Source organism: Neopelma chrysocephalum, unplaced genomic scaffold (assembly GCF_003984885.1).
Source record: "Neopelma chrysocephalum unplaced genomic scaffold, ASM398488v2 Primary Assembly neopelma1_23b, whole genome shotgun sequence".
NCBI classification, from domain to species: domain Eukaryota; kingdom Metazoa; phylum Chordata; class Aves; order Passeriformes; family Pipridae; genus Neopelma; species Neopelma chrysocephalum.
The window spans coordinates 4,688,292-4,832,470 of NW_020897692.1; the positions used below are offsets into that span (position 1 = coordinate 4,688,292).

At 36.9% G+C, this 144,179-nt stretch overlaps 1 long non-coding RNA gene across 1 annotated transcript; it reads right to left on the minus strand.

Annotated features, from left to right (window-relative positions):
* Positions 1 to 19,634: 19,634 nt before the first annotated feature.
* LOC113972878 lies at positions 19,635 to 84,289 on the minus strand. The gene is made up of 3 exons (XR_003536051.1): positions 84,210 to 84,289; positions 81,876 to 81,955; positions 19,635 to 19,965 (listed from the first exon to the last, which is right to left on the minus strand). It is a non-coding gene; the product is annotated as an uncharacterized LOC113972878 (long non-coding RNA).
* Positions 84,290 to 144,179: the final 59,890 nt, after the last annotated feature.

Genomic DNA, 144,179 nt, shown 5'->3' on the forward strand with positions numbered 1-144,179 from the left:
TATTGAAAAGAAATTAACTTTTTTTGGCTCTTTGAAGGAGTACAAAAATCTTTACTTGGTTACTATATCTCCCTGACCACAGTAGGTTGAGAATCTGAGGAGGATCCTGTTGCAGTCATCTACAGATCTTTGGTATCATACTGCCAAGGACTCAGCCTGGTACTTTCTTATGTACCTTGCTACTTTTCATTTATCTTTATTAGGAGGGGATCCTGGCAAATCTATGGATGATGAGTAAAAATTAGCTTCTCTAACAAATGCCAGAGCAAGAAATGGGAACAAGTGGCTTTCCCAGTTAAAAGTGAGCATTGGAAAGGGAGCAAGACACGCTTAGAAGATGTGAGCTCTTCTCTGATGAGGATTCCACACACTCCCTCTCAAAGATTCTGGGCTGAATTATTTTGTGAGCAGAGCAATGACTCTGTATTTTCACACAGATGCTCTATGCAATTCTTTGGTTGATAGATGTTCTTCTTGCATACTTGGGAATATTTCATCTTCCTCTGGACATTAGACCAGAAACGTGCTTTTCCATTTATCATTATTATGCCTGGAATTTAGAGAATGTTGGAAAGAAATTCAGAAAAAACCATCACAGCAGTATGAGTTTAATATTCTCAATGCTCAGACCTGATGAAGCTGTTATTAGAAAAGCAGTCCTCCAGGTGAATTTTGCTCACCTACTTCTTCAGAACAATGAGCAGGTGGCTTCCATGGAGAAAAAATGCTTTGGAGCCATTGATACCACTTATTTGTGAAAAACATTCACAAAAAACTAACACTAAAAAAAACTTGCAGTGATAGGGAGTTAATAGGTCTTTGAGATATGAGATACCTTGCATTACCCATCACCTCTGCAACCACCAGCAGCAGTTTTTGACCGTGGTAACCAATGATAGTGAGTCTAGATTACATATGGTTGTCATTGCATTGAGTCACTTTCTGAAGCAAGCTGTCTGTGATTCCTTTTCCCTCCTGTGACAAAATTTCTAAAAAGGATTCTCACAGTTTTTCTCCATTCAGACAACCTTTTTTTCCCCCAAAGAAAACATTTCCATTTCAACAGTGTTACTGTTGGCCCACACAAACCCTCTTTTGCTGTGGTAATGGCTGTTATATGAACCTGAAAATTTCAGCTGCTCAAAAATCTTCTAATATTACCCTGACTTTCTTCTATATTAACCTTTTATGTTGACCAGTTTTTGAATCCTCTCATTCAACATTTTGGTGCTCAAGACAGCTATGGTCCTGAGCTAACCATGCAACAGTCCTTTCAGTCAAGATGATAGAACAGAAAAACATTCTGACCTCATAAGTAGTTTGAACCACCAAAGAGAGCACATAGATTTTAGTATGTAACTGCTTTTAATAGTACCACGTATGTCCATTCTTGTAAATAGCAATATGACTATATCTTGACTACTGTGATAGCATTGTAATACACCTGAAAAAGTTTTCCATCATAAAGATATTTAGAAATCCACTGCTGAGTTAGAAGTCCTCTCTTATTCCAAGAGTTTGGATTAAAACTTTACAAATCAGTCACAATTCTATAAATGGTCTAGACTCTAGTTGCACCATTTTTGGTTCATAACTTACCCGCTAAAACGATACTTAGTTTGGGGGTGAGTATTATGGGAAAACAGTTTCAGTCTACAAAAAAATCCCAGATATATAAAATGGAAAAAATATTTTGGGTAATTTTTATACCTGCCCTATTATGGAGATACAGCTGAAGTGAAACTAAGTCTAATGGTTACTCATTTGCACTGGGACTACTTCAAATCTGTAGAACTTAAAACTTTACAGACCTTTTTCCCCCCATTTTGCTATAACTACTTATTATTACTTGGTCCAAATATTTAAATGATTGCAAATCTTATGACACTGATTTTTTCTTTCCAAACTGTAAGCACAGCTGTAGATTGGTAGACTGGTGTTCAGGCTTGATTTCTGATCCAAAACCATTATCTTCAATGGCCTTTGGATCAGATCCTTAGAGATCTTCTTTTCAGTACCCTCTTGCCAGTAATCTGTACTGCATAATTAAGTGCAGTCTCAAAACTGGCCCCCATGTCCTCTGCTCATTATTCCTTTCAAAATTAATGTGTTTCTATGCATGGCTACATTTTGTCTCTTTCTCTTTATCCTATTTTCTATCTAGCACTTTGTCTTATCTGTGGCTTCTTAGCTAGTTAATCTCTGATGTGGCACGTTACCAAAATCCAAGTGTACTGTATCTAAAAAATTTTACTTCTCTGTCATGTTAGTGTTATTTTCGAAGAGTTCTAACAGGTTATTTAAGCATGGCCTTTCTTGGCTGAAGCAATTCTGGCCATATTTAATGAACTATACTTTAACTGGTATTCTCCTACTAACCTCCATCAAGATTTTTTTTTCTCTAAAGCTCATGTTAAAATATGTGACCTACACTTTCTTGATTTATCTCTTAAGATTCTGTCTTCTAATAATGTACTTATATTTGTCATTTCTCAGTCTTCAGAAATCTCTTTCATATCTAGTGAACTATTAAAACAGCATTTAAATGGTCACCAGCATCATACTTTCTTCTTTCATGAAAGGCATTTTAATGTGATACATCCAAATGTGTGCATAGCTTTGGTTCCTGTTGATTGTCTTATTACAGAAGAACTTGTAAAAATACTGTGTTAATAACTACACAAACATAAGTGTAGAATGAATATTTACAAATTATCTAAATGAGCAAGGAAGGTTTAGGAGGAGGGGGAAAGGACATCCAAGTCTCAAGATACATCTGTCACAGATGAGCAACAGATTTGGGGATTCTCCATTTCATGACAATTATTTCTAACCAGGTATAACCCTCCCATATATATATATATTTTTTAAATCATTGTCTCTATCTGCTTTAGCTTACCTCCTAAATAAACAAACTTTGCTTCAATAACTCTTTGGTTTTTTCATAGATAAACCCCCAAATCTATAACTGAGTAAATATTCTGCCATTTCTTTCTCCCCATAATCTTCACTGGCAATATTTTAAAAGTTTGAACTCTTTTATATTTCAGCTAGATTGGCTGCAGTAGACAGACAGAAATTCAACTCTCATTTGATTTTTTTTTTCTTATAAAAGGAAATGTGGACTGGATAAAAGTTGGCATGAGATATTTTCACCTCTCTCATTGAATATTTTTGCGATTTCATTTTTCTGGTATACTGGCAATTATTCTCAAGCCTTATTTCAGTGACTCTTTGAGCATAGCCCCAGCAGGAGAAAGTGAAAAAAAATCATAGGAAAAAAACTATTTTTCCAGGTCAGTACAGGTTTCACTATTGGGCTGTTCCAACAGCAATTTTTATTTCTGCCCTTTTTTTTTTTTTTTAAGACAAATTCCATTCTGGAGCTTAAAAAACTTTAACTTTCTAAAATGTTATCTTAAAAGTAGTATAAACCTTTCTTCCTATGTTTTCTCCAAATTATTAAGAAATTGTCTGAGAAACAGAAAATATTCTGTGGTTGAAGCAAGAAAGAAAATTCAGAAAATAATTAACTCCTTATAGAAGTCATAATGGCAAAAATCAGCAGTTTTATAGATCTTTCCACCTGTAAATAAGTTGGGAAAAATGTGATATCATCAAAGGATGATAAAATTCTACAAAACTTATGAGGAAACCGGATGTGGCACATCTAATTCTGCCTAGTGAAATCTGTGACCAAACAGTGTCTGAGTATATTCAGAGTCTCCACCATCTCTAAACCTGAAATTGGTGCAGTAAGATAAAAAAGCAAGAATATTGGACCTGATAACTTGTTTCATTAGATGTATTTCGAATAGGAGAAGCACTGGTAAAATCCAATCTGGCAGATATAAAAGCCAAAGACAATAGCTAAGAAGGATTCGGGAAAACCATGGATACACAGTATGAAACTAGGTAGTGGGGTCATGAAAAGGAGCAAGAGTTGAACAAAAATTATAAAACCATAAAACAGTAGTATATAGTTTCCAGCACAGGGAATACTCAGTGATGTTTGTATAACAGGATTCTTCAAAACTGCTCTCAAAAAGGCAACAGAACCCTCACGACTCAACTGTGAGGAAATGCAAAAAGTGTTGTTAGAAAGACAAATTCTTAACAGATTATACACTAAAAGATGAGAAGGCCTTGATCAGAAACACAAAGAAACCATGAAATAGGAAAAAAAAATCAAGAGATTGAAAAGTCTACTTGAACATAGACTAGATACGCACTTGTGTTGTGCCCAGCTCAAAATGGAGCATTCCACAGGTCTTGACCATTATCATTTTGTTCACACTCTGTTCACGAATGTTGCAGTTACTAAAACTCATATGCAGGAAGGAAAATGCAATAGAACTGCCTTAATATGGTCATGAAAAGAGCTAGAATGTAGTCCAATCGCAGTGCAACAGATATTTGATTTGCATTTTTAAAACCAAACAGCATAGTCTCATAAACAGGCAAAGCCACCCTGTGATTATCTCCTCAGATCAATATTTTTTGTGCAGTGGAAGCAAGGTCCCTGAAGGAATCACAATGTAGTAACTGTTAACAACTGTTGACTATTTAAGAGAAACAGTCATCTGGAAATAATCAGCTGTTGAAGAGAGAGCAGAGAAGTCCGGCTGGTGACAAGTAGTCTTAAAAGTAAGTGGTTCCCTGGTATTATCAGAGAGGAAAGGAAATGTGACTATCTGTCCTCTTAGCAAGATATCTTGCAAAGACAATGTGAAGTAGATACTTCATTGTTTCAGTGAACAATTTTTGACAGTCAGGATATTCCAGTTCAGCACCTTGATTTTTTTGTATGAGCTTAAAGGTATCATCATGGCTAGGCTTCGCGAACGAAGATTTGGGAAGGGCTCTACCCATTTTTCATGCAAGCGCGTTGGTGGCTAAAAAGGCCAATACGAGAAAGGCAAGTCCGGTTGCAAAAGACACAGCAGAAAGACTCCTTAGATGGTATATTCTGCAAGGTTCGATTCTTTCTGCGTTGTCTTTTCTCCTCGAGAGTGATCCTGCGTGCCTTCTCAAAAGCATCAGCAGCGTTATAAATGGTCTGTCTCCAGGCCTCCTGATTAGAGGCCAGAGTGGACCAGTTATGGTGATCAATATGCCCGAGGCTGAGTTGTTGCTTCAGGGAGTCCTTGTATCTTTTCTTTGGAGCTCCTCTCTTGCGGCAGCCAGTGGCAAGTTCACCATAGAGCAGGATCTTAGGGAGGCGGTGGTCCTTCATCCTAGAGACGTGCCCTGCCCAACGCAGTTGCGTTCTCAGTAACATGGCCTCAATACTTGTAATTGCTGCCTGTTCGAGAACAGATGTATTGGTCACATAGTCTGACCAATGGATGTTAAGGATTGTACGGAGGCAGCGTTGATGGAAGCGTTCTAGGAGACGCAGGTGGTGGCGGTAGATGACCCATGATTCGGAACCATATAAAAGAGTAGACAGCACTATGGCTCTGTAAACACTGATCTTGGTGCTTTTCTTCAAGTGTTTATTATGCCAAACTCGTTTATGGAGTTTTCCAAAAGCACTGTATGCCTTCGCTAACCTATTGTCTATCTCCCCATCAATCTTACCATCTGAGGAGATGAGGCTGCCTAGGTAATTAAACTGTTGGACTGAATTGAGTTCTGACTGGCCGATGGTGATGTGGGGACGGTGGGGGACTTCCTGAGGTGCAGGCTGATGGAGAACTTCTGTCTTCTTTAAGCTGACTTCCAGCCCAAAGAGCTCAGCAGCCTCTGCAAAGCAGGATGTTAAACGCTGCAGAGCTGCTTCTGTGTGGGCAACAAGGGCGGCGTCATCAGCATAGAGCAGCTCCCGGACAAGATGGTTTAGGGTCTTAGTATGGGCCTTCAGTCGCCTTAGGTTGAATAGGCTTCCATCAGTACGATATCGAATGTAGATACCGTCCTGATCATCGAGGTCTGCCGAGGCCCTTTGAAGCATCATACTGAAAAAGACTGTGAATAGGGTAGGAGCGAGAACGCAGCCTTGTTTCACACCATTCTTTATTAGAAAGGGCTCAGAAAGTGTGTTGCCATATCTGACTTGGCCGTGCTGATCCTCATGAAGTGAGATGATCATTTTAAGGAACTTGGGGGGACAACCTAAACGTTCCAAAATCTGCCAAAGACCTTTTCTGCTCACAGTATCGAAAGCCTTGGTGAGGTCGACAAAGGTTACATAGAGACCTTTGTTCTGTTCCCTACACTACTCTTGCAGTTGTCTGAGAACAAATATCATGTCTGTGGTGCTCCTGTTGGCTCTGAAGCCACACTGACTTTCAGGTAGAATTTCTTCTGCTATAGCGGGTATTAGTCTGTTCAGGAGTATTCTTGCCAAGATTTTGCCAGCAATGGAGAGCAGAGTAATACCACGGTAATTTGAACAGTCTGATTTAGTACCTTTCTTCTTATACAAGGTGATGATGACTGCATCACGAAGGTCTGAAGGTAGTTCGCCTAGTTCCCAACAGCGCACCACAAGCTCATGAAATTTAGCATGGAGTGCAAGGCCCCCATGTTTCCAGACTTCAGGTGGGATTCCATCAACCCCAGCTGCCTTGCCGATTTTCACCTGCTGTATGGCCTTGAGGGTTTCTCCTAGAGTGGGGGCAGTATCCAATTCGTATTTCACCGGTTGTTGTGTGATGGACTGAATTGCTGAGTCTTGTACTACACGGTTGGTACTGAAAAGAGTCTGAAAGTGTTCAGACCATCTATTCAGAATGGAGGTTTTATCTGTCAGAAGCGTTTGACCATCTGCACTGAGTAGTGGGCTTTGGACTTGGTATGTAGGCCCGTATGCTGTTTTCAGGGCCTCATAGAATCCTTTGTGATCCCCTGTATCTGCACATAGTTGAGTTTTTGCAGCTAGATCGGTCCACCATTTGTTCTGGATGTCACGGAGTTTCTGTTGGAGTTTGCTGCAAGCAAGACGAAAGGCTGTTTTTCTAGCGTGACAGGAAGGCAGTGCAAGGTGTGCTTGGTGGGCGGTTCTCTTCTTCCTCAACAATTCCTGGATTTCTTGATTATTTTCATCAAACCAGTCCTTGTTCTTCTTGAGGGAGAACCCTAAGGATTCTTCAGAGGATTGCAGGATGCTACTTTTAATATGCTGCCAAATTGTTTCGGGAGAGGAAACTGCAGAATCTGTGGAATGGTTATCAAGCTTAGTTTGAAGGTTTGCCTGGAATCTTTCTCTTACTGTGGCTGATTGGAGATCGTTAACTTGGAGTCTTCTCCTTGGGATACTGCCCCTCTTGGGTTTGAATTTGAGATAAAGGTTGAGTTTACAGCGCACAAGCCGATGGTCTGTTTGACATTCTGCGCTGGGCATCACGCGGGTATGGAGGACATCGCGGACATCTCTCTGTCGCACCAAGACATAATCAATGAGGTGCCAATGCTTAGACCTGGGGTGCATCCAGGTTGTCTTCAGACTATTTTTCTGCTGAAAGATAGTATTGGTGATGGTGAACTGTTGCTCCGCACAGAATTCTAGCAGAAGTCGACCATTATCGTTGCAGTTTCCAACACCATGCTTGCCTAATACTCCTTCCCAGGCTTCAAAATTCTTACCTACTCTGGTGTTGAAATCACCAAGGATAATGATCTTATCATCTGCGGGCACCTTTTGGGTAAGACAGCGCAGGTCAGTGTAAAATTTATCTTTTTCAGCAGGGTCAGCTTGGAGAGTTGGGACATATATACTGAAGATGACAACGTGTTGCTTGTTGTTTAGTGGAAGGCGTAGGGAGATAATGCGGTCAGAGTGACCTGTCGGCAGATTTTCGAGTTTAGGGACAATGGAGTTTTTGATCATGAAGCCGACACCTGAGAGATGTTTTTCGGTTCTGGGCTTACCTGACCAGAAGAGCGTGTAACCGGCACCATGTTCTCTGAGGCTGCCTTCCTCGTGAAGGCGAACTTCACTGAGAGCAGCAATGTCGATGTTGAGACGACCCAGTTCACGGGCAATTAGGGCAGAACGTCGCTCAGGACGTCCACTATTGGCAGAATCGAGCATGGTTCTGATGTTCCAACATGCTAGAGTTAATTTGAGTACACCTTTGGAGGCAGGTGCATGCCTTTGTCTTTTGCTCTTTGTGCGACCGCATTGGAAGAAGATGCCCGTCGGTCTGCGGTTAACCAACCGGGTGAAGGTGGAGATGAGCTTTGTTTAGGCCACCTTTTCTAGGCCCCTCTCCGAGTGGAGCAAGCAGTGCTGTCCTTGAAAAGGCTGCTTGGTCGTTCAGGGTGCTGCCCCAAGAGACTCTCATCTCCGTCAGTCTCAAATGACCAATATCCTGAACCGCCTGTATGCAGGGTTGAGTCTGCGGCTCCCAGTGCATCTTTCACCTACCGTTTCGACCCTCGCCCGTCGCTACAGGACTTTTTGCATGTGGGTAAAGCCTTCAAGCCTGCGCAATGGATTTTTTAGGTGAGATGCAGTATGCGCGGAACTGAACCCACCCTTTAATCCTGAGGTTCATCTGCCAGGGCCGAGCAAGCTTGGACGGTGGCAGCGAGGTCCTCAGGACGTAGGTTTGATTAGAGTGACCTTCTCTGAGATGGATGGCCTTCCAGGGCTAAGCGAGCTCCATCTGCCCGGGTTTGGGATGAGAGTTGTCCTTCTCCTAGGATGACTGCCAGAAGGCTAATGAGCTCATCCTGCCCAGGGATGTAGTTTATCTGGTCCTATGGTTTTGACCTGTCTGGCATGGGCGACCCTACCGAAGGCATGAACCCTCGCCAGCATAGCTCGCAACCACACAGGGGTACATAGGCTACGTTCCTGTTAGAACGATTTGGGCAAGTCTTTTATTTCCAGTAACAACCCTTTGTCCTGCCCACTCTTTCAGGTTGTAACAGAGCAAAGCAAATATATCCAGAACATGCCAAACCTGGGCAGTAGCCGCAGGAGAGCCAAAACGAAAGAAATAAATAGACAAACAAACAAACAAACTGACCAACCGTTCTGGCCCCCGTACCTGTCCAAGGCTGAGGTACCTTACAAGGCCCCAGCCTGGCCGGGACCCCCATCAATCAAAAGAACCCTCTGTCCACCCAGACCTAATCCTTCCCCCACTGTGTTACCACAAATTCCAGGTGCACTGCTCACATGTGATGTGATGTTTCATACGGGACAGCCCTGCTCTCCCACCCGCCAGTCGAAGGACCCCCATGGCCAGCTCAACACCCATCCCTCTGCTCCGTCCCCCTCCCCCTCTCCCTCCCTCCCCAAACCTGGAACGGCAAACCTCTGTGTGCTCCGAAGCTGTGCTCTCATCTTCCACGGGGGTGCAGTGCTCGCTGGCAAGGCTCCCCCTTTCTCTTTAAAGGTATAGTAGCCATTTGATTAATTACAGACATGTCTGTCTTTGCTGCTGTCGGCTGTATTTTGTATGCTCTGACATCCAGTTCTTAATATATAAATAAGTAGACTTTGAACATCATTTGCACCATCTGTAATGTCACTGTGCATCTTTTCTCCCTTTTCTTGGAGTTCAATAATTCAGTGTTTTTACATTACAGAGATTCAGGTAAAAGCTATAGATAGTGCAAGGGTTTAGACATGTTTTACTGCTATTCTTTTCTCTGCTCTGTACATCTTTAGCCTCCACTATTGAAACAGTGAGCTGTTCCCACACTGAGAAGTGGGAAGTTGTTACAATGATGCTGGGGTTTTTAACATTTATGGAAATCTTCTGTGGAGAAAAGGGGAAAAAATCCATTTCCTCAATGTTTCTCCACAGTTGCAACATTACTATAGTTTGTTTCATTGTCAGTTGAGTTCTTGAGCTTCTCTGGTATATTTAGATGTTCTCAAATCCCTACTTTTTGAGTACGTCCAGTTTTTAAACTATTTTCCATTAGATAAGTAGTATGAATCAATCATAGAGCACATTAAATAGAACAGGACAAAATAAAAGAAGATAGGTGGTAGTCTATCCTGCAAAGAAAATATTCCTGCAAAGAAAATATACCTACAAGATTATCCCATTGTCTGTGCAAATGTAATGCCACCATCATCATCACCTAGGTATTCAACCCAACTCAGCCTTACATGATTTCCTTAAGTCCTTCTAAATCTTTCTGGTCAAGTCAATTTTCATGGTAACAAAAATCTTTCTTTAAAGCCAATACTTTAAGTGCTTACACCATTTATTCCATAATAAATCGTTTCTTGGAAAATGCTATTTACAAGCTGAGTTTCTATGCTCTGGGCTGACTGCCACCTCATTTTGGCTTGTTTCATAGGACTCTACATGGAAATATGTCTATAAATTGGTATAAATCTCCTGTAAGAGTCTCCTACAGCTCTCCACCCAGAAATACAATCTATTTGCCCTCTTCAGCTTCTGAGAAACAGCACACCACTCAAATACTCATAGAAAGTGTCCTTCATTCAGCAGAGATAATTAGTTTCAGTTACTTAAACTGAGCAACTATTTCCCTTCAAAGAGGATATTATATTTGCCTAATTGCATTTAAGTGCTATACACTGTAAAGGATAATGTTTCCCAAGTATGGCATTTCTTTGGGTCTTTGCCGGTAGCGGGCTAGCTGCCTGTTACAAGGGTCAATAGAAAGCTACAGTTTGAGTAAATGATTAAAATTTACAGATCACTGAGCACAGACCTATTTTTTTCCCAAATGACTGTCAGTAAATCTTTCCCATACAATTCATATCCTTATCACATGAACTAAATAAGCGTGAAAGGTAAATTGTTAGCTTTCTGTTATGTTATGAAACAATCAAGATTGTACTGAGCTAAATGAGTAAGATACTAGTTTGCAGATTTCTACGAAAGACCTACCGAAACATCAACCCTACCAGGCTTTTTTTCCCCCTTGCATTTTCCTATCTTAGTTATAGAGCCCTTGCCACTAGGTTGTTCCAGTAAAACATTCACAGTGCAGATGCTGTGGTTTCATTCCAGTCAGAATACAGACGTGCTACACAACTTTGCCTTTAATTTTGGCTAAACAAACAGGCAAACAAACAGTAGATGAAACTAATGGAGAGCCTAATTATATCTACCCATTAAGCCCTAAATTTGCTTCCTTTCCAAATAGCAGGCACTGTCTTTAAATCCAAAAGGACTGATGGCAAGATACCAAGTTTAAAATTCTCCCACTGTCATAGGCTGTTTTACTAATTATCCAGATTCCAAGGCAATCATACAACTGAAATCATTCACCTCACGCCTGGAAACATAAGTCTTGTTCTTTTGATGAATATTTATAAGACAGTGTAAAGCAGTCTACTTTCTTTTCCCCTCAGGCAAGACAATTTGGAGTTCATCAATATGTATTACCAAGGACTTTTATAAAAGGCACTTCAAAGGAAATTCATCAGGCATTCCTTTTGTCTTGATTTCTGTTAGACTGATACTTCCTTTTGACAAGTATCAATAAATTATCCTCTGATGGCTAGAAACTTGATGTCTTATTCAGAAACTTCCTCACACAGCAAAGTCTCATCCTTAAGTTTCCAATGAAATTTTTAGCATCCAGCTTTTACTTTAAGGATAAAGGAGGACAGTGGAAGAAAATTAAGCACAAAATAATCAATGTATTTATAAATGGTTCTATGACATATTTTGTTTCACAGATGACAGGAATTTGCCAGTTAAGAATTTCCATGACCTACATTCCTTGTTACTTTTTCTATTTGACTTTTGACCATATTTGGAATTCCTTAAAAGAAAAATTGAGGCTTAGTCCCCAGTGCTTGGATTGAACAATAAGCAAATTAAAACCAGATTAATGCAGATATGTGGTGTTGAATGACAGAATGTCTCTGTCCCAGTTGGTTATTACTTTTCCTCCTTTGGACGTTGACACAAGGGCTCATATTTCTGGGAAAGGAGAGTGGGATCTTAAAGTGTAATAGAAAAAAAAGAAAGCTTTGCGGATTAATATGCAATATAAATACCTTAACGTTGCTTATTGTTCCCAATGAAAAGTAAATATCACCTTTATGATTATGCATTTATTTCTTTACTTTGCTAAATATGCATGCATGAGAAAATCTATCATGGAACATACAAAAATGCATAAATTAGTATGTGATGATAAGGTAACTACCAGTATGTGCAGCAATGGGGAAAATAATGGGAACAAAAATCATAGTTTAACGTTTTCCTCTTTTATTTTTTTAGAAAAATAAATGGGATTATTGCAAGAATATTGTATGGATGTGTGCATGCAAATTGCAGTGTTAGCTTTAAAAGTAAGGCTGGTCTTTCCAGAAGTAATAGTGAACTCTCCGGTCATGTTGTACCGTAATGACCCCACATACCATGGTCAGGTTAGTCTCAGTTCCTTGGCAGCAGAAACATCCTGAAGGGTTAGTCATTTTGGGCTTTAGTAAAGTGTATGTAGCAAGTGTCCACTTCTTCTACCATGCCTTGTGCTATACTAGTAGCATTAACAAAACTATTTTGAACTATAATTTCTTGTCAGAACACAATCCACAATTGAGAGTCTAGTTTCTCTGTGCACTGGGGGAAGTGAGGAACTATGGTCTTTGTTCTTCTAAAACACATATTTTGTGATGAGTACTTCAAAAGGTTCTGTCTTTTTTTCAATATTTCTGAAGGAATCTGTAGAAAATTAACTCTCCTCTATGGCTTTTAACTAGAGAAGTATAGTAAAATTAATTTGAGTACTGACAAAGATTAATTTATCATTTAGATTGAACTTATTGGATCAAGATGCAAACTGCACAGAGGCTTTCTGAACTCCTCCCCAAAACCATACCTGAAAAACCACCCAATTTTCCCTTGACAATAAAGACTTACAATACAAAGAACGTATACAGAGCAAAAGATGAGGAAGGAACAGAACAGAGTAGTTGTATATGGAGATGCCCTGAAAATGAACTGACAGACTTTTCATTACTGCATTAGAGTTCTCTTTAAAATTTTCTTTTAATCTTCTCAGAGTACAGAGAGACCTTTTAGATCTACAGTAGGTAGGTAATAAGAACCGTAACTGAATATGGAAAAATAAAGCATCAGAACATATTTGCTGTCATGAGTGATATTATATGAGGTAGAAGTAACTTCTGTGTACCTAGAAAGTAAAGTAACTTGATAGAAGAAGGTGAACTCTAATGTCTGATACTTATCAATTGCTTAGCACTTAAACCAAAATAAAAAGTAACCGGCCATGGCACATGAACAAGGTTTACTATCCCAAATTGGCAAGCTGCTGTGCTTTGATCTCAGCTAAATTGTTTACCAAGGGAAATAGGGGAAAATTAACTTTCTCAATCTTTCCCTGAAAGAAAAAAAATGCATATTTTCCTCATAAATACATTCTTTGTGCCACATGAAGTGTTTAATGTTCAGACTTGAAAACCTGGTTATTGTGAACATCAAATTAGAATAACTCACTGTCTACATTATTGTGCTTAATGTGTTGTTTTGAATAAATATTTAATATGCTACCTCAGGTGTTCCTGTCTTGGGATTTTGATATCTGTTCCCTAATTACAGCAGACCAGTTGTAATACTGAAGCTTATGTCATGGCCAGTAAAACTTCTAAGGAGAAGTTGAACACGCATTTTAAAATATTCATTCAAGGTTAAATCGTCAACACTTGTGAAAATGCAGGATGAAAGCAGGTTACTATTGCCTCATGTTACTTCCATTAAAAAAGTGCATATTAATAGATGGAAGAAACTTCCCTAGGGTTCAGTTTATGACAGGCAACATTTCTCACAAGGCTTGATTTAGAAAAAGAAGAAAAGACCCAAAACAAAAACAAGTAATGCAAGAGGGGGTAATGACATGTCTATCAGCCTCCAGACATATTATCTCCATGAACTTATGATGCTCCTGGCATCATGCTTTCAATTCCATACAAAGTTTTAAGGTCAGCAACAAGAAACAGCAACCTTGAATGACCCTTGAACAAAAACACATCTGAAGTCCTACATCCTGGAGCTCTCTTTCTTATGTAATTCTGTTTTGCCTACTCTGTTTGGCATCATGACTTTTACAATGAATTTGACATATCCATCTACAGACATTAATGCAGAAAATTTCTGTTTCCTCATGGTTCTCTGTCTACCACATAGGACGTACTTCAGTGCCTGACTCTAGGAGCTGTACCACTCCAGCCTGAGTAAAATTTTAAACCTATCTTGGCTGTATCAGATACCTCTTTCTAATGAAATATTTTGGATTTTAAGTCCTGTGTCAGAGACCCATCTCTGAACCTGATGGGGTGGGGATTGAGTGTTAGGTTCTCTTGGTATTTTCATTCGATTTGTTTACATCTTTCTGTGTAAGTGTATTGAAACTTCTAGGCTTTGACTCAACTTCATCATCCACCATATGTATATCTGAGCTCTGGCAGATGAACACACAAAACATGGATCCAATGATGCTCAAGAAAGCTATCTTTGCAGCCTTTTGTGAGTTTAAGCTGAGTGTTTCATAAAGATGTTTGCAACAGAAAGAAAAGGACTAGGAAGGAAGTAGTATCTATGACTAAATCAGTCCCAAGTTAAAGATGAAAATTGTCTTATTTATTTAATTTATAAAAGTCTTGTCCTGATGTTTAGGACTTTCAGCAGAGTTCACATCAGCTGGTATAAATAACTTCTTCACCAAAAAAGAGGTTGCACAAGACCTGGCCACAAGCCCTAAAACCATTTGCACATGAAAATTTTTAGAAGATATATCTATAGTGCGTACAGTTACAGATTTCTTGATTTTTACACTTGACATTATACATTTAAAAGTGTGCAAAGACCTTTATCAACATGCTTTTTTAAGATCTGCAGATAGAAAAAGCAAATATGGGTCCTGAATTCAAGTTTTACCAATAAAAATTAGTCCCTCATTAGTCATGCCCAAGCTGAATATCAAAGAAAACAAAATTAAAAATACCAGAATTTGGAAAATAATTAGGGTATGATTCTGCCTTACCATCCCAAAAGCTTTGTATTTTCTCTTCCTTTTTAGTTTATAGTTTAGAGCCTCTACATCAACAGCTTGCACATCTGGAAATGAAAGAGTAGGAGGAGACAAAAATGAGTGACTGATTTCATACCACTTTTCCTTCCACTGGAACAGTTAAAAGCTCAAGAAATCAAAACAGAAAAAAAAATAAAAATCAAGGAATCCGAACTACCTGATGTAGGTAACTTATGCTGAATATGAGGGTACTTTTCCTTTGTATCAGATTTTAAAAGCTGAAGAGTGGCTGAACTGTTTTGTTTGTCAAATGAGATATTGTTTTCAGATTAAATCAAGGGGTTTTTTATATTTGTGAAAATAATGAAATGAAAACAGATGAACTTGTGAGAGTGAGTGGCTGTAACCATTTACAACAGAGAGATAAAGAGGTTACCTTTCTCTCTTGGAAGTTATATCTTGAAAGCTTGAAAGTAACTTCTGCAAAGTATATGAAAGCCTTCTTCCACCAGATTATAAAAGTTTGGTCAGCTCTCTAAACCATCAGATTGTGATGTCTATCCTCCATCAGGACTACACTCTTTCAGTCACTAGTAATATGATGACCTAGTATTTAATTGCTAATAAATACTACTAATGGAGAGCTATTCCCTTCCCCTTTGCAAGACAGAGATACCTGCTATGTTCTTATTCACACAAGGATGAGTTATCTAGGATGAGTTATCTCCTCAGAAAGGGAAGAAATGCTCTCCTCTCAGAGGTCTTTCTGCTCAATAACAAAGGATTATGCATTTCAGGTTTTAGCCATGTAATTCTAAGTAATGACTGATAAATATTCAAAATACACATGTATTAAGGTAAAGAAGCAACAAAAGGGAAGGTTCAAAGAGGAGGGAACCAGGGTCCTTTCAGTGCTGCCCAAGTGACAGGACAAGAGGCAATGGGTACAAACTGAAACACAAATTCCCTTTGAATATCAGAAAAAAAACTTTTTTAGTGTGAGGGTGACAAAGCACTGGTAATGGTTTCCCAGAGAGGTTTTTATCTTAAGAGATATTAAAGAAAAATGTCTAGGCACAGTTCCTGGGCAACTGCGTCTAGGTGGACCCTGCTGGAGCAGCAGGGTTCGACCAGGTGATTTCCCTCCCAGCCTCAATCATGCTCTGTTTCTGTGAGTCTGTGAAGAAAAAACATATAAGAGAACAAAGAAACGAGGACAGCTTTAGAATGGAGGGTTTTCTGTTCTGTTGTTAAATGTTTGTGAACCTGACATGGAAGGTTTTGTGTCAAACGTGTGTCAAGATCAAGAAGCATTTTTACTATATTCGATACTTCAGAGCAATTTTGTGAATAATTTTAACTTATGGGTTTGTGTATGTAAATGAAGTATCCATGTGGAAAAGGAATTGGCCTGCTCAACAGAAATAAGTTATGCAAGATTTCAAAAAGAGAAGAAAACCATTCTATAGGGTATTAGATGCTTTTATTTCTATGATCTACATATCTCAGGGAATAAGCTCCAAAACTATATTCTACTATGCACTGTTTCAATAAATTTATTTTTTATATTACAGTTATAGGTATTGTTAGAAATCCCTAATAGCTCCTTAAGCAATGATCATCATGTGTTTTTATTTCCTTGGCAGTAGTTTCCTCTTTTAGTTGAGTTTTAGGTGTTTGGATTGCTTTTCACTCTTTTAATTCCTCCACCCCTCCCCAGTTCACATAGACACATGTCTAGGACATAACATCAGAAGAATAAAAGTCAATGAAATATACCTTGCATATTTAACAAATTATAAGGTCCATGATGACCCCTTGGTTATTTAGGGACCTTATTCTGCTATATAAAGCCAGGAAAGTTTTGCTTGCCAAAGGGCTACCCTCTTTGCCCTAGCTACTGCATCAATAAAGCAAATTTGTGCATCCTGACCCTTCCTATTTTGTTCCGGTTGGGGCTTTAGATATATTAAATCCTGAACTGCAATGTGAGTTAGGGAGCCAAGGAGAGCAAAGATATATCAGTCATTTGTCAGGCTGCTGAAAAGACAAGCTATAGTATTCTTTACTTGCGATGGCCAAGCTCAGAGCTAGCCAAGGGAAGAAATAACTCACTCATTTTTGGAGTCTGTTAGGATTGGACAGGATTTCCCAAGGAAACAGAGATATGAGGTTTTGTTATCAGCAGTTACTGCTGCATATTTGGTGTTTGAACTTAACTCTTTTAAGGAAATCTAAGGTTATGGTCTGACATAGGATAATATAGAAAATAGCATGTGAATAAACATTAGAAATAAAATAACACACAATTTAGCATATGAGTCACCAAAACTATATGCTATTGTAATTACAGAAAGTCAAATAGGAAAATCAAAGGTAAAAATATTCAGAAAACAGAAATAAGCCACATTTGTCCCAAATAAGATGTTATAAATCCAGATTAATTGCAAACAAGCTTTTCAATGTCCAACAACACTCCACAGTGTTCTTCACACTGGTGTGATCTTACCATGCTTGGGGTGGTCATGCTGGTACGTGTGTAGTTGTATTAACTGCAAATGGGTTATATGCCATCTACAAACTGAACACAAACACAATGCACGATAAACATTTAACTGTTCAGCAGTATACATTAAATAGGCTGATCATCTGACTACCTCCAGCAGGGCAAATATCTCAAGAATCTGCCTTGGTATTGCATTTTACATTAGTACAAGGCTTGCTGATGCTCAGAGTAAGAACCTCAGCTCAATGAATGCCTCAACATAAAATATCCACTTCATCAACAATATCATTGAATCATACCATTATTAGCAGTACAGGACAAAGTGTATAATACTGCTATGCAAGCTGTGCAACATTTCTGAAAAACTGCAGAAAAGCCAAAGAAATCCTTGTTCCCTTCATGTCCATAACCTAGTTACACTTTGTATTTAAGCAAAAAATCTTTGATGTATCTGAGCATTAAGCACTCTCCTACACCTTTTCTTTAAAATGACTCGAAAAAAAAGAAAAAATAACCAGAAAGCATTCCAGCTTTTTATATATAGATTAGCAAGTTTCCCAGTACAGGAAGATGGAGGTTGAATGCTCTGTGATCATTGTAAAATTACTGGTGTAAAGAGATAACATTACTGACTGTCAAGCTTTTGGTTTTTGGCTGTGACATTTTATATCTGTGAAAAAGACACAGATGGGAGAAAGCAAGCTCCCCCATGCCCACTCCCCTCCCCTTCCTCTCCCCACCAAAAAAAAAAGAAGTGAGCTTTTTTAAGAGCTTTCTGCTGAGGTCATGAAGTGATGTACTATTTTAAAATTTCATTCACTGAGGATTTTTGCACTCTTAATCACATAGTCATGGCTTGTAGTATATCACCTGTCTCTGACCTGCAGATCAAAGATACCATGAAGCCTATTTTATATTTGCATTTATAACCTCTTGCTTTTTTGCATATTCTGACTAGATCTTCTCTTTAAAAGACTCTGGATATGTGTTTTTAAGCAGACTACCATTGTCCAAATTTTTTAGGGAACTTCAGAAGCAATTTCTTAGAATGTGCAGAATCTCTCCTTTCTCTTCTTTCATCTTGCCTTCTACATATACATAACTTTTTGTGCTCATCTTGGATAGTTTTGGGCCTATTAGGTTTTCCTTTGCAGAGATGTAATAGAGTAAAATTTATCCTGTCATAGAGTAAAATTTATTTACTTCTCAACACTTTTATCTGTTGAATCTATAATAATTAATAGTGCAGTATAAAACAAATAGATCCATTTACATGCTTGAAACTAAGAGGAAAGCAAAGTTACTGTTACCCTAAATTGTGTGTTCTTTTATTCTTGGGGAGGGGGTTGTAGTAATTTTTTTATTTTTAACTTTTCTTTATCATAGATATATCAGGTAGACACAAGGACCACTGAGCTACCTTGAAAATACAGTTAAGCTTTCTGAAAAGAAAACTGCTATGTGATATACCTGGTGTATTAATTATAGACTAGCCCAATGATTGATTACACTGTGGAGTGGGAATTGCTCTTAACACTCTCCTCTTTGAGAATAAACCACAAAGTTATCATTAGAGCACCTGCATCCTCATACAGGCATACAATGATACCATCACTGGTTTTAATCTTCCTGTAATTTTGGGAACGTGCTGTATGCTCTCCAAGGTGCAAGAAGGACATGTTGTACCCATTAACCTTTCCACACAAAGAGTGTTCATTGCATCCAGCAGTCTGACAGAGGCCCAGTCAGCTACTGGATACGACTATGCAACAAAATGCATGTGTTTTGTACAGAATATGTTATCAGCTAACAACTTGAAAGTCATCTTCCACATGGAGAGAACTTAAAGTGAACAAATTAAAGCTCATGTAGTAAATAAATCATCATGATAATGTCTACTTGTGTTTGCTAAAGGAATATGGGAAGCAGGGAGAGTAAAATGTGAGGAATTTAAGGGTTGTCTCAGTGACAAACTCTATGAAGTAGGTAGATTAAAAGAAAATATCTTGTAGTGGTGAATTTTTCATTAGAAGTCAATAGATTCTGTAAAGCTGTCAAATGTTAACTAGCTTACCTTCTGCTCTTTGTGAAAAGGTTAATGGATACAGCACATTTGCTAGTGTGACACTGAAAACAAAGCATGACAAATGGTATGCTCTTGTATTTGTTTTTCACTCTTTTTTAAATTCTTAATTATTATTTTATTTTAGGCCTGTTATACATAGAAGTGGCTAGAGTGTGAATAGATACTAGGGCTGCTTGAAAAGTCTTACCATGAAGCCATCACAAAGGCCAGGGAGACAGATTTTCCCAAGAGTAGGTGTGCGTGTAATACTGAAGGCTCTTGTCCTCTGTCCATTCAGTCCTTCTGAACTTGTGCAGATCCTGTTGTTTCTCTTCTGCCTTGTCCAATTATACTGGGGGCTTGCAGGTCAGAGACTCTCCCCAACAGTTTCATGCAGCAGGTAGCACAATGAAGCTTTGGTTTTTGTTGAGGTTTCTAGGCACAACTGTAATACAAACAATAATAATATCATGAGTGTTGTGAGAAAAGCACGTATGCATGTTTAGCATATATAATTTTGATGTTGATGGGAAAAAGAAAATTAAAGACTTCAGCAGCCATTCTTTTCCTTAATCATGTCAATTCCATTCAGTGTGTTAATCCTTTATCTGAAGTCAGGCTCAAATTTTGCTACCAGACATTGTGGAACCTTTTTCTGAACTCCTAAATATAGTATGCAATACAATCGTGGTCAGAAATAAGTAGGACTTTTAACATATGGCTGCCAAATCTGTTTTTTCTACACTCTATCACTGCTATATATTGCTCCATGAATGTCACTGGACCTAGGACTTCTAAGTGAATAAATTTAAGGACTGGATATTATCTGGCATTTTTACGAGATGCATGATCTCATTTAAGAATAGGATGAATTGCTCCTACAATACATACCCAATGTGAAAGCAATGAGGTTGCAATAAGTCAAAGAAAAAAGCCCAAAGTATCCAAGGAAACGGGATAGCTAATGAGACTACTAGAAAGCTTCATAAACTTTTGAGAAAAATCACTGAAGATTGGTAGGTGGGGTCACTTGGGCATTTCTCACTTGCCTAAATCCATGAATTGTAATAAATGTGGGTAGAGCCCTTCCCAAATCTTTGTTCGCGAAGTCTAGCCATGATGATGATGAAATCCAAGAAATTACAGAATTTCTCTTTTATCTGTTGCCTATTTGGGGAGTGATACACTCCAGTCAGACTGAAATATTTGGGTTTTTTTTAAGAATAGTTTGAGATAAAATTAATGACTTGTGACTTTCAGGAAATAAGACTAAATGATCTTTTTTGTCCTGAAAATATGAAATCATTAGTAAGGTTAATCATCTTTTGCATCTTTTAAGCCTATGATTTAGGATGTATATGATAAATACTTCCAAGAAGAAAAATCTCAAGTCAGACTTCTAATTCAAAAACAGAGAAATTCACACAGAAAAGTGAGGCTTAGCCATGCAAAGTCTGCTTTGGGTTGGGTTTTTTCCCCCTTTTCAAAGTACAAGAACCTTAACCAGGCACTAGGTGGCTGTTTGCACAAGCCTTAGAAATCTTTACAATCAGGCTTGATTTAAAAAGATAAATCCTTGAGGCTATGCAAACTTCAAAAATATCTTACAGATAGTATCTAATGATACAATGTTCCATTAATTTAGTTGCAAGTATTCATAACAGTTTTTAATAAAAACCAAGTGAGTTTAGAAATTGTGGAAAATAGAGATGGGAACCTAAATGTCATTAAATACTTTTAAGTGCTGTAAGGAATCTGAGTTTACTGAGCCATTAACAATTTTGGTTTCTGTGGGGAACAAAAGGACTTTTATATGTTCAACTAGTGAAATATACTGCAAGGTTTAAAGAAAAACAATACCAAAAGAAACTCAATGCTTTCCAGAGTTAAAATGCAGCTTTGAATCCACCTGTATATGGAGAGGATTTTAATAAGCTTTGGCAATGCAATTGTATGTTGGAATTTCTTATTTTCTTAATTCAAGAAATAGGATTTTCTGAGAGTCTGCTATTACGCTCAGTCCATTCTCTGAAGAATCCATTGATTATAGGTAGAAATAATCAAACAAAGCAACCTGATCATATACTTTCAGTGGAATTTTCTAGTAGTCTTCCCCTAGGACGAAGATGGGGAGAAGATTCCTGTGCTGGGAAGAAATAAAGCTGAAAGTGGAAGTCCAAGAACTAGGAAGGCAGAAAAGTTGTGATGGAAAGACTTAAAGTACTACACTGCTTGGTTATCCCTAGCAAAAACATTATTGAATTAGTACTACAGAAAGGACCATTGTAATAGGTTTATACAACACTAGCATGGGAAATATTTTCCAGAGAATCTCTAAAATCTACCAATTCCAGACTGCTATTTCATATTGAGGAAATTAACTGCAACAAGCAACTTTCGACAAGCATGCATGTGACAACATGCAGAGTACTGGACCAGCATGGAGCCAAGGCCATCAAGGGACAAATGTGATAGTAATTTTTTTTTTTTCACTACAATGAGAGAAATGGAGAACCCAAGCAACTGCCATAAAAGGCACATGCAAAATAGAGGTTGCAGATACTTATTTGACTGTTCATCTTTACCCAGCAGCTTTAGACATACTTAAAGAGAGTTTTTCACTTGCTAAATGTAGCCTGTACATGCATTTCAGATCCTTTGGTATCCGTTTTAAACAATAATGCTCATTTATAATGTAAAAGTCAGAAATTCCTCTGCAGTGTACTTACGCGTCCTGGGATAATAAATAAAGGGCATTGCAGCTTTTAGAGCTAAGATAGTGTCCATCTTCTCCTACTCTCCAAATTAAAGAGGTTCCTATACACATCTATTGTTCAAACATTGTAGGATTCACCCATATTGAAACTTCTTTGGCATTTCTGTGACTCTTCTCCCAGGCAGCTATCAGTAAGACAAGAAGGCATGGTCTTAAGCTCTGTGGGGGGAGGTTTAGGTTGGATATTAAGAAGAAATTCTTTACAGAGAGGGTAATCAGGCATTGGAATGGGCTGCCCAGGGAAGTGGTGGATTCTCCATCCCTGGAGGTTTTTAAGATGAGACTGGATGTGGCACTTAGTGCCATGGTCTAGTAACCACAGCGGTAGTGGATCAAGAGTTGGACTTGATGATCTCAGAAGTCTTTCCAACCCAGCTGATTCTATGATTCTATGATTTTCTGATTCTATGATTCTATGATTCTTCCTTCTTGGTTCAACCTTCTTCCTTCTGAGTGTTTTTTCCTTGTGTCTCACCACTGCGGCTCTGCTTTCTGAGAAATGCAGTTATATTTGCCTCTCTTTGCCCCCTACAACCTTCCCGCCTTAACCTGGCCACTCTGACAATTACCCAATTTATATGGTTGGCATCTAATAATCTCCTAAGACTTCAATACAAACTGTAGCGAATAGTCTTTTTGAGTATCTGTACTCCAGGACTTCTTGTGTCTGCAGTTAGACTAAAAACAACAGTAAACTGTTTTCTTCTCACATTATATAGTTTTTGTGCATTCGGTGCTTGCAAGCTCTTGAACAATTCTCATTAAAGGACAGCAAATGAAAGATCAGTGGAAAGAAGTTTTACAGAAAGAGGTATTATTCCAGAAGCTAGTTTGAGGCTTAGAGTAATACAAAGATAACATATAAAGGCTGTGACCTTCATGCTTCATCTCCTTACAATTTGATAGCTAATTCCTTTAATTAAATCCTTCTGGCTAAAAAAGCTAACAATATCAACAATAAAAAGAAAACTGGAAGAGTGGGGTTTTTTTAGACAACCCGTAGAACAGGTCTCAGAGTTAAATTTAGGATAACAGATTTTTTCTTCAAAAGTAAAATTTGTTTTGTTTGATTTACTCTCAAAAGCTTTCAGCATGTGCCAGCTCATGAAACCAGTTCATTAAACAGTTAAAAGCATATTAGAAAACAGTGTGACCTAAAGAATAGGAACACAAAGAGATATAACTTACAAGTATTGTCCATACCTGTCTGTAGCTTGCTTCTGTTCTGTACCTTCTAACAGACATGAAATACAGTTTCAGAAATGAATAGTCAAGTGCTTCAAATGAAGTAAATGTTACAGAAGGAGTAAGACAAGAACAAAGAGGAAACGTGGGAATCTACATAGAAAAAAAGATAGGAATGTGTCTCCATTTCAAAGTAAGGTTTCCTTGTGTCTAATTTTTCTCAGTAACATTCTACAGTTAGAGTATTTTATTATCATCATTATAATTATTACTATTGTTTCTCCTTCAAAACTGAGACTCAATCTGAAAATAGCACAAGAGAGATTTCATGTACACAGCCAAGAGAAACTGAAGGCCTGCCTCACACTAGAATATAAATCAGCATGGTAAGAACTTTTTTATTATTTTACCTTTAGACCTTAAAACTATATATCATTTGGGTAAATCAGGTAAGGCTATTAAGATATTTGAGCATCATTCAAATATGTATCATTGTTCTACATCTCTACCCACTAAGTTTTTCACTTGTGCACTTTCGGTCTTATTTATAAAAGTAGTATTGACTTGAAATTGGATAATAGCTTTTTACTGTTTTTATTGAGTTGGGGAGGTTTTGTTGTTTGCTTGTTTGTTGTTTGGTTTTGCTTTTGGTTTGGTTTTTTACTGAAGTCAGGAACAAAATCTTTTCTTTTTTTATATAAATGGTGAGTATAATTATCTTATGACACCAACTCCCTTTGATGAATCCTGTCCATGGTAGCATGGCCTTTCTCATCTGTACAAGTAGATGAGGAAATACAGATTATGGAAGAGACTTTGTCTCAGCTATGAATCAATACTGTAGTAGATTATCTCAAGTAAATATTTCCTTTATTTTTGTACATCTCTCTTCTCTCTTTTTAATTTGATACCTCTGTTTCTCACTATCAGTATGAGTAATTTCGTATAAGCCCTTTTTTGATAACTGTATAACATATTAATTTCTACCATGACTGTAGATCTAGCAACAGCAGTTATTCCTTAAAGAAAAAAAAAAAAAGAAAAAAAAACCACAGCTTTTTCTGCCTAATCCAACATACTGAGTGGAAAAAATTGATTTAGTTAATATAATTTATCTATTAAACAACAAATGTACACGAATAAAACATATCCATTTTCCTGCTTGTAGACACTGATGATTCATTGACATGGAAACTGTTGTTTTCAACAGTCTCATGACACTGTTTACAGGTGTTGCATAATGTTATTAACAAGAACAGTGTTGTTTATATATGCAGAATCACTGTGTGTAAAATAGTCTCATATCTATGTATGCTTGCTCATGCAGTATGAGCTTACTTACTGCAGGCTACAGTATTTGATCAATAGCTATCAGCATTCAGCTGGCAATTTGATTTAGAAAATATAGCCTGAAAATAGCTCCATTTCACATATATTACTTTCTGACTGCTGCTGTGATTGCTCAGCCAGAGTCCAGCTGTGGAAATGTTAAAACTATTCATCAGACATGAATATTCATCAGAGTGGTATTCTTATTTTCCTACACATCACTGGGATGGCAGACACAACTGCTGGGTGAGACGTGTGAATTAACCCTCCAACTGTCTTAAAAAGTAAAATCTCCCACACACACACTCAGGCACATCAGGAAGTCCAGTGAATGATGCCTGTGCAGTTGAAAGGCAATACCTTCTGGGTCGTCCTAATGCAGCTATATTCAGTGCGCTTTTTGTCATATAAATAGATCCATCTGAAAGAACACAGCAATCCAAAATAATTACAAAATCACAATTCACACTTCCCAATGCCTGAGCTCAGTTTAAAATCATGAAGGTTTTTTTAAAGGAATCATTTATACTTGCTTTTATAGACTCAAGTCTTTAGGGACTAAATGACAAATTAAAACATGCTGGTTTTAAATAGATGTTGAGACTGACAAGTAATCAGAGGATCTGGAGCTTCAAAAAAAGCCAGTAAAACACAAAGACTTGTAAAACTAAGCTAAAATGGTGAAAATGCTTTGCTAGAAATATTCACTTGTTTCAGCAGGATCAGGACTTGGGTCCAACCACAAATAAAGGCATATTATCTCAAAAACTAATTCTGTAACCCTTACTAATTTCATGCCATATATCCCATTGAGTTCAAAAGATTACATAGGGTGATAACTGTGTATCTTGCATACTGTATTAAAACACAGGGTGAAGCTTTCTGCTTCCAGCGGTGCAATTCCTGACACTGAATCACATATGACATTCTCAAGGCTGAGTCCTGACACCAGACCCACAGTTGGCATAAGCCAGTACAACTTTATTGATTTTGGTGGAGCTACAGTATTTGACATCAACTAAAGATAAGGTCCATTAACTTTCTGTTGTCTCTCGAGCATCTGCCCATAGCTTTGTCCTGATACATATTCATATGTAACGGTGTTAATACAAAAGTCATTAGACTACAATAAAAATATTTCAAAGCTTGTCAGGCAATATGCAGCAACAATAAGATCCACTCTGTGGCAGAAGTGGTGTGCACAGCCTATATGCCATTCCTGTCCTAGGTTTTTGTTCCATGCATTCTTTGTACAGGACTTTTCTTTAGGACAGAATTCAACTCCTATTGAACATTTGTCTGAGGAGAAAAACAAACAAACAAGAAAGCAGACAAACAAACCACGCCTAAAGCATTTTCCTAGTGTCACATGGAATTAACACAAAAAAAGGTACTGCTTTAAAAACAATGTGCTTAAGGTTGTTCTTTGTCACTTACAGTTTTTGATTCAGATACACGAATCTAATATTGAAGGAAAAAAACTTGTACCTGGTTCTATTAGTATGATTTTTCAGATACCACCAAGTTAAGTGAGAGTGTTGATCTGCTGGAGGGTAGGAGCACTCTACAGAGAGATCTGGACAGCCGATGGTATGAGATTCAATAGGGCAAAGCGCCCAGTCCTGCGCTTTGGTCACAACAACCCCATGTAGCACTACAGGGTAGTGCTACGTTCTTGGGGTAAAATGGCTGGAAAACTCTCTGGTGGAAAAGGACTTCGGAGTGTTGGTCGACAACCTGCTGAACATGAGCCAGCAGTGTCCCCAGGTGGTTAAGAAGGCCAATGACATCCTGGACTGTATCAGCAATAGTGTGACCAGCAGGACCAGGGCAGTGATCATCCCCCCATACTTGGCACTGGTGAGGCTGCATCTCGAATCCTGTGTTCCGGTTTGGGCCCTTCACTGCAAGAAGGACATTGAGGTGCTGGAGCATGTCCAGATAAGGGCAACAGAGTTGGGGAAGAGTTTGGAGCACAAATCTTATGAGGAGTGGCTGAGGGAGCTAGGATTGTTTAGGCTGGAGAAAACGAAGCTCAGGGTGACCTTCTCGCTCTCTACAGCTACCTGAAAGGAGGTTGTAGCCAGGTGGTGATCAGACTCTTTTCCCAAACGAGTGACAGGACAAGAGGAAACAGCCTCAAGTTGCACCAGGGAATATACATCAAACAAGCTAAAAACTATGTACTATTGATAGCACTGTAGTTCAGTGAGAACCAGTAAGATTTTTGAAACTATAGAAGCACCATTTCCAAAAGAATTTAACTTACAGAGGATTATAAATAGTACTGAAAGCCAAAGGGACTTAGACTAGATTGCTTTCAGTGGGAGTTAGTCATTCTGAAAATCTCATTAGAGTACCTGTCTACATCTTTACACTTCCAATCTAAATTTTTTTAATATTTGGCTGCTAAGTTTCTTTTCAAAATGAATGCTTATGCTCTAGAACTGCATAGACTTAGATTGTTAAAAATATTTATTATCTTCCATTGATTTCAGAGGAAATGAGGTACCTAGACATCGTTCAAAATTCTAACACTATCAAGCTAATAACACCAAGATTACGGGTTTGATCCCTGTATGGGTCATTCACTTAAAAGTTAGACTTGATGATCCTTGTGGATCCCCTCCAATTCAGAATATCCTGTGAAATTTCCTGTGAAAATTAAATTTGAAAAATATGGTTAAGTAACAAAAAGGATTTGTAAAAACTGAGATTATATATTATGTTTTCCTGACCATTATTCTTTTCACTTTGTAATGAATGCTGTACTGTGTTCAAAATTAAGCCACTGTTTCCTGTACTTGTGTACCAAAGAGACATATTGCACTAATTGGGAAGAAGAGAAATCAATGTTCAGACGCGCATGGAGGCTCAGAGTAGTGGGCTCTGCCGTCTGCATAATGGCTCAGAATTCCATTGCAAATCCAATATGCAGTGACTATAACAGCTCAGAATCAGCATGCAGTGCCACTGCATGACACGCTGAGCAGCTCAGAGCAATAGGCTGTGCAATTGCATTCCTGGAGTTCACACACACATAGACGTTTCTCTCAATTTTTATTTAGAGTAGAAGAAAAAAATGAGGAAATAAGAATGGATGAGGGTTCAATGTTCAAACATAATTCCAGATCGGGGTTCATATTTTGTATATGACTTGAACACTCATGAGCTGCATTAGTTTATGCAGAGTTTGGGATTGCTTGTTTATGCTGTTTCTGGGAGGATTTATTTTTAATATAGGATTTCTGCAAAATGCTCTGTGGTCTCCTCAGTTTCTTTTGGAAAATAATAACTAGATTGAATGGAGCACTTTAGAAGATATTTCATTTCTTGGCTTTTAAAATCAATATTTTCCACACTGTCATGAATATTTTTTGTAGAAGCCTTGGCAGCTATTTTTGTTCATTGTAATTGTGGCTATAGGTGAAGATGGAGTACCTTTCTCTCATTATTAAGAGCTTAGTAGCCCTGAGCTAAAGGCTGCAATTCTTCATGTCACCACTGTGGTGGCAAATAAGATTTTCCATTTAGTTTCTAGTAAACTCATTTGTCAAGGAGACTGTATTTCAAGTTTATATAGATTTAAGACAAACAAAACTTGATAGTTAAATACTTTTTTGCCATAAATTGAATCAATCAATTAGCAAAGAATTAAACTAATTAACATTTCTGATAGGCTTTATGTTAAGGTTTGTGAAGTAAATATAAAAGTTAAACCATATTTTCATTAATGACAATTTCCGCATGCTGCCAGCACACTGTCATATACTAAGTGTCACCCAATATTATGGATATGGTTTTCTCCACAGAATTTTCCTCCTTGATTCATACTTTATGCTTTTAATTTGCGTGTGTCTGGGCATGTGGACATGCGTGCAACGATCAGGAATGTGGATCATATGAAATCTGTCACAGATGTTTAAAAAATTTTAATAGGAGAATTCTGTTGAAAAGAGAGATCTGTTCTCACGGTTTCCTTGTGGGATTTCTTTTCTTCTTTTTTTTACCCCCTTCATTACCCTATATGTTCCCAGTGGTGGTTGAGAAGAAAAAGGTCATGTTAGCAGATAAGAAAAGCTTACTCCCTCTTCATAGGACATGCCTTGTGTGCTTGGGGACTAACCCCCACTTCAATGGATTGTTTGCGCTAAGGGGTTCTGGATGAAGGTTCTAATCAATGCAAGTGTAGAAATCACTTTTGTAAACACTATCTTAGCCAGTACCATTTTTCACCTGTTTTAGATTGTCCCAACTGAAACTCATAACTGCAGGTCTTAGCTGCAGGTTTGTGATTTGATGCAATTTAAAATTCAGCGAAAGCTTGAAACCGCAAATGACTCACAAAATGAAATTATCATAGCCTGTATATCATCTTGAATACTGTGCTTTCTTCCCCCTTCTCTCACATCTATCTATTTCTGTTCATTTAGGGTTCTAGGGAAGCATTTGAAAATTTGAGATAGGACAGTACTTTCCACATCACAATACAAACACTTAGGGACTCCCAGAGACTACTATGAGGATTAGGATTTCTGAACACCCAAAACTTTGATTAGACATGCTAGAAAGGGATGTGACATTATACAACCATCTTTGTTCTACAATGCTTCTATTGAGTGCAAACAATGAAAAAAGCTTCAAAATCTTTATAGTGGAGTTTTTGGTTCTGAATAAAACTGGGTCATGTTCCATCATGGAAAAGGCTAGAGTAGGAATCATTTATCATGTCATAGCAGAGTGAAGAAGTCCATGACTTTCGATGTTCTTTTGAACACTTTCTGGTTGTGTTTTGTAGACAAATTTTCACCACTTTCAATTCTATATTTCTTTTTCTTGATCAAAGTGCTTTCAGTCTTTCAATATAATTATTGATTCAAATTAAGGAAAAAAATTAAACTTATTGAAACTTTTCAGATTATGTATGTCTTGTTAATTCCTCATTATCTTGACCACACAAAGAATAAGAAAGTAAAACTCTAAGAGTTAATGTTTTCATTTTATGTTTTATTTAATTCTGCACATTTTTTCAAAAAATGTTCATATGATAGATTGAGTATACTTTAATTGTTGTTTCTTCTTGGGAATTGAAATATTAATGACTAGACTTTTGAAAATCCACTTTGTCACTATACAAGCATTTACAAAATTATTAGATTTCTATAGTAGAAAGGTATTTGATTTCCATCATTATTATTAAAAATGTTATTTTATTGAAAGCAGTAGTCTGAAAAAACGAATTTTAGATGAAGAAATTATTTTGTTTTCAGAGTTCAATTGAATTTTAATTCAAAAATTGTACCTATCCTTATGTTGCTGCTGTAAAGCTTTTTGATCTGACAGAGTTAACATTTCTTTTCCCATTGCATAACGAACAAAACAACAAGAACAAACCAAAGTTTTACACATTCGCATTCCTTTAACAATCCATTTCTGAAACATTTTTAAAATGTCAGAAAATTCCCTAGATATTTTCTTGTAGCAAAAATTGCTGCTATTTTACAGTAGCAGTAAAATATCTCCTTTTTCAACTATTTCATTTATAACTTTCTATCCAATTATTTACAAACTCAGATACTTTAAAGCCAAGAATAATCTCTTAAGGGCTTCAAAAATCTTACCTAAACTCATTTTTTTATTATAAAAATGTATGGAGAAATGTGTTCCAATCACCACACAATAATGTGAACATTGATTTATCAGTAGCTCTTTCTTATTTATACACATTTTAATTACTATTTTGATTCAGTTACTCAGGTTAAATTCCTAGGTATTCACAGGTATTCACAGTGGCTACCCGTACTCCATGAGAAATTTCACAGATTTAATTGGTTTTGTGCATGTTGAAGAACCATTAATACTATTTTTATCAATACTAGAAATAGACTAATAGGGGGCTTTAGAAAGTACCTTTTGATAGATAAAAAGAATATGTACTCCCTTTCCAAAACTTTTAACCAAAAGAGGAATTAATCTCATTATATTCATATTCCTATAGGCCATTTATTTAAGAGTTGGATTGGATGATCCTTTGTGATCCCTTCCAACTCAGAATATTCTGTGAACTTCTGTGAACTTCCACTGCATGATTAATTTTTTTTGACTGCAATTCTCCTGATCCTGTGATTGTCTCAGTTGGTTAGAGCATGGTGCTAATAACACCAGGATCGTTGGTTTGATCCCTGTATGGGCCATTCACTTAAGAGTTGGACTTGATGATCCTGTGAAGGTCCCTTCCAATTCAGAATGTGATTCTCATTCCTGTTTCTTTCATGACTTAAAAATCTCCCTGAGAATCAAATGCTTGTTCCTGGTTAGTTAACTGAACACTAGATTTTTCCAGTGCTCACCGAGTGCATCTTTCTTTCCTGAGCCTGGTGATGCCCAGGTACAGAGCATTCATGCAGCTGGTAGGAAATCAGACTTTGCCACCTTTATGGCTTTGCTTAGCAGACTGCTGAGATGTGGTGCCTCTTATATTCTCACAAATGCTTTGTTCTCTGCAGATAACGAATCAACTGTTTTTACTACTGGACATGGATAAAGCAGTGTTTACCTGAAAGAACAAATTTCAAAGAAGAAGAAAATTTACAGTACATAAGGTAGCTATATACGTTCCTAAGATTGTGTTTAGCAATAAGAATATTCTACACCAGCTTAGGATCTTGGTTAGTTTCTAATTCTCTTTTCTTCAGGTTAAAAACTTGACTGACTCCTTATCAAGCTGCAGTTTCATCACCAAAGAGGCTGCCTCCACATCTAACAATGCTAGCAACACTTTCTTGTGTCCAAGCATCACACTGCAGCTCCATCAGGTTTGTGGGCTCAAGCATTTGTACAGCCATACTGTAAACAAGATCACAGGTGCTGCCTAGCAGTCTTCATTGACAGTCAAATAAGGTATTTTCTGAGAGAAGTGCAGATCTTCCCTGTTGACAATTAAAGAGAGGGATCTTTATAAGATATATGATTTTTGAAGCACATTCATTGATTCAACAAAATCCTTCTGCACAGTCATATGCTTATAAATGTATGAATTTGTAGTAAAAATGCAAGCATTGGCTAAGTATTGTCCCATTTACTTCAGCTGACGTGACACGACAGGTACACCTGAAATTAGATGACTGTTGAAGCCAGCTTAAATTTTTTCTCGTCTTCTGATGTTTCCTTATGATCCAATATCAACATAAAATACATGTTTTGATTTAAATGAGAATTTAAATTCTGAGTATTCCACTCTGAATCTGATCCAGAATACTAGATCACCATTAGCTACAAATCTTTTGAACATTTAGCTTTGCACAAAAGACAAAAAATATATTGTTATAGCCATTTTTAAAATAATTTTGTCACCACAGTATTCTGCATATCCTAATAGTCTCTTTTTTGTAAGTGATATTAAATTTAAAACAGCTCTGGGAGATTTCTTGATGAATTCTCAATGGTAGATTCTATTAAGCAAAGAGTGGTTTGCTTCTCTGAAAATGAACCAACAAAGTGTTCAAAGTGTTTTATACATATTCTTCATTGGAAATATGTTATTATTATAATGTGTTATTTGTATTTTTACTATTTTGAAAGGGTAGATCAGTTATCTAGTCTGCATACTGAATAATTCAGATAAGTGTTCTCTATTAAATATTTAATCTATTCAAAATTATACAGTCCCAATATATATCAGTTAAATGCATACATTTATGTAAGCCCACTTTTATTAAATCAAATTAAATATTGAATCAAATTTAATAATTAAACTAAATTACTTCATGGATCAATTTAACATATAACTTCAATTTATGCCACCATACTCAAATAACAGAGGAATAAATATTGAATGGGTTAAAAGTAATCATACTTATCTGCTGCTGGAGATATTTCTTCTAAACTAAAGAACTATGAGGTAGGTGCAGGTGAATATGAACAGATATGTACTTCTTTCTGTCACTGCTTTTCTTGAAGTAGAAAACAGAAAATGTCAGCCACGATAGGGGCCACTACAGGCAAAAAAAGACAGTAAAAAGAAAATGTAGTCTATATACACTTGGATTTTAGGAATCTATTCTTGAATTATCTAAATTTAATTTACTAACAAAGAACTTTTTAGAGGTATTCTTTCCCAAAAAATATTATTGATAATATTCATTTATTATTCCTTTGGATTTGGTTAAAGGTAGCAGAGTAAATCTTATGTGTTTACTATCAGAGATGCTAGGACTTCATTCACACCTGGACATCATTTAGCAAAAATGATCTCATAAGCTGTGATGTGCTGCAGGCTACTTCAGCAAGACCCAGGGAAAAAAACATTATCATTTGAATTGAGCACCCAAAAGCCTAGTGGTTTGGTGTATGACACTACTTTCAAACTAACTGCATCTTCTTTATGAAATATTTCTCCATAGTCCGTTTCAAATTGTTGTTCAGCAAGGAATTGACCTTTTATTATTTACCTGCTGTGACAATTATGTGTGTATGACAAGTATATGAGTCTAATAGCTTCATTTGTTTCACAGATATACCGGATCAGTCAAAGCCAGAGATGAACAGCCACATAGGATTGATTCAGATCACCAGTACTTGGACTTTTATAGATAAAGACATACTGGCTTGTCATCATTTAGCCAACCTTGTAAAATAACTTATTCAAACTAAATATATCCTACATAAAAATGACAACTGACTTGTAACAACATCAGTTACAAGAAAGATGGACAAAGCAGAGCTAAAATTGAATTCTCTCAACAATGGGAGCATTAAACAAAATTAACATTGGTGTCATACCTCTGGAGCAAACAGATAGGAGAGAACAAAATGAAGGGAACAAAACTTCCTTGCTTTAATCAGCAACTGCTAAAACAAAGTAATATATGGAAATCAATGCAGAAAGAAACGATTGGTTTTGGCATTACTGAGTTTAATGACCAAACAGAATAAACTTCTTTAAAGGCGGGAAGTTTATGCAAATACTTTCATGATCCAGATTCTTGTGAGATCTATGCACAGAAAACCTCTCTGTGCTACGTTTCCTGAATCTGATGTTCTGCAACTTTTCTGCAGCAAGAAAATCAGAGAAGAAAGTGCTTGAGAGAAGACTGATAGCCTAATGATTGACCGTATTTCTTTAAAATATGCAGTAATGCCACCTAAAGGTGTTTGTTCTAGTTTTGTAGTAAGAAAGCAAATGACCAGCAATTTGCAACTGTGGCATTCTCTGATGTCTTCAGTCTGACTACATTTTTGCAGTGCCAAAAGACAACTTTATTCGATGGGATTGTCATCATGGCTAGGCTTCACGAACGAAGATTTAGGAGGCTCTATCCACATTTGTTACAAGCATGCTGGTGGCTAATGAGGCCAATATGAGATAGACATATCTGATTGCAAAAGACACAGCAGAAAGACTCCTTAGGTGGTATATTCTGCAAGACATGGTTCTTTCTGCGTTGTCTTTTCTCCTCGAGAGTGATCCCGCGTGCGTTCTCAAAGGAGACAGCTGCGTTACAGATGGTGTGTCTCCAGGCCTCCCAATTGGAGGCCAGAGTAGACCAGTTATGATGATCAATATGGCCAAGGCTGAGATGTTGTTTCAGGGAGTCCTTGTATCTTTTCTTCAGGGCTCCTCTCATGTGGCAGCCTGTGGCAAGTTCACCATAGAGCAAGATCTTAGGGAGGCGGTGGTCCTTCATCCTTGAGACGTGTCCTGCCCATCGCAGCTGTGTTCTCAGCAACATGGCCTCAATACTTGTGACTGCTGCTTGTTCTAGAACAGATGTATTGGTCACATAATCTGGCCAGTGGATGTTTAGGATTGTACATAATCTGACCAGTGGATGTTTAGGATTGTTAATGGGATTGAATATTCTGAAAAAAAAAAAATCTAGGAAACAAAGTTGTTTCAATTATTATTATAGTTTAACATGTTTGTACCTTCTGACATTTTTTGTTTCATTAGACAGATTATAAGATTCTTAAATTAATCTGAGAAATTTAACTTAAATGAAAAAATGAGGAAATGCTTCCTTAGTCTCAGTGCGGGCCCTGGCTGCATCTCAGCTGCACACTGAGGAGATATGGGACCCTTCAACTCAGAGTTTGTCTAAAGAAAAACAGAATGAGCAGCTCACTAGTGACTCGCTTTAAGGGATATTTACTTCATGGAAGAGGGGATAAAATAACATACTGTGGGAAGTAAAAAAGCAACTATGCACAACAATTTTTTGAAAAGAATGTAATACAACTTCTTTTAACTTCTTCATTTTCTGAAAGTAACATATCAGAAACACACATCTGCAGGCTTCAGCAAATATTTGCATTTAATATCTGAAGTCCATAAGTGAAACTAAATCAGCAGAATTCGATGGTGCTCTACCCTCAGTGCATCTTCATCTCTCTCTCCTCTTAAGCTGTACAAACCATGAGGAAGAGACAACCATCATCATTATTCTTTTGTAAATAGAATTATGGTACAGTAATGCCTGTATTGATATTTCTCACTTTGGATTTTGAAAACAAACAAATTTTCTCTACATGATTTATTAATGATGCAACAGGACAAGAAACTACCATTTTTTGGACTAGCATATTGGGGTTTTTTTCATACTTTTGCACACCAACAAAACAAATATGTGACTTGTTCATCTAAGTCACAGTCTCATGAGATTTTGAACACATTTTCATTATGATGTGAATGCCTCCACCTCACAGAACTGAGCTTTTGGAGAGTACAAGCTGAGAAGAGGCAGGATTCCTTTTTCTGCATGTAACTTGCAGGTATTCAAAGAGCTCCCCATTTGCCTTTTTAAACAAGTCTTACAATTAAATACTGTGTAGAAGAAGCATTATTTTGACAGATTTTTGGATCTGAAAATTAGAACAAATCCAAAAGCTAGGAAGAGGCACAAAAAAAACAAGAGTAGCCCTTAATTGCCAGTTGCTCACATCTTTTTCATTCTGCCATAGCAACACTTTGCTTTCAAACAGTGCAAAATTTGAAAGCTGTTACATTACATTTTCCTTATTGTTATATCTTCATTAATGACTTGGATGCAGGACTTGAAGGAATACTTTAGTAAGTTTGATGACAACTTTAAATTGGGAGGAGCTGTTGACTCCTTTGAAGGCAGGGAGGCCCTGCAAAGAGATCTCAACAAATTAGAGGGCTGGGCAATCACCAACCATATGAATTTTAACAAGGGAAAGCGCTGTATTCTGCACCGGGGATGGGACAACCATGGGTGTACGTACAGACTGGGGAATGAGATACTGGAAAGCAGTGCTGTGGAAAGAGACTAGGGATCTTGGTCAATGGCAAGTTGAATATGAGTCAGCAGTGCCCTGGCAGCCAGGAGGGCCAACCGTGTCCTGGGGGGTGTTGCCTAAAGATCAGGAGAAAAAAACTCACGAGGCAAATTTAGTATAGGTAAGATAGAGAGCAGGTCTTAAATGAAGGCCTTCTGGCGCAAGGAGTACCCTTGTCCAGTGGTTCTACAATTTTATAGTATTATCTGTCCAATTGGAGAACTATCCACCCCCCGGATCCTCCCCAAATCTGCCCCTTGGCATCCCTCCCCTGAATTGAGTTGGAGGTCCTAAGACCCTTTCTTCCTTATCTTCCCCTTCTTCATGGCATGTACTGTCTTTGGACCTTCTCCAAGGTTCTAGTCTTGAAGGTTGCTTTGACTATGGTGGTATCTTTTTGTTCAGGCCTGGGGTGCAAGTGTTCTTAAACAGAAGGTGTTTACTATAGTCCTGCCTTGAAAGGAGTCTAAACAAGCCTAAAGAATTTAGAAAATTTGACATGAAATAGGAGAATAGGATTTGGTGAGTGTTAACTACTATTCTAAAGTGTGACAGACTATACAGCTATACTAAAAGTCCATATTTAATACACAACTATATTAGAATCTACAAAAAGCTAAAAATCCTAACAATCCTTAGACACCAGGGACATCAGGCAAAGCATCACCAGCGAGTTGAGGGAGGGGATTGTCCCACTCTGCTCTGCACTGGTGTGGCCTGGAATATTGTGTGCAATTTTGGGCACTACAATATAAAAAGGATATTCAGCTATTAGAAAGCATCCAAAGAAGAGTCATGAGGAGGATGAAGGGCCTTGAGGAGAAGCCATATGAGGAGTGGCTGAGGTCACTTAGTCTGTTCAGCCTGGAGAAGAGGAGACTGAGGGGAGACCTCATTGCAGTCTTCAACATCTTCACAAGGGGAAGTGGAGAGGCAGGTACCAATCTCTTCACTCTTGTGACAAGACTCAAGGAAATGGCATGAAGCTGAGTCAGAGGAGGTTTAGGCTGGATACCAGGAAAAAGCTTTTCACCAAGAGCGTGGTAAAGCACTGGAACAGGCTTCCTAGGGAAGTGGTCACAGCACCAAACCTGTCAGAGTGCAAGAAGCATTTGGACAATGCTCTCTGGTGCATGGTGTGATTCTTGGGGTGTCCTGCATAGGGCTGGGAGTTGGACTCAATCCCAATGTATTCCTTCCAATTCAGCAAATTCTATGTTTCTGTATTATATCATGTCAGTTTTGCTCAGAGGTAAGATGACACTAGGACTGTGACTCTTTTCAGTCCCTTCCCTTCCTTGAGAACCTCTCCTGCTCTGGAATCTAGAAAGAGTTTTATAAAAGGATTCAGGCATCTCATCTTGAGTAGTTTGATCTCAGTAGTTTTCTCAGGAATGTAAGAAAATTCAGGCTCCTTTTTCTTCCTTCACTTGGGGTCATATAGTGTGTGTTACAGTCCAGTCCTTGTAGAACTGAGAGATCAGAATGTGTAGCTCAAATCAGAGGAATTAAAATTAGTAATATACCAGGATCAGATCATTAAAGGGCATATCCATATTTTATGTACATATATTTTATTTCTTTTTTTTTAACGGAGTACAGATAAATATGTGTGCAGTCTTTTAGTGGAATGGATGAGAGAGCAGGAAATGAAAATATTTTAATATAAAATTGTGTTTCAATATATTGTGTTTTCACAGTAATAGGAACATAAAAAAGGGGAAATGTTAAAACAAACAAAAAACAGCTCCTCTTTCTAACTTTAATTGCCTAACTTTAGGAGAATCGTCAAGTCAACCAAGAAGCTGGGGTGTCAAAATGAGTTAGTGGGATCCTGAAGACCTGCACTAGTTGCTGAACTCACAGTATTACATCATTGTAAGCATAGGTGCTAGGCTTCATTAGAGCAGCTCATTTTTATTTACTCATTTTTATTCTCTCCTCTTTCCACTAAAGCCAGCATTTTATCACTCCTCTTGTCTGGATGACTGTTTTCAAGCCAAGCAGGGAATTACTGCATTTAATTTTGCAGAAGCAATTGGAATGATGATTATCAGAGGTTATCTGGGAAAGGAAACATTATGAAATAGATTTCTGCCAACTCCTACACTTTTTTGCAGGTGCGGAGGGATGTGACTACTTCCCTCACGCAGACCTCAGTGCTGCTCTGAGCTGTCACCAATTCCTTCTATCTCTGAGACTTCTTGACTGTGTGAGATGCCTAAGAAGAGGTTGGCTGGAAGGAAGGTAACAAGAAGGGCTTCATCTTTTATATTTGCATCTGTCAAATTGCTGAGGACAGAAGCATACTCAGTTGAAGAGAGATGAGCTAATCTCCCAATATATTCTTTTTATCTTTTGGGTGGCTATGAGTACATGACTCATATTTGACTATTTTAATGTAGACAGCAATCAGACATTGGCCAGCTTTATTCAGGCTGCTATTCATTTCTTAACTTCTCTAGGTTTAAGGCAAGTCAAGAAGTCAGATTTAGAGCCTGATTAAGGCATCTACCGACAGACTAATACCACTGCTAACTGTAATGCAAGGTGTCTCACAATATAGTTAATGAAGTCAGTGCAGAAAGCAGAGATGAGAGAGCAATTCAGCTCACCTTAAAGTGAAATTAAACACCTCCTTTATGAGATTTAGCTGCCTAAAAATAAGATTATTGAGTCACTTTATATGCTTTGAGTTTCCCCAACCTACACAGATTCCAGCTTCCAATTGAGACTTTTTGATTGTAAACCCCTGTGCCACCATGGACATTCACTTGTCTATGGTTGATATTCATCAGTCTGTGCAGAGATAGTGTGAAAAACTGGGCATCTGAAAAGCTACTAAGATTTCATGTTTAGATGGTTCCTGCCCAGTTAGCTGAATAACTCCCTAAGTTTAGTAGGTGCTAAATCTCTGTAGGTTATAATGGGAATTTTAGAAGCATGACCTTATTTTAGCTGAATACTGTAATGGTATTCAATATCATTTGAGAAGCCCTAGAACATCTTAAACACAAGTAAAAGTCTGGAGATGTGACAAAGACTTGTCAAAGATGTGCTCTTTTCAGGCCAAGCAGAAAGTCTCAAATGTCTAAGTGGACAGTAAAGGCCTACATGCAGACAACCAAATCAAGCTCTCACTCATGCGTACACATCTGCATATGGTCTCCTTTTGTTCAAATGCCTTAAGGTAGAGTCCACTGGCTGGCTCCACTGAATAGAAAGATTTTCAGATTGAAGATCACATTACCTAGCCTTCAAAGTTTAGTCCATTTCCTATGTGATAGACTATGTCCTAAAATCTGCATGAATTTAAGTAGCATTTTGTCATTTATGACATCCAAATGTCTCTCCATTACAAAGAAACTCTGTCAGTCTGACTATTACCATTGATTCTTGTTAGACAGAGTCAGTTCCTTTGAAGATGTCCTAGAAAGGAGACAATTCTGACTGCCTGTTTCCTACCTCAACTAAAGAGGAGTGCTTTGTTGTTTTCCTTGCTGTCCTACTGTGATATCACAATGTAATCTTCAGCCAAGTGAAGACAGAAGTTTTGAAAAATCATTACTGTCCTCATAAACAGCTACGATTGCTCATCTTCCTGAACATATTAGCTCTTTCTCAGTTTCAGTGACAAGTCTTCCCTAAATAATACTGTAAGGTCGTCAACTTACTTAAAAACTTGAAACCTATTAAATAATATTTTCCTTGTAATTATCTCCCTTTCTGTTTTATGATGGGAAGGAGAAAATGCATCTTTCAAAGCTCAAACTGCAAATTATATTTTTGCTGCTACATACTTAGAGAGAGGATGCCTACTGTACTTATAGTTTCAAAAGTGTAAAACCTACAATATTTGAGCTGTTAATGTAAATTTGATGTTCCAGCCTAGTAAGAGAAATTTTTGCAGTACTAAAAGGCCTCAAACTGGGGTAACATGCCTGTAGCCCACGGAGGCACCATAATCATTTTTGGCTTCATTAAACGTTTTTGATATGTGTGGGCAAACAAATTAAATTATGACATATAATGCGTATATTTGCAACTCCATAAAGTTTATTGTTTCATTAGCAGGTGATTCAAAGCGTTATTTCACAAATCCAGCCAAAATACAGAAAAGAAGGTAATCCAACAAAGTCTCAAAAAGGCTGCTTCTCAGACAAAAAGCAAAAGAAGATTGTGAAACATATAAGCAGCTCTTGAGAAATACTTTCAAAGACAATCTACTCACACGCTAATTTTTTTTTCAAAACACAGCTGTTGGTGAGGGGAATCTGTGAAGAGGTGGACTGATAGGAGTTATATTTTGAGATGAGTATGTTTATTCCCAACGAACACAGAATAAGTGCAAATGCATGTGGAGAGTCCTGTCTCCCTGAGGATGCGCTTCCATGCTGAGGGTCAGACAAGACATGGTGCTGTGCCTTGCTGCCAGCCAGACCAGGGTCTGGGTCCCCAGGAGCATTCTGCAGCACCTTCAGTTTGACACTTTCTCCAGAATTAAAATGGAGGAGAAACTTAATGGAGGATCAAACTTAAATTAAAGATCCTTCATAGGATCAGACAGGCTCACATGTTCTCCTTATTGTCTACAGATAATTATTTGTTCTGTTGCTCTGATTTTCATTTTCCTGCTCTCAGAGAAATAATCAGATTCTCTCACTGGACACAGGTGTTAGCTAAATACTGATTTAATTTTCACAAGATTGGCTACTGTTCTTTCTTCCTCTGCTGCTCTGTTATACACTGTGGGAAGGAGGAAAAGGAAAGTTAAACCTACTGTTCTCAGTCTGAAGGAGGGGGCCGTACTCTGATGCCCTCTCTAGAAAATAATCTGAGAACAAGTAATCCTAGAAAATAAAGCTACTGTCATGCAACCTCCATGAAATTCACAGAGAGGGCCTCAGGTTGCTGCTGGAGTGATGAGGCCAGGTATAAGGGTCAAGCTTAGTCCCACCTTTAAACTGGGATACTGCTGTGTCTTAGTCACACATTATCCGATTGGGCCTCTGACAAATGCTGCCGTAGGTTTTTTAATAAAAAAAAAACAGACAGAAACTGAGCTACAAGTAACTACATTTAAAATTGTATTGAGTACCATATAATATTTAGTAACTAAAACATTCATCCAGGTGTAGTGGGTTGACCCTGGCTAGATGCCAGGCACCGACCAAAGCTGTTCTATCACTCCTCTCTGAAACTGGACAGAGGAGAGAAAATATAACAAAGGGTTCATGGGTTGAGATAAGGTCTGGCAGCGATCATTCACCAAACACCATGATGGGCAAAACAGACTCAAATTGGGGATATTAACTGAATCTATTACTAAAAAATCAGTGCAGGACAATGAGAAATAAAATGAATCCTAAAAAGCCCTTCCTCCCACCCCTCCCTCCTTCCCAAGCTCTAACTCTTCCTCCCCAAGTGGTGCAGGAAGGTGGGGAGTGGGGGTTATGATCAGATCATCACAGGTTGTTTCTGACGCTTCTCAGGGAGAGGAGTCCTTCCCCCAATCCAGCATGGGGTCCCTCCCACATGCAGCAGTGTCTCTGCTGGACATGGAGAAAGCTTCCAGCAGCTTCTCAGAGAAGCTGCCACTGTACCCCCCCCACCATAACTTGGCCATACAAACCCAATACACCAGGGACCTGAAGACATGAATTACATTTCCTCCCCAGCTTTAGAAGTTCAGATGCACAGCTCTTCATCATGAAAAACTGAAATGTACGAAAAACTGAAATGTACTTCACAGAGAATGACCTGGAAATTTCTATTTTAGTTGAGTGTGAAATACTCACTTTTCATCATACAGAATCTTGAATCACAAAAACAAATGTAATGGCTCTTCATGCAGAGGATAAGGCAGAGACCAATATGTTCTGTGGGCAACAAATACCTTGTCACGCATCTCCATTTGTAAATGTTACTTCACTAATGCCTTTGTCTCCAAGACAGAAATTCATCTTGTTTAACTTTACCCTTCTAAAAATTGTTTACTCTGTGTAGTCAATCAGAGGCAATAGCATTTACAAAGAGTGATCAATCTACTTACTGATTCTGTAGGTGCCTATTCTTCCTTTTGACTACATAGTTCAACACCATCCTTGGACTGGCCATGAAGAGATGGGATTCAGTGGCTTAAAAAAAAAGCATGTGATGCCACTTGTGACTCCTAATTGCAGGAACTTGCGATCAGCTGAAAGATACTACACAAGATGTAAGAGAGAAAGCAGAGAGAGGGAGATCAGGTGAGATACTCCTGAAACTAGATGCCCAGCTGGGCAACTTAGACCCATTTCTAATTTCTAGACAGCTAAAGATGGTTGAATCAAACTGAACTCTAAAGATCTAAATCATTTTCCCAACACTATACCAACAAGAAGTTAACTTTACCTGTCTACAGCAGCATCAGCAAGGCAAGAGGTCTAAATAAAAACTATATTTTCTTCCAAGAACAGAGTTTAATGACAAATTACTTCAAAGATGTAAGTTCAAAGATGCTGTATCATTCCGGCTACTCACATTGTTTTTGTAGCCTGACTTGCCCCTCAATGCCTCCCATTCATGGTGGAAGCAGGCAGGATTGTACTCTTAACTTTCCATGTGGTATGTTCTGTCCAAATCTAATACCACAAGCACTGCAAACAGCAGCCATGAAGAAATTCAGGAGTTAGTTAGGCCCACTGACTTTCTGGTTTTGGGTTACCTAATGGTGTTTCTAACATTTCCAGATGTATGCTTTGTATGAAGAATAGTGTTCTTTCTGTGGTGACACTGGTTAATTATCTAAAATAAAATAAATTTATTTTATTTTCTAAGAATGACTAGTGCACTAGAAGAGCTTCTGCTACATAAGACCTGCTACTGAACCTCAACAGGCAATTTAGAGATAACTAAAACCAGCCAGAAATAATTCTACAGGTCTTAAATGTGATTCTGAACATTGAACTGCTTTCCTTCAACATGATCACTTCAGTCTCTTATCCATGCTACTATTCATACTTTGACCTTTAGGCATGTGCTTTATTTTTCCTTTTAACAGGAAATTGATGAATCCATCTTGGATTGTTGGATTTGTTGCCCACCAATTCTGAGCAGTAAATTTCATTGCCTACCCACTAAAAATTCAAATAATTAGATGCATCATATGCTTTTTTTAAAACTAAGGCAAATTTTTTGGAGGTATTCTTCAAAAGCCAAATCAACAAAACTGCCGCATAGGAATAAAATAGCATATCTATAGTTTGCAATGTAGAAGGAAAACAGCCTCCCAAAGATATGTAGCATAATAAAAAGTACAAAGTAATAAATATATAAAGACTATAAAAAATAGTGAAATGTTAGTGTGATGTTAAGTAACAGCTCATAGTAAGTAAAATCAAAAATGACCACAGTAATAGAAATCACATTTTTAAAGGTCAAAGTTTTCTATGAGATTAATGCGTAGCCATATTCTTCAGTCTTTTCTCATCTTAGGACTCATGAATTCCAGTTGGGAGTGCACCTTGATCAAGACTAAACAATACTGCCATAATATTTTAGAATTATCACAGACAAATCCTACAGAAATAATTGGTCTTTGTAAGGCAAGAGGAGAGGCATTCAAAGTCCTTATCAGAACTGCTTTTCTACAGTTCTCTGAATTCAGATATTAAAAAGACTAGCTTTTGCCAATTAACTGGAAATACAGTGATTTCCAATATTCTGATACGAATCTTATGTTAGGCAGGACTTTTTCTAAGACAGTCGAGTTTACACACTTCATTTCCCAAAAGATAGTGGGTTTGCACAAGAGATACGATGAGCTATGGCAACATAAAGATATATAAAACTAGAAACTGGGAGTATGTCACAGTCTTTTGTAATGTATGCATTTCAGACATCCTTATCACATTTACATGAGCTAGAAGTGAGATACTGAAGACAAGGCTTTTTATACAATTTTTAATTTATTTATTTTTATTCTAAGCTTCTTCAGTTAAGTTACCTCTTACAGATAGCGAATTTTGAATATATCTTTAAGAAGGAAGCTAACAAAATGTGTAATTATATATTGCAAATTGACTTGTGATGGCAAATTCAAAGAATATGAATCTTCTGGTAATAATTTTGCCTGAGTAATTTATCTGGTAGTTCAGTGCTCACTTTCAGTGGTAGGGATCACCAGTGAGACATTAAAGATTATTATGTGGACTGCTTTGCTGTGAGATGCTCCTGCAAAAAAATAAAACAAAACAATTTTAAGAGGAATAATGCTGATTTAGAATCCAATTGAGGCAAGCATCATCAGATCTCACATATCGCAGGCCCCCAAATGTATCAGGGTGTCCTTTGTAAATAACATTAGCATGTTTGGCATACTTGTGAATTTGCAACCTATTAAGTCAAGCTGTAAAGCCTGTGCCTGTTCTCAGCAGTAGACTTGACAATGAATGCAATGTATCTGAAAGGGAAAAGAATGAATTCCCTATACTCTGGCTGTTGAAGCTGCACAAGGACACTGGGCATTTGTGTGGGCGTGGCTGAAGGACCAGGAAGCAAAGCCTTGGATAGAAATGAATGTTTTGATTTACCAAAATATTCCCTTTGTCTTCAGTTCAATACCTTGCAAAAGAAGGGGAGGGCAGCTTTTAACTGTCAAAACCTCACCTTTTAAGTTTAATGTGCCTGTTAGGTGACTGAATTAGCTGACCTTCAAATCTTTCCCTACACATAGATATTTGAGTCACCTTGGATCTATCCTGTAGGTACTTATGATAACAACCATAAAATCTCACACAGGAAGAAACAACATCTTAGATTTCCACCCATTATTCTTCATTCACATCTGTCATCCTCAGTCTCTCAGCCTTTAGGATATCACTATCCATCTACATACTTCTCAGGATACTTTTTTTGGGTGATGAATTAAGCTCTCTGACCAGAAGGGTACAGTGTCATGTTGCTGTTTAAAATAAAGATTGTCTTGATGAGGTGTAGTTTGTCTCAGAGACAGAAAGAAATCACTGTTCAATTTCACAGAAGGGCACTATGCCAGAGGGAATATCTTTAGGGAAGGTGAAAGTATGTGTCTTTCAGCTCTTTAAATCCAAGCCACTAGTTATTACTGCTGGATTGGTTAAACAGGTCATGAAACCAAGTGTCCTTGCCTGTAACAAGCAGGCATGGTAAATGTTTTACAGGTTCGTGCACCTACATTTGTTATGAACTTTTATTTCTTGATCTTTGACAATTACACAAAGTTTCAGTTTACTAAATAACAAGAAAAAAACTGCAGGAAACATCTTCAATTTCTTTTTTCATTAACTGTCTCAAAAATCCCAATAATAGTTTTTGCATTTGAATCAAGTTTCTTGACAGACATATGGTCATAACAGAGAAATCATTCTAGTCAGTAAAGCCCTAAGCTAAGCCAAAAATAATTTGATCATTTGTAAGTCATTGTCACTCAAATGTTTTCTCAATATGGCTTAATTATAATTCAACACAATGTTAAGCTTCTGGGAAAAGACCTCCATTAAAAGGTACTTCCTGGGAAAAGTGGGAAATCGAGAGCTCTCAGCTAGCATTGCACTTTATTATTCATGTATAATTCTTCTGCACCACTGAACATCTGCTAATAAATTTGATTCAAGTTTCCATGATAGCTTTTGCCCTCATCATTCAATCTCTGCATGAGCTTGTATCTGATGAGAATTGATGTTATTTACTTATTGCTGAGAATTCTTATCCTATTAAAAATTTATCCCATAAAGTCATCAGGTAAATTAAAGTGTTTATAGAGAGCCCCCATCCCCAATTCTAAAAATAAAATAATAATCTTGATTTAGAACAGAATTTCTGTATATCCCTGAAGCTAACTGACAGATGGTCACCTTGGCTGTATGCTGCAGTAGTGCAACCTTACATTTATTAAGTGTTTCTGATGCAGAAGGTGATCAAGAGCATCAGAAGCTATTACTTCTAACTCCAAGTTTTGTCAATCTTCTTTTCCTTTGTGCCTCCACATTTATAGATAAGCTAAATCCAGATCAAATATAAAAGTTCTTTTGAACAAGTACAGATCTGTCATATTGATTTGGTGTATTTGTTCCATATGCTATAGCTATTTTCCATATGGTTGGACCATGGAATTGTGGGTTTCCTAAGTTCATTCTGAGATCTTCCTCTGAATCACTGTTTGCCCTTTAAAGGAGTCACTAGGCTTATCAAAAATGCTTACCAATGTTTCTATTTAAGCCAAGCGTTTATTATTGAATAATAATAATCATAGAGCCTTAATCATAGAATCATAGAATATGTGGAGTTTGAAGGGACCCACATGGATTATTGAGTCCAACTCCAGGCCCTATGCAGGACACCCCAAGAATCACCATGTGCATGAGAGTGTTGTCTAAATGCTTCTTGTACTCTGTCAGGCTTGGTGCTATGACCGCTTCCCTGGGAGCCTGTTCCAGTGCCCAACCACCCTCTGGGTAAAAAACATTCTCCTGATATCTAATCTAAACCTCCCCCAACTTGACTTCACGCCATTTTCTTGAGTCCTGTCACTAGTTATGAGAGTGAAGAGATCAGTACTTTCCCCTCTGCTTCCCCTCAAGAGGAAGTTGTAAACTGCAAAGAGGCCTCCCCTCAGTCTCCTCCAGGCTGAACGAACCAAGTGACCTCAGCTGCTCCTCATAAGGCTTTCCCTCCAGACCCTTCTTGCATTCTTCTTCTTATAAATGCAGTAAAACTAACTCATTTTGTGTAGTTATGTGACATAAAACTTTTGAATCTCTCAGAAAGACTTACTAGAAAGGTCTGAATGTAAAATCAGACTTCCAGGATTGTACATGATAAAAGGGACTATTACTAAACCTAAACTAAACAACTAAAGTAGTCAACTAACAGCAAATGCTAATTTTGTCCCCAAATATTTATTGTACAGAACATCAGCATACATAGGAAAGGGTAGACAGTGTTAACTGGGTTCTGCTTACCGAAAAGTGCATCAGGAACGGTTAGACACAGATACAACAGGGCTAGCTGAAGTGGTCATACACTGACCAGTGACTCAGCCAGAATGAAAATTCCAAGCCAAGAAGAGAGGGGATGTTTTCATCCTCTTTGCAGCTTCTCTTCCCTTTCCCAAGGTAAACAAAATTGTGCAAGAATCGCAAACAGCCCTTTCCTTTCATCCTGATCAATTTATTTTATGAATACTCTAGCTTTCATTATAAGACCATTCAACAACCCGGAATATATTACCTAAAATAATCACGTAACATTGCTGGAGCTACAGTACTTACTGTGTCATGAGGAAGGAAAGGTTAATTATTGGGCTGCACCACTGTCACAAATTTTGCTATCTGAAGTAGTGCTGAAAAGGTAATGCACGAATTGCAGTATGATTTAGCATATTTCATTTCTGGGCTTATTAAGTTTCTTTTTCTATTTTCATTTTCAATTGCTTAGGCTTTCTTTTGCACACCTCTTTTATTCTCTTTTTAGATTATTTTGCAACACAGACACTTTTGAAACACACAAAAGAAAAAAGTCCATTGCATTGGCAATTACTCTATCCCCTACTGTCTCTGAGACAGGTCATTTAGCCATCCTGTCTAGTATACATCTCTACACATGCAATTTTATTTTTTTTTTTAGTAGCACGTTGCAATAGTTATTATATTATATCCCTCCTTGGGATTACACTGCTACAGCGATATTATTAAGTGCGTTTGGTTGGTTGACTTGATCCTAAAATTGTTTTACTCTTCAAAATTACTGCTAGGAGAAAAGATCTGAAAACATTTGAGGCTTTGTTTATTGCTGCTGTTTAATTATGTATTTGAGATCAAAGTACATTCTACTTAATAATAACTAGCCAGATCAGAAATTAAGAATCTATCTAATGTGAATCTATTTGTACTTTGTGTCCACAGCAACCTCACTGATCCTAGAATCAGCTTTTATAATTAGATTGTAGGCATCATATGACCTTTTGTATAATGTGAGTATTACTGCAGATATTGCATAAGAGGTCTGGATATAGTCTTTTTATGAACTTTCTTAATTTGCAGTTTAAACTAACTGTTTTATTTTTTGTACCATACTATGCCTTTCTGGTGCATAAATACCTCACACTGGTTTGATAACCTGTAAATTAAGCATCAATGTAATTAACCAGTCCAGATTCAATGTTGGCTCCATTAGGTTTTACAATTAGAAGATATCCACAGATCTTATTCACCCAAATTTTTTTCCAGATCTGGAGCAATTCATAAGCTGCAGATGAATTCATAAGGTTTCATAGAAGGACAGATCTCTAGTGGGTTTGATTTCCTACTACCTTACTCCTATAGGTAATTACACTGATGCAAAGCACAAACGTTAATAAATCAGAATAAAAGCATTTTATACCCACTTTGGACTTGGCTACATCTTTATCTATAGAAAATAATGAGTATTCAGATCCTTTTTTCTTTCTTTGATATAGGTAAAAGAATACAGTGAGAAGACTGATCTTCTTTAGCTTTATAACATCTTTACACTTAGTGATGCACTCATTTTATTGGAAAATTAAATATCATGTCAAAATGGAAGAAAGGCTGAGGGTCTGCAAATAATTACACCCATATGAAAAAAAATTCATATATTTAGCATCAGAAGGTTTTCCTCAAAGATATCTATGGTGATGTTCACAGCCAGTTTCTGGCTATTCTGCACTATTTCTGTGGCACAGGGCATTGAATTGATGGAATATAATTTCTCCTGACTAGTGCAAAGAGTTAAATGCTTTCTAGAATGACCCTTTTCTCAAATACAGACTGTTTATTTAAATTTGTCAAAAAGTGATAATGGAGGACTTGTGAGGGAACAGTCCCTTTTATTTACATGTCTGGCATTCTGGAAATCAGTTACTAGTAACTACAAGCAATTATGATAAAAATGCCATTTAGGAAAGTTTCTAGCAGTAATGATAATGAAGCAATGAAATAGCTTGTCTGGGGACATTGTGGATTCTCCACTACTGGAGGTCTTTAAGAATAGGTTAGGCAAACATCTGTCTGGAATATCAGCACAGACACATCTTTAGCAGGGAAGTAAAATCATAACAAAGTGCCTTTGCTTAAGGTCACAGCCTGCCCCAAAACAAGCAAAAATAGAGGTTGTAATGCCACTGTACAAAATGAGACCAGCTACATGAACTCTCTACAGGTCACTGACAATATCTCCACATGCAACAATTTTTCTCTGACTTGTAGAAATGGTTAAGCAATGACAGTAGCTTCATGGGTATGCACTTTATGTAGTGTGAAGGTTTTTTTGCAACATACTGAAGTCCTTGATCTGCACAGGGATCTGGGGAGGCACAGTACTGCCACTCAGGTAACAAAGGAGGATGGTTGTGCTCTTACTTCTCTGTCTCTCTTTTGAAGAGCAGCCCAGCTTGCTGCCCTGCCTGTCACACTGAGTACTGCTTCCAGGTTTTAGTCCTAAAAATGATCACTTTTATAAAATGTGCAAGAGCACGTTTACAACGGCAGTAATCCAGCAAAGTATTCGTTATGAATAATTAAACTGAAACTACAGTTGTCAGAAGCATGAGCAAAGTATATGTTGTTCATTATTACCTATGCATTTTCTGTTCACCTCCTGGGCTACTCTAATTTGGCAAACCACAGTGGGATCCTGACTCTATCCGCTTCTAGGATCACCTCAGAAGAGCCTCCTGGTGCACACTGTGGGCAGACATCATAACACTGACAACATTACTCAGTAGCAAAGAGAGGGTAGGAGTGCTTTCTGAAAGGCCGAGTGTGGTGCTAGTGTGCAGGAGGGGATGTCCTTTTCAACTGCAGACTACAGTCATAAATTTTCTTCTGGGCGCAAGCTGAATCTTTTGGAGTTTTTTCCTGCTCAACACAAGCCTAGAGAAGGCAACTCAGGGTGGGAAAATTAGGCTCTGGATGGGGAGGAGTCCCCCTCTACTGCCCGCAGAAGATGCCTAAGCAACATTCAGTCTTATTAAGCCAGAAGTGCTGTGTAGTTTTACAAAGAGTTTAGATTTTTTAATAGTCACTGCTTCACGTTTCTGCTCTTGCACCACCACTCCTTTCCCCAGCCATCTTGTATTCACATAGGCGCATGGGGTACCAGGTTAATAGGACGATGCAAATTAAAATTAACTTTTTTGTTTAGAGCTGGTCAGTTTTAACAGATCATTATCTGCCCACCAAAGATCATAACAAATATTTACTTCATCCAAAGTGGAAATGCCTGTAAAGACCCACTGCCAAAAAGGGGGAGAATGAATTAAAACACCTTTAAAATGTGTGAAGTTACAGCATTTTTCTCCTTGAATCCATTCCAAAAATTCCAGTTACTGTCCCTTATGCCAAATATATCTGCTTTCTTCATGCTTTTTAATCCCTAATGAAATTGCCTCGGTCAAATGCCTGTAACTCAGACTCTTTACATCAGACCAAGAAGCTTAATTCTCATAAACCAGTGAATCTCAGTTGCACTGAAATTTCACTGAAGACATTGCAGTTGTAAAAATGATGTGAGAGAAGAATTAAGCTCTGTCCTAAAGTACTGATTTATTTACTGTGTACAAATTTTAAGGCATTTATTATTTATAAATACAGACATGCAAAATATCCTCTTTCTGTCTGTTTTTGCAGAAATTGGGACCATGTTGTTATTTGCTTGTTCAAATATAATCTGTGATTGCATTCAACAAATAACACAAAAGAGATAACTTAGAAATTTTTTCTCAGTTTATTTAACATGAGGAGGCTCATTCCCTTTGACGCATGCTTTGCAAGCATTTTCCCTAATCTTATCTGATACTGTTGATTTAACTGAGAAAAGTCACTCTAAACTAATGACATGTGCATCTTTTGTAAAAAAACCCAAAATAATGTAATTAAGACTGTGTAAAGCAAAGAAAAAACAACAACAAAATAATCACAAAAGCAAAACCAGCAGAAAAATTTTTGAATGCCCAAGCAGAACAAAGGCACGTGCAAGTCTACAATTAAAAAATACCACAGTTAACATACAAGTACGTGACCTGTAGATGATCTAATTTTAAAGAAATTACGTTATGGTATCTTGATGGGGGGGATTGTGGAAATAAAGGAAAGAGGGAATGAAAGAAAGCTGTTCTAACTCCCAAAGGTTTATTCATAACGAAATAATTTTATACCACTCTTATCTCAAACATTAAAAATGGGTCATGGGCTTAGTGGAATATCACTGAAGAGGAAGTAAAATGTGCTGAAATCTATTTCTGTATCATTAATGCTACAAATAAGGAAAAAAAAATCACCTTCATATGAAGTGTTTGCAGCACATTATGATATAAACCAGGGAAAAACTGAGGAGTCAGTGGGGGTCATTCCATTGCCTGTGCTGTCCACAGGGAATGGATCAAGCCTCTAAAGTTGAAGCCACTGGCAGCTCTCTGACTTTACTCATCAACAAAGTTATGTCTTTTGAATCGTCAGAGTTAATGCCAACAGTGATTGCTGCTGTGCTGTCACCTGTACAAGCCAGTAGCTCTTCTTGGAGGGAGAAGAAAGAACTCCTACTTAGATTAGATTAAAGTTACCATGCAAAGGAATTGGTATGAACAGCTTCAAGATACACAAACCTTTATCTGCCTTTGTAAACTACAGGACTTTTGAATGGCATTAGATTGTTGAATAGCGAGCCAGAACACAGACCTACTGGTTTTCTTTTCATGCAAAGGCCTAAGAAAAAGCTTTTCCTATCCAAACAGAACTACAAGAAAAGATGCAGAGTAGTTTTGTGTCATCTATATATAAGATTTGTCCTCCAATCTTCAATATGTTATGAAAAAGGAAATGTGACCTTTTTCTGAGCACAGAGTAAAGATGCCAACATGATTTCTCTCAGTTAGAAAACATCTTTTTGTTATAATATGGAACTAATGCCAACGGTCTAGGCAGTTTAACCCCACTGAAATCCAGGGTACAGTTGTCATCAAGGGACTGAAGGAAAAGAAAAGCATGAAAATATTCTCTGACCTAAAGTAGAATGATAGAAAACAAGGAAGCTCCTTTAATCATCTTTTTGTGTTTACTGTTTGCAATTAATTTCCCCAGAACCATGTCTGTTATTGCTAAAAATGGTAACTATGCACAAGAATAGCTAGAAGGAATAATTCAGCTATGTTTGAAAGAAAAATTAGTGAATTTTTCAAATTCAAAATGTCATTTTCAATTCAATTCAATTTCTAAGAATATGTTATATCCCAAAAAACTTATTTTTTTATTAGTAAGACTCGAACAGTAAACATATTTTGTTTACCTGAGTAGAGCAAGAGTTGAAGTCCCAGCGTGCAAAAATCCCACTCTTTTTATTCATTTTTTGTTGTTATGACGTCCTTGTCTCTGTTAAGGACAAAGTCTTAGTCCTTGTGTACCCATGAAAGGGTTAAGGAGACCGTCAGTGTTTCTACAATGTGCACATACTGTAGTCCTTTGAAGGTTTGACACCCTTTTGTGCCCTAGTACATATTGTAGAGCAGATATACAGCAAAAGGGCAGACATATATACACAGAGAGCAATATGCCCTTAGTCATTTTACTAAGTTGGTTGTTGACAGCAGCAACAGAGACCTAGAAGAAAAACGGTCACATCAAGTGATCATTTTCAGAAACATTTCAGTGTGCAGTGATAACTAGTTCTCTGCCTGGACTCTACCTGATTGCATATACAGGGTCAGGTAGTCACCATATGTTCTGCTAACAAACACTGTGCAGTCACTCGGGTAGGTTATAAAAGAAAAGAGAAACAGGAGCTTTTATAGAGAGAGAAGAATCATCAACAAATTCTCCTAAAGAAAAAAGAAAATATTTCCTTATTTTCTTCACTTATTTATTTCTTCTATCCTGCTTTTAGCCATATTTCTTATCCTTGAAAGAAATACTTTCTCAAGTTGCTATTCTGAAATGCCAGTAAAAATTGTAGATTTTTTCAAACATTAAAAGCTATTACTTTGATTTGGATGCCCTCTGAGATCACCCCACAATAAATGGAACTGACTGAAGAACATCCAAATCTTAAATCTTGCAAAGAACTAGAGTGTCATAGAGTGTCATAAGGTACTTCTTATTTTAGCATTTTTGTTAATTTTAATAGTGGAAGTGAAAATTATTTTAAGACTATTTCATGTGCTACTTCAGAACAACCACATGTATGGTTGTTCTGCAAATGTCAGCAAAGGCACTACCAATTTGTTTCGAAATAATTTTAATGTTGCACAGTCAGGCAAGTTGTTGCAAAACCCACAGAGAGTCCTGTAACAGCCAATTAAAGATTTTTTCAAAATTCTGCCTGCAGCAAAATCATCTTTCTGGCCATTTGAATCTTATTACATCTCATGCATCTAAGTATCTCAAAGGGAAACACTAAAAATAAAGATGATATCAGATTAGTATTAAGAATCAGCAGTGGTCTTTAAGGTCAAGAAGAGTATCATCAGACATATGAGCAATGGGTATTTTATTTTTTCAAGGTTTGCCTCTGCATGAATTACCCTATAGAGCTCTAAGCATATTTTATATAGCATATTCAGGCCCTCATTCAACAAAAATTTACAGACATATTTCACTCTACATTTCTGAATATTCCCATAAGGCTGCTTCAGATGATTCACATCACAACTATTTAATATATCAGAACTATTAATATATCATAATATATGTTTTCCTCCTTCATTTTCTATTATGCTTTTTTCAAGATAGCTCAATAGATTATTTATTTTAAAATATAAAATGATCAAAGCAAAGTAGTTTTTAATTGTAGCTGAATAAAGGGTCCCTAATATAGCTAATATCCAGCATTCATCACAAAACAAGTATGTGACTGACTACACTGAAAAGCAGACTGCAGCTGTAAGCTGTATGCAGAGTATTGGGGGAATTCAGATAGTGTAAAGAAAGAGAATATGATACAACTCCTGATGACCGTCTCCACCACTTATGGAACCCCCACCAAAAACACTACAGTTACAGTGAGCTGGTAATTAAATAAGGTAAGTCTGATAATAACTAAAATAAGAACCAGTGAAATATTTTGAATTTTATGATAAAATAATGTAAATAATAAAGTGGGCCTAATTTCCAGAAAGTGTTTCAGAGACCTTCTGTTTTAATTTGGTATACATCATAGTGAATACTGAGAATCCTTTACTGAATAAAAATGGAAACTTCAACCTTATGCTATTTCATTCTCATGGGGGTTATAAATTGTGCTGCTGTAAAAGCTGATAATTCACAATAAACCTGTGACAAGTTTCATGAGAACAATCATAAGTAATCATGTGTTGTGAATAACGCAGCCACAGGTTGATTTGGTGCAAATCCATGAGTACACTTCAACATGCTTGGACAGAAGGAGTCGATGCTTTACGAATCTGTACAACAGAGTGTCTTGATTTTCTACAAGTTAACCTTATTCAGTCAATACTATACAATGTACACATACACCCAGCAATAACATCAGAACATTTAACACCAGTATAAGACTCAAAAATCCTTTTATGACACAAAACTTTGCAATTTGTAATCTTAATAGCAGTATTTCTTTATTACCACAGCTGAGAGCAAGCTTGCACACACTGACTGTTTTAATCAAGTCAGAGCATGGTAGTTTGTGTAAAAAAATGATGGGTTTGTGTGTGTGCATAAATACACACATATGTGCATTCATCTATATTTTATGTATACATATAATTACATTTAGAGTAAGATTGGTATTAGTACCATACACAGTCACTGAGAACAGAGCAAAGCAATGCGTAAAATTCAGGAAAAAAGTGATTTAGAGATTTTTATATGTGGAATTGTTGGCTTCTCACTGAGCCTTTTTTATGATATCTACTGACAAGAAAAAAATCCTTGAGGTAAAATATATACTAAGAAAGAAGGTAAACCATACAGAATAGCGATTAACTACAAACAAATAATCTCTAAGAGGACGGTCATCCACCGAACAATGGGTTTAAACAATCAACTAAGGCCAAATGTCTCCAATGTTTGAAAATATAAGAAAACAGCTAAGCACTCCTTCAATGTCACAGAACTGGGGTTATAGGTTAAGTTTAACTCTAGGCTTGTCATACAATTGTAGAATCATTTAGGAAGGAAAACGCTTTTATGACCATCAAATTCAACTGTTAACCCAGTGCTGCCAAGTCCATAACTAAACCATTTCCCTAAGCACTAAAAAAAATACACCTTTGTCTGCTTGGGGTTCTGTGATCATGGTTGAGGGCTCCATTTAGAAGAGGACACTGGTTTATCATCAAGTTTGTCCATGCCTGGTTTAGGAAAAAAAATTAGTTGGTAGAGACTGATGAGGTACGTCTGCTGGATATGGTCAGTTAAATTCAAGTCTCAGCACGATATTAGTCCAGGATTTGAGCTGATTTTCAGAGGCTTTGGATGACATTTAATTCCTGAAGTGGGGCAAGCACCAGAAGAGCTAGTGAGCTGCCTTTAAGTCTAGGCCAAATATGATATGATGAGCCAGGGTTAGCTTGATCAATAGCAACAGCCTCTGCGTTGAGGACTGAGGCCAGCAGGAGTTACTGTACTGTGTTTAAAGCCAGCTAGGATGGGATTTGACCAAGACTATAACATTTTTAATACTGTGGGAAGTTTACACTGAAGTGTCTTAATCTGTTAAGGGTAAAATTTAATGATTCTGTGAGTATTAGTCATAGTTTAAATAAGACCTTGGAGAGTTCCAAAATTAGAAATTGAATATTAAAAATACATGAAATCAATTCTTTCCTGTTCTTGTCACAAGGATTATGAAAAAGATGAGATTAAAATCTAATGTTTATTTTCTTATTATTGTGTGTTTTTCTGTAGGGTTTTCCATTTCAGCTAGGAATGGACCAAAGATTTTTCAAGGTATAATTCTTCCCCTTTCAAACACACACACACACACACACACACATGCACACACACACACACACAAAATAATAATTAAAAAAAAAACCTAAGACATCACATCCTAAAAGAAAAGAGAATGAGGAGGTCAGAAAGCAAATCACTTGCAGAGCTGCAAACAGAACTAATTTTCAAGACTCCCAATTCAGTGTCATGGCCTTCACTTTCTGCTTCTCTTTTACGACTCCTAGAGGCAAAGGAAGAAAAATTACATAAAGGACCATAGTTACAATTTACCCCTTGGAAAGTAGAATAATTTAGTTTGCAAATTTTAATTATGTCCTATTTTTTCACATTTGTTCAGCATTCTTGCCTAAAAAAACTTGATTATTTTTAGTATAACAGAAGTTCCATAAGCTTTCTATAACTTTTTTTCACTATATAACAGATCCTTTAAATATTAGATGTATATTTCATCTGGGTAAGTCTATTACCACCAACAAGGTATTAGTATACTTTGTACAATTCATTCCTAAGGCTCGATTCAGAAAAAGGAGGCCTGTTTGCAAGGTGCGAAGTCTGACAAGAAAACTATGATGATTATTGTTGGTTGTTCTTTGACATATTATTGTTATTAAAACATAGTTGGGTAATATTTTTCAAACAGATCTGGGGTTCAATTTCTTATAACTTTGCCAAATTTAAACCCGTTATGCTGAAATTTGCTGTGGCAGAGCTGTGGCTCATGGCAGACAAGAAAATTCATCAAATATGAGCAACTAAAGGATGACAACTTATCTCCCTACCTGTACTATCACTTACTCCATCATTTCAAATTTGATTAATGAATTTTCAATATTTTTTAATTTTTCAGTCCGTGCACTATTCTTTATTTAAAACATAGATACTACTATTCCACAGTATTTTAAGAACATGTGAACCTGCAGCTGTCTAGAAAGTCCTAAAATAGCATACTGATGATTACTTTAAGAACACGTTCATACGTCTGCACAGATAGAATCTGAGCAAAGGCCACTGATTAATACATGGTACTCTGAGCACCAGATAAGGAAGAAGTCCCATGGAAAAAGTAGAATGTGATCACTTTAATTACAGTGATAGGAAATTAACAGATCTTAAGTAAAGTTGCAAAGGGAGCCAGCTTTCCTCAATATTGAAGGAATATTGTCTTTGCAAACTTGGTAGTACTCTTTTGCCACAAGCTTTTCTCAGTATGAATTCCAGGAAAATATCCCTAAATTATTTTACATATAAAACTTGCAATTTGGAAAAAAATGTGTCTCTCTAAGCATCAGTTCATAAATACTTTTTGTGCTATATTAGTTAAAAAGAGTATCCATTTCATTGATTAGTATTCTGCTCTTATGTTCTCATCTAGATTCTACAAAAAAGCTTAGTCAAACTGGATGTTCCATGAATTTAAGATCTGTTATCCATGTGCATGCTACATTGGTGCATCCCAGCTGAGAGAGTGGAAGAAAAGGTAGGAGAGTAAAATGGAGAAAGTTATTGACTTAATATCAGTCAAGTTGATTTGACTTTCCTCCCATCTTCATAGTGGCCCAGGGATTCTGGGTGAAACAATATATGGTCCTCACTTGCTTTTCATCTTTCTTCCCAGAGTAGCTTCTAATGAGAGTAACAAGAGGAATGAATCATAATCAGAAAGCTGCAATTTTAAGAAAAATCCCTCACATGAAAGCTTGCCTCTCCAGCTTCAGCAGTATTCAAATAAACACACATATATTTGCATAAATAAGACATAAAGCTTGTAGATATAAAGCTAGCTTTCTGTCTTCAAACTAAATCTCAAGTCAAAGAAAAAAAGAGGAGAGGGAGACAGAGGGACTGAACAGAATATACAAAGAAGGCTTCTTCGGTATTACCTATACCTTCTGTGGTATATTACCTATCAAGGTACTCTTTCCGACCACCTTCTCAGTAGCGTTTCTGAGGGAAGAGTGAGGAACTACTATTTCAGTAGAACAGTCTGGAGTAGTCTTTTACATCCAAAAGTTTGATTCAGTAGATAATATCGTGGCTAATATATATACCTAACTAAGCTAACTTATCTAAAACAACTTCTCTGCTGTTCCAGATCAGGTGAATCAGTCATAATTAATTTTTCTGTTCATATACCTTGCCTCAGAAATGCAACCTTAATCCCTGTTTTTATCTACAAATACTAGCTAACCTGGATATGTCCCTTAAAACTAATAGAATATTAAAGGTGGATTTTGTGGATGTATTCAGTTGTAGAACTAAATTCTTTGGGGAATGCTTAAATATAGGTGTCTAGTCTCATTTCAGACATCATACAATATTCAAAATACATACATGCACCTGATGGATTGACACAGGAATTAGGGAGCATCTGTGTTCTTCAAATGCAGCAGCTGCAAAGCAAGTGACATAATCTAGGTGGGAATGTGTGAGCAACTGAATTGTGAGCAGGAGCTTGTATATAAGTCATTATATTCTTAGGATATACAGAAAGATGTCTTTGAAATATACCTGCAAAGAAAATGATAATTCATTACTATAGCAAGCATCAAGCATCAAGGTTACAAATTTTTTTCTTACAATTTTGTAAAATAGAAGCTTTCCTGAATTTTATTTTAAAGAAATATATCCTTTGAAAGTTCATAGTCCATTTGTTAAGATACTGACATAAATAGTGCTTTGACTTGGCCTTCCTCACCTCATTCTTACACAATGGGACTGTATCCCTATACTATTGCCAGGGTACCTTTCCTTGTTTCCATTGCCTGTGCATACGCCTCTTGCTCTTGAGTTTGGCCATCAGGTCCCGACTCAGCTGTACCGGTCTCTTGCCTTCCTTGCCTGGTTTCTTCTGCCTGGGGTTCACTAGCTGTTGTGCTGTATGGAAGATGTCCTTAATAATCTGCCAGCTCTGTCCTGCTCCCTTGTCCTTGAGGGCAGTTTCCCAGGGGTGTCCTGTTGACTAGCTCCTTGAAAAGATGGATGTTTGCATTTCTAAAATTATGGGGCCTAACCTTACTCCTTACCTGACCCATAAACTCCATCTGCGTGTGATCACTGCAGCCCAGACTGCCTCCAACCTTGACCTCCCCAGATGGCTCACTTGTATTCGTGACTGTCAGGTCCAGTATCACCTCCCCTCTGGTGGGGCTGTCTATTGTCTGGCTTAAGAAGTTATGCTCCATGCATTCCAGGAGTCTCTTGGGTTGTCTACAGATTTATATTTCTTAAAGCTTTGAGAGTTAAAGAAGCTGTTTCTTCCAAATGTGTGTCATTGTGAATATATTTAATAATTAAAGTTAAACAAGACTTAAAATATAACAGTTATAAGAGATTTCTTTTATTACACCTGGACCTTCCATGATGCTACAATTCTATCCTTGGGCTTTGGCTTGTTTTGTTTGAAACTGAATACGTATAACAATATATTTTCAACTTGAGTTTGGAGTCACTTGTCTTGAGGTAATTGGTGTCAGAAATTTAACATTATTTAAATGCAGTTTGGGATTTCATTTATTGTTAAAAATTTAAATATTTAAATGCTATTCAGCAAACCCTTTTACTGAAAGGTTAAATGATAAATATTTAAGTCAAGTATATTTAAACATAGTTTTTTTTCTTAATATGAACGGAAGGAAACATTGATCATTTAAAAAGAGCTTTCAGGAGAAAGACTAATAGATTACAGATCTTCACGTTGTGACTGAACACAAAGAATTGGAATCCTTCTGTTTGTTTCCTTTAAGCAAAATTTGGAAATATTAGTTTGTTCATATCTGTCACAATATAATTACATTAAGCATATAGATGAACAAATTAGAGTAATTAAAGTTTGCAGTTTAAACTCTGAATTGTCAGATTAGTTCAAATCAAAAGGAAATTTCTGAGGAAAGCATGTTTCTGACCACTGTATGATAGGAGAGGAACTGCTGAAAAAATGTGAAAGAAGTAAAAAAATCCTGCTTTTTCATGAAAAAAAAAAAAAAAGGAAAATTGAGTGGTCCAAAGAAGAGATAGGGCCTTTCTCTAACAGCATAGGTCTTTCTTGTAAAGCAATTACCTCCAGGTGTGATGGCCCCTGCAAAGAGAAATGCCGTATTTGGATGAAGAACTCCAGGTGATGGAGGGAAAATCCGTTGCTGTGAGTAGTATTTTTGCTGCTTTTTCCCCTTGAACAACAAAAAATCAGTGAGTCATCATGACAAAGCAGTGTTTTCCTCTTGCACTCTGATAAAAGGGTGCACAGATGCCTTGGCAGGATGCTAAGAAATTTCCTGCTGAGTTCTTCTGCCGTGGTTGACTTTACTTCCTGTCATTCTACACTAGAAAGATTTCTTAAACAGACAAGGACAACACCTCAATAAGATGCTGATCAGTCATGAGCAATTTCAGAAAATATCTCTAAAATAGTATTTGAATAGACATAAATAAGAAACAGTTATGACTGAATTTCAGTCTGAGGTCTCCTCATACTCCTCAGTGTCAGTTTCAGTAGCAGAAAAATGAGATTATGCTGAATCACAGCGTAGCCATCCAGGATTTCCCAGCCATCAGATCATTCTGTCAAAGTGCAGAACAATGAACCTTCATAACTAATCCAAGCTCACTCCACCAACTGTCAAATACAAACTTTCAGCATATAATTCCATCACTAAAAAGTAGTCTAACACTATTGCTTGTAACAGCCCCCTGCAGCCTGGCACCCTCTGATATAATCCCACTACTAGTGCCCACAGAAAAGAAGAGTACATCATGTAATTGTTTGTGTATGGACTCTGATAAGTAATGGGCATTAACTCTTGTGCAAGGTTCAGGATGCCAAACAGATTTTGATTTGAGTTTTTAGAGTAAGATATCACAGTCCAATTGAAAGCAAATGACTTTTTCAGCGTATCTGAATATAAGACTGTGTACACATGGCAATTACTTTGGGTTGAACAAAAGCAGACATTAATATTTTTATGAGAATAAGTCAGTACTATTATTCTCTGACATAGAACTGTACACTTTGGAAATATAAAAAAAATTATAGAGTTTTAATGAGACAGTAAAGAACTGAAGTGCAATTTAAAAAAACAATCAAAAGCAAAAAGACTGAAGAAAAAACAAGAAGGTATGAAAAATTATACTTTAGAATGAAACAAAACTAAAAATGGAACAAAAAATATGAAAGAAATGTGCTCATTAGAAGGTCAGCAACACCAAAATAAAAGCTAGATCTAGAAATAGGGAGAAAATTCAGGAGGATATAGTCTTTCAGGCATGTACATTTGTGTATCTTATGGCATATATAAAAATTAGTGACAGATTTGGATAACTGACCAGCCAGATCAGTTTGGATAACAGACCACTTTATCGTCTTGATAGGAATACTGCCTCTGGCTAACAAAATATGATGATAAGTACTCTGAACTGTAAAGCAAGAAATGGATAAAAATTAGACTAGAATTTCTAGAAATTCTGAACATGCTTCTAGTTAGATTCAAATGGGGAGAAGAGCTGTTCTGATTTCATCCTATAGAATTTTACAAAACTCTGGTCTTTCTTCAGGAAGAATCATATTTTCCATATGGTCATTTATCTTGTTGATATTGTTTCTTATTCCTGGTAGATCAGTCAAACATTTTAAACATAAGAAACAAAATAAAATATATAGTATATAAAATAGTAGCAGCACTAACATAAAATAGAAATAAAGTTATTTCATAATTAAGAAGACACTATCCATGGTCATGACAGGTGAACTAGCTCCTGTGGATGCACAAATGCAGTTATATCTGTTTTAGGGAAAGTATCAGAAAAACACAACAGATGTAAAGAAAATAAGATGACTGTGTAAAGGAATATCTCTGTACTGCTGTGTTCTTAACCAACAAGTAAGATATATGTAACAAAGGAGAGCATTTTGATCTGTTCAGATTATTGTTCCTCTTGCCAGAGACAGTTTCTATGATAAGCAACATCTTTAGAGAGTTGATGGGATTTTTACCTCCATAAAGAGTTTTCTCTTTCCCATCTATAAAAAAGCACGTGAAAAATAAAATAAAACACATCAGTTCTGCAGCTGCACACTAAATAACAGGCTAAATGGCTTTAATTTAGGTGACAAATTGGTATAATAATGCAATGTCACCCTCTGAGACTGCCTCACCGAACAACTGACCTCTTGAAAAAGAAGTTATAATCACTTTTTCCTTCTGAAATCTCTCAAAACTTGTGTTGAACTTTATTCCTTTTTCTTCTTTGCTTTTAGCATGTTGGTAGAGTAACAATGAACCCTACATCATATCTCTCACTACTAAGAAATCTTTAACATTGTTTACATCAGTGAAAAAAAGGCTCAATGTGTGAATTTGCAGATGCTTCTGAATCTTAAATGTTTTTTAATATTGTGATGGCAATCAGAAGCAAATGGACTCTGGTGCCCTCCATTCCAATAACTGTTACCTGAATTTTTACTGTTGATACTCGTTTTAATTGCAATTGTTTTTGTTTTTTTTTAATCAGTGAATGAGATATACATGAATTAAAAAACAATGTAATGGCTGATCAAATGAACCTGGCTTAACCCAGAACACTTTTCCAATAGGACTGGGGCAACCACCTCTTTTGTGGCATTTTTAGCAGGCTGTTCTTGCTTTTGGCTGCAGTAGACAAGGTACAATGAGAATAAAGAGTATCCTGTAAAAATGGAAGCAAGATCCCATCTGAATTACAAGCTAGTATGTCAAATGCTAATATCAGGGGTTACTACTTTTCTTTTAAAGGAGTTAAATTTAGGCATTAGCTGGAAATAAAGGCATGCATATTACTTTCAAAATTGGATGTGATGTAATTACATTTTATCCCACTTTCAATTCTCTGCCATTAGTTTTAGGTAAAAGGCTTTGAATTTCTATTCTTACACTGCTGCTCTCTACCACTGAAATGATCATGTTTTTAAGTAAATATGAATGCACAGAAAATTAGGAAAAGCTAAAAATAATTTATCTGGCACTTCAATACCTTCTGACATACCCATGAAGAAATTCTCTTTGGAGATGAACACTGATGATATCACTATTAATTTTCAAAGGAATTTGACATAACATTGATGTATGTAAATGCTTTTTCACATCTTTCCTTTCTAGACAGTGTTTTTATCATGAGCCCATGAGGAAGAAGTTTCACCACCAGAGCTGACAGAGTTGCCAGGAAACCTTGAATCCCATGTAGGTGTCTCTCAGCCCCACTTAATCCACAGGAGCTCTGGGATGCCTTATGCTCTCTGACTTGTTCAGAAATTGGTTTTAGGCAGGGAATTTATTGAGATCTGCCTCATTTAGTATCTACAAAGAACTTAGTATCTTGCAAATATGCCATACTATTCTGATCAACTTTGTGCATCACTCTGCTTTTTTTTTTTTTTTAAACATGAGGATGTGATCTGGTCCATGAAGATTAGCAAAGTTTGCAAGAACAAATCCCAGCATACCCTATTCTGTTACAAAATCTGTGCACATAAACCAGTAGAGGCTGGTCCTCCACGTTTTACCCCCTACTGACTGTATCAGTAGAGAGTTCACCCCCAGTGTGTAAAAGAAAAATGATGCTATCATTGCAAAAGGCAAATTTATAAGAGGTAAAGACATGTTATTTGCAGACTTTCTGAAACCTTACTTGAGCACTGTATGGTTTGCCGGTTTTCGGGTTTGGGCTGGTTTGGGTTTTTTTTTCATTTTCACTTATGACTTTGAACTAAGAAAGAAATATCTTCTAAGTAAATGGCAAGAAAAAATGCTTAAGGCACTGTTTTTCATTGACAAAAATATTTTTTTTGTAAATCTTTGTTAAGTGTCTTCCTTGTGAAGAGTGTGTACAAGTCTGATTTTATAATATAATGTCTTTACTTTGGCAAAAGCGCTAGTTTTCAAGAAAAAAATAAGGATTAGTTTACCTTTAATGTCGGCACTGGGAAAAAAATTAAGAAGTGGGTAGAGATTACCACTTTTAATATGTTTTCCCTTTGGTGTCAATTATTTCAAATCCATGTTTCAGATATTTCTGTAGAAGTGTGGTAGTCATTTAAACCATGAATACCCTTAAAGAGATCAAAGAGTACCAGAAGATTGATACATGCTGCAAAAATATATTCTTTTGCTTTCACTTAGTCTTCACAGACTCTTAAAGCAAAAGTGTCAGCAGAGCCCACTATTGGCATAAAAAGTGAATGCTTTTGTGTCTTTAACTCTTTGGATTTTAGATTTGAGTAGAATCATTGCAATGTAGAATAAACTATTTACAGGTAAGAAGCCTGACAATATAGATATCCATCCTATTTTTAGACAAAAAATGTAAACTTAATAATATACTGAAATTATATTTGGCTCACCAGTGGGGATAAAAGAGGTTGTTTAAGCTCTGGGCTCTGATGAGATCTGAGATTTGGTTCTGAGCCTTCAGAAAACCCAAATGCTTGGAGATTAATCTTCTTATGACAAAAATCCCTCCTGTCTTAATGCAGAATAAGCACAGCAATGGTCAAAACTCCAGCAAGTATCACTGTCATCAAAATTAGCAGTTTTCAGACTGATACATTTTAATTGTGATGCTCACCATTCTCTGATTCTGAAGTCTACTAATTGTGTGTTTGAATGCTTCAAAAGCAGTAGTCACTTTTAAAGACCTAGTTGCATTTTCTATGCACCAGCTGCATGCTGACTGCCTGCAGCTGATGCTGCACATGAGTAAAAGTTGTGTCACTATCAAGGACTTTACAGCCCAGTGCATAGATGAAATAGTTTAGGTACATAATATGCAAAATGATGATACATCTCTAGGCTACAGAAATGTTTCAGACAGAGAAGCAGAAAAGAAAGGTAGCATGGTTGAAATGTCCTCATACAGGATTAAACAGCTGAGAAGAGGTTGCTTGACAGAGGAAGAAAGAGAACAAATCCAGTAAGCTGCAAGATGTACTGCACAGGGAAAAGATACTACTAAGTGCTGCAAAAGTAAGAATGTGCAGATCTTAAGAGATCTTTAAATCCTTGTAATCCTGTTTTCTGAGAAAATTTTAAATAGGAGTTATAAACAGCAAAAATTACTGTAAAATATTTCATTTAATAGCTTAAAATATATTGTATAGATCAGTGGTAGGTAGGTTTAAGGTTTTCTTTTTTTTAATCTATCACTGCAGTAGTTGAATGGAACAGATGATACTCAATCTTACCCTGAAACTGCCTATTACTTCCAAAGGGGATAATGCAATATATTCTATTCCCTTCTTTCACAAACACCTTTGATACGTGTAATTTTTACTGCAGTTACTGCAAGATTCAAGAATCTGTGTATTGAGAACATCCTTCATTTCTGATACACTAGACCAGCTGCTGTGTATTGCTGCACCCAGTCTCACAAAATCCTCTTAACCCAGCATTTACAGAAGCCTGATCGTACACAGAATTGTTGTTCCACAAGAAATCCCAGCATTTTAAAACATTATCTGATTTAGGAGAGGAAGTTTGTAGAATCACAGAAGATAAGTGATATACTATACTGATAGTCAGATGGCTGTGGAACCAACCAAGGATCACTGGTAATAACAGAGAAGGATTGTTGGTAATAACACACCATGAGAAAGAACAAGATGTGGCTGGAGAATGGGGCTATGGGGAGGTAGGGCAGCACTTTTCTGGGAAAAATGTCCTTGTTCTGTTTCCTGGAGATAAGCACAACAAGCTTATTTCCAGCACAAGCACAGGAATGAGGCTGAGAAGTGGGCAAGGACTGTAGTAGGGATCGAGATCACCAAAGACCCCTGACACATTTCCAGAAAGGTCTGAAAGAACAGACTGTGCATGATAATTAATTTACACAGGAAGAGGGAGTAGGGAAAACCTATCTGTAAAAAGGTTCCCCCAACAAGTCCATGTGCACACCTCAGGACCCTGGACATCCTATCAACTGGATCAGTGCTGGAGCCGAGACTGGCGATCTCTCTTTCTCTTTTTCTCCCTTTCTCTCTCTCTTTCTTCCTTTCTCTTCTTTAATGCGTTTCTTTCTTTCTCTCTTCCTTTTCATCTTACCCCTTTATCCAAAACCCACTGCTGTGTGCTTAAATAGTAGGACTAGCATACCTATTTCTATGCCAAGTGTGTAATTTACTAATAAAATTTTTGAGATTTTGCAGACCCTCTGCCTTTTATCTTTCCTTTCAACCACAAGCATTTACAAATCTTGGGCCCATTTCCCTTCAGACCGGGACACTACAACATTTAACTGTGAAATTTCCCAGAATCTCCAGCTATTCAAGGAAAGAGGACAAATACCATTTTCATACTCCTTAGTCAATCGTGAAAACACAAGTAGGCTCTAAGTTGACAATGGGATATTCCACACCAAATAATATCGTGCTTTAGAGATACAAATGGGGAATGAGAGAATGGGATAAGGGGTGGAAGGGGTGGAGGAGGTTCTTTTGCAAGGTAGTAGTTGCTTGAAGGCTGGATTGGCATCAGTCTGTTTGTGGTAGGTGGCAAGTAATTGCCTTTGCATCATGTACTTTTTGTGTGGGTTTTTTTGTTTCTTCCCTTCACTTATTAAACTGTCTTTATATTTACCCATGAGTTTTTTGCTTTGGCTCTCCAAATTCTCTCTGCAAGGAGGGGAAGTGAGTGAGCAGCTGTGTGCGTGCTTATCTGCTGGTCAGTGTCAACCCACACCAATAAGTCACTCAAAGCTAGCATGGTGAAGCTTTTCAGAGGTCCAGTTAACTGAGATTTCCATGATCTAAAGCAAAAAGCTTTATGTTGTGTGTGGCTTGCTATATAACACCAAAGTGCCAAAGACTACAACACACCTATTACTCAATCTGACCCAATTCTAGTGCCTTCCTGGCTGTGACAAAATTCTTCCAAGCTGAAAGCTAATGTCCAACAAGAACTAAAATAAACTTGACTTCCAGTGTCTGAGATTTATGCACAGGTAATTTAAGGAAGTATTTTCCCCAAAGTAAATTTTCCACAGACACTTGTTATTTTAAGAACCTGCAAAACAGGTGTGAATTGTCTCCCTCAACCAACTCAATTGGAAATATCTGAAATCTTGCTTCTATAGCAATGCAGTTGTTCAGATCCTGCTTCTGTTCTTATCTTGAAGCTTTTTGCTGTCACCTTGTGAAAAGGCACTCACTAGAGAGTCAGGATATGAGAGCTTTCCAGAGGCTGCAATAGCAACAGGATTAAACCATGATTAACTTCTGTAGGATACGGGTCAAACCTGGCATAAAGACTAAGAAACGGACCTGTATTTGTTCTATAAATCTAACATGCTACAACTCAGCCTTCTTATTGCCATGGACAGAATACTAATTCATATGTCTTATTCTCAGTGAGCTAAAATATTTATGAATCACATGTTAGTATGAACATTCAAACACACGAATACAGATAAAAAGACTACAGCTGCAAGCAGCTACATTATCATGTACCTGTCAACTTCCGAGCATTCTAAGATGTTTCATTAGTTACATATTTTTATATTTCGTCCTTGTACTGAATGTTCAAAGATATTTTCTCTATTTAAATCTGCGCTTGAAAAATGATCTGAAAATGATCAGTTGGAAAGATTACCACCATAACCTGTTATTCCTTAGTCAAATGTATAGACTCAGGTAAATTACTTCCCTCCTAGGATTTGTCACTGTGCCTGACAACTTGCTCATATATCTAGTTGTGATTGTGCATTGATTTAAACTATATAAATCTAAGATAAGCATGGAAAATCTTACTGTTTCAAGGCCTTTCCTCATAATAAATTGTTATATATCTTATACTTGTTGGATCTGAAATTCTAATGATCAGGACAGGTTAACAGTGCAAAACATGAGTCTAAACGACATGTCTGCTCTCTGAGTACTGAACAAGATGAGATCTTGAAAAGCATCATGCAGCAGAAGGTAGAGGAATTATTTGTACTAATATTTGCTGTTGGAGCTTATGTTGCCTTTTCCTTTTCCTAAAATGAACATGTTTATTTCTTAATGCCTATGCAGAATACAGCCCACAAACCCACTCCTCAGCATGGCTACTAGGACTAGCTTCTGAACACCACAATAAAACACATGTAAAGAAAGGAGAAGGTCAGTTGGGTGGATAGTTTAAACAAACTATATAGGTGTGTTGGATAGTGGCTTTATTTTCTTTCTTTAATTTTTTTTTTTTAGAGACAGATGTTTTTGTTGTGATACAATAAATTAAGACAAGAAAATTTACATTTTCCTGACTCTGTGGATGTTCCTCAGTGCTGTTATGTCATTCCTATCTTGTTTTTATCCTCTGCAAAAACAGAGCTTACCAATTACAAGTAAGTTTGATCAAACTGAAGCTAATGAGCTTCCAACTGACTCTCACATAGTTGGGAAGACTCACTTGAAGCACTGTTTTTGTTGCAGGCAACATGGCAAAAAAAGATAAAACTATCAAATTGATCTTCACTGTTGACATTTTACTTGTGAGATGATTTAAAATACCTATCTAATATTATAAATAGATTGCTAATCTGGAATAATTTAGACTTATATGGATCTAGAAAACAGTTTGCCATCAATGACAGCTATGTTCCCAACATTGCTGGTCTGGCAGCTTGTGGCAGTGCATACGATTGCAGTAGACAGGCATAATTATTTAATATATTATTCATTCTTTCTGTGAATCAAAACCAAGAACCTTATCTCTCATTCTCCAAAACACAAGGGACTTTAAAACAGGCTTGTTTAGCAAGTAATATTAGCACTTTCTGTTTGCCAGTCCCTGGAAAGGAATATGTCCAGTCACTTGTACTCACAAAGCACATGTTAAAAAAAACGTTAAGAGATCACTTCAGGTACCATATTCAGTCAGCCCTTGGTATGTTTAAACTGAAATAGAGTAGGTTTACATTAGGTATTAGGAAGAAATTCTTTACTGTGAGGGTGGTGATGCACTGGAACAGGTTGCCCAGAGAAGTGGCAGCCACATCCCTGGAAGTGTTCAAGGCCAGGCTGGATGGGTTTTTGAGCAACCTGGTCTAGTGGAAGGTGTCCCTGCCCGTGGCAAGGGGGATAGAAGCAGATGATCTTTAAGATCCCTTCCAACCCAAACCATTCTATGATTTTGTGATTCTGTGATAATAAGGTTACCAACAAAGGTGCTATAGTGGTGCTGTTTTTTCCTTTTAACAAGCTGAAATGAACCCAGGAAATTATTTGTTGTAGTCACCAAACCACTGGGAAGTGACAATAAAACCTGTCTTCTGAGCAGACAATATACCATGCTTGACAGAGGGATGAAAGTTTCCTATAGTGTTTCCAAGCACAGGGACCCCATAATACCGTATTTGTCTCTACAAAAAAAAAAAATTAATCATTTTAGATTTATTTTTGCTGCTATTGAAAGTAATAAGGACAACATCGAGAGAGTGACCATCTTACACATCTTCAGCATCTAACTACTATTTTTCTTTCTTTGGATGTAGCAATGGTAAACTTTGCTTCCAAATCTGAAACATATAAAGAAACAGCAGCCTTGAAAATTCTTTCTTGAGTCCCCAGGCTACACTATCTGATACTAAAGCTGCTTGAAATTGTTTGCCAGAGATGAGAGCTGTGGTTGTGTTGATGATCCCTGCCTTCGAAAGCTTTTCAAGATAACAGTCAAGTTCAACTTTTTCTAAGTCTGTCTGAACTTTGGGTATAATCTCTTTAAAGCTCCAACTAAGCTCACCAAGCTTTGCTGGGTTTTCCTTCCCACAACATTTTTTTCCTCACATTTGAAAATCTTCAACAGCCTACGAAGGAGACTGTGAAGAGCCCTTTTTACTTCAGGTTCTCCTCTGACAGAAAAAAGAGACAGAGAGCTCCACAAACCATTTAAAGAAAAGAAAGTATGCAAGTTTGAAAACTGTTTTGAACATTTCCCACTGCAAGCTTCAGCTATGCCACCTTGGTAGATTTTGCTCAGTTTTGTCACGCATAGGTCTGAATGGACTGATCCATGAGGGCATTAGTATTCCACTTAAACAAGTAAATTCAAACCTAGGTCAGTGTTTTGAATTGTCTCTGACATCTAGGTCCAGTAGTATGGTTTTAAGTCACCTTCATGTTTCAAAATGTAAGCTGAGGTGAAAAGATCTGTCTTCTCTGTACATGGTTTTAAAGCATGTTTCTATCCAGAAAAAAAATCCAGTACACATCTGGATACAATATCTGAACAGTGGTAGATAGTTGCTCCCATTTGGGACACTGGTGTGTTATGCCAGCCAGTGCTGTAGGCTGTGCTTCAGACTCAGCATAGATGCCCCAAGAACCTCAAAAATGTGAAGCCTAGTATCAATGTATTCTGACCATCACTATTACTTCTCTAGTCTGAACTAAGGATAAAGGTATCAATTCAATTTTAAAAGTGGTAAGGTTCTTACTGGCAACAGCTGAGGCTCAGGAGAGAGGTCTTACAGCTCATATTAACTGGCCAGGAAAAACATGGAAATTTGGCTTTTCCATGCTTTTGTCCAAGCCATACTGGCAATAAGAGCCTGATTTGTTTCCTAATTGAATTAATGCTTGGAAACTGAAAGAGAAGTCATGTGTAAATGGTACAGGTGACTTCAAGACATGTCTTTCTGTGTAACTGGAGTAGAAGAAACAGGTAAAGTGGGAAAGTGGTCAGGTATTGAACATGCCTTTGGTATAGAATGAAGTTGAATTGTCATATGTGTTTGCAATATGGATACTGTAATGGGTTTTTTAAGGGTTTTTTCAGTTATATTTTTCAGTATCCTTGAAGAATTGATGAAAAATAGATGAATGCATTTGGACTTTCTCAGCTACAGGCCCAGTTTTACACTGTTCAGTAGAATTGCCAGGCATATGTCATGAATTCCATATGGAAAGCAGATTTTCAGTGTTGAAAGTATGACTGAATGTTTAAGTTGTTTCAGTCATGAAACACCTTATACATCTACACTAGAAAAATATTGCATCTACTTTTAAAGAACTAACTAGGGCAAAATCTGAATCCTCTTTTAATTTCCATACCTTTAATTCCCCATACTTTCATATTTTATGACATGTGAATGAAATAGAAAAATACAAAGACAAAGAGAGTGAGAAGAAACATCCCTTTGTATCATAAAGAATTCTTGAGCAAGGTATGCACCACACACATATTACTAGCTGTGCCCATAATTGATAAACCAGTCTTAATGCAGTCAATTCTAATTGATATGAAACTCTTTAATAGAACTATTCCATGCCAGATAATATTTGTTTCATTGGACTCAAATGATAAATGGAGGAATGGCACTTCTCTTATCTCCATCACTTTATGTTTCTGTATAAATCTCTTCCACGGAAAATCTCTGCTACTCATTGTTTACAAATCTTATAAATATATCCTCAGATAGTGTTCAAACATATATAGCTTGTTTAATTCATAAAGAAATTATGCTTTAAATATACTTTTTTTTTCTATAGAGTCTAACCTTAACATAGCTCAAACTCACCATTTCATTCACAGGAGGTCTCAATGCCAGAAAAATAGTACTATTATCTAGAAGATGTATACAATATCGCAATGTATGCTTGTCTCCCAACTCTTAAGAAAAATTGAACAAACAAAAAGAGCTGTTCTAAGCAAATATTTCTAATGCAATGGTAATAGCATTCAGATTTACTCTAGACAACATGGATCATAAAACTGTACTAAAATATTTGCTTTTTAGTAAAAGATTTTTCACTTGTAATGATACACATTCCTTATACTTGTTTTTTTCATATTAATGTTATGTATTTTTTGAAATGTAAGGAGAGTTTACTATATTCATAAGTGTTCTAGAGACAAAAAAAATGATGCTAAAAAATGGTTTATATGAACTCAAAAAGGATAATAAATTAAAAGTAGCCTTACTTTCCAAGAACCTTCACCTTTACCTTAACAAGGTAATGTGAAAGAAAATTATTTAAATTCAACAAGGAATTTGAGGGATGTACTGAGTCAGAACAAAAAAAAAAAACGGAAAGGGTTTCTGAAGATTTTAAACCACAATGGATTAAAATTTTGTCTTTTCTTCTGCTTTTCTTTTTAGCCATTAACTGTTCATTAAGGCCAGAACCTGAAACAGATTGAGACAAAATGTTAGTTCATTGCTGTGCTGAGAGATAGCCCACTGATTTATGGATATAAGCTGAGAAATTTGACTTTTGAACATGAGAGAAAGACAGCACATATCTATTTTCTTCTGAGGCTCTCTTTTCAATCAAAAAGGATTGTAATTATACTTATGTCAACAGAATTATAGTAACAAACCACTATGTTAGAGACATGGCTTACTTTGGGAATGTTGTTCTTTTGTGGATTGAGCTAACATAAATTTTTTGGGAAATAAATAAACAACCATTGGACACAAGAAGAATATTTTTATAATAAAACCATATTTATACAAGTGCTTTTACTAATGTGACTATACCAAAAATTAGTAACAGGAAAAAACATATTAAGTGATTCTAATATATTAACATATATGAGAAAATCTCTGCTCTAGACCAAGCCTGATGTGACATATTTCATTTTAGACTTTGTTACAAAAGTAAAAAAAAATTGTAGTGAGGATAATTTGGGATATCCAAAGAAGCTTACACTGTAACTTGGGAGATAACTCACATTTACAGAAATGTGGCTGTGCTAATTCGTTATATGACTTCCCTAATTATTTTTACATCTACTGGCAAAAAAGAGTTTTTACTTTTTTGTTTGTTTGTTTAATTTCATCTATCTTAAGATATTGTTTTAGTCATAAGAAAGGCAAATATGATAAATGTTTCCATAACAAAAGAAGACCTTAATTTTTTAAGCAGGGTTTTTTTTTTTATATTGGCTAGAATCTCTATATATGTTAGTGACATTTATTTTAGAACAGCATTTTTCTTTTTTTTTACATGAGGTAGCATAGTTTTGTTTCCTTATTAGCATGCTTTTGGTTTGCATTTTTTTAAAAACAAGCAGACAATAATGATTAAATTAGAAATACTGACAGAAATAATTGAAAAGTGAAGGAAAAGTGCAACCTGGTATATTGCTAATCTCTTAAAAATAGATAATTTTATTTAAGAAAACAAACAAGCAAACAAACAAAGCATCTAGTCGCATTTCAAATTCTAAATATACTATATGATCTGGCCTGAAGGAGACTTTACAATCCAGAAAGGACTCTTTCAGACTCATTTATTGATGCAGGAAGCCTGAAACACGTACATTTGCACATAGATGCATATATATAAAAATATTACTTTCTTTTCCTAAAATTCTACTTCAGAAAGACTTATAGGTGTGAGATTTTCCATGAATACCAAAGAGGAACATTAAATTAATAAAGTGGAAATGCAAATGTGATTAACAGAATTATCTTTTGTATAACACATTTTTATTTTGAAACAGCTTGATACAAGATCAGCAACCTAGCAAAATTCAGGAATAATTTGAATCTTATGTAAATAATAAGAATATCTTCTTCTAAGGCACAGTGCTAAAAGATAGTTGAGAAAAGCCTCCATCAGTACTATAATGCAATCTGTCTCCCATCTTCAACCTTAAACTGAGACAAATCACATGGAATCTTCCCCAGATTTTATTAGCAAGGGTAGGAAGATATCTAAAGAGAATGCATTCAAGGAAGAGAACAAGATCATAGTATAAAAGATTGAACTACAAAACATCCCTGAAACACACCACACAATTTGCTCAGAGATTGTGGTTAAGGGCTGAGAAGTGCTGGGTGACTGTGGTGGTAATGTGATTATTGATAAAAGCGACTTTGATGCAAAAGGAACTCTAAAAATGATACTGCATAGATTTTCAGATAGTCAAGTCTGTTCATGTTCTCCTTTGAAACATCATTTCAGAGTTCACAGTAGTGTTTAAATGTTTCCCATTCTAGGCTTTAAGTTTTCATGCAGGGGCAAAAGCATATTCAGCATATTCAGTAGCATTCCAAATTATATTGCTAGCAGAAAACACTTCAATGAAAGAAAACTGGACTATATGTCAAAACAGATTATTATGTTGTGGAAACTAGGAAAAAGCTACAAGTTCTGACTGGGCCACATCTAGTCATGCCTAACCACAAAATCAACAAAGAAGCAGCAGGAGAAAGCATGTGGAAGAAAATAAATATCTGAACTTGTTCTAAGATGCATGACTCAAACACAAGGGCAAATTGAATCCAATAATGACCACTGGAGGTAGGACCAGAGAAAAAAAGAATATTATTAGGCTTCTCTCTGGAAAATGTCATAAAACAGTCAAAATACACTAATTTTTAATGCTACAGGAATGGCTAATCTGTAATTAAAGCTTTACGAAAATTAGGACTGCCTAGACAGAAGAATATGGAGCATGAAAGCCTTGACAAAATAATGCAAGGTCAAAGTAAGAGACTAGTGGTTCTATTAGCACAACAAAAGAGCAAGTATCAAAGCAATCTCTGGAACAATTGCAGCAACTAAGTAGCTACGTGGCAAAAACGAACAGCCATGCAAAGCAGAGAAAAAGAGACGAAGTTTATACAGAAAAGAAAACCCAAAATTTCCCTATCACATTGCTGATCGGTAGCTTAGCTGATACATGGTCAGCAACTGAATGGAATTCATTCCTGAAAATAAATTTTCTATTAGTGCTGAATGCATGATGTAAAGGAAAGAAAAAATAAAAAGGACTTCAAAGGCAAATGCCATTCCACAGACCAAATCCATATCTGTCTGTGTATGATATTGATGAAAGCTAAATGGAAATGGGGTGATTTGATATGCCACTGTTGAGATTAGTTCTGATGGCAACATTGTGCTGTCCTGGAACATTAACTGTGTTGCAGCATGATCCAGCTTCCATGTGGTCTACAAGAGTCTTGCCTTTCACTGAAATGGGAAATGCATCATCTTCTTAATCAGAAAGGCAAGGTGGGGAGAGATGACAACCTAAATAGTGAAGGGCATTCATTGCCACTGCTTTCAGCCTAGACCAGTACACAGAGAAGTTGCATTGCCACAGTATCAATGTGAGATGGAAATTGTGACTTAGTGAGTCACAGACTATAACTATCTCCCAGTTTCTCCAAAAAGAAGAGCAAGCCTCAGTCTGCACCCAAACCGCTGTGTCCCCCCTGCCATATTTTATGTCATGAAGCACGCTAAAGGTGGAAAGACACTTTGTGCATTCCCCACTCCTGCACTCCCCAGTCACCAGAGTGAAGAAATATGTCTCTGTGGAGCCATATCTCTTCTAAATACAGTTGGCTGTGGCATGCCATGTCAAAAGGGTATCAGCACAGATCCCAGCAGGCTGAATAAGTCATGGCCTGACCACAAGTCTTGCTCTTTTCTCTGTATGCATGTAATAGAGAAATAGTTCTAAGAAAAATATGACAGAAGCAAATCAGTATAATAAAAGCAGTGGCTACCTTCTTAACTAACATGTGACCCAGGTTCTTTCAAGAAAATAATGCTTCACAATAGCTATATCTTTAATTCTTTGATGCTGTTTTCCTGCTGAAAAGCATTTCAAAGCATTTCATCTGCCTAGTGAAAAAGAGAGGCTCTTGACCTTTCCATTTACAATAACCATTGAGAGCGATTCACCTCACCTAAGCTTGGCCCCATACAGAATAGGCCTCTAACACAGCATATTCATTTTTTATCCTTCTTAGAGAATACTGCCTGTATTGAACATTTATTTCAGGATGTGCTGTGTCATTTCTTCATACTGAAGAACTACATGTATATGTTGTTGGCATAAATCATTCTCCTTTATGTCTTTGTGTCCTTTATGAAAAATCCTAATTATAAGATGCTGTCTTAATCCCTTTTTTCTTCCTGAGGCTTAGTGTGTTTTGATTATAATGAAATCCATGTTAATTGACCACTCAAAGACTGAGCCTATACTTCAGTCGCAAACTTACACATCTCAGCTATTTTTAAAATAGCTGGTCTGATGTAGTAGCAGTTTAATCAAGGCAGTATGGAGCTTAGTGCAGGATAAGCATTTCTTCTCTGTACAGACAGCACAATTGTTATTCTTACAGTGAAATAACATCTAGAAGTTGTCCTTTAAGGTATGCTATTGTAATTGGAACTCAGAGCTTTTTAAGGACATAGTAAGAATAATATAAAACAAAAAGTGTGAAAAATATTTCTCAAATTATGCATAAGCTCAGGATGTCACTAAACCTCATAAAATAAACACTGTAAGACACCTTTTTTGGAAAGCTGTTAGGAATCCTCATTTATGCCTAATTTTTATACTGCCCATTTTAGTGATATTACAGGAACATACAATTATAGAAGAAAGGAACAAAATTATGTATGGAGGTTTTCTAGTCCATTCCCCCAACTTTAGCAACTATAATGTTTTAGAATGGCAATATTAAAATCCTCAAGATACTCTCTAGTTGTCCCCTCTCTTATCTAAAGGCAATGATGTTCAGCACGGGATCTATTTTCTGTAGTCTAGAAGAAAAGGAAAAATAACAATTGTCAGATTCCATAAAAACTGTGCTTTAAAACATTTGTCCAGTGTAAATACGTGTGAAATAACATTTGAATGATTTTCAAATATCTGAGACACAAATTTTTCAACACGTCAAGGTCCTATAAAATACCAAAAATATCCATGGACATTAAATCTCATTTGTTAGTACCCAGAAGGTCAAACTTCGCCCAGCTTCATTTATCCAGGCCATTGATCTATCTTTCCATTTATTAAATAAAAAGAAAGCTTTCACATTCACTGTATTTTACTGGAGTCTGGTGTACGCATTTACTCAAAATAGAGCTATCTCCATGACTATGAAAAGTGAAGAGCTCCAAAGTATATATTAATTGGTATTGGAGTTCAAAGCATTTTAATCAACTTACTAAAGATAGGTCTTACTGTCTCTGAATCTGGTCTAAAGATTTAATACTAGCAATGTGATTTTGCTCTGAAGAGCCTTCTGATGTCCTTTTAAAGCATATGGTCATTTCACACTAGATACTTGCTTCACTGTAATTATTTTTTTTCCTTTAATTTGAATAAAGTTTATTAAAAAAAAGATTGGAATGAATGACGACACTTTCCATAGTCATTTATTTGCCTACAGCACCACTTTTTAGAATTTTCATAACACAGAAAATGTGATAGGAATAATTTACTGTTCTTCGTGAATAATAAATTATAGAATAGTTTCTTATTCACACATCTCTCACAGAATAAGCTTATTTGGTTGTATTGCTCGTTATGATATTATGAAGGTATTAGAACTGTTATGGGTTAAAAGTAAGGGTTCCTGAAGTTTGCTTCAGTACATTTGGTCACATTTAGTACAAGTTTAGTTTAGTACACAGCTATGTTTAGGTCATGTTTCATTAGCTTGGATCTGGATCCTGCTGGATTCCTGGCAATAGTTCCAATGTCTTCTTGGAGAATCTGTTATATGTCTTGTTTATACTTCCTCGGGTTTTATGCTAATTTTCTTCATTTGCTAATATTTAGTCTTGCATAAGATGCCTGATAGCAAAGGGATACTTTATTCTCTTTTGGCACTCAAATTAAGTCCCACATTCCTAAAATCCACTAAGAACCCAATTTTACTGCCCAAATTGCATATTCTACCAGAAAACCAGCCCTTCTCTGTTTGTAAACAGCAGGTCTAGCAGGGCCCCACCCCCGGCAAACTTGCTTACCAGCTGTCTAAAGTTATCTTCCATACACTCCAGGAATCTCCTAGACAGCCTCCTGTCTGCTGTGTTGTTTCCTGCAGACATCTGGCAGGTTAAGTCTCCCACAAGAACAAGGGCTGGCGATCTCCCCTAAAACACATTTTTCTTTTGTATGAAATTCTTTTACAGTCTTTGCCATGACAAAAGTCTCCCCAAAAATATTGTTACTTTTTAAACTGTGATTCCCAGTGCAATTACTTTGTGGTACAACATATGATTCAGATATGCTCAGCCATCACAGTTGCAGTAGCCACCAGAGCTTGACTGTGTGACAGGCAGGATACTGCATGAGTCCATGTAGCCCCTATAACACCACATTTTGGAGCTTACCTGCTCTGTGATAGACAGTCAAGCAGGTGCCAAAAAGGTACTGGATCTCTAACAATCATACCTGGGAAAGAAGTGCTGCCCCGATACACAATTTTTTAACTAACTAACTAACTAAATAAATAATCCAAGATAAACCTCAAATTATAGTTTGGTTGATCTCAAGAGTAGTAGCCCATCACTGAACAAAAAGCGTCAGAAGTAACAGTCAGACTATGGGCAGATTTGACATTAAACTTTCATTATACTTCTCATCCAGGATAAAACAGAGAATCTATCTATCAATAATATTTTTTTTCTTAACTCCTTTCTTTATTCCTTTGGAAAATAATTAGGGTATTAATTGAGGTATTAATATTCCAAGTCTTTAAGCTCCTAAGAACATTTGAGACGAAACGGTCTCAAGCCGAATACCAAAACAGTTGTATTCACCTACAGAAGCACACACATATATGTGCTCAGCTTCCATTTCCCCTGCCCTTTATCAGTTAAGATAAATGAGCTTCATTTCTCATGGAAAAAACCCAGATCTTCTGCTTCTTCACCCCATTTTCCACTTCAGGGTTTTCTTTTCATTTTGTATTGCTGCTCACTAACTTAGCAGGACAATTTCCCTTCAGTGCAATATCCACATACTATCCTTTCATTAAGGAGCTGCAGCTGAAGATTAGAATGAGAAAAAACCCACATGATGGATTATCTGGTATTATACCATTAGTATTTCTCCAATGACGTTTGCAGATGAACTTTTTAAGTGAAAATTACATGTTAATTAAAAATGTGTTTTATTCTAATAATAATTTTTAAATGTGATCACATTTTCCCATACCATTTCCAATGTTGCACTTTTTTCAGTCAGTTTTATTAGGTTTTATAGGGTTTGGTTTCTTCCTTTTTTAATCTCTTTATTGACTTTACATGATTAAATAGATTTACTTTTAGTGTTCAATCTTGATGACTTATTCAAAATTATATTTTTGTACTGTTTTCACAAATGTTACAAACCAACTGGCTCCAGCCAAGTCTTTTTCAATTAGCATCAGGGTCAGCTTTTCCTTTCCTCCATAACTTGATCACACAGCTGATATACAAGCACAGAGAGAGTGGGGAAGGAGAGATAGGAGAGGTAGCCTCTTTTACTGTGAGTAATTCTGATCACACAGCACTTTGACCTGTTTTATTTAACTTGGTAGGAATTTTGCTACTGATTTCAGTGCCTATTGGTCCAGAGTTTACTATAGAGATTTTTGGTGGGATTTTTTTTAAAACCCCACATTATATTATTTAGAATGGAAATCAATCTACCAAGGGAAGTCACTTTTAGAGTAAATAAAATAGTGAGCTGTGGAAATGCACATATTTAACCTTTGAAATGTCTTTGAAAACCATTATGCTATTCTTACCAGTATCACCTTCAAAGGGCTTACTGTAGTAAGAGTGCTCTCTGTTTCTTTTTATTTCACTGGAAATTGAAGAAATCAGTGCCATTAAAAGGACACTTAAGTTTTGATAGTAAAGGAACTATGGGATTTCTGCCCATTTGATAAGAGGTTAAATGTAAAATGTATACTAAGCCTCAGATTACCACCAGAGAATCATTTCCACATGTGACATGGGAATTCTTCAAGTTCTTTTATCCAATATTCTAAATGCTTGTGATTAGCTCATATAAAAATCATGAATTGTTTTTCCCTGTATACATCAGTACAGAATTCAAAGGCACTTAGTCACTAATTCTGCTGCTAAAAAACAAAGCAAAAATGCCCTAAGTATATGGCATAACAATTTATGTGATCTAACTGTAGGTGATCTGATTATTGTCTGCACTGTGTATAATACTACAATTGTACAGCATGTATACGTGTTCCATGCATGCATGTTCATATGTAATTTGTCTGTGCAATAGCCATGCACACAGCAGTTTCCACTTAGTTAGGGATTCACCACCCTGAAAGGACCAAGCACAATTGCAACATCTATTTCAAATCAAACAGCCTCACAAACATTAGGCCCTTGGGCTGCACTGCTCGGCAGAGCAGGCGAGTAGTCTCACCTTCAGACTGGAAATGTGAAGATGATCCTGCTCCTCAAAGGGTTTTTCATTTTCCCCCCAAATACTGATACACTTTAGGGCTTAACCAAAACAAAACGTGTACACCAATGAGGTTACACAGCTTCTGTTAAAAAGCCTGATCTCTTGTCACTATGTGTATCGCCATACTCTACCATTACCTGTTGGGAGGATGTAGGAAAGATAGAGCCAAACTCTTTCCAGCAATTCACAGTGAAAGGATGAGAAGCAATAGATACTCGATATAAGGAAAAGAATTTACAATGAGGGTGGTCAAACCATGGACCAGAGAGAGGTCTAGATGTTGCAACTTATTGATGTAAAATAACGTAATGATAAAAAGCTGATGCAAATGATAAAGCATTTCTGAAGTTCTTACCATGGTGTGTAAGAATTGCTGCAAAGAATAATTTGGGAAGTATCTCTGCAGATGCCTCATATTTTCAAAAATAACTAGGTCGTTAAATTCCTCAGGGATCTAATTCCACCTTCCTTTTACTTCCAGAAGTTCTTCACTTCCAGGAGTTCTCTGCCAAATTCAGGATAATGCATCAAGATCGAAGTATATAACAAACAGCTTGGATTGCACAAGCATTGCCTCTCTTGTTGTCTGATGGAATAACAAGAGCATGTCTCTGAGAAATGAACCATTTCCTTTTGCCCATTTGAACTGAAAAGACACTATGTTGAACTGCACACTGAATCTTCTAGTATGCATATCATACATTCAAATGAATTAACCACACACATCTAGATTTAGAAGACCAAAAGAGTGGGATGGAAGCATAGTTCAGCTCAAGACTCATAGGCACACTTCTTCTTTGTGACTCTCCTTCAAGGGAATTCTCAGGGCTCAGTCCTATGGAGCGCTGAGTTACCTCACCTACCACTAACATCAAAAGGATTCAAGGGCACTCAGTGCCTCATGGAATAGAGCTTCAACCTGTCGACATGTTTAAACTTCAGACACTTATTTTTAATAAAAAAAATAACATTCCTTTCTATGCTCTCCCCGTTCACTAGCACTTTTCTCCTTTCAGACCTGATTTAGAAAAGTGCTAAGTAAAGCAAACACTTACTCCTTTCCTTTTCCATCACCAATTATCACTGACAGACACAGAGCCAAATGGCACAGAGGATTTCTTTGACACATGGGTGGTCTTCAGGGTACAGTTCTGAAACACAGTGCTAAATTCATCTCTGTATAACAGCAGTCACTGAAGAAAAGCAGAGGGAGGGCAGAGTTATTTTCTAACATTTTTCTAAATCAGACTTAGAAGTATGTTCCTGTTCAGGAACTCAATTCTTGCTTTATAAAATGTGGCATCTATTTCTGCCAGCGGAATAATGGCCTTAACTTATGCATACCAGTTACTGAACTTCTGTGGTGAGATGAAAGCAATATCAGAACTGAATCACTCAACCCCCACCACCACCCAAGCTGGTTGAAATGTCATAGCAACATTCAATCCAACAAAAAAAGACGTTTGTGAGATTTCCAGCTCAGGTGTCCTGACCGAGGAATAGTCTCCTTTCCAAGGAACAATATAGATAGAGATTCTTCAAAAGACAGTATAGACCCTTTCTTTCTGTACTACTTTAATTTGGATGAAAAGCTCTTGTTTGACAATACAGGACAAAAAGGGATAGTTAGAGCACACCCTACCACTGCAGTGAAGTCTAGCACACCATGTGTCACTTTGTAGTCCATGTGCCAAGTTGGATGAGCAAGTCAAAAGGAAGCACCTAAAATGAGAGCACTGAAAGTGTGCTTCATTTCACCTAATGTGAGACAGACAACGCTGAGGTCGCTGTTATAATTCTCTTTACAGTCATTAGGAAGAAATGGGAACTTTTAAGAGTTATTTTTCAGCTGTATTATTTGAAAGGTTTCTTTTAGGATGGATGAGTTACTTTTTTCCATGGACTAGGAAAGTGGCTTTGACAAACAATTAATTAATGAGTCCAAGAGTCCTCTGTTTGTTGCAGCCCTGTGACTTCTCTCCTCTGCATGTTGAACAGTGGATTCAATTGCACTCTCTGTTATCCGTGTTCCAGTCCAATAGTGAGATAATTTGGGCCAGGAAATGGCTTCTATGGTGAGTCTGTGCAGAAAAAAAAGGACAGTGGAGCACATATACGTATGTTCTGCTATTAATAAATACTAATGCTGAGCATCTAGGGAACAGGGCAACGTTAAACAGTAAATAAAACCAATTTTAGTTTCTGAAATGTTCTTTATTATAAGGGAGAAAAGTTTGTTATTTCAATAAAGATGTCAGCTACTTTGATGGCATTACTTTTTAATAACAACATGTTGCTGCGTACAGCGTTACATTAAAATCTATGGTCGTATTAGAATTAGGTAATTGCAAGGGCCTATGTCAATGGAGAAAACAGAGTGTTCTTATATTGAAAAAGTTCCCCACCACATCACTTGTGCATTAGCAACAGGGTCGGGGGTGGAGGAGCTCATTGCTTGCAAAAGGCTGGAAACAGTTACAACATTCCCACTGACAGAATACTTTATTAATATTCCTTGTCTTACAGCCTGGCAAGTGAAAAACTAGAGACCTGTCATCAATTAGAATGGTGATGATGAGCCAGCCTAAAATAGGCCAATGAACAGGGTAAGTGCCCCTGTGGTTTGTCAATTACCTGAATTATTTGCAGTAGTTTTAGTGTCATCTGCAATGAATACAAATAGAAAGCACATGATGTCTGGAATGCAGCATGTTTAAGATCAGCTTTGGTGTTAACAGAGGAGGGGAAACAACCGACATGTTTTAACAGAAATATTGCAGAAGAGGAGCTCTCATTCACATCTCTCTCCCCACCTTCACACATGTTAAATAGACTCCATTCTCTGTGACGGCCCTATGCTTTTTATATAGGGTGAAACCTGGTGGAGAAAAGTGCGGTTCTGCCGACCCTGCAGTCTGTATTACAGCATAACTGACCAAGGTCACTGGTCCTTGTCAGTGACTCACCCAGAATGACCAGGGAAATGGGCCAGCAGGACTGAAGGTGAAGGTCACTTCAGGGGACCTCAGCTCACAAAGGCTTTTCTCTTCCCAAAAAATTCTGTTGTAGACAGAAGATGACAACAAGAAGAAGAAAAGGAGAGAGTAAGGCAATACAGTACTTCTGAATTCAGCCAAATTATAAAGAATAATTAAACAAAAATGAGAAAAAATCAAATAAAAGAGGTTGATTTTTTATTGTGTGTTTGTTCAATAGCTTCTTAGAAACTTGCGTGGTAAATTCCATGAGAAATATTTTACAGTGTCTCAGAAAAGATTATACTCTTGTAACAATGAAATTTTATTCTTTATAGAGAAAACAGCTGGACTACCAGTCACTTGGTGAATATGTAGACTGACTGCTGTTTTGTTGGTCTTCCTTTTATACTTCTTTTCTTTATATCCTTCCACCCTTCTCCTTTGCTTTATATCCTTCCCTCCCATCTCTCCTTTAACGGTTTCAGAAATCATTATGGAGTTGCAATGACTTGACATTCATAATTATGTATCTAGTCATATTGACATTTTTTCTTATTTAAAAGAATGCACGACTAGCTATTGGCATTTCTTCTAGTTGTCTGCTGTTCTTAGAAGATATTTTGAAATATGTATTTTATGTGACTTGATAAATTTCTGAATTTTCAGTAAAATCACTGAACACAATAAATATTTAGAGTACTACAAAGGGACTTGCAAGTCTAGAACCTCCTTCCTTTCTCTTGGTTTTCATATAACCCTGGAGCCTAATCTACTACAAACATCTAATCTTCATTAAGAAATTAACAATGTAGATGCTTAGAGTTCGGTCACTTAACATGGCTGGCCTCACCATTGCCTAAGCAGTTAGACTGGGATAGAAGAAATGGTTACCTAATTTTCTTCTACACACTCAGCAAATGCATAGTATGCTCCAGTAAAATTGGTCTCCCTACAAAAAGTAGATAATTTAGAAGAATTAACGCAGAAGCTCAACTCACCTACAGGAAAAGCACAAACTTCATTAGTCTCTCCAGGGCATGTGTCACAAACAACAGGCTAGGAGGTCTTGATCACTAAAATGAAGCAACTATTAGACTTCAATGGGAGCAGACATCATTGTTTTGAAAGGACCACTTTAAGACAGTGCTAAAACATCAATTGACTTTATTCTGCCTACCAATAACAGTGACTACATCTTCTATAAAGAAAAAAAATTTTAAATACTTAAGATCTTCCAAATTTCTTACAACTTTAGAATGTACAAAACATTCGAAAGAAGCCTACAATCATTGGAAACAATTCCCTAAAAAATCTCAAAATCCTTAATTCCTGTATAGAGATAATATAGAAATGTGATGTAGAATTTTGGTTACTTAATTACTTAGTGCACATACTGTCACCATGCTACTAACATTAAATGGGCTGATTCACTTCACAGAATATCCAGTATTGTTACTAAATTCCACAGTGACTGTTTTATTATGCTAATTGATAATCTAGTGTGCTCCAAAGATTAAAGAAAAATGAAATTAAAGCTACAAAATCAAAGGGTAACAACTTCATAATGCCTCTTTAATTTAGTGAGATACAATTAAAGTCACACAGAGATAGAATTGGCTATGAACACCAAAATGAATGTAATCGACAGAGTAAATGTTACAGAGCAGGGCTGCATAAGAGCAAAAAGAAATGGCAATAAGCTTCAGTGCCACTGAACTGTGCCACTGGGCAGGCACACCGAACATCACAAGTCTTAGAGTTCTTGAGGATATCCAGCCACAAAGAAAGCTGAGATGAATGTTTATGAAATCACAAGTAGATAATATTGGAAGGGTCTGATTTTATAGGCATGCAAAAAGCACTAGAAATGCAATGTGGACTCTAATTACAGTGGAAGCTTGACAGTGCACAGGAAAAATGCTCCATTGATTGGAATAATTTGAGTTGAACATACTGCAATTTGTAAAACATTCAGTGCTGGCAACCTACATTTAAAAAATGGTTTCATTTAGGCTGTAATCTGTGGAGAAGTTGGCTTAATATCATGTTATGTTTTTGAAGTTGGTAGAGACCTTGTAATATAACCTTCTAATTCATACTATTGTAGGCCAGTAATTCAATAGTTCTTCTGTACCGGGCTACTTATTAAAATAGCATCTTTTCATATATCAGATCCCCTGACATCTTACTGGTTACATTCTGTCTCCAGAATCTCTGTCTCTATTTAAGTGCATATCATAAATTCAAATTAATTTTGTGGACTGCTGGGATCAATAATGGTGTATAAGGCCTTTTCAGTGGAGAATGCTAATGACAATCCAACTCTGATGTTAGAAATTTGAAGGTGTTACCTTCTACAGGCCTTGTGGTGATAAATGAAACAGGCATGGTCTATGCCACATGTGATATTTATATTTATCAAAAAAATCATTAGCCTTTTATTACCCCTAGAAGTAACATGTATGGATCCAGAAAAAAATACCTCTTGGGGTATCTTCAATAAGCTTATTCTATGAAGAGAAAGTAGGAGTCCAGTTCTTCTGGCTGTCAACACAACATATTTTTGAAATTATGAATTAACAGGCAAAGAACAATTTGTAAAGTAGCTTGTCTCTAGCAGCCTGGAGTTTAGTCAAGTATAATAATCAGGTTTTACACAGTTACATTTTCACAACCTGATTATTTTTAGATTGCATAGGAAAAAATGAATAAATCTGTGCAGATTTCTACATATACTAAGCATCCAAACAACCTCTATAAATGAATGAAAAAATAGTAGCTTCTAGAGGATGACTTGTTCCATCAAAGAAAAATGACTCATGGCCAGTACACGTCTAAAAAGCTCAAGAGTATCTATCTACACTGTCAGCTTTTGATATTCAGTAAAATAGTACTTTTTTCTCCCGGTCAGGAGAGTAGAGATTATAGTTATGTGTTCTTTACAAAGTTCTGTTTATGAACAAATTAATTAAACAAATTTGTTTACATTCCACCTCAATATGATACTTTTTTTCGTCAAAAATTGGAGGGGAGGGAGAAGCTCTTTGAAATGATTCAATAATTACATCTTGCTTCAAATATGGGGAACCTACATTCATGTCCTAGTCTGAATGGGAATCTTTGACTTATTTAAATAAGCTTTGAATCATAACCTAGTATTTTCCCCACTAATAGAAGTTCCTGCAAATATTTCAGTTATTGAATTTATATTATAGGAAAATTAAAGACTGAATGGTGATATGTACACCAGTAAATTAAGGATTCCAAAACTGGTTTTGACATTGAGATTCACCACCAAAGAATGTCCCAACTCCCTATGACTAAATCTTCGTATTCAGCAAAACATAGGGTCTGCAAGCTATCTGCAGGAGTAGCAATTGTTTTAATTTCATTCCTGAACTGTGCCTTGGAATTGCTTGGGAGTGCTATTTGGTCTGGGTTCAAAATAATGCCAGGTGTTACACTAGTAATTTGAGTATAATATCCAGTTAGACAGTTAAGACAATCAAGGCCAGTGAAGTCCTCAACAAGTTTGGATTTTCTAGTGGAAGCTGCTGTGTTGTAAAATGCCTAATTTGGTTTAGCTTTCATGTGTAAATAAAAAATGTTATTTAAAATAGGTAAATCAAAGTCAAAATACAGTGAAGCTGCACGATGAAGTTAATGCCCTAGAAATGGTTTACTGCCCTCTGATGAAATACATCCAATTCCTCTGCTATTTTCTGAAGTCAGCTTATCACTGGTTACTTTTTTACTTAATATTCGGAAGTCCATAGGCTCTACCAGTCAGTTAAAGTAGGTCTATATAAGGATGTGGGTCGACCCCAGTCAGCAGCTAAGCACCCACACAGCTGATCAATCATTCCACAGTCACATCAGAAGGACTGGGGAGAGAACTAGAAGTGTAAAAGCAAGACTAAACTCTTGGGTCAAGATAAAAACAGTTTCATGACTGAAGGAAAGAGAGGTGAAAACCAAACAAGTGATGTTAAGGCAGTCTCCTTCTACCAAAAGGAGACCATTCCCAGCCAGTCTCAAAGCAAGCATAATTTTGGGAAAGGCTATCCCCTCACCTTTACTGTTGAGCACAGTGTTATATGGCATGAAATATCCCTTCAGTCAGTTTAGCTCAGCTGTCCTGGTTGTGTTCCCTATCAACTTCTTATGTACCCCCAGCCGTCTCACTGGCAGCCAGAGGGGTACAGAGAGGAAGCCTTAATGCTGCAAAAATACTGTTCAGCAGTAGCCAAAACATTGATGTGCTATCAGAACTGTTTTAGACACAGGTCCATAGAGGTTCCTGCGAAGAAAGTTAACTGCATCCAAGCCAGATCCAGTACAAAGTCACTACCCAAAATGAACCAGAAAATTTTTACCTGTGAAAGAAACTCTTCCAACTGCCAAAACTCCCAGATGATGGGAAAAGCATTTAAATATGTGATTTGTTTATGAAAAGAAGATATTTAGAAAGATGATACTCTTATTGCTGGGATCAAACTTTTCCTAAAACAAGAGAATGCAAAGATATAAGGATCAGTTATCTGAAATAATACTTTCTTATTAGTCTTCCAAATTTTGGTTCAAATCAGCACTAAAATTTCAAGATTAGCTGAAAGACCTGGAAAAGCATGTTCCATAAATTATAGGTTTTCAGAAGTAGCCAAATGGCTACTTAAGGTATAGACAGTAAATTTGTAAAGCCTAGGAATGTTAAATGGTACTAATTAATTGAATGGTGTAGAATAGTATAGACATAAACAATAACTTTCTGATCTACAAAGCAACCTGAAATCTAGCCAATTTAAATAATTATGTGCAGACCAAATAAGGGACGTATACTTCAACTCCGAATAATGCATCCATTAGTTAATAAAATAAAGTTTCACATCCTTTGTGGGTAATGACAAAGTCAGGAAAGGAAAAAATGTTCAGTTTCTTAAGCACATGCACAATTCTATTTACAGCAAGAGAGAAATTAGACTCAGAAAGTTTTTACTTGAAGTTATGAAGTTCTGACTCCAGTATGCACAAGGTCAGAACTGCCCAGGGTTCAGCTATGGATCTCTTGGCCAGAAGTGTGTACATAGGAAATCAACAGTAGCAAGGACTAAGAAATAATTTTGTCTGGGAGATAAAGAATCCAAGAGTATCTTATGCTCATCACAGATTCTTTATTAGTCCAATAAGCCAGTAAAGTTCATTTGGGAGCCCTTTGAAAACTGATAACATCTTTACAATATGAGGGAGAAAACTAGTATATGAGTTTCTGTATTAATCTGTAGGTGGCTAAAATGTCTTTAAAAAACTAATGCATCAGGAAAGCAAAGGGAACATCTATCTAGACAGGGGTAAAACATAGAAGAGCCAAGATACAAGCCTGTATAATAAATATGGCTAGGCCCTGCATGAAATCCTGGATGAGCACTGCAAACTCAACAGTTGTCCAAGTGTGGGTTCCACTTCAGCAGGAGGAACATTTCATATGCATTTGCCAGCGGAGGAGACGACAAGTCCCAGGGCTTGCACCAGCACACTAGTCAAGGCAGCACCTTCATAAACATCATGGGAAAACCTTGAGAGAAGATCTGTTACAAGCTGGCAGTTTGAAGTCTCAGATACTTAAAGGAATCTCAAAAATAGGAAAATGACAAAAACTTTTCCAATGATGAGAAAGCCAATTGGATGTAATGACCCACAGGAATGCAATGAAGACTAAAATTTATTTCCCTGACATAAAAGGAAAATGGAGAAAGAGATACTTATTTTTCCTCTACTTCTTTTGCTGTGATATCTGCAAGTAAGTTTTAAGGTTTTTCCTTCTTCATTTGGAAAAATAAGTTGCAGAAAATCCCATCTTCACTGCTAAGTCTGTGAAGATAGAATCATTCTAACACGAACTGAGATGCAAATTCACCTGCTCTGGGCTTCATCACAGGGTGATGATCAAACAAACATTAAGGTTTGCTCCTCCCAAACTTTATGGGTGGGCTATGATTTGGAGAGGTGAGCTGCAACTGTATTTTACATGTACTGGAAAGATGTTCCTGTCAAAATTTTTCTCCAGATATTATCAGAAGGTTATTATTTCTTTCTTTTCACTATTTGGCAGTGTGGGGAGGAAGAGGGTCTTCATTTGAGGGATTTAGCTGCACTGTGTCAAGACTTGACAATAACTTAAGAAGTACATATGGAGGATAATTTTGCTGATGTAGTGCAATCTTATCCAGCACAACCACAATATGTTAAAAATTACATTGGTGTATAAGGGCTTTTTTATGTCATTATAAAGACAGAAAGGAGTGTCTAACAGCATACTGATGTTAATTTTTCTCTTTTTTTTTTAGGAATTAAAATCTGAAAATTTCAATTTTACCCTATATGTTTGCTTCACTCTGAGTCGAGGTCCATTTTGGGACCCTTCAGAGATCTGAGCTAAATGACAGAGATTCTTATCCAGATCTGGACTGAATAACCAGGGCCAATATGTGATCATACACCTCAAGGCTCAGTGGTATAGACAACATTGTTAAGCTTCAGTACCAAAGAAGCAGCCAAATAACTTTACAGGACATGCAAAGCCTTTCCATGCTCTGCACCAAGTGATCTTCAGTCTTCACCACACAAAACTAAAGACTGCAAATTTAATGGTGAATTAGCACAGAGCAATGCAGGACTGCGAAAAGGTAACTAACTTTTGTCCAATGTCTTTCAGCGAAGTTACTTCAATAGAAAGGGTTAACATGGCCCTACATATGAACGGTGTAGACAGTAGATATCCCTTGTCAGACCATATGAAAGCTTCTTCTTTCACTTCAAGTTGCATAGTGCATAGGTCACCATCTCCTGAGATGGGATGTAGAAACTCCCAGTAACGTATCTCTTCCTTCCTATAACTGACATGGATGATAATGCAAATGTGTGATATATGTCCTGGCAGGTAGCGGGAGACACAGAAAAATGAGGGCTGCTTTTAGGAATCTCTTAGGCACATGTCTAATACAGACCTTTGCTATTGCGACCGGTCATGTCCTGGTCTGTCTCTATAATATTTACATGTTGTAGATACACTACAGAGAACACAACCTCTAAAATTAAAATTTGGTGTATACAGTATAGTCAGGCTGCCTTTATATACTCAAAACTGGGTTGTATTGTGAATATTTTTTTAAGTTTTTTCCATTGTCATTTGTTTTTGAACTGCGGTGGATTTTAAGGACAAGCGAGAGGAAAGTTTGTAAACATGCTAAATTTTGGCACATTATAATCACTTATATATTTGATTTTTTCATTTTTTTCAGAATTTTAGATAGACATATTCACCCAGTGCATTATACTCAATGAATTAGCCAGAAGAAAAAAAAAAGTAATTTCATGCAAGAGGAACATTAACAGTGTACGGTCAATATTTCTGAGAATTTATGACTGACACATTTATTTGAGGTTGTTAAGGAACTTTCAGTGTGACTAATAAGTCCTTAGGGAGTCATAATTTAAGCCTGATGTATTGATTACAGTAGATAATTCTTTGTTTCCCAAACATTTTTTTAAAAATTCCTTGTGCTCTTCCTACTCAGTTGTTGATAAAATACATTATATTGTTTTAATCTCTGTAAATAAGTTGAACTAAACATGCCTTTATATGTGTGTTACATTTTCACGAAATATTGTCGAGAGTAAGTCTCCCATATATCCAATTTCCTTTACAGTAATTTTTTACAGAAGTACAAGTGCTGATTTAACTGGCCATAAAAAGAGAACTTTTATTCACATCATCTGGCTTATATGCTATGCTCTGAGCGGCAAATGTTTTTGCTTGAAACAGCATTGGTTCATCTAGACCATCCCCTGCCTGTGTTACTACAGTTTATATTGCACCATTTAATTGAAAACTAAGCAGCCAAATGAATACTATTTTGCAGCATCCAGCATTCCTTCCAAAAGAACAGTGATAAAATACATTGTAGGAACTCCTACAAGCTGACAACAGACATTAAGCAAACCACATTTCAAAGAAGAGGGAAATGAAAGGATTTCAATCATGTTATAAACTACAAAACTCTTGTTTGCTGTAAGTTCTGATGTCCATATCTCCTTCTTTCTCTGCATCTCTCTCCAACCCCTTTCCTTCCTGCATCACACATCATTTATTTCCTCAAAGTTTTAATGCCAATTTCAGTATACTGGATTACAGGTGGGATACCTTCATTGCTACAACTGGAAGTGTGAACATCATTATGTTTACGTCTGTTTTTACAAGCCCAATTTTCAATTTGGTATATTCCAAAAATGTTTAATTCATGTAGTTAATATAAAAAGGATGCAAATTTATGAATACTACCTCACATATTTCTAAAAATGTATTCTCTGATCTGTTTTTCACTTAGATAGGTATCAGTATCTTGAAATATGAAAATTAGTAAATAAATTAAACCATTTCTCTTCTTTATTACATTATATTATATTATTTTTTTTTATTAACATAAATTATTTTTGGACCATACTGAACACTCCTATTCCCAGAAAGTCAGAGAAACCTTAATTTTTAGTTCATTCATAAAAAATTACCCAGATAGTTTAGTTATTTCTTCATTTCCCTTTTGATTTAAACACCATCTAAAAGAGTATCTGTCTACATCCTTGAATAGCATACAGAAGCTTTAAAGTACAATAAAACAAGGTTATGTAATCAATTCAAATACCAGTGGCACCCTTTCTCCAAGTGTGATCACACCTCAGGCAAATCAGGAACTGGTAGACTCAGCATGGATTATAATTCTACTCCACACTGTATTCTACTCTAAATAACAGTCCAGCTCCCAAAAGACAAGTTTTGCAGTAAGCTCCATAATAAATGATTGGAGACCAGAGGAGAGAAAGAATGCTTTCTCATGAAAGGAACTTGAAATTCATCCTTTTTCATATCCAGTAAAAATTGCATTCAAGAGTCATGTTTCAACCCCCACCTTGGGCTAAGCATCACAACCCTGGTGCAACAAAAAGTGCTAACATAGAAGACCAATATAATGTGATCTTCAATAAATCATTAGCCCATAAAACTACTTTTCTCAAGGACTTGAGCAAATAGTTTGATGCTAGAACAGTCATTTAATAATTTCACATCAGGAAAAGAAAATATGCTGCTGATACATATGTACCTATATATAAGACACAACATAAAGAGTACAGACTGAGAAGAATGTTGCTATTTGCAAGGAAGTGACTCAGTGGAACATAAATTCATGGAAAATGAAACATGAGAGATGACTCCAGTACAACAGAAATGGATAGTGTACATTTGATGTGATTCCTCATTTCAGACAAGTTGTGACTGGTAAAGTAAAAATCTACAAAAAAAATCACAGTAAAACTGGACATGTCAAGGATCAATACCTCTGAAAGAAGTCCAATGACATAGGAATGTCAACTAGGAAGGATGAAATCACAATACAGTAGTGATTCCAAGTCCACATCTGTCACTGCTAATGTCTATGCTCAACATCCTATCACATCAGAGAGTCTATCTTTAAGTTAGGACCTAGATCTGTTCTAGACCTAGAAGAACTGGGATGAAACTATTGTGTACTATATTTATTATCTACTCTATCATATCTTCATATATCCATTAAGATTATGGTTGGGGAAATGTAGGGGAAATCTGCAAGGATACACTAAAGGAAGACAGAAGAAAATATTTAATTAAATGGTAATCCATGGATTAAATATATTACCTAACAAGCATCTTGTAATTTTTATTGTCCCATACTTAGCAGAAAACGAATTTGTTCATTCTAGATTGAATTTTGAGTCTGTATGTAACAACTCACTATATATAATAATGGCCCATCTTCGCGAACAAAGATTTGGGGAAAGGTCTTTTTACCTTTCCAGCCTGCGCAATGGATTTTTTAGGTGAGACACAGCCTGCGCTGAACTGAGCCCACCCTTTAATCCTAAGGTTCATCTGCCGGGGCCAAGCAAGCTTGGACAATGGCAGTGAGGTCCTCAGGACGTAGGTTTGTTTAGAGTGTCCTTCTCATAGATGGATGGCCACACAGGGCTAACGACCTCCATCAGGCCAGGAGACCGGGGAATCGAACCCGTGGTCGCAGCAGTGAAAGTCCTGCACGCTAACCACTAGGCCACCAGGGGTCTCAACAACTCACTATAACTCTGATTAATATTACTTAGTTTTCAGAAATGATCGGTCTCTTGTTTATATCTTTTTTAAAAAGTTCCATCAACTATAAGTTAAGCAAGATAGAATATTGCAAGCCAAAGACCAAAAGCCCTCCAAGACAATTGAAAGCCGATTACTAAATTCTAGGTCTAGAAATGAGGTTTTCATTTAGAAATGAAATTCATTTATTCATACAATTTGATTGCACACAGAGATTCATATCTTTTCCTCCTAAGTTCTATTATGACAGTTGTTATTTGTCAATATGTGCTAAAGTGGTAACCCATAAAGCCAGGTAAAGTATAACTTGAAGCTTACTTTTGAAGTCATGGGCCCTTGGTGAATATGATGGATATGAAAGAACGTAGTTTAACAATCTGCACATGCAGCTTTGGGAAATAAAATTCATGGTCTTAATAATTGCCCTGAGACAGGGCTTAGAAAAATATTTTGTGCTCCAAAATTAGCCATATTCCAAAATCGTAAAGAGGAATGTTTGTTCCTGCATTTATTCACATAGAACTATATAAAAATGTGTATTTCTAATGAAACTTTCAGTGTTAGCGTATATTTTAGAGGACACGAAGTTCATTGCACACTGCACAGTCACTCTCGCAGCAAGTGTTTCTGCTGTAGGTCTTTGATGGGAAGGAAGGCTGAATGAAGAACACCTTCAGATATCCTGATCTCAGGGATAGACTTGCCAGCTTACCTTTCTTTATAACTCTTCTGTCTCATCCTTCCTCTCTACTTCAGTTCACTTGGTCTTTGAACCTTGCTCTGTAATATATCATGCCACATTTTTCAAACTGCATTATGTGTTAAAAAAAGCACAAGCAAACAAGCAGATGACGCTGTCTGGTACTCTGTTCCCAGGCTGTTGGATAATAGACAGTTCTCTGCTGCTTTTTCGAACTACTAGATATAAAATTGGTTTCAGTTTCTCTTCACAGCCTTCCCCTCTGCTTTCTTTCATGACTACATTTATTATTTCCACTTCTGCTGTTCTTGTGAAACAGCAAAATAATGCTGTCTGGACCACAAAGAGAGCCAGATTTTCTCCCTGCCCCTCTCTCATATATATATAGGCTTTCAAGACATGTTTCAGTCAAAACAGTCACTGACAGCCATTTGTCTACCTCATGAACTACCACAAGGCAGTCAGGACCTTCCAATGAAAAATATCTTATAAGAAAACTGTCTATTTATCTACTGATAAAACCTACTAAAATGTTTATATATATGTGTTGATAGATGGAATAGATGACTACATGTTGTTATGGTCAATGGAGAGATCTCCATTCCTCTACTCAATGACCATTTGAGACTAGTCAGAGATTCTGCTGATCCATCAGTGTAAATTCAAGTCAGTTGCTCACGTGGAGGCTTTTCCTGCTGCCTGAGATCTCACAGGTTATCCTGTTAGACAGCCAGCTGTTTCTGTACTAACTTAAGTATCCCCTTAAGATACTGTGCAGCATCTGGCAGCTCTGAGCAGAAGTCCTCCTTCTTTGTGGAGTCTCAGATGGCATAGACACAAGTGCACAGGTGAATACTCCAGGTTTCACTGAACATATGGATATTGACCATAATGAAATCTAGAAAACTATCTCATGTACAGACACTTGAATGTTGAAGTTAGTAGGTTAGATGATTAAAAGCTCATCTTCACTCACGTAAAGTTGCTCAGAGGCACGATGGCAGCTGAGTGAACCTGAATAACCAGTCAGAGGAAAAAGCCCCTGATCTATTGCCTCATAAGGCATCCCAGGAGGGTGTCAGTCCCATGGGGAGGGAATGAGACCAGAGAGCTGGATAAGTTCCCCAGACAACCTCATGGACTAAGGGTAGATACTGCCTTTAGAAGTATGAGATTTCTTATGGCATGCAGAGGAAAAGCATCTTGGGATTGCACATGGATTATGAGATGTTTAAGGGAGGAACCAAAGGCAGGGAAAGATTGGAATAAGGTGGATTGGGGAGGAACAAGGGTGAGAAAATAGAGGGATAAATTGATAAACCAGGCAAACAAACACATAAACAGGTTGGTTAGTACACATGTTGGGTCATGCCCTGCATCTGATCTGCAGTCTGTCCTATCTTCTCATTTAACTGCATTTCTAACCATTTTCTTGAATGAGGGTACTCTTTATTTTGTGCCAGCAATTGGTGCAGGGACCATGGGTCATAAGGTGCTCAGGATGTCAGAAACTGGAGAGACCACAGTATGTGCACCTTGCGTGAGTGTATATGTTGATGTGTCATCACTAGTAAGGATAAAGCTGAACTAGCTATTGAGTAGGACAGAAGCTTGGTAATCAGAGCAGCTGTAAATCTGGGTGAGAAACTGGAGAGACTAAAGAGCCTGAGCACTTCCTACTGAAGGGACCAGGAGATCCAATTCAGCATCTGCGAAGGATGTAAGGTCTGATAGTTGACTACTGGTAGCCAGAAAGCCCTTTTGCGTGTATGTGTCTGGACATGAAACAGCTGGGATACCAAGGGATCCAGTTGCCAGCTACTGGTTAAATTTGTAGCATAAGGCCACCTGCTGGGAGGATCCACAGTGCATGTGTCTGTGCATATGTGTGTAAGCCTACACAACAACAGCTGTTAAGACCCTGTTGGGGATTCAGGTATCTACGTGCCAGGACCCTGAATGAGAGAGCAAGGATGCAGGGCCAGCTACTGGAAAGATCTGGAAGCGGAAAGGTCAGCAAGTGAACGCATACTGTATATGTATATACATGTATATATTTCCCACTATCAGACCTTCATCTGGAACAGCAAGCAAGGGCAACAGGATCAGGCTATTTGAATTTAGATCCTCAGTCATTGCTGGAAGAGTGATTTTATTCTTGATCTCAATAGGTGGTGTTCAGAGCTGAAACTGACTGCAACTCCTTTCAGTAAAAGCCATTTTCTTTCCTTAGAATTGACAAACATAGCTTCTGTTAACCAAGTGAGTTTCTGTATCATTGAAGGACTCTGAAAACATAATGTCCCCTATGTCTTCAAAGTCATGGATGTTTCCTAGCTTAGCTACATTCTTCTGCATGAATCTTATACAATTTCTTAGATGAAAGTTTTCAATACACCTACAACAATGCCCCTTTGACCCTTGACAGGCAAAGTTCACATAGCTTCCCAATGATAGCCATATTTTCAGGCATTTTTGGACGGTCCTTGCAACTGCAGGAAAAAGATCAGGAGTCTGGCTTTCTGTTTAGAATTCAGGTACTATCATGTTCACATGCATGTTAATCCCACAGTTAACTTACATTTCTCAAACTTCTCCTTGAAAACTTGTATTTGTACCAACTTGCTCACATGCTACTTTTACAAAAGTTTCTTCAAATAAACACTTCCAAAAAACTTGGAGTAGGAAAGGGAGACCTAGCTAGGGACCCTCTGCCCCCTACAAGACACCAGTGTGATACATTGTCCACCTTAAGCAGTCAGTCTCTAGCTTCCAGAAAATACCTCCTTTTCTTTTAAATCCCTTGAGTTAAGGGACTTATGCTTTCTTTACGTTTAAGAGTGGTCAAAATAATAATTGAAAATTCTATCACTTTGTAACTTTAGTTACTCACGTAAATCCAAGAGAAAACAGATACATAACACTATGGAACTCTTTCTTAACATATTTGAGTTATTTAATTTTCCTATATCCTACCTAAAGCAAAGGCTATAGCACTGACCTTATGAGCTTTCAGAAATCTCTCCATATCTTTTTATCGGACAGTTCAAGCTTCACCATTCAACACTATGATACCAGATACCAAGAATTTCATATAGGGTAATAAAGGATATTCAACTTCCTCACAATAGAAATACGCTATCTTCCATCTCGTACAGCAGATGGAAGCTTTCTTAGTAGAAGATTTCAGTTGAATGATCAGTCTTTCTGATAATCTGAGGCAACAGTTTTGAAAACAAAAGCCTAAAGTTAGCCACATAAATCCATATTTAGGTCTCTACTTGATTAAAATTTAAGCTTCTATTAATTTCTTTCAGATTGTTTCAGAATCAAAGATGGCATCAGCTGGAGAACCAGAGAGCATCCAGCACTACTGAAAGCCAGGCAGGTGTCTGAATAGGACCTTATATTTATCTGTTCCTGAAGAAGATCTCTTAATTTCTGAAAGTTTTTGGCTAGCCTTTCTGATATGCGACTCATTACTGGCTGGGAAGGGAATGAGCTTCTATAATGAATAATAAACTCTGCTGAAGCTCAGATCTGTTATGCAAATAAACATATTAAGTGAATGCATTTTCCATGCAGCATAGCTTATGCCAGGAGATTTGTTGAAAACATTGTTTTGCCATTGACAAAGGCAATGTGCCAAATTCAAGCCTGGTGTGAGTGGGCGCAAGTCTACTGGTTTCAGTGGCATTGTGCCCACTCACACCAGGTCTGTAATTGGCCTATTGTGCTTCAAAGGCTTTTATTCTGCAAGATGTGCCAAAGTGCAGATAAACAAATTCTCTAACTATAGAAGAGCTTTTTCAGGGTCAACACTAATTTTCAGTTCACTTAGCAGGCATAAACTCCATCTGGTTGAGCTCACTCTGTGACTGTACCAAATTTCTAACCTACAGAATGAAAATTCTTAGATACCCTCAACTCCCTCTCTGCAGAACTGCTAAAATGAGCCAGCCTTGAAGGCACCAGCTTCAGAAATTGTATCTCAGTAAAGGATGGGAAACTGGACGGATTCAATAAAAATTGTCCTGACCTTACTGTTCTGACTTCATCCTAGGCAAAAATCTCTTTCAAGTTTCAGAAATATTTTATTTACTCTTTCTCTCCACAAGTTATGTCAAATGTCAAACAAAAAAAGCTAAGAAGAGAAAAGAGTATAAGTTGGATTTTTTTTGTGAGATCTTTAACCTTGGTTTATGGTTACAAATTATGTAAATAAACATCTCAACTTTGTGTGATCTGCACACAGATTAAGTCATACCTCAGAATCTTTTAAAGAATACCCATGCAATTTCAGAGAGAAGATGTTTCTGAACTCAAAATTTCTTTTATTTCAAGTACACCAAGCACTAAGGACTATCTGATAACAGTCACATAAAGACATGATCACAAACATCAAATTTGGCAAAGAGTTACTAAGGTGAGCAATACAATATTTGTCCTGAGATAGTCCTAACAACTCAGTGACATTCTGATCATTAGAGCAATCTGGGTATCCAAATGATTAAAATTAACAGTGACTAAGAGATTTAGATTACAGAGAGAGAGAACCAAAGATTAATGTGAGAATTAACAGAGCTGTATGCAGTCTAAGAATAAAAAATCGGATATGATACAATTTCTTATTCAAGCTGACTTTAACATTTTTGGAACGTAAATATGAAAATGACTGCATAAAATCAGACCTACTGCCTGGGGAAAACAGATCGAATTTTATTGCCTTGATTTTAAAAGATTTAAATTCTGATCTGTCTTCATTCAGCCATAAGAAATCTCGGGGCAATTTTTCTCACATACATACTGACTTTCATTAACATTTTCATTACAATTTGAGTTTGCTTTCCTATTGCAGCTACCTTTTTTTTTTACATTAGAAGTATATCTGTTATATATATGAGCAGCTTCTATGGCAGAAACCTTAAAAATCGGATTCTTGCTGTACAGGTACATCATAACAGCAAATAGTGCAATTAAATCAAAGCTGCAATAATCTGCAGCTCCACTGACAGATATCTACACATAACTTCAATGTGACTTATGTGCAAAGATAATGAATTCTATAATGCAAATTTACACATGTGGGTCAAATAAGGAACTTCTCTGTATTTGACAGTACATTGGAATTTGTCACAAAATAAATAATTCATCTCGCATAGCTACTTGCTATGTAAATGATAGTCTATGTATATTAAAGCATTTAGCACTTAGAATAAAATGGACAGCTGGGGCCAAATGAATATCTCTCAGGACACATTAACATTAGAGCTCCCCTGTGAGTTTTTAACTCTTTTCATTTCTGAGTGCTGTCATGAGAATATTAATTGAATAAGGCACAGAATTCATTCTAATGCAAGCAGAGCCACACAAAAAAAAATTAGTGGAAAATAATGTAAAGCAGTACATTAATTTCAGATTCTACTTTTTCCCACTTTTAATGTTTCTTAAATCCCTGGTGTAATTTGGATCTGATTCAATTTAAGAAAAAACAAAGGTTAAATATTTTCAAAATATCAAGCAGATGACAATCAAAACATAATTTAAATATGTTTAACACTAGCTGGGATTTTGGTAGAATTTGAAGCCCAAAACTACCTCTAAATTCCACATGAATTTAGGACTATCATCGAACACATCCTCTCGTTCCAGCCCTCTGATAGATTCTTCTCCTATTGACTCAGACCCAAAATGAACTGATTCCTTTCCTGTTTACTCAATCCAAAGTGAACTTTAAACAGAAGACTCACACACCAAAGAGTGTCCACACAAGTGAACGGGTTAAGGGTGATCCTCCACAAGCTATGGAGAGGGTAAATTGGAGTCCTACCCAGCATTGCACAAATCTCCTCCAAAGAAAAAAGAGACAGAGGCTGTTTTAACTTTCTGCGCCTTGTTAGAAACACCACGAAAATCAAATTGTCTCTCAGACCTGTAGCTGTGAATCCAAGGAAACTCCACTAAACTCAGTACAGTTGCTTGAGACTTATATCCTGATTTAATCTCAGCATTTCCGCTCCGCTGGAACTGCTTGGATATACACAGGACTTACAGCATTCAGTGGTTACTTTAAACATGGTATAAATCAGACTGGACCTGATTTACTGATTTAGCTGTTACATACATTTCAATTATCTTTTCCTCAGTGGTTTTCAAGATGATTATATGATAACCCTGCCAACAACCCATCTTCCTCTAGGGCTAATTTAGTGGTTATAGATCAGATTATACAGAAATATGATATAATGTACAGAGAAGTAATTTAGAAAAATAATCATAGCATCTGTGATCATCACTGCTGTATCAGTGCATAATTTAAGCTACAGTCAAATAGATCATAAACCTGAATAGTGAAGAAAGACAGATAAAATATTATGATGTTTTAATCATTCAATAAATGTGTCTATTCCCAAGTTGAACTCCTAAACCCCCAGCCAGCACAAACTGCTGCTTTTTGATACTGCATACCATTTATTTCAACTTCAGTTTATTTTATAATGATATCAGTTATCATAAAATGAGTTCCCTGTTGAATTCAGCTTTGAATTAAGGTGATGAAATTGTAAGAGTTAGACCTGTACGTGGCCTGGATTTTCAGTATCCTGGTTCAATACAAAATATGTTAACCAACGTTTGATCTAAACACATTCACATCCAATTCTGTAGAAGAAAAGAAAGTTGAAGATAGTATTAGCTTTGCAAAGATATTTTTTTTGTTTTTCTAAATGAGAAATTGCACGTTCTGCTATAAATACAAAGAAAAATCAATACCCTTCAAAATCCTGGCCATTTGAGCTTCTTCGTATAGATTGAAGACACCAAGGCAGCAATACTCTCGTTGATAAATACATCTAGTATAGTGTAAACTTTGATAAAATGGAATTTGGACCTCAGGTAGCACCCAGGGAAAATGCTGGGCAGCATAAAGCTCGGACCAGGAATCTAGTTTTATTCAGGTCAGGCAAAAACCAAGTGAGCTGTTTCTGGAGCGCTCTTCATTCTGCAGCCAACACAGGTGGATGCCCTTAGCTACTGGCTGGTTTGCTTTATTCAGGGTTGTAAATAGTTTGCCACATTTTAAGGCAGAAAGGAAAGCTACCAGTGTCTGTGAGGGTGGAGAGTATGAAGATTCTCTTGGGTCTGGTTAGGGCCATCTAAACATAAATTTACTTGATCATTTCAATATTATAGCCTTCCTCACTGCTTTAAAAATGTCTGTCTACAACCTGATAATGCCTCCACAGTCAGCAGTGTAAAAAGAAGACCTTAAACCTTTTCTGCAATAACTCTAGTCCTGGTGGATTCAAACTCTCATTGGTTTTGCTCTCAAAGTCACATTTGTAATATGGTGACAGCTGGCTCAGTGCTTTTTCATGTCGTTAAAATCCAATATCTTAAAAGAGTACGTTTTGTGAAGCCAAGACACCATTTCAAGCACAGAAAAAAAAATAATGTACTAAAATCTCATTTGGAGGGCTTTTCTCTCTGAAATAATGTTTCTTTCACAGCAGTAACTGAAGGACACTGGTATGTGGCATGAAGTGGGTATGTTGTTACCATGTGCAAGATAGTTTGAACCTCCGGCTGTGAAAGTTGGTAAAAAAGATAAGAATATTTTTCAGTGCAGTGAAGGTGAAGGCTTGTTTAAATTGATGGAGCACAAAGGGGATTGTGAATCCCCCTTTGAGACCACCAGCTGTAGCATACATATGCAGTACCCGTTCCAGTGGCATGTGCATCACATGCAATGCCTCTCCTTGCAGATGAGAGCTGGTTTTGGCTCTCTTGGTGGCATGAGAACTGAAACAGTTGTCAAGAATGCTTTGTCCATTGGGTTAATGGGAGATTGGTCTGATGCTGATATTTCTCTCTCTCCTGTGCTTCTTCATTAGCAGAAGTCACAACTTGTTTGCAGATAGAAAGCTACATCATCTCGCTCATGAGCTACTATCTCCCCTGTGTGTCTCCCTCTGAGATTGCCCTTTCTCTGTGTGCTCTTGTCATATCCTCAAGGTCAAAAAGTGTGCAAGAAACATAATGTTTTTCCAGCTGTTTTTCCCAAAAAGTTTATTCTCTGAAGATGCCATTGTTAAAGACTGCACAATAATAGTAGTTACATGCAGAGGATTAATATTTCATGCACCATACTGAGTTTTCAAATCTTTCTTTATTTCAATTTTGGGCAGAGATATTGCTTTGAGAAGGAAAAATCTGAAATTAATAAATGGAAACTGATTTTTATCAATCAAAAATTTCCACTTTTCTTAAATTCCTGCAATATTATTTTGAATTTTCTCAAAATACAGTGGAATAATAATACATGTAATAATAGAACAGAAGCTTAATCATTTCAAAGGAGAAAATTAGCAATCTTGCTTTAAGAAATTCAAAATGCAGGTTTTGTTTTTGCCAGAGTAAAATAGCAATGGGATGTGCATACACCTACTAACCATTTCAATTTCAGAGAAACGGTATTTGCCAGTGGAAATTTCTTCCATCTTTTCTCCTGACCACTGGTAAACAGATATCACTTTCACAGCACAAGGGAAGGAAACCAAAAAGCATAAAATTAATATGTGGTTTGCATTTGTTTTACTTGTTTACATTTTATCTATTTCTGGTCCAAAGGCCATTGAATTTAATAGAGGGATTCCCCTTGAACTCTTTGCATACCTTTAATTTTCGAGCAAATGTTGAGACCAGCAAAAAACAGTTTATGTGTTTATGTGCTTCCCCATATCACACTCCTTCTGCGAACCTGCATGCTAATCCAGAAGTCAGCCATTCTGAGGTCTCTGCTGATGAACAATTAATGTGTTGTGATGTGCAAAACTTTGACAAAAATATTCCGTAACCCATTTTTGCCTATGCAAGGCATTTGAGTTGCTGATCCCAAGAGCGTGTAGCATAAATCTGCTTCTTGTATAGTACACTCTTTTCCTTTACTTCTTGTTTTCATTATTTCTGAAGTCTAGTTTGTTATTGTTCATTATTTATAATTGTTTTATTATTTGTTATTCATTTCTTAGTTTGCTCTTGTTATTTGTCTTTCTTCTTTGCTATTGCTTTATTTGTTTGCATTCTGTTTCTGCAATATTTTTCCTTTTGCTATTATTTTTCTTCATTAGTTGGAGTGAAATTTTATCTCTGCTTATCATGTAGCTTGTTTTTATTTCATTATTTCCTGTGTTTGTGTTACACAGCCACCACTGCTCAGCCTCACAAAGTCTTCTAAAGGCAACTCTTATCAATACAGCACCACTGAGCCTCAAGATAATGCTTTATGAAATGTTACATTGAAGCTGAAATCTGACACACTAGGTATCATAAAATCATTAACAGCTTGAATATTTTTGAGGATCAAGATGATAATGATAAGAGCAATGTCCCGACAGGGGACTTGCCACTTATTACTTAATCCACAAGCCCCCTACAGGTGTGTTTTGGTGTCATTGAATGCCCACCCAAGGGTTGTATGAAAGCCTGAAGCTAAGACACATCAATGGTTCTGTAAAGGTCTTGTAACATAGTCTAAGCTCTATAGGTTTTTTTAAGGGACTTTATGTTATTAATAAAAAGTTAATGGGAAGTAAAAGTATTGCGTGAAAAATGTGTGCATAAAAGCCTTACTTTCTTTATGACTCTGTCCTATAAAACTGCCCAGGAAGTAACGTCCCATGCTGTTTTCTCTTTTCAAAAAGTATATATGAGTGATCTTTCATCTCTTCTTTATCTTTGGAATATTTAGATATGTAATATAAAAAGGATTTGTAAAACAAATAGTTGTCCCCACACTCTGGATTTCTTCAATCAGAGCAAATGCAATGTTATTCATTTCATAATCTGAACTATATTTCAGATATGAAAGGCTAAAGTAAGTTAATATTTTCCTTAGCAAAGCTATCAAGTGGACAAACACTATAAAAATATTATATGGTCTTTCCTTCTCCTTGTGTTAGTGTAGATCTTTGATCCTCAGATCCACATTTTGGAACCTTAAAGGACTGAAAAGATCTACCATTTCTTTGATTATATTGGGTATTTTCATGAACTGTGTAATGTCTCTACCGAGACGGTCAAGATTTTCAGGAAGATTATGTCTCTCTTTTGAACTATTAATAATGTTTTGAAGGTCTGTGTTCTACTACAAGTCTGCATTTCCCTCCAAAGCTCTTAGGAATTATTTATTGGAACAGTTGGGGGATGGTTTTTCCTATTTTGTATTTTCTTCTTTTTTTTTTTTTTCTCACCATTTGGACCCTAGCATAAACAGGCCAAGTCCAGCACTCTCTAATCAGATTAGTGTTACAGGAACAAGGACTTAGTATGTTATATCTGTGGTTCAGCGAAGAGAGAGATCCCCACCGTGAATCTAATGTTTATTAAATAGTAGGGGAATAGTAGGGATCTTCATTGTCTGTCAGTGTTACCATGGACATGCAAATGACAAAGCCCTCAAGTCAACACTGCATTACATCACCTAAAGAAGCAGAGGTTGAATCCTAGCACTAACTGAATTCCCACAAATAACAGTAGGACCACGCGTTTAGCCACTACCATATGGAAGGTGTTACATTCCAGAGACTGAAATTGCTCAGAAGATGTACCTTTGCACCAGGTAACTGCATTACACCATTCTGTAAACCGGATTTAGAATCATAAAGGCCTTACTTCAGATACTTTGGATGCTGTGAATTAGTGTGTCTGATAGGAACAAATGTCTAAATTTGAGGTATCTTTCCCCTCCAATACAAACAAACCTTAGAGTTTGCAGCAAGAAGCTTCATCAAGTCAGATGTTTTACAGAACCTTCCCTCTAGCTCAGTTTGCCTAAATGAGGTAAAAATTCTCTTTATGGTACCCACAGGCAAATACATCAAGTACATATTATAAAATAATGGTGCATAATAATTTCACAGACACTGAAGCAAAGAGAACTATATTGACAACACAGACTAACAGGGAGACCTCACCAGTTTCAGATTACACTTCTGTGACTGTTTCTCTATGTAATTCCTTTTATTTTTCACTCTCTTTAATGTTAAATTCTGCAGGCTTTGCAAATGGTCAAATATTACCCATCCCCATTGCTGTAAAACCAATGCAAAAAGGATTCTATTATTTTTAGCTAAATAATTTAATTTTAAAAATTATATACTCACATACATCATATGCCATAGTAAATTGAGAGTGGAAGTAGTAGATACACAAACCCTTCTCTTTCCTTCTAGCAGCATGAGGTAAATTGCACGATAAATCAATTTTTATGGGTGCTGTTGACTTGCAACATTTGCTGCTTTTAAAAATTAATATCTGAAATAATGAACATCCTCAAAAACTCTCTAAAGAGCCAGCTTGATTAATTCCCTGAAATGAAAAGCTGTTGACAAGTGCAATATTCTCAGCTGAACTTTTCTGTAGCCTGATCAAACTACAATCTAAACCAATTCCAGTAACACAAGTTTGCTTGCTTTGGTTTTAATTTGTGGAAAACAAACAAACTTAAGTCCCATATTGTGCTTTGCCTAGACATGCATACACACAGATCTATAAAATATTCCTTCCTGTAAAATAAAATGAAATTTAATTTTTGTGCAAATATTATTGTGAAGGCATAATAGCACTGCACAGTGCAACTGGCATCACTTCATATTAATATTGCATTATTGTCAAACTGATAAGAAATTCCTAGGTATAAGGAAATGTGCACTGCATCTTGAGCATTTTCTAGATAGAGGTCCTCATGTCAAGGTGATGTAATCAGAAATACCTCCTTTGAATGAAACGTAGATACAGAGCTTCATATGAGTGTTTCCATTTACCTCCCCCTCAGGGTCTCACTATTCACAGTCCTTTAACATAGGAGTTAATCAGGAAAATCAGGAAAAAGTGATAACCATTTCTTTTTCTTTATTCTTAGAGCTGGAATTAAATAATGCTGTTGTCTTGTCTCAGTTTGAGGAGACTGGAATCCTTGCTAAAGAGGTTAAGTTATGAGATAGACCAAACTTCACTCTCTCAGCAATTGTAAATTCAAAATTAAGGGGCTTTAATCGAGGAAATGTGGAAAAACCGAAGAAATAACAACCCTTTATTAAAAGATATATATATATATGTTAGCAAAAACAGTAACAGAGCACAAACAAAAAAAACTAGACAGTAGTCCTGTACCCAAAAGTCTGAATGAATAATTCTCTGTCCTTTAGCGCAGTCCTAATCGTGGCCTTCAGGGGGCGCTGTTGGGTCACTGAAGGTGTAGGGCCTGCAGTTCTCTGTGTTGACCCACTGGGGGCGCTGTTGGGCTCTGGCGGTCACCAGGCGGGAAGAAGGGGATCTGGGGGGTGGTCTCAGGTCACGCGGGAAGGGGGGGGAAGCTGAGAAGAAAATGGGGGGACCCTTCCCTTAATGGGAGGAAAAAAGGGAAGGGAGGCAGTTCACTCCCACAGGACTCACTGTTGCCTCAGGTGACAGTGTCTCAAAACTCCTCCCTTCTCTCCTGTGGGCACGCAACTCTCCGATGAAACACAGCAGATCCGGGCTGTGAGCCGAGCTGAGCCGAGCCGAGCTGACTAGGCTGAGAAGCCAAAAAAAGCCAGATCCCCAGTCTTTCTCCCCAAATGCCCGCAACCAGACCCCTGTCTCCGTCTGAGAGCCAGAGAGCTCCGCCGTCTCCAGCTGTCCTCCGTCCAGGCAGCCAGCTCCCCCAACTCCCAAAACTTCTCACTTCTCCCCCCAGCCCCTGAATGGGTCATCAGCTAGGAATTCGGCTTTTGCTGGCCAGGCCTTTTGTAAAGCTAATTTATTCCCCTTACCCCCACTCACTCCGTCTTTCTCAGAGTGGAGTAGGGGGAAGAAAAATTCCAGTCTTGGATTTTATAACCTATAACATGTCTACAACAGGAAATATTTGTGATATATTTTTGGTTAGGATAAAAAAATAAGAAATCAACAATGGGTTGGTTAAGCATGAGGGCATTTGTTTAAATTTTAAAATGTCATCATCATGGCTAGGCTTCGCGAACGAAGATTTGGGAAGGGCTCTACTCACATTTGCTGCAAGCACACTGGTGGCTAAGAGGCCAATACAAGATAGACAAGTCTGACTGCAAAAGGCACAGGAGAAAGACTCCTTAGGTGGTATATTCTGCAAAACACGATTCTTTCTGCATTGTCTTTTCTCCTCGAGAGTGATCCTGCGTGCGTTCTCAAAGGAAGCAGCAGCGTTATAGATGGTGTGTCTCCAGACCTCCCGATTGGAGGCCAGAGTAGACCAGTTATGTAGATCAATATGACCAAGGCTGAGATGTTGTTTCAGGGAGTCCTTGTATCTTCTCTTCGGGGCTCCTCTCTTGCGGCAGCCGGTGGCAAGTTCAACATAGAGCACAATCTTGGGGAGGCGGTAGTCCTTCATCCTTGAGACGTGTCCTGCCCAACGCAGCTGTGTTCTCAGCAACATGGCCTCAATACTTGTAACTGCTGCCTGCTCTAGAACAGACATATTAGTTACATAATCTGACCAGTGGAGGTTTAGGATTGTATGGAGACAGCATTGATGGAAGCGTTCTAAGAGTTGCAGGTGGTGGTGGTAGATGACCCATGATTTGGATCCATACAAAAGAGCAGACAGCATAATGGCTCTGTAAACAGTGATCTTTGTACTTTTTCTTCAATAATCAAGACAGATGCCCGAAGTCACGAAGGCTGCCTGAGATATTCAGATGATCCAGGTGGTTCCATCCAGCATCACACAAAATGGACAGAATCTTCACGTTCAATGAATAAATGTCATAGTTGTTCATCCATATACAATCTCTGCTACCTAAAGATCCTTTAACATCAGTATTTGTGAGAAACTTCTGCATGAAAAATAAGCAAAACATATTTTCCATCTGAATGTAATCAATTTGATGTTCTTTCTTATTTTTCATGACATAAAGGTCTCTCCCTATACACCTCTGGGTTTTTTTTTCTTTATTGAAGAGTATTCTCCGCTGATTAACAATTTCATTGTTACTGTGAGAAGAAACTGTGGAGGCGTGTCCTGTTCAGACATTGAAGTAAATAAAACTATGTAAGAATGTGTGAGTCAGACTGAAGGAAACCTTCGTAAAAATTTCAGTTAGCAGATGGGCACATCATCTATGTTGCTATTGAAGACTTCCAAGAAAATAAATATTACTTTCTTGGTAATCATGTTAGATAACTTCTCTATCAGAGCTCTTGCAACTGTTAAGTGTCTGGGGAGTTTATAGATTAACAAGATGTCAAGGCTGGTCTTTACTGTAGTCTTACAAAATAACGGGAAACACTCAAGGGAGTCTGCTTCAACTGAATTCAATGAATTTCTCAAATATGCAGTGGAATTACAGAGTTATTCAATAAAACCACACAATCTGTTTGTCAGATATGTCAAAAATAAATTAATTTACAAAAAGTAGACATTTCCACCACAACATGCAGACCATTTTTAGGATAAGACTTCCAAAGGCACACACAGTCCATGAAAATAAGATATCAGAGGACAAAGGAATATGTAGCAGGGCGAGGTGGGCTTAGAAATACAATTCTGGAAAAAAATCGTAAGCTCATCAGGAATAAAGAAAAACTTTACATAACAGTGTAGACAAAGTGAGAAATGTGAAAGTTTGCTCTTAGCTCAGCTCTAATCAAGTATACCTTATCGTTCAAATAAAATTACATTGTGTCCCCAGAGGACTAAGACATCTTGCTGAATGATGAGGAACATCAAGGTCTTTAGCACGTGTCAAGATATTCTTGCTAAGTGCTAAATTCTGGTTCTGTTTAGTCAAAGATGAAGACTGAGGGTTTATCAAGTTCTCAGAGACATCCTGCTTACAAACCAGCAAAAGGCTTCACAGAGTAGTGTGCTTGTCAGTGCTTCTGGCCTTGACTGGAGAAAGGAACAGCTTATGTCACACATGGTAACTTGCTGTCAGATGTAAACTAATTAGAATAGTAGAGACTGAACCCCTAGTACATAGCTGGTCTCATCCTCCTCTCAGGAACCTCTGCAGTCATGATTGTGCTCTTCTTTTATATCTCCATTGTGCCTGAGTAACATAGCCAAAACTTGGTCTGATGCTATGTGTATGTATGTAAAGGTTACATAAACACCTTCTCCTAAGCTCACCGAAGCTGTATTAAATATGTGCATTTACAACCCAGAATTAGTCTGAGCATTTGCTTAGGTTATGAAGCATTGATTTTCAGGGTCCATGGAGGGGGGCAGGGAGAACTGAGATCTCAAAATCAGACCAAAAGGCAAAGCATTGAAATTGGCATTGTATAAAGTACATGAGTAGCAGTGCCAGGAAAGTACATCACTAATCAGAATAATAGTGTATTACAAGTCAAATAACAATGCCAATAGGAAGGCAGGAGGCAAGAGTCAAATAAGAAACATCTACTTATTCACAATTCAGTCTTAAAGTTTTGTTTCCTGACTCAGAATAAGCAGCCGTAAAACATTAAGTCCAGATTTATTGATAACTAAAGATGGATGGGCACTTCATCTTTTCATGATTAATTATGGACAGATCTGAGCACCAGGATACAGCTCTGAGAAGCTGCTTGGGCCATGAGGGAAGAAAATATACCCAAAAATGCCCAGCTGTCAGCTTCGCTGGAGGCATTTATCCCAGGGAACCAACTTAAGGCAAAGCAACATGAGGATGCAAGCAACACTAAGGAGGCTAAAAGACTGTCTCCTTCACATCTTAATTGCTTGAGCTATTAAACAAACACATCTGGTGTTGGTGTCTCTGGAATACTGTATTTTTGTGTATCACATATGCCTCTGTGTTAATGCTTTTATGAGCTGCTCGCTTTGGGCTTGGAGAGTTAGGCTGCTAGTTTTTTTTTTTTTTTTATCTTCTAATGAAAAACTTATTTGCACTTATTTGGTGATTTCATTATTTTTTTTTACTCTCAGCCTTTTGGGGTTTGCCAACTGCATTGTCTATCCATTCATCTTCCACCACATCTGTTTCCCCTGTTTGTTCAAGAGAAATTAGCAAAATTAAATAAAGACAAATTCCACTCTGGCAGGCATGAATTTGTTAGAGTGAGTTAAAGGAGACAGGTTTGCACAATTTCTTTACTAAGTCAAGTAATTGTTAAAAGAAATGCTTCTTCTTATTTGCTCAATAATGCTTTTATACATTTTGAGCTTTAAGAAGGATTGATTTGATAAAAGTATCCTTGGAGGATTGTGACCTTGAGTTGCCTTTTGTGGAAAAATTTGCTGGGTCTAACCTAAAAAAAAATGCAAATGGGGACTATGGAGAATTTGTATTTGCAAGGGGAAAAATTTGTGCAGACAGAGAGAATAAGCATTATTAATAATTTTTTTTCAAAATGCTAGAGGCTACAAAAGGCATTTCCACTTGGCTTCCTGAAAATTTCCTACACTCCCTAACCATTAAAGATGTAAAGTAACTTAAAAAATTACACGTACCATAAAGGGGGTGAGATTGATAATTACTTAGAGGTCAAGTATACTGTAAAGCCACAGTCCTATGTTGCTATTCGATAACATAAAAATGCCAAATTGCAGAAGGTATCTTGTCTAATACTTTGGTCACTTTCTGTGAAATAACCCATAAGGACCATAAGGACTGTGGAAACCCAGTTCTCTCAAAAATGGCCTAGTTGTTTATTCTATGTGAATGGGAAACATTTCTTGCTTTCCCATAAAAATATGGTATGTTATTCTATCCAAATTTCATCTGCTGCATAGGCTAAATACACTCCAATGATGTTTTGTCGACAATATAGCCTGCAATGTTTTCTCTGAATATAGAACTTTTACCTGAGAAAACGTGTCTATAAATAACATATATGAATCTTTAGTTCCACTTTACAGTGATACAGTTAAAATAGTAACTCAAGATTCTTGAAAGTCAATATTATGTGTTCCTGTGCTCTCAATATATTTCTTGTAAATATTTTAGTGAGTTTATTTAGTTATTTTTCCTTCTGCAAAGTCACTATAAAAGTAACTTACATAAGAAGGTTATTGTAGTTTTAAGGTTTTTTGTGGCTTGTTTATTTCTAATATAGTTAAAGTATGGATTATTTATTATGGGATTAATCATTAGATTCAGACTAACAATCTAATTTCGGGGTACTGAGTTTTCAGAGTGGAGTGATTTACCTCAACTACCATCTGAGCTTTCCTGCTCTTTATTCTACACTGACAACATTTGCAACGTTCAAGGTTTCACTGCATTTGTATCGGTGAAAATTTCATTTTCCCCTTGTTGAAATGGAAAACAAAGTTCAGCTGGCAATGAATATAATTTACACTGCCCAATTATTCTATCACATTCATTCATGCAGTGGCATTTGATAACATTTGCATTATTCACAATGGGGTTATGTCAGTGCTAATGAAAGGCAAAAGCAAATATTTAGTCCTTTATTAATTTGAAAGTTAACATACAGCATAAAATTCTAAGTCTAAATTTCTAGACTTATTCTATAACAAGGTAATTTTTCAGCTATCCCTGTCCCCAGGACTCCTAAGGAGAGTGCCTGGTATAATTGTACTTCTTGTTCACAGAAAGGAGCAAGTGAAAACTAAGATAAAATAGTTATAATAACAAAAATGAGTGGTTATTATATCACTACAGTTTTTGCCTGTACAAACACAGCAGTCTAACAGAATCTGTAATGTCATCTACCTAAATCAACTCTTTTCAGCATCTGGAGATATGTAAATACACGGAATTAGCAGCTACCTTTTTTGAGTTTATCCTATGAGCACCTACCTTAATGAACTCAGTATCTCTGATGCCCAGTTATGAGAATTAGCTAAAAGTACACTGTTTGGATTTGGATACTCACCCCTGTATTTTAACATCATTTACAGCACACTTCATTTTGGCAAGGCTTGCTGTAAACTGCATTTGTCTTCTCCAAATCAGTGTCATTCTTCATGGTTTTCCTCTAAAATCGACACAACTGGTGAAAAAGTCTTCAATGTTTATAAAATTAATGTAGGTCAACCACTTATAAACTTCTCTGCTACAGGTATTCCAAAGGCTAACAAAAAGATATCCAATTCTTACTTTGTACTAGTTTTCATTTGTGGAAAGAATTAAGAAAGTATTGAATTGTGGAAGTTAAAATAAAGAGAGAAATTATGAATATGAATAATTCTGGCCATTATATCTTGCCTAGCTAAAAATCAACAAATACATAGTCACACTATGCCACTATTCCAGTGGCAGTGAGGTAGTCTTTTTGAATGAAAAACTCTTTAGTTCCAATTAATTATATGCCATGGACAACATAAGTCATAGAAAATATTGCTGATACATGGTATTTTGAGATAATTAGAAATGTGTTCATGAGATGTCCAAAATTCTTGTAATACAATGATGTGTTAATTTTAACAGTAAGTGAATGGAAAGAAAAAATAACATAAAATAGCATATTCCAAGAATATTTTCTATCATTTCACAGCAGTACACGCATGGATGAAATGTGGTCATGGGAAATACAAGAGGACTGATAAACTCAGGAACCAATGTAGTTCATCAATTTCTTCTGCAGTAGAATCAAAACTATATTTAGCCAGTTTTCAAGAACAAGCTGTGAGAAGGATTTCTACCTTCTGCATAGAACCCATCCTGGGAGATCACTTACATACAGCAACAGGCCACTCGTTTTTATCACCACTTTCAATATATTTGAAGGTATCTTTCTTCTCTCTACAAGAGACATGATCTTTCCTTTCAACTGTTTCTCAAAGAATATACTTTTGAGTCTCTGTTCATTCTGATGGTTGGGTTTTGTTTGGGTTTTGGGGATGTTTTTAAGAGCTTCTGTTTTACTGATATTATTTTCTTAAAAAATAGTATCCAGAGTAGAATAGAAAATAGAACAGACTGAATAAGCATTAAAGGAAATATAAAAATTACCTTATATGTATTATATATTACACTTTGGTAAATAAATACCTACCTGAAGTTTATCTATTTTTGCAACAAGGACATAACATCAACTATGTATTTCATTGCACTGTACATTTTATGTAGGTTAATTTTGCAGTTTTGCAATAGAGAGACGGCTCTTAACGGCACTACCTCACACTGGTCTTCAGGTAATTGCTGTTGATAAACTTTGGGTGGTTCTGTTTTCATTAGGACCATCTCCAATTTCATTTCCATTCTTAAAAGTCCCTACTTTATACAATGTTCATCTAAATGCAATTATTTGTGATCCACAAAGAAATATATTCCCTACTTTGCTGACCTAGTTGGTAAACAAAAGTGCTGGATGGCATCACATTGAAATAGCCTCCTACAAAAAAGATTCTGTTCTATTTCAGTAACAAATCATTTACTAATTTCTTCTGGATTACATTTTCTTTCTTTCAATATTAGAATATTTTGACCATGTCAAAAATCTTACTAATATACTACATATGTGTCCATCTTACTCTTCAGGAGTGAATGTAATGGGGTTTGAGCACATTTGTTCTTAGGAAAATCAAGTCTGTCTTCTCTGGGCTTCCATAAAATGATTGTTTAAAAATGTATCATATTTTTGTTGGTGGCAAACTTAGACTGACTTGTCTATAGTTCAACAATTTTAGTTTCTCTCTAATTTTTCCTTTTTTTCTTTATAAAATAGTACTGTATTTGTCCTTCTCCAGTCTTGTAGGTGTCTGTTTATCCTAGAATTCTAGAACATAATTATTAGTGGTTCAAAGACAGTTCTGGCTTAGTAATTTCATCACATCCTGACAACTTGGCCTCATCTAAATTATTTAATATTCTTTAACCTGTCCTTTCTGTGTTCTACCTATTTTCCTACCTTTTCTGAAAATTAATTGTGTTAAAAATTGGTCATTATAATTTAAGATGCAAAAATCACCTCTGTGTTAGTGCAAATACTGTATGAAAGGAAGCTAGACTTTGGGGCTTTAAGGTAATTTAATTCAACAAAAAGGTCATACTGACAGGTGCAACAACCAAAAACCAATCTCAATAAAGATACAGGTAGTGTAAGCTTCCTTATTCACCTATTAGATCAATATACAGTGAGAGGACGAGTTAAAAGGGCCATTCAGTCTTACAGGTCTGCAAAAGCTTTGATTTCTCAAAAATGTTGTTGAAGTGCACTAGATGATTTATTGCTTTTTTCAGCATGGACATTCTGTCCTGAAAAACTGGTTTAAAATTATCAATTTCTGTGATATTTGCATCCCAAAGTAGTAACAAATATTAACTGCCACCAAGGGCTGTGTTTCAAATGGCACTTTTGATATAAAAATCATTTTAGAACAATGAACTATTTACCAGGAATATATTAATCTTCTCTATCATCTTCTTACAGAAATCCCCCAAATAAATGCAGTTGTGTTGCTTCATCTCTCTTTTTCAATCTTTCGGTTATCGTGTGGCCTCTGATGTCTGACTGTAAAGTACCATGCACCCAGAGGAAGTCTACGTGATTTGTCCTTTTATTATAGTCTTTTATGTAAGTTATTACTTTACTTTTAAAGGAGGAGCATCACTCCTCTAATGAACCCAGCAGGACATTGCAACCTAACTCCAAACCTGTCAGTATATATACTCAGAGGTTCTTCCATGAAATCCTACTGTTAAAAGTTAATCTTAACTGTTAAGAGACTCAAACACCATACAATAGGTAATTTTCTTTGTAGTTTACTCTGAGGAGGACCTAATCAACAGCATCAGAAGTAGATGCCACTGGACAACACACACAACAATCTGTTATTTTGGGAGTAAGAAAGGACCTAATGCATCCTTTGGTCTAGTTCTTCTATGGAGGGGGGGGAGTCTCTGAAAAAGTTAATGGGATTCGTACTTTATCTTTGCAGATCATCTTCAATTTATCACTATCAAATCAAATCTTTTGGGAGCACCATCATTAACCTCCACTAGGTTAGGTACATCCATCAAGTCCTCATTCCATTTATCATTATTATCAGGGAAGTCATCACTCTTCAAACCACTGTAACTACTAACTTCCTACACATTAGGAGATAAACCCTAAATTATCCATAAAAATCAGAAAAGACTCAACATTCACAGGTCTGCACAGAGGATATAGATGAGTAGCTTGTGACATTACATTGTTTTGAAATATCATCTGTAGTAGTATATTTAGTATGTCTAGATAAGAAATCAACACTAGATAAATGCCAAATTTCCCTTGAATAAAAATACTAGCTTCTCTTCCGTTTTTTAACTCTCCCCTTTAAAGAATGCTTTAATGAAATTTCAGGCATTTGAAAGACTTTATGAGTAACAGCAGCCATGTCATCTATTCTCCACTCAGGAGTGCCAATAACTCCTTTTAATGTCAGGGAATGTTACGTGCATGCATTTATAATAGAAAGTACTCCCACATATAGATTAAAGGATTTCATAGAAACTGCAGGTCTATATACTCCTTTTCTGTAATTAATATTCCTTAAGATAGAAAACAAACAGCCTGTGTGTCAACAACTACTGGGAACAGAATAGACTCAGCCAAACAAAAAATAAAAATACTATCATCTTTTGACCAAATTACTTAATCTCATTTCTCCCATATTTCAGCATTCACATTAATTTATTTTCAAAAAATGAAATTCTTAAGTATATGCTATTTAAGGGTCAAGAGTTTCCATGTCATACAATCTGTTACACCATTGTAATTCACTAATTTAAACATTGCAGGTATAATGGCATAGCAGTTTAGTATTAGGTGCAAAGAATGACTATAGTCTACAGATGAGAACAAAGCACTCAAAAGCATAAATGAGGCAAAGTTTAGGGTATTCATGATTGGAACCACACAGATCCAGTCATGGAATTAATTTATTTTCCTATTATGGTTTGAGACTATCTATGTGCTCCTTTCCCTGGGTATGCTTTATTACTGCCTGCCCCAGTAGAGAGTTTGGTGATAGATTAAAATTCATTCACAGGAGGGAAGGAGGAGTATTCTCCCCATACAATGTATTTTGAAAAACACAAGAGGCACAAGCTGCTGAAAACCACATCAAGAAAGCAGAGACCGGGAACAGGAGAAGGTGTGCCAGGAGGGCATAGAGAAGATCCAAAAAGCTTTGAGGTGGGCAACACCACAGTTTTTTGAGGGGTAGACACACAGTAAATTTGGGACTGCTTCTCAGGAGACCAGTGAGAGTTCTTCCCATAGAGAGGATGTTCCGATCAATCTGTGCACTTCATTAGGTTACTATTCTTTTCACGCCAGTGGCCAGTGTCAAAAGTGTAAGAATATACAAATCCTTTGTAGTGGAAAAGTTAATGTGTTCACAACTCCATTACACTATATTTATAGTGGAAGAGGAAAGTAATATGTGGAAATGGAAACTGAAAAAAAGGATTCACCATTTATTCAAGGGCTTCTTCAAGATTCCAGTCTGCCTCAAGTGGATTTGAGAGAAGACAAACTCCTAGTCTGGCTCAGAGACACAACCTTTCCCTGACTCATTTACTCACTTAATTGACAGGACATAGCCAGGGTACTTCAGCAGAGGTATTAAAGACGGAAAGAAAAGGGAGTACACTCCTTCGTATTAGCACTAAGTGGTGAGACAAGTCCACCTCTGTGGACTTGAAAGCCCTGGGGAATTCTATTTCCTAACCTGTGAGCTGGTGTTCCCCATTTCAAGGTCCGGCCAGTGGCAGGGTGTAGTGCATGTACCAAAGATTCAAATACACACATAGAGAATATAAAAACACACAACAAGACAAGTAGAAGTGCAAGGTCTTTCCTGTTACCCCCATTGACACAATCAGCATTTATACAATGGAGAACACCACAGAAAGCCTCACCTTACTCCTCTGTTCCAGACAATGGAGATTAAAGCTCATGAGGGCAACAAGCTTCATTCACAAGGTTGCTGTAATTTCTAGATGATCTCTAAATATTAGCATGGACTTGAAAATTCTGGCTCCCAAGATCTCAAAGCTTCAGTCTCTACAGAAGCTTTTCTTCTACTCGCAAGCTAATGCAGCTTGTTAAGGTTCCCTGGCAAATATGTCCACACACACAAACAGTCTTCTCTGTCCCTTCTCCTCCCCATTCTCCACACTTGTTCCTCCCTGCTCCACTCTAACTACCCCTCTCCCCCTTTTCCCTACATGTTGCCCTTCCTCTGAAAACTCTATAACAAGTTTTGCACATACAGCCCCCTTCTAACATCCTTAAACAAATTTCACACAGTCCTTCAAGCCCTCAAATATCACATCCATTTGCTCATTCCAGTAAGACTGAATAATCCTATTTCCCCTTGTTTTCACCACTAACAAAGTTCTAGTTGAATATTGTCATGTTATATTGGAGCAGTTCTTTCAACGGCTTATCAGTCTATGCTCTAATCCCCTCTGTTTTGGTTGCCACTATCTGCCATTGCTCAAGTTTGTATTTCTGAGTGTTTAATTTACTTCTTTTCCTATCTCTTCTCTTTGTCTCTTAAACTGAGGAGTCATTAATCAGATGTCTGTAATAGTACAGCTCTTCTTGAATGCCTCTTACCCTCACACTAAGGTCTTCAATTAGTCGCCAGGCCAGGGCATGGCATGTAAACTTCAGTCTGTAGATGGCTGCAGTAACACCTGCCCAGCAGGTGTCTGTGGTTCTAGTTCATTAGAGCAATCCTTAGAATGAGACTTTCATTTATTTCCATGCAGGAGACTTCATACCTGTACAAATGAATATGATTCTAGGCTAAGACTGTAAAAGGAGATTTCTTGTGTTCTGGAAAGGTTTGCACACTAACTGATCTACGGGTGAGGACACCACTGTCAATATGGCCCACTGTGTGGCTGTTGCCAGTAGACCACAACTCTCCACAGCTGAGATGCTGGTACACAGCACAGCTGTAGCTGGTTTTGCAGAGAGCATTAACGAGATGCCTGATGTTACAGTTACTGCCTTAGTAGATCCATAGGGGTCTATATACTCAGTATATGTCCATATAGACAACCTTGAAAAGACAGAGGAAAATTCTGTGAGAAAGATTTTTCTGTGTTCGATTCTATGAGATTCTCAATATTACCTTAACAAAAATTGCTCTCCAGAACAGTGGAGTTTAGCCCAATGCACCAACATGATTAGTCACAGTTCTACACTCCTTATTCAGCAGAAAATATAAAACAACACAAAGACTAATATTTCACAGATCATTTCTTCATTTCCTTTACTTTATGCAAATATGAGGTAACTAATCAGTTTCTAACGTTTTCCTTCTTGTCCCAGCCTCTGTCCTAGTATTTCAGTTATTGGAAATGCTACTGATTCTACAGGCTACCACAGCCTGTGTTATTTCAAATATCATTCCCCTCACTTTCTCTCACTCCTATTTATTTTTTCATCTTTTCTCTCTGGAAAAGGTGATTTGTTTAAGACACTCTCTTTTGATTTTATTAAAACAAATTGAAACCACATTAAATATAAGGAAAAATATTTTATTTAGAAATATTTTGAAAGAAAATATTCCCTTCCACATGTACAGTTCAATAGTCATTAACTTTGGTTGAAATATTTTTGATTTCTTAAAAAACAACTCATAGTTGTTTACTTGAAATTTACTTTAATTTGAAATGCAATTTTAACTGAAATAACTTTTTCTTTCAATTTTTTGTTTGTTTGTTTGTTTGTTTGCTTGAGGTTTTTTGCTTGTTTGATTTTGGTGTTGGGTTTTTTGTTTGGGTTTTTTTTTGCAAAGTGTCCATCTCCATATACAACAAGAAAAAAAACATTTTCCTATTATGTTTTAGGTATGAATTCTTTTAAAATCTCACAGGCTATAATAAATTTGGATAACTCAGTTCTGAAAGTGTAATATTATGCTCTTTCCTAATGGGAAATTCTTGAAAAACACAAATTGCAGCATGTCTGTGACTAGCTAATATTTCTCAAGAAAACAGTTCCCACACAAGCTTTAAAAAAATTTAACCCTTTACAACACTAGATAAGTCAACATTTATTTTCATGGTAAGATTGTATTGAGGTAAGATTGCAATGAGTATACATTACTGAATAAAATGCCTTTCCATTTTTTCTGTTTTGCCATAATATATTTTTATTTAAGAGTTAAATGTGAGGACAAATAAATTACTATCAATTCCTTGTTGTCACTTCCATTTCTGTTAATGGATTATATCGTTAACTTCTGTTATATCTTATCAAGTTGCTTTGATTTTAAATGTATCATATTTCTTACAGTGATATAAGTAGCAATTAATGAAATAAAGTGTCTCTACATATTTCCATTTCAAGAAAAAAATCTATAAGAACCCTCAAAAAAAAAAAGAAAGAAAAGAATGTTCGCAAATACAAAATTGAAGGTCTTGTCTTGTTTTTCTCTCCACAGCATGCAAAGAAGTTCAGGAAGGAAATGTGGGTTTCCAGAGGGGAAGGAACTTTCTTCTAATGCAGTAAGAGAAAGAGATAATCACTCGGAGGGGAGTTAAAATTCATGTCAGGGAAAGATGGGGTAGGAAGAAAGGAACATCTCAGCTGTCATTAACATTTCTAGCACTTTCCTGGAACAAGCTGGTCCCCTCTCAGTTTGATTTTTCCTTTGCCTAGGAGAGTTCTGCCCCTTGTTCTGCCACTGAAGCAAAATTTAATTTTGTCTTCCTCACTACACAGCAAAGAAGGCTTGAGACAGCTCTGACTCCTTTAGCAGCACTTAGACAGCCCCTATTAACTTAAATTTCCAGTAGAAGAGTTTCAGAAAGTTTGTTCTTGAAATTACTGTTTATGACCAACTCTTCTAGCATGATGGATCATCCACCATGAAGTCCATCATAAAGAATCTATGGTTTTTCTCCATTACTATGAAATTATGGCAATTATTGCTGGTTCCAAGAGCATAATAATTTTAGTCAACAATAAACTACTGTCTTATTCTGGAAAACACTAAGCACCCAAACCCTTTTAGAGATGTATATCTAGACTTGCTGATGAGATGTTACCAACCTAATCACTACTGTGGTCAGTATCTAGTTAAAGACATTATTTCACCAAATAAAGGTGAAAAATAAAGAACACTTTTTTTAAGGTCTAGGTCACGATCAGTCTTCCTACTCATGACCTAATGGTCTAATTCTGTAGGCTGTGGGTACATGTACACTCTGTAGTCTGCTTTTGTTCATTACAAATATATGACATAAAAGAATCCCAAAACACTGAAAGACTAAGTATATAAAAATGACTACTATTCTTTATGATAGACTGGAAATAAATGTGGAACTTATATTTTGGCTCTTTTTAAGTGTCTTGCTCTTTCTTCTCACCTACTTGTACTACAGATCAACTCTGGATTCGAGATCATAAAACTGATGAGTTTCTATTAGTTAATAAAGGAACAAATAAACTTTAGATGAAAATATTTATAAGGGAAAAGAAGAATCTCTATCCAGATCAGGATGCTAGCATTATCTCAAAGTGTTTTATTTCAGCCCAAACCTAAATTTAAGGAGGCCATTTCACTTCCAGTTATATTCAGAATGCTGTAAGTGAGCTGTCTAGTGGCAGAGACTGTAGCAGAACGTACCTTATTCTGGAAAAGCCAGTTCTTAACAGTCAGCCAGTGTTTTGAACTTGTTGTGTAAAAGGCACTGAAACTACAGTCAAATTATTCAGATAAAATGACATGGTGAAATATTTAAATGTGAAGAAAAGATTATCCTGCCCTTATTTCATATAATACTTGGTAGACTGCACTCAAATTAAAATGGGGTGAAATGAGCATGAAGGCATAAGAATTTGAATTACTGCCTTGGAAAAGGTATTGTATAACCATTAAGACTAACTGGTTTAAATAACCAAATTGACAAGTTAAGGTTAGAGGACCGGCCTTTTTCGCAAGGACTTTCTTAAGTGGGCAGATTGGAAGGTCAGCACTTAAACATTATAGTAATGGATATCAGGAAAAAACTAAAATTTAAAAACTAAAAGTTTCTGAAATGATAAGAGATGGATTGACCTGGAATGCAGATGGTGAAAGGGAACAGTGAGCTAGAAGAGCCCCAAACCTGCTCTTATCACACTAGTGTTGATGGACAAACCACATGCAGTTAGAGTTTTCAATTTCCTTTGTGTGCAATGTTATGCTATATTAAGTGATACAGGATTTTTTTACTCTTAAATAAAGATTTATTCTTTGGACTTTGGGCTGTGGTCCAAGACTTTGGTAAATTCAACTCATGAGACATTGTACTGGTGTAAGTTTCCAATTATATAAACGTAATTTTCTAGTTGCAGCTAGCTATGTTCATGACATTTTGTATTGAAACAGTTTGCCTTTACCTTTCTCTATCCCAAAATACACACCTTTGCAGTTTGCAAAAAGCAAAAGTGGAGAGTCCCTAACTTTTAAATTTTGTATTTGTAGATACAAAATTGCTATACTAAACCTGAAAACATGAAAATAATAAAACCAAAAAGCCCTATCAATCTTACTATTGACATTGCTTACCATATAAAAAACAGAATCTCTGTTGCAATGAGTTTTCCAGGTAAAGTTACTCAAACATAATTGTATCTTATTTATAGAGCTGTGTCTTCCTGAATGCCAGCCTAGTTCCAGAATCATGATAGGTATTTTTAGGCATATATATTTGGTTATAGATTCCAAAGCTTCTAAGTCCTCCAGACAAGTCCTACTCATCAGAGCCCAAAGCTGTGATTTCTGTGGGACTCTCCACTGTTGGAGAACCCCTCCAGCTAACCAAGTCAAGCTGCTTTTCATCCATTTTGCATCACTCATGAAAAATAAAGATACCAGAACATTTGTAAATCTGATTTTTGTCCAGTTGCTGCTACCTCTCTTGGTTTCCATGTTAACCTGTGCCAGTGAATTTTATTATCTGCACATTATGAAACTACGTTATATTTCAGCATTTCGCTTGCTGCTCTATCTGCAGCTGTTCTATCTCTCTGCTTGTTCTGTTTACAGCTGGGACTACATTCACTTTCTCAGGTTGTTGGTGAGTTTTACAATAAAGCAAACCACAGTATTGTCCCTCCTCTCTTCTTTTACTGTTGACTTTCCAGTTATGGGTTTTGGTATTTTACTTCAGGTCTTAGTTTGCTATAAAGTCTTTGGCAAGTGTTTCAGCAGATGTAGCTAAAGGGTAGCATGTAGTGTATGTGTCCTGTCACCACCAATAGATTTGTATTCCTGGTGCTAAGGAAAATAAAAAATATTTAGAAATGCTTTCATTCTGTGAGTATTACATTTTCTGAACTGAAGTGAACTTTTAGGTCAGCTAACACAGATAAATATCCTTCTGTTAATGAAATACAAACACGTAACCCATTTGATTATTGGGAATCAGTATCAAAGACTATCAGGTATTAGTAACTCTTGATCGCAACTGAACCAGGGTAGATTGAGATCTCTAAGTCACTGTCAAAAATCTCTCAACCATAATGTTGCCTTTGACCTAAGTATTCAAGCCTTGCAGAACGTGCCCACCATCTCATTTAAAAGAAGGAAAAAACAAAACAAACAAACAAACAAACAAACCAATTTTTTTTAGCACATAAAGTTTCTCAATAAAAACCTGATCTAATAATACCATGTAGCAGATTCCACAGCCCATAAGCAGTCCTGTTGATGAGGTCCAAATATGAGGTTTACACATGACTGCTTACACATAATCAAAAGCCAAGCTTGACTTGGAAGGTGGGGAGGATGACATTTTGATTGTACGAGGGTTCTAATTTTTCATAAACTTGACAGATAGGAAAAGAGAGATATGAAAAATGGAAGTTGGGCTGATATGGCAACATCTGGAATACAGAGAGAGTTAGCAGCCTTTGGATGAGATTTCCACCTCAAATAAAAGTAAGAGAGCTGAATAAATCAAATACACGCTGTTTAAAACTAGCAGGGGCACAGTAATCTTTTCCTTCCACAGCTTACTTGTTCTTTATGTATGTGAATTAAACAACCTAAGGCGATATGAAGAAACTGTGTGAGATAACCACCAAAAAATCCCCTAATCTTTCCAGATTCAGTACGGTAGTTTTTGATAAGGACTCTCCAGCTAGATATATACAAACAAGCAGCAAATATTGCCTCCAGCACTACATAATTGTTCTGACTAGCTGTAAACTTACTCATTCCCCACAACTCCAGGGCCTTCTTTTATATGTGAAATTTAGTATAACAAGCATTAGTGCTGTTTTGCACTTCGGGAATCAAGAAGCAAACTTTTCTAATCAAAGAATTATGCCTCCAAACTGAGTTCAAGAGTCTATGGGAGGAGTGCAAATGAATAAAAGTTTACTGATATCATGGACAGCATTAACTACTCTGGCTGCTTGGGCATGGAAGTCAGAAGTCAGTAATTTTATAAAAATCTCAACCACCCTCTGATCCCAGACTACAGCTAAACATAGCTAAGGTAAAATATCTCAAAAGAACAGTGATCTCAAAATCATTTCACCATATCAGCACAGTTGTCTCAGTTGTGTAGCCTGTCCATCCTTTTTCCCTAAAACACTTGCATGGAGGACTGCTCTAAAAAGTAGATAAGTAATCACATTCTCCCTAACTTTTTCACAGTCAGTATTAGCAACATTCCACAGTAATTACAAAGGTAAAAACTGGTGCAGGATCTATTTTAATTTTTTTTGACATCTCTCTACATCATAGTCCCACATGAGGTGTTGAGGTCCCCAAGTAGCAGAGACAAATGTACAGCCTGGAATCTATTCATGTGGACTCCCCATCTCATATCTGAAGCAGTACAGTTGCCTCTGGGCAAGGCTTACTCCTTCAAACATACCATCACTGTCATTTTTAGATTCTGGTGTTGCACTTTGGAATATTTTATTTATTAGCATAAATGAAAATGGTTCATATCTGTTTGCAGCTGACATTTGTATCTAAATGTAAATATGTCCTTAACCTACCTGGGATCCATAGAGATTAAAATGCAGAAGGAACTGTTTAGTCAGCTTGTCTGGTAAACCCTTGTATTTCATCCAGTTACCCTTTGAATATCTGAGGGTTGGTAGCTAATCCATACTGTCAGGAAACATAGTGCAGCTAAACTGATTATGTGCATACTTGCCTGCAGTTATATGCACTACACAGTGCAATCAGACAGAAACAGAAGAACTAGGTAGTGGTTTTGCAAATCCCTTTTTTTCTGATATGAGTTCACTTAAAATTGTCATATGAAAATTTCATTAAAATTTTTATTTCTCACACACTGAAAATATGGTAGATCATATATTCTCATGGTGACAATCATCATCCAAAAAGCTGGTACTCTTTGGCCTGATCAGCAAAACAATTAATCAGCCTCTAGAAGAAGCAGAACACAGTAGGGCACCCTAATGTTCCTACTGTTCTTAGATACATTCTTTGCTCAACCTCTTTTCTGATGAGACACAGTTTAAACCAGTATGAGCATTTGAATTAGCTGTAGGGTTAATGCATTTTGGCAGTAGTAGTATTTTAATGGTAGCGTCTGGTATCTCATAATGAAGAATATTTTGTGATTTCTCTTTAGATTTATATAATTCCAGAATTATTCTTTTCACTTGGCAGAAAAGCTCCAGATATGTTTTCATCTAACTCCCAATAAAAAATTAAAAATCTGAAAGGATAAAGTTTGCTTTCTTCTCATTTACACAGAGGAAACAATCAAATAAAGGCCAGGTGCTTCTTGTGTTGACCAAGAAAAAACGGAGTCTTTATTTTGTACGTATATGTGGGACTGGGGATCCAGGGGTGAGTTTAACTGAAATGTTTCACATCATTAGTCAATATTGTGCACTTTTCCCTTTAGGGATCCTTGGAAAAAATTAAATCAATCGAATTATTTCATTTAGAAAAGCACCTGCTGTTCCAAAAAATGCTTTTCATCAAATATTTATTAATGCAGTGCCTAATCATTGCAGTCCTATTGGCATGATACATACGATAGCTCCAGAGGCTAATGCGTTGGTTACAGCTTAACATGTCAGAATTGTTCCTGGTAGAAAACACCTATGGAGGCTTCAACATGAAAGCAAAAGTCCTGGGGGGATGCTCAGGGGATTGTTAATGGGCTATAATACTTCTGCCATTCATACTGCGTTTTTAAACTAGCCTAAGGTGATAATCACAGAAAGGTGTTGCCACCTACTGACTGCTCAACAGGGTGCATGAAAAGAATTTGGTCTGCCCAGAGCAGTTCCAGCCGTGTGGCCACCTCTGTAGCAGCAAGGAACCAGGGCACCCACAGCCACCTGCGAAGTGTCAAAAAGGCCAAAATCTGCATGGCAGTCTGTGGTCACTCCAGAACAGGCAGCACGTCAGTGGGCTGTTATAATGTCCCTACTGTGGCTGCTTAAGCTGACCTCCCCATTGTCAGAGCAAAATTTCCCCATCTATCTTTGTAAGTGTTGATCAGCACTCATGCCAGGAGGGAATAAAGAAAAGAAAGAAGGGAGGAGTAAACAATAATCACTAATGAAAACAAGGATGTTACATTTGAAGTTTGTCCAGAACGCTAAATGAAGAAATGATAGGGCAGTCTCAGGCACCAAGATTTACTTATCTGTATCATTAAATTGCAGAACACATTCTGGTATACTTTTGCTGGTAGGAAAGAGCTTTCTCTCGCTAGGCAATGTTCAGGTGTTAAGTGTGATCCAAAGCCCACAACAGTTTGGATATGAACACCTGATTTTAGGTTCTGAGAGAGTATTTATTGATATTGACACATGAAACCTATTTCTTTGGGTGTAAGGACAAGAATATGCCATGGTACTCTCTAACCTTGTAGGACAGTAATACTCTTTTAATCTCCATAGATATTAGCAATGACATCATTAATACCTACAGCAAATAAGTGTAAACTTCTGTACATTCTTTTCTGTCCATCTTACATAATGCTATACAGACTAAAGTTTCATGACTAGGCTTCGCAAACGAAGATTTGGGGTAGACTAGTTTTCAAATGTGTTTAGGTGATAGTAACAGTTCTGAAGGTGTTTGCCTGATCTTCTGGATAAGGATAAGGAGTGTGTGCTGTGAAAGCTTTCAAAATATCCATGCTAGACAAGCTTTGTTTAAAAAAAAATGACCTAGAAAGAATTGATCATATTTCATTTGATGTTTTTCTCTTTTTCTGAATGTTTATTTTGTATACATGCTCACATAAAATAAAATTCAAAAGCATATTTATTATGAAACTTAAAGTTAATTCTCCATTAATTTCCACAGAGGAATACCTGCATACTTATCTCACACAAAGGAAAAAAATTATTAAATCACCTTTCAGAGGGTAGAAGGGATAAACACAGAGAGCTAAAAAAGATAAGGTAGGGTGGGGGCAATCTAAAAAAAAGTCAGAGAACAAATATGTATTTATAGATACCTCAAAGGGTTGTAATGTGAGCAGAAAAATGAAACCACAATCTTAAATTACTTAATTCACTGCACGTCACTGCCCTGTCTCTAACAAATAGTACCTAAACATTCATTGAGTATAACTTTGCTATAGTTCTCTGAGTATTCTTTAAAATTTGATCAACATAACTGGTCTACTCTGTCTTTAAAATTTGATCAACATAACTGGTCTACTCTGACCTCCAATCGGGAGGTCTGGAGACACACTATCTATAACACTGCTGATGCTTTTGAGAATGCTCGCAGGATCACACTCGAGGAGAAAAGACAACACAGAAAGAATCGTGCCCTGCAGAATATACCACCTAGGGAGTCCTTTTGCTGTGCCTTTTGCAACCGGTCATGCCTATCTCGTATTGGCCTTTTTAGCCACCAGCATGCTTGTAACAAACGTGGGTAGAGCCCTCCCCAAATCTTCGTTCACGAAGCCTAGCCATGATGATGATGACTCTTTAAAATAACTCTAACAGAATTAGACTAACAATTGAGGAAAAAAAGGGTTCATTTGCGCTGATATTATCAAAAGCATTCAGCTCTGAATATCCAAATCGAATTTAACTTGAATATTATTCATATATGTACTGGGCTAGCTAAATGGAGAGAACATGGTGAAATTACCAGCCATGCACCTTTGCTCACTTCAGGAATTGGAGCTTAATCAGTGTGACTAATTAAGACCTCGGTGTTTTGCATACACTATATAATGGAATTTTCCTTCCAACTGCAATTTGAAAATAAACATTATCTCCATAATAGTGATCTCATCTTCAGTTAGGAAAGAATCATAGGAACACTGACTTGTGATGTAACACCTTGTAGTCCCCAGAGAAATAGGTGTTATCAGAGATAAATTTACCTTAAGATGGGATGACCTTTAATGCTTGTTGAATTGTTTACTATCTGTTCCCACTCCATCACAGAAACAGACACTCTTAGGCTATATTCACTTACCTAATGTAGACATCTACAGCACAAATCAATTGCTCACTCACATCTGGTATCTAGAGCAATTGCACTGCAAGTGTCCTATTTAATCCAGTCTCTAACTGCTCCCCAGGAAGGGCACAGATGTGCAACAGGTTCTATATCATAAGTGACAGCCCTTCAGTGACATCCTAGATATCCAGAAACATTTTCAGATGACACTAGAAGTTGGCATGTGCACAAAGACCTACTCAATTCAGCTGATTAAATGGCTGTTAATACTTTAAGATGAGCTGAAAATCTTTCTGGAACTACAGACTAGATCACGGACTTGCTTCACTACCCTAAACTTAGACTTTATTCTCTTCAAGTATTCTCAAGCTGACAAGGCATCTGAACTTCATGTTCATTCTTCCTTTGCATTCATTCCAACCTCTTAGATAAAGCAACCAGTACCCATTAACCTCCTCAGGATACCACGTTTAGAGGGTAATATTGGGGTCTTCTGAACATTTTGTAAGAGCAGCTGTATGTGCCCAGGCTCTCAGAAGGGTTCCAGCTCCTTGGCACTGGCTGGGCTGAGGGACATCTCAGGCTATCATAAACAGGATATCAGAGGCTGCAGACAGAAATATCTCTGTGCTTAATGCTTCACATGGGCCAACTCCTCAAGTCACTATACAGATATCTGAGCCACTATTCCAAAACACCTAATCCTTCTCTCAAACTGTACAGCAAGCCTAAGAACCTAGCTCTGGGATCTAGATTCTTCTCTAGGACACTGGCAGTCTGAATGCCTTGTAGGTAGGTATCTTATTTCTAGATTAGAATAGAAGAGGCAGCTTCCTGATTTATTTATTTTTAACTGCAGAAGAGTGTAGAAAGTAAGCATTCATTTTCCTTGCCAAAAAAATAGAACTATAAATGCAATACCAGATGTACTTTTTTCACAATTTTGCAGTCACTAGAATAAAACATCAATTTATGCAATTTCTGCAAGTTTGGCAAGTTTGGTTTGATTTGTAACCATCAAATATTTCTGAATGCATGGCTGATTACAATTTTATTGTCACAATATCCTTTGCATGTTTTCACTAATGTGAATAATTTTTTTCCCCTCAAGTACTAAGTGGACTTCTAAGAAATCAGATGGATCTAATACACTGTTAAAAAGGGATGTAGTGATGTATCGGACTATCTGAAGTATTAAAAACAGTTAGATAAATAACATTAAAATCTCAAGGATGATTTACTTTCTCTTGTTTGAGTTCTTCTCAGAGATATTTTTACATTTTCAAGTGCAGAAATGCTGTAGAACCAAACAATTTTTTTAATAAAGTCAGTGCTGAAAATTATTTAACTTTTGGGGAAATCTGAAGAAGTCAGGTCTCCATAACAGGACAGATTAGGCATTGCATGACAAAAAAGAAATTTTATTTTTCTTCTTTTGATTCTGAAGTGGCTGTACATTGATCCAATGCCTCACACTTGGTTTTCAGTATATTTCCCCATTATTCCTTCATTCAGGGAATAACTGGAAAAATGAGCAAAACTTACTAGAACCAGCATATTATTGAAGTATTAATGCTGAAGTTTTAATGCTACTTTTGATTATTTTTTTTTTTAAAGCAGGATGATCTAGCAGATATTATGTATACTGATGCATCTGTTCTGATCTATATGCTGTAGCTCTCTAAGGATCATGCCTCTCCTGACACCATTAGATGTCTTTGTCACATAGTCTTTGTGTCTATAATGTTACATAAAATGTAACAGCACATCCAGGTGACATGGTACAGCTCACATCCATACAGCTAAACACTTCCGGCTTCGCAAGAAATCTGGCCACGTATGACTTGCTTACTGAGATCAACTGTGGCCCATGGTTAATCTCAGTAGCCTATAATTTAACAGTATGGATATTTTAGTCCTAGAACACAGGTATCAGACCCTGGTACTGTTTAATTTACTGGGACAGGTATATCCAGAGGACCAGTGGAAACTGGAGTAAGAGGTGCCTTTGCTGCATCAGAGTGTGAACTGTGAGCCCAATATATCTTTTCTACCAATGGCAGCAGGAGGTATTACAGAACAGCCTTGACCACTTTCTATAGCCTAAATCCCTTGTATTCTTCAGTATCCAAAATTGTTTTATTAGCTTTTATTACCATTTTTGAGCAGTTTTGAGACTGTTTGTAGACATTTTCCTTTTCAGAACACTGCTCTCCAATCTAGTTTTTGTTTGTTTTTATTAATTCCCTCATTTTTAAGTTGTTCCATGTCTTAAATAGTCAAGAATCATGTCAATATTTTGTGCTAGATTTATTTGGTACACTCTCTCCTAAGACAATTCTGAACCAAATTCCTTAGTGATCACTACTACGGAGCAGCTCTTCCATTTATTCTACTTGAATCAGGTCCTGCAATTCAAGATACAGAACTGTACCTTTTCTTGTGTCTGAATCAGGATGTTTCAGAAAGCAGTAATTTATTGCATTCATCTTGTCCTGATGAGCCACTGATCCAGTCAATATGTAGGTTGTTTAAATGACCACCTATGCTAAGCTGCAGCTACTGTAACTTTATTTAACATATACTGATCATTATCAAGCTACAGTACAAGAAGAGCACTATGTTTTTACTGTTGGAATATGGGATTTCCATCTGCCAGTATTTTCCTACAGTCCCATAATATTTTACGCTGTAACACCTTATATTATCTTTCTTGTACTGTGTCCATACACCTCAGTCTGTCATCCCTGGAAAGTTAGCACAAACATCTCCTACAAAGTTCCACAAAGTCCCTGAGACATTTAAATCACTATTGTCATTTGATGCCAAACATTTATTTCCTCATCTTATTCTTAGCACTCCATATTGGTGTAGAAGCCCTTACAAGTTTTGCCCTTGCACTGTCACTCAATACCACCTGTGCCAGTCAACTGGTGCTGAAGGAGGTCTCATTTGCCTTCCATGTTTGCTATGATTGTGTTGTTTACTTCCCTCCTCATCCTTTCAGAGACACATTGAACATTACTGTGTCCCACCTCATCCCTGTTTTACTAAAATAAAAACAAAAAAACTTCACCTTGAACTGTGCATTTCTACATAGACTTTTCTACACTGGATTTAAAGAATTTGTACTTTAGATAGTACAGAGTACTGTAGATTGGGCATTGCTTTAAAATCCTTAATAAAAACTTCCACAGAAAGTACTTTAGTTCAATATTAATTTTATGTCTTGAATTACATCTATGAAAAAAAAAGAAAACTATTTTGTTCAGCTTCAATTGAATTTGAATAGCAAGAGAACAGCAAGAATGACTAAGGCCTGAATTCTGCCACTCCTGTTGAATGAGTTTTTCTATTTATTACTCATACTAAAAGTAGTGAGTCTACTCCCCAGACTCCCTACCCCCTCCTGCAAAAAAAATACACCTCAAATTTAATATGTATTTTTAATTTAATATTGCTCCAGACAGGAAAAAATAAAAATATGAGCTGAAGGGTGAAAATTTCAATATCAATTACACAATTCAATGAAAGGCAGTATAGTTCTTCAAGTAGAATCTCCTTTTTAAAAAAAAAAACTATTTTCCAAGCCCTCCAGCATATTAAGTACACTGGTCTTGGAACCTGTTAAAATTTTGAGTACTGATCTCTAATAAGTGATGTGTTGGGAGTTGAAACTGAGCTATTTCATGTTCAAAGACCTGAGAGAACTGACACGGAGGAACATTAGTTCTTACACACACACAAATACTTACAATTTCTTTGTTCTTACTATTTTCCATACTGACAGACATTTAGCCCTTGGGGTCTACTATTATGTGCAGAGTGAGCAGTTTAGCTTTGTTTCCATTAGTATGAGAGACAAGAGAGTGACACTGTGCAGAAAAGCAAGGCAATACTGAGGTGGATGTTCAAAATAAATCCAATTTCAAAAGCCTGTGCTGCTGAAATGGAAAAGTCTCTGTATGTGCGTGTGCTGGTGAGTGTGTGTTCCCTTGCAGTATGAGGTAAAAAAGGCATTTCAAGTGCTCCCTGAATGACAATGAAGTATTGGAAAGCAATGACATTCTAATCATTGCTGCAAATGTCAGTGCAAGAAGCCCGTGGGTTGTGGGTCTCCAGTGCACAAGTTAACAGCTTTACAGTAAAATCACCAGGGATCAATTAAAAGAAAACTGTTACTAACCTTCATGCATCCTATTGCTGAAATGTCTGGGAAAAAAAGGTCTAATTATAGTCCTAACCTTTCCCAATGGGCCATGAATGAGCTTCCCAATGGGCCATGAATGAGCTTCCAAATATGGCATTGAATAAGAAGTAAAACTAAGGCATGGTGTGCTACTGTCACATGTTTACAGTTTCTTATGCAAGGCACTCAATAACACAGCCAGTAACCAAATAAACTGGGCTTAAATTAATGTATACACTGCAATGCTAACTATTGAGTTAGTAAGAGCTTAAAAATAAAAATAAAACCAAAAATGGAGTGCAATAGGAATTCAGGTTTGCTAAGAGATGGAAATCAAAGTCAACCTGAAAAGTAAGAACAAGTATTAGATGTGAAAGCACAAATGGCATTGAACTTAGTGGGACTTTTTGCATATCAGTTTTACTCAGTTTCATGTTTCATTTTAGCAACATTTTGAGCCAATGTGAAAAAAGGAGGAGGGAAGTGATTGAAGACTTTTCCAGCAAATGAGGACATTACACGATTTTTACACAGTAGATGTCTGAAGAAGTGTGGGGGAGGAGGGGGGGAAGGGGGGGAGGTGGGGCCAAAAATCCCTGATATGCTTTCAGCTGTTCACAACCTCACAAAAAATAAAAATGGAAGCCGGGAAAGATCACAGAAAAGGAAGGACATGCTCTTCCTCAGGCCAAGCATTTTTAATCTGGTTTTCATCCAGACTAAGCTTTTCCCATTCCAGAGGGACAAATGAAGCTGGATCTCTCAGCCTTGCACAACCATGTGCAAATGGATTGATGAAAAACAGACACAGTAATGAAATGCATAATGACAATAAACCACTACATGCTGTTACCATACAAGACCTACTTTAATTGTCCTTCAGGTATGTCTCTTTCCTTGCCTTGACCAGCCTCTGTGATATCTCTCTTTCACCTGAGCAGCAAGAAGACCTAATGGAGGGCTACAAGAGTGACGCTTTTCTAATTCTCTGGTCCAGGAAGGTTGGGAGTTGAGAAGAGCAGCTTCCATATGTAGGTTTAAGCTCCAGTCCTTCTCTATTAACTTCATGAGACAAAGTTCAGTTATGAGAAGGGAAAAAACAAAGGGGGGGGGGGGAGAAAAAAAGACTATATCCTCTTGGGATCTCAAAGACTTTTACCTCAGGTGCTAGCACACTGACTTGTTTTTGTGAAGCTATGAGTTGATTCTTAAAGAGTATTGACAGGAAACAGCAGATGGCCAAATTGCTTGCAAATGCTTTTATATTACGGTTTATATTCACCAAGACACTTCCACACTGACATGAGCAATGTCATTTTCTAGTAATGTTTAGAATTAGTACCTTGGGTCACCAATTTCCAGGCATTACCAGATGATAACTCTGAAACTGTGATTACTTAAATATTTTTCAAATCCTGGAGTACTCTTATAAGGATACAATTTGCAGCCATGGGAGCCTTGTTACAGTGTTGCTATCCATACAAATATCACTAGAGTTGTGGGTTTTGTCTCCATCATATACCCCCTGGTAAAAGAGTTGATAACTGGAATTGAAAAAATTGCTTTAGGCTGAAGCATATTTTATAAGATCTTCATCAAATGTGGTTTCTCATTTCCCTTTAAAAGAAAAAGACATTATTAAAAGAAAACAGGACTAAAAAACTAAAACTAAACTAAAGCACATAATTCTGAATTTCTTATCAATTGCTTTAGAATATTTTGACCTTGCAAAACAGAAGAGCACACCTTTTGACACTATATAAGTGTCAAAATATATATAAGGGAATTAGATATTTAAAAGCCGCTAACATTCAATTGTCTCCCACTCCTCCATAAAACTTCACTGCTGTTAATACCACAGATTGTATAGATTCACACTGAGTATTTTATTTGCAAATCAGAAACTCTCTTCACTCATCTTCCTATGTAATTCTTAACTAAATCTAAATATTATCCTATTCATACTTGTCTGAAAATATATAACTTCAGTAAGTCCTAAATACGCAAGGCAACATGCAAATAAAATCCCACAAGTATATATTTATTTGTAAGATATTGCCTTAAACTTTTTACATTAATAATAGCATTTTCCAATATTAACTCTGCAGGTTTTGTGACTTCATCTTTAGCGGTGATCTTGAAATCTATTCAGTAAATTTCTGGAAATCCTAATTACTTCAGTGCTTTAGACTTACATGCACAGAGTAATACATTTACTGAATTAAGGCCCAAATCAGAATGTTTCACATAAACAAAAGAAAGAGAAATGTGTAACAACAAAAAGAATCATACATTAAGTAAGCTGCTTGTAACCAGTAACAGCACGAATAGTGATATCAGAATACTTGGTAGAATATATAGGACACCATAAAGTCAAAGTCTGAACATGGACAATATCTATAAACAAAAACTGAAACCATTAAAAAATCTTACAATGCACCTTTATAAAACAACAATGAAAAAATATAAGCCAGAAAGAATGGCATCACTGAAAGAGGTAAAGTATTTCTAGCTTCCTGCTATAAAATTCTGATGTATTGCCAACAGCTATATAAGTAAATTAGCTGATATATCGAATAACATCTAGATATTAACCAGGAGTAGCCATTCATCACATCTTCTGTAGAAACACCGATGCTGATACATCTTAAAAGGTTCTAGGTTCAAATGTTAATAACACTGAGAGTTTATCAGCTTAATTCCAAATAAATGAAATTTTGTCACAACACCTCATTTTACCAAAGCTGAAACACTATGTTGGACATATCTTTTTCAACAACCATCTCACTGAGATTTTTTTTTTTAGGTTTTGATACCTACATTTTATTTAGTCTGAATGTTGGTTTGGTTTGGGGTTTTTTTGGTAGGTTGGTTGTTTTTTGGGTTTGGGGTTTTTTTTGGCATGCCCTAGAATATCTTGACATTTCCTTCAAACTCCAGAAAATAGCAGCAATATGGAAGTGTCATCTCCCAGAGAGGTCTGGCTCCCATTTTCAAATTTATATTTGAAAGGTAGGCTTGAGAAGGCTTTCTCACAAACTTGTCTGAATTAAAAACATGTAGATACCATAAAATAACATTGTTTCTATAAATTGCAGCCCAAATCTCTTCAAGCTGACTGTATAAACAAGATATGCTCATTTTGATGATCGCCTAAAGGACGCTTACTATAACTTTACAACTTTCTTCTACTCTACAAGTCTTTTCATCCCTTCCAGGGAGCTGAAGCTCTTTACACATTTGGTTTTTTTTTTGACCATGTCTTCCATGGTAGGTGTAAGAATAAGATGCCTGAGCTGTGTTTCATATCTGCATCAGCCTCCATACCATGATATACAACATAAACAAACCATAACCTATGGGGAAGGACTTAGCTAAACATCATTAAACTTAGAAGAAATGTCACCTCAACTTACTCCTGATACAGAATGTCCTTGACTGTATTTATCTGTTCCAGAAATGAGCAGTACAGAAAATAATTCATTAAAAAGTGATAAACCGGATTATCCTTCAGCAGTTGATAAATGCTATGACTCCCAGCTGATTGTAGAATATCTGTAATGGAGTGTGGGGGTGTGGGCGGTGAATATCTTAGTTATTCATTCTAAGGTTTATAAAATGCCTACAGCCACAATAGTGAGGCTTTATATAAAAAATTAAAGGCATAAATTTCATACACAGCCCACAGTGGGATGTGCTACGTAAAATGACTGCTGCTGATGATGACAGTGCTGCTGCTAGAAATTCATTGACAATCCAAGCAGGGGTGTAATGTAAGATGGACAGGGACCAATTGACTGAAAAAAAGAATCAAGTGTCTAAATTTTCTCTCAAAAGGAATTATCCACGGTAGCATAGTTGTGATTCTTCACTGGGCTCTGGAGCTGGTTGAGCTGAAGTCCTGGTTTAGAATGACAGAGGTAGATTAGAGTGACTAAATGTTGCTCAAGATGGTTTTTTGAATGGGATGTTTACACTAATTATACTCCACAACTGATCAATTGCTGTATCACTTGAAACACTACTCTCTCAACAGCTTCTACCATCAAGGAATAAAGCAGACACACATGGAGACCTCAGGCAATGGTGAGTCAGGAAGGAAAATGGGACAGCCAGGAGTACAAAATGTTACAAGCAACAAGAACATCCATAAAAAGAGAACCTTGTAAAATGTGTGGGAGAAGTGAGGCAGGACACAATATGAAACTGAGTGTCAAATAAAATATAGAAGAGAGACAGATGGGAAATGGGTGGCATAAACACACTGACTGCTGAGCAAACTTGGGAGATGGAGAGTCAAAAACAAATGTAGTTGAAGAAGAGGATGGAAATGGAGAGACACTAAGATGTCCTGTGGATGTAAGGCATGGAGTGGGAGAAGTAGGTATCAAAAAGAGGAATTTCCTCCTCCTTTTGACAGTGAGGGAAGTTTTCAGGAGAGACCTCTAGAAAATGTCAGAATCTATATATATAAAAGGCCTAATATCCCACAGATGTTTCATGAACAACATGCAGGGCATTTCATCTGTGTGGATTTTATTTTAAATTCTTATCCTGATATTTTGAGGAGTCTAAAGGCAACTTCAGGCAACTAATAACCTCATTTGAGAAACTGAACCTACTTATGGACAATGGAAAACTGCACCAAACAAATCTGGTACAGTGCTGCAAAAAATTTAATTTTCCTTAGATGAAATCTGAATGTTTTCATGGAAATGTAATAACTCCTGCACATTATTTATTTAGGAGACTTACCTTACCAGAACCTTTACAAGATCTGCCCAAAGTCTCTTGGGTTCAAACTAAGCTATAAGGTCTTAATGCTAAAAAGTAAAAGGAGACAAAAGTGACAGCCTTAGGCATGAGCTCTTGGCAAAAACTCATGCCTTGATAAGAGTAATATGTCTTCTGTATTCCTACCTGCGTGTCATTTGAGTCAAAGCGAGCAATTGGCAGTATCCCTCCAAAAACAGAAAGTAACATTTAAAGCTAAAGAATTCACATCCTTCTTTACAGAAAATAAATTATTTAACAACTATCCAAACTTAAATGTGGTATAAACTGCATTGCCTGTGAACCAAGGAATCAATGGAACAACACTTCCAACTGATCTCTGCCATACATTTCATGTGTCATCTATTCCTTATTGCAATACCACATCCTATGTTAACAACCTTAGTGCATTATTTCCAGATCCTTCTCATACCAACAGACAATATCTTCTGTTATTTCCCATGACCCCCCAGAACTGTTTCCTCCCATGTGCACTACCTATGTTTTGTCTTCTATGTAGACAAGAGAAAACATCCACTACGGCTAACGAGGTGCTATGAGTATCCCAAGTGATCATCTAATGTATACATATTAACTGACAAGGGATTTGCTGAGGTATAATGGACAATTGTTGAATTCAACCTATCTTTCCCACAGAGAGGTATATTAAAAGAACATAACATTTTTTCAGGTACTTAACACAGGATTCAGTGTTATAAGAAGACATCAAAATTTAGATATTCACATTTAGGTATCTAAGGTAACATTATATCTCTCAGTTCCAATTTTAGTCAATGGAGATCTTGTCTATCTAGTCAGCTGAGCCTAGCTGATAAATCTCTGGGGACATTGACCCTCTCCTGGACTTCATTAAACGAACTGCCTCAGAACATGATTCTGTGGTCAGGTATCCACCACTATTTGAGAAGCACATGGTCACCATGCGGATTAGGCAAACTGGACACAGGACCTATGAGAGACTGTTCTGTAGTGGCAGGAAGAAACCATGCTGGGTATATAAATTTATCACAAATGGCACTGGACAGTTGTGCAGGCAATTGAATTGAGACTAGGTCTCCACTGACTGCATCAGGAAACTAGATAACTACTCTCTGCAAATACCAACTATCCTAAGACACCTACATTTACATACTTAACCTCTAACTGAATGTCACCTTTAACATCCTTGAAAATTTGCCAGGTTTGGCTAAAATTGGTGAAAGGGAGAAAAAGTCCCTTTGAAAAATGTCTGATGACATAAACCAGTCTAAGTTTTGGTTTCCAAGGCCTGCAAAACAATCTGCATAGAAAGCACTCAAAATCAGAAAATGTCAGAATTCAAGTTGCCTTAATCTGTCTCCCTCATGTGAATACATGATGGTATATTTTTTAATTATACAGTCACATTTTTTTTTCCCAGAGGACCTCTACTTCATTCGGTGTGCAAAAGAAACAGTGCTCATTTAATGAGCAGCAGTTCAGCACTTTGTTTTCTCCTTATTCTTCACTATGCAGCTCTAGGCCTTATTTATTCCACACAATTATAGCACTGCTCAGAAGACAGAGTTATTAATTTCCTCATGGACTTTTCTGAGTAACTCATCACTATCACACATTCATTTTCACAGCACTCTTTTGAAACATTTTCTCCAGTCACAACTGAGATGCTACGCTTGGAGAGATTATAAAGTCCACAGTATCCATAGATTTGAAGTGGCCAATTTAAATCACTGATGAAATTAGTTTTTTTTCCAAGGACTTAATATTGCTTCACATTTATAAGCTCTGTACATACCCCTGTTGGTATCATTCTTGCACCAAGTGCTCATCATTCCTCCAAATCAGATGCCAGGAGCTACCTAGGTACTACTTGCAAAACAAAAAAAATCCATACACCATCATAAAAAATTTGGCTTATGTGCCTTGTTTAGCATTACAGGCTTCTTGACAAACCTGTCTCAATTTTCCATTGATCTTCTTCACCTGTGTGCTTAGTCTCTGTCCCAGCTTCTCATTGAATTAATCATAGTTTTCCTCCTGACTTTTCATTCAAATTTAGTCTTCTAACCTGTATTTAGTCTGTTAAAGGAAACACACTGCATCAGAGTTCACTAAAGACTTCAAAAAGTCTTGGTAAAGCTCAATTTTACCTTGCTCAATGCCTAAAAAAAGGGTGATTTTTAGTTCTCCCAGTGGCAGAACTGGGACACAGAGACAGAAAAGTTCTCAGAGATGAAGGGTTTCTAATCCAGTTTCTGGGATGCTGAAGGGGGCAGTGTGTGTGTGTATGTGCACACATATAGAGATGAAAGACTACTAGCTTTTCTCCCATCTTTAGCACTTCATCTCTCTGAGGTTCCATAGGAATTTGGCAAAGCAAAAAGGATGACAATGACTGCTTTGCTGTCTCCAGCTGTCTAATTCCCCGAACAAATGTGTATTTTGTCTATGCATGTAGACAGTCTTGAGTAGCCCTATCCAACCCTTCCTCTCTTCAGCTCTCCCACTTCTTTTTGTCTTTTCCACCCTCCTCACTTACAGAAGGATAGCTTTATTGTTGTCACCACGGCAACCAAACACAGGACCTGGCTCTGTTCAGCACAGTTGACATCTATCATATGCCTCCCAGGACATTTCAACTGAGTGATATTTAAACGATGCTAAGAAATCAAGAACCATTTGGTGTCATTCCCATGAAGCTGGTGTAAGAGGATATTGATTTTGCAATTTGATACTGATAACCCTCAGCACTTTCCATCCCTACCAGCCCTGGCTATCTGCCCTGCATCTCAAACAGCTGCCTCTTGTTTCAGCCTCCCTCACAAAGAACTGTCTGTTTCCTTTGGCACCACCCTTTCTCCAGATTTGGCAACATCCCTAAGTATGGAGTTTAATATTATGAACATAGCAATGATCCATATCAAATGGCAGCTCACTTAGGCCTCCTTCAAAAAACAGAGATATCCTCAAAAAACACAAATCCTGACATTCTACAGAGTATCTCTAGGGACAATTACAAACTGCTCTGGAGCAATGGACAAGTTTTCTTCAAGGGGAAAAAATAAAGTTCTCCTTTTAAAGAGACAATGCTGACAGGATTACAAACATAGCACTTTAGTAATGTAGAAAATATTGTAAATGTATAATATGAAATGAGATAATATTAGAAGTGAAAGTGATTAACAGTTTCCAAGACTCTATGCCTAAAGACTAAAGCCTGGTAGATAAAGTCTCAGAAATAAAAACCCTCAAATTGAGAGGATGTTGAAAGGAAAGTAGAGACAGCGGCTTCACATAGTGAATATAAATAATGAATGCAGATTAATGGACATACTAAAAAAATAATGAGCAAAGGTAAAAGAAGACATCAGTTATATCAAAGACAATAAGAAACAATTAATTTAAATGTTTAGAGGCTTATGCAATCAGTACAAAAGGTTCCAGCATGAGAGTTAAACAAAAGTTCTGGAAGAATAAATAACTATTGACACAGCAGTTACTGGGTTCATTTCATCCTGCTGGTGTTCAGCTATGTTAATACCTTGTGAGAGCAGATTCCTTGTGAGTTTTTCCTGGAAAAATGAGAAAAGCCTGATTGAGTAAATAACTGAAAAATAATGTCTATGATCAAAAAAAAAAAAAGTGGGGGAGAGGAGGGGAAAAAGGGAAGGGAAGGCAAAAGGTAGTGAAGGAGGAAAGGAAAAAGAAAAGGAAAGAAGGAAAGAGAATTGAACTATCAAAATATATTTTACAAAGAAAAACATTGTAACAAGAGCAACAAACTACGTCCAGTTCAGTAATCATTTAGATCAGCAGAAAAACTTTCATATTTTGTCACAGGCTTTGGATCAGGCCTGAGCAGAACAGCCTAAAGAGCTACAACGCACCAGAAATAAAGGTCATGTGGAAGGGAATTAGAAAGCAACTGAATTACACTTGGTAGAATAGGACTTCTAAAGCATTTCTGAGTTGAGTGTCCATTATTTATTTAAAGGGTTGAGATTCCATAAATGAAATATTTGCAGACAAGGAATCAAATCCTCTGGGCTTTGTGACCAGTCTCCCAAATCTGAACCACCACAGGGCTATTTTCTCTCTCAACTGTGTAAAGGGTCAACATGATGCAGACTTCTAGTTCTGATTACACCAGCTCAGTCTTTTGTGAGATGCAGGGATTATTTTCTAATTGGTCTGTGTCAACTTTTCAAAACAGCCAGAAGTCAATGAATTGCCCATTACAACTGAATAAGGGAATTTTAATGCCTCCCACAAATTGCCTTATACAAACTGAAAAATACTGACACTGAAACTGAATTGTTTGGCTGCCTACCAAGCATCTTCACTGTTGATAACAGCAAAGACATTGTTACCTTCTCTATATTTTATTTTGCCTGCACTTTGAAAGCATTTTGACCTTGATTGATCCTCTGTTCCTGTTGGAAAAAGGTGCTCCAGTTTGATCATTAATTTCATAATGCAAATTTTCAAGCAGCACTGAAATTGTTTCTTAATTTGCATAATGTTTTTAGCGTGCTGGTCAAAGAAGATAACTTAAGAGGGTGTATTTAAAAATGCCACCACTTTACCCAGCTGCCATAAAATGCATCAGTTTAGCAAACAAGTCAGGGAGTAGTTGGCCCTTCTGCTTGTTCTGGAACATCATTATTGTGCTGTTGGTGGCACACAGGGTAAGACAGAAGTGTTAAGGAGAGGCAGATTAGCTGGGATAAATTGCAAGCTTGTCTGCTACTTGTGCCTTTAAAAGTGTCAAAAATCTACTGGAAAAAAGACAAATCAAATAACTTTATTTCACCATAAACAATGTGTTCCACTGGGAAATCCAGTGGAACCCAGAATGGATATAATAATGTACAACAATGATATCTCATACCTCATAAGTATTTTGTTGTGCTTGAAGGTATTCAACACCCCCAGGGTTGTCACACGCTATAGTGTTTCTGGACCAAAATATTATAATCTCATATATCTGATTAAAATATTGGTCATTTATCACTATGCTTTGTGCCCTCTGGAATTAGAAAAGGACTAACTAGCCAAGTATGACCTGACGCCCCACCTTGGCAACAAAGGTGAAGATGTCCTGAGTTCTGACGTGCATTCTTGGTATGGCCTTGGATATTTCATTTCCTTTTGTTTCCTCATGTTCAGATTTTCATGATTTAAGGAAAACAATATTTAATTAACTATCCCTTCAGGCTATGTTAGTGCTTAACCAGTCAACTATTGAAGCACGATATTTTCCAGAGCTCTTGCAAGTATGCTCATTATCCTGCTGATGAAGAACCTCTGTCCTCACGATACCATGAATCTTTAGCCTTTTTTGGTGATTTTAAAAGGAAAAGGACATGGGACTGTTGAAGATTCGGTCATACCACCTGAATATACCCGATCTTGTCTTGAATTTAAGTACTCAAGGGCCAGCTTAGCACTTGGATGCAAAACCACTCAAAAATCTCACAGGTACAACTCAATGAGCCGTGTTAAATTACAGAAACTGAATTAGTTCAAAGATTCTATTAGGTTCTACCTTCATGACTGAACTGTTGAAAAACAGGAGGAGAAGAGTGGTTGGATGGCTAACTATCATCTTTGCCTTTGAAAAACTGCTGATATTTAAATCTTTCTCTGTCCCATTCTCATTTCCTTTTCTATTCTTTCCTTTCCATCACTGATTCACTGATTCTTTCCAGCCTATGAGGACCTGCCCTTGCTCTGAGAAGGGGCAGGAGACAATCAGCATCAGTCTCTGTGTCTGCCACACAGGAAAGGAGCTCCTACTGTCCTGCTACTCAGCCCAGTGAAACGTTCCCAAGTCTGTAATATTACCAAGCAAGCTGGAAATTTTAAGACATCAGGCATGTTAGTGCAAGGAGCCCCTGGGAGCAAAAATAAGATGAATGGTGGCTTTCTGTCTACATTTTCTTGTTTCACAGCAACTAACAAACTAAGCATTGGTTTTCTTAAGGGGCGTTGCTTCATATCTCACTCTAAAATCATGTTTAAATGTTCCTGTAAAATTCTTAGTCTTTCAGCAGTTCCCTCTCATGATACCATATTACTGATGGATTTTGGCAGTGACAAATGACAAAGCATGCCTGTCTCTGAAACCATTCTCATTTGCATTCTTTCCAACTCCTTATCTCTCCCATTGGAATAAAAAATTAAAATTAAATTATAATATTTCTGAGAATAATATCTAAGTAACATAAACTGCAGCAGTCTTAGCACAACATTAAATTCAGTACAAAGTACTTTCTGATTCTGCTGGACAGACAGATATCTGGTTTAGATATAGTTGAAAGTGTTTTTGATTAAAACTGTTTCTTTCTCTGAAGAAAAGATTTTTTTAAGACAAACGTTGTTGCCTAGAAAATATGAAAACATCTGATGATGTTTTAATTTAATTTTTTGGCTTTTTTTGACTGGTTTACTTTTTTGAGATAAATGTAAAAACTATAGTATTTTATAAGAAAAAATATATGAAAAATTGGAGTACTGATTTAATTAAATTCTTAAACATGTTTGAGTCAAACCCTTCAGTAGGACATACAAGCATTCTAAATGGTTTGTTTGATTTACCAAGTTGAGGCCTGTTTTGTTTGATTTACCCACTTAAGAGGTAAGATAGCAAGAAATCACTCTTTTTAGAGCTTTGATTAGGAACAGATATCAAAAACATTTCCTTTATTCTTGTATATTTAATTACATACAAAATACTAGCAATTATATTTATGCAGCAGAAATTGTATATTTCCTGAACATTTTGTGAGAATAAAGCATTTTTTTATTTCACTTCATTCAAGTATTTTTTTTAAATTCAAAAGATTTTTCTGAATAGCTTCTATCTGACTATTGTCCTTAACAAACTCTTTTCATGTTCTTCTATTCGCCCTTTTTTAGTGGACTGTCTGTGATTCTTTGCCTACTTTGAAGCCCTGTTAATGCTTACATGGTCACACCTATGCCTGTATCTGTGAACTGAAACCAGCCATAAGTATGACACTGTGCATGGCAGATTGTTTAGGAAAGATTAAGCAAAACCCTGCTTTAACAAAGGAGAACTGAATGGTGCTGTTGACACACCTGAAGGATGGGATGTCATCTAGAAGGCTCTTGTCAAGCTTGAGGAGTGGGCACATGGGAATCTCATGCAGTTTAATGATACCAAGTGCAAGGTGCTGCACCTGGGTTGGGGCAATCCCTGGTACCAGTATAGGCTGAAGGATGAACAGGTTGAGAGCAACCCTGATGAGAAGGACTAGAGAAAAGAAAGATTCAGGTTGACCTAACTGCAACCTTTCAGTACCTGAAGGGAGCCTACAAGAAAGATGGAGAGGGACTTTTTACAGGGGCATTGTAGTGGGTTTTCTGTGTCTGGGTTTTGGTAGGTGCTACAGGGGTGGCTTCTGTTAGAAGCTGCTAAAAGCTTCCCCTGTCCCATGGAGCCAATGCCAGCCGGCTCCAGGACAGACTTCCTGCCACTGGCCAAGGCCGAGCCAATTAGGAGTAATGGCAACACCTCTGTGATAACATATTTAAGAACAGAAGATTGTTGTGCAGAAGAAAAATTCCAGCCAGGGAAAAGTGGAGTGAGAACATGGGAACAACAAGGTAGACACCAAGGTCAGTGCAGAAGGAGGGGGAGGAAGTGGTCCAGGTGCCGGAGATGAGGCCCCTGCAGCCCGTGGTGCAGACCATGGTGGAGCAGCTGTGCCCCTGCAGCCCATGGAGGACC